Raw genomic sequence first — 143,745 nt, forward strand, 5'->3', positions numbered from 1 at the left:
GTAGAGGTCTCACGAATGGGACTGGTGCCCTTATAAAAAAAGGTTGCAGAAAGATCTCTAGCCCCTTCCACCAGGTAAGGACACAGCAAGAAGGCACCACTGTAAACCAGAAAGCAAGCTCTAACCAGAATGTGACCTTGCTTTACTTTGATCTCAAGACTTTCAGCCTCCAGAACTTAAAAAAGAAATTTCTGTTGTTTACAAGCTATCCAGTCTGTGGTGTTCTGTGACAACAGCCTGAATGGACCAAGACAACTGGTAATAAAAAAATTTTGTGGGCCAGCACCAGTTTGTGAATCATACTTTGAATAGCACTAATAAAGAAAAGATCAGCTTAGCACGTAATTAAGTAAAATATACAAAAATGTTAACGAATTAGATGGTTGGCTTATATTCTCTCCTTAGCCCTCCCTCTACAACACACACACACACACACACACACACACCCATTCCTGAAATATTTATTGAGAACCTACAATATGCCTCCTATATTCTAGGCTTTGAGAATACAGTAATGAAGAAAACAGATCAAGTCCGTGCCCTCTGGGAATTTATATTCTAATCTAATCAATGTTTTGACACCCAAAGGTCTGGGTTCCTGTTTGAGATCTTGCCAATTAATAGCTCTGTGCTTCTGTGCAATTCATTTAATCCCTTTAAGCAAGTTTTCCCTTCTGCAAAATGAGACTTATACCTACTTTAATGATATTGTTGGTAGGATTAAATTAGGTACTGTACAGTCGTTTTGGAAACTGTAAAATGGTATACCAATGCCAGGTCCTTTGTATTTTTTTTTTTTTTGCAACAAGCATAAAGTAGCAAGCACTCAGTTAAGATTTGTTGACTAAATGTTTGTAAGGTCCTATATGTGTGAGGTATATTTTTTGTGTAAAATATGCCTGCTCTTCAAATCCTTAAAACCACTGCACCAACAAGAAAAGTGTATTAGGTATTGCAGGGCATAGCATATGTAATTCTACTCTTGGGTTACAGGTTTCCAAGAATCCTGGTCTAAAAACACATTTTCTAAACATTGATTGGATGGAAGCCTCTTTTTATGGATTTGTATCACAATCTGAATGCTTTTTTTTTTTTTAAAGATTTTATTTATTTATTTGACAGACAGAGAGAGAGAACAAGTAGGTAGAGAGGCAGGCAGAGGGAGAGGGAGAAGCAGGCTCCCCGCTGAGCAGGGAGCCCGATGTGGGGCTCAATGTGGGGCTTGATCCCAGGACTCTGGGATAATGACCTGAGCCGACTTATCACCGACTGAGCCACCCAGGTTCCCCAATCTGAATGGTTCTTAAAGGGCCTTTCCATAAATTGACCGTCAGAGTAGCTAGCTGTGTTGGTCCTGCTAGTTCTAAGCATACCTGCACTCTCTAGGATTATGAGATAGAACGGAGTTGTAAAAGTGCCCTAAGTTGGGAAGTGTTTGGAAGAAATTCTCAGTGAACAGTAGCATGAAAAGAAGTATAGTTAGTCTGTTTCTCTTCAAAATTTGAATCTCATGTTAGAAAATGTCATGGTTATGTTTTTGTTTTAATTTTAAGGTCAGTTCATTGAGTCCAGTGATGAAAGCTACCAAAAGAATATGCTCCTGAAAACGATTTTTTCTTAGAAAAAAAAGAAAGGCAAATCACCACCCTCTCAGCACGCTGTGGCAGTCAAGCTCTGCAGAGAGGAAGATCCATTCGCCAGTCCAGTCACTCTCTGGGTCAGCGGGATTGTAGGTGAGATCATCCTCACGTGCAGCTCCTGGAACAAAGACTCATCCACTTCCACGTTGTTTCTAGCATCCTCCAAGAACTGGCTATTAGTTGTGTCCTGATTATGATCTATTTCAAAAAGCTGTTTCCCGCCTCATTTTTTTCCCCTGCTGGTTCTTCTTTCATTCATTGCTTCTTAATTTCCAAGAGCGCTGCCCCAAACCTGGCGCTCCAACTTAAGAAATTCTCAGTTGTAATAGGAGTGCTGTGAAATAATTGCTTTTTGGCTTCTTCTGCTTCTTGTCCTTTTTTTGTTTCTCCCCAGTATAAGAACATTCTCTCTGAGGGTCAGTGATTGTACTCAGAGTCAGAGAGAGGCATAAATGCTCTTCAGATTCCACAAAAGTGTACAACTCGATTCAGTGGCTGGCTGAGGAGTACCTCATACATATAAGCTGCACGACGTAATTAAAACACAGTGATCTACAAGAAGGGATATGTAGTAATGGGAATAAAATGACTGCATAAAGGCAGCACATCAGTGCCACAGGTGAGGTGAAAACCGAAACTGTGGGGCTTCAGAGGAGAGGAAAAATCAGAAAAGGCTCCGGGTAGCTACTGCAACATGAGACAGGCCTCCAAGGATTTCAACAGATTCGGGGTCTGCAAGAAGGGACGGGGGGCATTGCTCCAGGCAAAGCCAATGTAGGCAAAGGGGTTGGCTCCTTTTTGAGAAGTCGGTTGGAAGACAGTAGTTTCAGGCTTACTTGAGAACCAGCTCTTTCTAAATAAGGGTGTCTTGCAAGGTGAGGCCGGAAAAGTAGGATGGAGCCACGTTCCTGGGCAAATGCCAGTTTGAAATTGATGGAGAAATAGTGATAATTTTAAAAATAGGGTGGAGTCCTGATTTGGCCACTGCTTTAGAGAGGTGGTTCCGTCAAGAACACAGGATGGACGGAAGGGAAAGGAACTAAGCAGGAGACCAAAGAGGAGACTACAGGAAAAGTCTGGACTAGAGGTAATCAGTCATGGCAGTGGAAGGAGAGAGGAGCGGCTGGTAGAAGAGACGTTGTGTAGGAAGGACCTCTACCCGTCTGTCCGATATAGGAGCCCCCAGCCATATGGGCCCATTTAAGGCTAATTTAAATTCGTTGAAGTTAAATAAGATTGAAAATCCAGTTCCTCAGTCGTGTTAGCCACATTTCAAGGGCTTGATAGCCACGTGGGGCTATTGGACCAGACTATGTAGATAAAGAACATGGCAGAATGTTCCACTGGACGGTGCAGATTGTTACACTTTGGGGACTGACGGGGCACAGGGATGCGGAAGATTACAGGCAGCTGAGGCTTGGTGGCTGAGTGAGAAAGATAGTGTCACGAGTAGAAAAGGCAAAATCAGGAGAAGGATTTAGGAGGAAATATGTCATTTAGTTTCTGTCAAACACCAGGTAGGATAAAGTGTGTACACAAATGCATGGTGTCTTCAGTCAGTGGAGAAAAAAAAAGGGCAGGTAAAATAAAGGCCCCAGTGGGCTATCCCAAGACTTATAAAGAGGCCCTGGCAGAGTCCAGCTGGCTTATGCCCTGCTGTGCTCAGTTTCTCTCCAGCTTGCATAGCTCCCTCAACCTCCCCCCAGACCAACAGCTCAAGTATGCTGTGACAGGGCAAGAGCCCAAGGGCCCTGCTGGTTCCTCAGTTCCATGGCTCCTCCCTGAACCCATTTTTCTCACAAATGCCTTCGCTTCCTCTTTCCCAACCACCTCACTCAACCTTCCCCATGCTTGATCCTTGGAAAGTCCCCTTTCCCCACTTATTCGACTGCTTCCTCCTGAACAATTCTTTCTCACAGGGACCACCAAACCACTGACCCCACCGCTTTTTTACTTGCCTCTCTTCCTTCCCAGCTGAGATTCCAAGGTCTGTTACTATAATCATTCCCTGGTGTACACTCCCTCACCCCCTCATTTACTTTCATCAGCAAACCCAGCCCGGATCAAATCCAACCCTCCTGCAGTCCCCCAAGCAATGGCATGTGGCTGAAGAAAACCACACAACCTTGCTGAATGGTCTCACTTTCAATATAGGACTGCCAACTCAATAGGGCCCTCAGCGCTGTCCACACTATACTTCTCCAGTAACTCTTCCACCCTTCAGGGGAATTCTTCCTCACCTTCTTCTAGCTCCTTAAATAGCCAATAGCCCCTCCCCATTCACAGTTTTTCATTGCACAGAATAAAGGAAAGCACACAGCCCAGATCTATCTCCTCAGACCCAATGAGGTATCCGGCACATTCAGTACTCCGTGCAAATGGGGAAAACGTGCACGGTGTGTGTGTGTGTGTCTGTGTGTGTGTAGGAGGGTGGGGAGGATGGCTAAAAGGCACCACTCTTCCAGGTGGAGTAATTAGAAAAGGGCCCCCCCCCCCACTTCCTCCAGGCGGCCATGGCCTCACAGCTGGGTTGGCAGAACAGGGGCTGGATATTAGCTCTCACTTGTCCCCTTCTGCTCTGCAGTGGTCTGAGCATGCCACCACCAAATGGACTACCTGACCTACCTGCATTTGCATCCACAGACTTTGCCTTCTCCCCCCAAATAGTGTGTGAACATACTGTCCTTGCTCCTATCCAAGGCCACACCTTAACTTCCATGCTAGGTCTCATTGCTTCATATCTTCTTGAGGACAATCTTTCTGCACTTGTCTCCTCTTGTCTTCTGTTCCATCACATTTGCCTCTCTGAAGGATCGGTCCAGCATACCAACAAAGGAAAACATCTCCCATCTTAAAATACTCTCCCTTGATCCCAAATACTCCTGGGGCTACTACCCTTTTCTCGGTTACTCTTTATAGCAAAGCTCCTCAAGAGCTGTTCAGACTTGCTATAAACACTCTCTTTTCCTCACTTCCCATGCTCTGTTAACACACCCTAATCAGACTTTCTCCCCTACAACACCATTGAAACTGCTTTCATCAAGGACGTTGGTAACCTTCATCCGGCCAAATCCAGTGTTCAAACTCTGTCCTCAGCTTACTTGTTTCAGCAGTATTTGATAAGAGTGATGACTCCCACCTTCCAGAAACAATTCTCTTATCTTCCATCACTCACCCTTTCCTGGTATTCCTCTGATCTGACTGGTAGCTCCTCCTCCTCTTCTACTTAATCTCCAAGTGTTGGATTCCTCTTAGTCCTCTCCTCCAGCTACTCTCCCTAAGTGCTTTTATGTAGATTTCAGGCGTAAAAAGCATCTAGGTGCTGATGAATCCCAAATTTATATCCAACTGTTGTACTCAACGTTCCATGTGGATATATAACAAGCACCTTATGTAACATGTACAAAACAGAACTCCTGATTTCCCCCATCCCCAAATTTCTCCTGTTTGAGTCTTCCCCATCTTCTGAAATGGCACCACCATTAACCCATCCTTCAGGACCTGAACCTAAGAATCATCCATGATGTTTTTTCCTTCACACACTCTCTGCCAAATCCATGCCAATTCAAAATGTATCTGAATAGCCTTCTCACTCCTTTGTTGCCATCCTATTCCAAGTTACCACCACCAACATCCTTAGTGGTCTTCTTGTGGACATTTGTGCTTCCCTACTGTGTATTTTACACATTAATATGTGTAAAGAATATGTGCATGAATAACTTTTAAAAATGTGAATCAGATGTGGTCATTCCTCTGCTCACCCTCCCATGGCTTTCAGTTGCTCTTACAACAGCCCACAAGGCTCCACAGGATCTAATCCTTCCACACCTCTCTTCACACCTGCTCTCTGGCTAGCTGGTTCCATTCAGCCATACTGGCCTTTTGCTGTTCCTGCAACCTACCGGGTGTATTATTCTCACCTCTGAGTTTATGGCTGATTATCTTTCAGCTTGGAAAGGCTGTCCCTCCCAACCCCCCCCCCCCCCCAACACACACCCTAGGTATTTGCTAGGCTTATTCCTTCACATCATATGTATATGATAGGTACTCAAAGGTCTCCTCTGCGGGGCAGTATCTGGTCAGCTATAAAGTCACTCCATTCCTGGCTTTATTTTTCTTCACACTACTTATCATTACCTGACATTTTTGTTTACTTGTTTGTTGTCTGTCTCCTCTCTCCCACCCCACTAGAATTCAAGCTTCCCGAGGGGCCTTTGCTTGCCCTATGGTGTTATCCCCCTCCCCCCCAACCCTCCCCCACCCCCGCCCCGCGCCTAGAACAGTGCCTGGCACTTACTAGGTGCTCAATTAGTACTTGTTGAATGATTGCATTCCCTCCAAAATTCTATTCCTCCTGAATCTTCGGACCCTTCCTCATTTCGTTTCCCGCCTTACGCAGCCTCCCACCCAGCCCTCCGCAAGGCCCCAATACCCCGCTCCTCCCACACGGTTCTCAGTTCCCACCACCCTCTTCTGCGCGGCTCCTTTAAGCGGACTCCGGAAAGCCGCGGGGAAGGTGGGACCCAAGCCTTGCTGACGCCGACTCGGAGGGGCGGGGCGGAGCTGGGGGCGGGGCCTGCGTGCTGCGTGCGTGCGCGTTCTGGAGGCGCCGCCGCCGCCGCCGCTATCGAGGCCGCCGCCGCCGCCGCCGCCGCCGCCGTCGCCGCGCAGAGCCGGAGCAGGAGCCACGGCCGAGAAAAGGGAGGAGGTGGAGGAGGAGGTGGAGGAGGCGCCGGACCGGGGGGGTGAGTGAGGGGCGGGGAGCCCAAGTCGGCCCCAGAGGGAGCCAGGGACGCGGGTCGGCCGAGCCAGGGCTGAGGCGGCTCATGTCGCCGGTCAGTCCCCGGGCTCCCCCTTCCTCCTCCGCGTTCCCTCGGTGTCCGGGGCGGCGGCCCGGGGGCCTGGCCGGCGGGAGGGGCCGGGGCTCCGGGAGGCCCTGCCGCCGCCGCCAGGGCCAGAGCCAACCACGCCCGCGGACCGAGCCGGTCGACTGTGGCTGGGCCTGCGGGAGACGGACGGGAGGGGCCCGGGCCGGGTGTGGGAGAGAAAGAGGACATTGTGTCCCCCACCCTCCAACTGCTCGAGGTGTCATGGCACAAGCCCATTTCCCTCGCCATCTCCTCGGACACAGTGCCCTCGCCACTCAGTGCCCGAGAGATACAGAGGGTTAGACATCGCTGCCTTTTTTCTCTTCTTGCATGTCCCCAGACTAGGGTCAGACCTTCCCTCAAACCCAGCTCTCCCCTTGGGGGTCACGCGAAGAGGGGCTGGAGGGTTGGGTGAATTTTCTGCCCTCCTCCCTCGCTGGAGAAGGTGCAGGTAGACGGGAGCGTTGCCCTCTCTGCGTTCACTTCTGTCAGGGTCAGGGTCTCCCTTTCCTTCCTTTATCCCCCCAGTGCAGAGGGCTGACATCTCTGCATCCCACTCCACCTCCCAGCCCCTTTCCCGCCCTCTTTCACCCACGTCTTCCGTAGCTTGCCATGTGTACGCCTTTTCGGCGTTGCTCTTCTTGGGTCTGTGCTTCTTCCCTGAATTTTCTTAGGGAAGGGGTCACCGTGTGATTCTTGGCTTCCTTCAGACTGGGGCTGGTAGGAGTGTCGCTTGTCCCCTCAGGAAGTTAAGGACAGTGTCTTCAGCTGAATTGTGTAATTTACTGCTACAGGGAGAAGGTGAGGGGAAGACACTTGTGCCTGAAAAATGGAATCTTCTCTCAGGGCTAAGCACCAAGAGTTTGGGGGACCTTTTGACCTCTTGGGAAAAAGAACTAACGTTGAGTTATGTTATTCCTTTTTGGGAGGGAAGATGGTTTTGCCACTGCTTTGAAGGGAGGAGGGTATAAGAAAAAAGGGAATAACAGGGCAGGAGGTTAATGGGCCACAGCCTTACAGGTGGCCACAGTTTTCTGCTTCCTGGGTGTGGGATGATGATTCTTTCTGTTTTTATCACAGTAAGAGTAAAGTAGCAGCTCTTAGTTTTAACGTGGGGCGCCTACCTTCAAAAGCATGCTGCAGGGCAGTCTCAGAGGGATGCTGCTGGAAACAGGATTTGGAAACTTTCTTATGGTTTCCTGTCAGTGTGTGGAGGCGGGCATGCGCGCGCGCGCGCGTGTGTGTGTGTGTGTGTGTGTAGTTTTTCTTTCCTTTTGATGTAATTGATATCTGCAGTATTTTGACATAATAGACACTAAATCAGGCCCTGAGCTCTTTTCTGTCTTTATTATGATTTCTTACAACACTTTCTGTTTTGAAGTTATATTTGCATTGGTTGAAATTATTTTTGCATTAGTTGAAATTATTTTTGCATTGGTTGAAATTATTTTTTAGTCTGGTGTTTAACTGAACTTTGTTTCCTTGGTATTTTCAATTATGTACTGCAAAATATTAGGTGTAGGATATTGAGGATCACACGGTGCCTGGCACAAGGTAGGCACTCGGTATTTTGTGGATGAATTGAATGATTACAAAGAAGTGGCTAGGTATTATATATCTTCTGTCCTTTTGAGAGGTGGCTTATATTAGAATATTGCACTTCCAGTATAAAATAGTAATTCTTAACCTTTTCTAGGCCACTGACACCTTTGAGATTATGATGAAATATATAGTCTCTCTCCCCAGGAAAAAAAAAAAAGTAATAGACTTTTATGCACAAAGTTTTGCATTCAGTTTCAGGGTCGCTCTGAAGCCAAGCATAGATACCTGTCTCAAAAACAAACTGGAATCCCTATTATTCAGTTCCATATTAAAACTGTTTAAAAGCCTTTGTTCACTTTCTGTGTAGCCTCAAGAATGACCGTGCCGATACTTACAGGCTAAATTTTGGGTCTTTAGGAACAAGATTTAAGAATAATTGTTATTACAATTTTATGAGGAAAAGGTGTCACTAATTACTACCAGTTTTAAGCTAACACATTAATGGCTTCCAAGGAAGTAAGATTGTTGTAGTCACTTTTGGCAGCCTAAAATCATAATCACAACTGACTTATAATTTCTATTGTACTACTTAGTTATATGATCAGCACTTGAAAATGTTCACAAATCAAACTATTCATTTTTCCTGTTCTCTTCTGAGCTTGTTTATATGCATGATTTTTCATGTAGTTAATAATTATTGTATCAACATTTAATATTAATTCAACAAATGCTTTTTGAATGCATATTCTGTGAATAAAATCAAGTTCTTGTTGTCATAGAGCTTATATTGTAATCAGGAGAGATGGGCCATAACCAAATAAACGTAGAATATGTTAGATGATAAAGTAGGGTGAGGGGAAAAAGAGAAGCAGTGGCAGGGAAGTCATGAGACTGGAGCAGAGACCTGAAGGAAGTGAGTTAGGTGTGCTCTCTTGGGGAAGGTTATAGGCAGAGAGGACTGCAAGTGCAAAGATCCCCTCGGTGTACTTGGCCTTTTGAGAAGACAGTAAGCAAGAGTGAGTGAGAGAGCTTTAGGTTAGAGAAGTAACTGAGCCTTGTAGGTCATGGTAAGAACTTGGAATTTTACTTTGAATGAGATGAGCAATCAACTATTGGAAGGTTTTAAGTAGAAGAATTTGTGAAAATCCTTCTGGCTGCTATGTGGAAATCAACTTGGTGGGGAGTTGAGGTGGGCAAGAGTGTAAGCAGGAAGACCAATTAGGAGGCTAATCTTTATTTTAAGCCTTTTTCGGAGGTTGCAAAATAGTCCATCTACCTGTTGTTGGGCATATAGGTAGTTTCGGTTTCCCCTTATTAAAATTAAGATGAACACTTTTGTATATGCAACATTTTCTTTCTTTTGGAATATTTTCTTGGGATTGATTTCCAGAGTAAGGACTGCTGAATCAAAGTATATGAATTTACTTGTCTTCTTGATGTATCTGTGAATTCCTTCAAATAGTATGTTGTACTAGTTAAAGTGATAGCCACAGTTGTTGATCTAGTGTTATGGCAATGTCACTTGCCTTGAGTATTATTTAATACTTGAAGACATCATTTTGGTTATAAAAGAAAAATCTTCCAGATTGTTAGGTTGAATTTTCCAGTAGCTTGAATTTAGAATTCGTATGTTAGTTCACCTCTCCAGCACTTAACAACAGAGTGCTAATTGTTGGGTATACAGAGATGAATTAGACAGGGTCTTTGTCCTCAGGAAGCTTTACATTCTGTCAGAATCTAATAGTTAAATAACTTAAAAGTCTTGCCCAAGTTTACTACCATCCATGAACTTTGTTATTATATGGCTGATGATCTTTTATATAAAATAGACATTCTAATCAAGCATCTAATTTTTCATATTGATAATTTTCTTTTTTTACAAAGGGATTTTTAAATGATACCTGCAATTTATTTAATTTCTGTTTTATGTCTTTAGAATCTTAAAACTGACAGCCCCGTGTTTTGTTCTTTGCAATAAATTATGCAGCTAGTACTTAGTTGAATTTTTAGATTGTTGTAATTCTTTATAGTTATTCAAAACACAGGGACTATTGTTTTGTTAAATAAGGTTAGCTTTGCATCTTTGACATTTTATTTAGTTTATAAGGGAGAACGATACCAGTCTGTTTTGATAGGAATTATACCACTGTGAGGGCATTGCTCAGCATTTCTAGTTCTGAAATCTAGATGGCTTGATTTGGCATGAGCAGGGAACTCCACCATCTCTAAAGTGAGTGAGTTGAATAATTGAGTTACCTGCAAACACCTAGCACTGTGGCTGACACATGCTAGGGATCCAGCTGATGTTCATTGAACCTCAAATAACCTCTAAGTTTCCAGTTCTAAAATTCTCTTATTTTAGTTCAGTCAAAAAATTTGTATAAAGCATTTATATATTAATTTTGTGGTGAATTTAAAATTGTGAACATCATCTTACTTCCTCCTGATGTTCCTTTTCAGATTAAACTCATTAATTTTAAAAAGAGTTATGGCGTATTTCCAAGTATTTTCTGTTCATTCTGATGTCATATATTGCTGCATGACTTAATGCCAAATTCACATTTTTTGGAAGTGATTAGTGTTAAACATAAATATGTTTAAGCTTTCTTATGTTACTGAGATGAAGCATTCACTTCCCCCCACCCCCTTTTTCTGTTCATGAAATTTGGGGATTACAAGTGGTAGTTTTTATGTACTTTTCAGTCTTTCATGTACATGTACGTGTACTGTCCCATTCAGGTTATGAATTTTTGTAATAGTGATTATGGACACTGAATGATTCACACACTCTTTACAATCCCCTTCTCACAGTTTTGAGATGAATGGTTAAGAGTCCAGTTTGTTTCAAAGTTAAATGATCCAGAAGAGTATTGAACCTATAAGCTTAGTTTATGATGTACTGATCAGCAAAGCAGTTCAACAGAGAACTATGCCATGCTCTCGTTTGCACTTGAAAATAGGCCTTTTAGACGTAGAAGGTACATGCGTGCACCAATAAGAAAAGGAAATTGTGTGTGATGATTAAGGTGGAGTTGAAACAAAAAATAGTGTACTTTTATAAGTGGTCTAAAAATACTGGTTTTAATATGATTTTCAGAAATATATGATATGCATAGGAGGATTAAATGTGTTTTATGAAATTAACTTCAATCAGTAGACAAATTAATGGCTTTTTTTTTAAAGGTACTGATGTCTTATTTATTTAGGCTAATTCCAGATAAATCTGGAAAAAACATTTCTTTGCATACCCAGTTTTCTATTTCTAGCCTATGTATGTAGTTCACATTGCTACAGATTGGTTCAAAGTGTGGAATGATAAAGTTAACTAAATTTGTAATTAAATATGTAACCCTGTGTTTGGTTTTAGAATATATTTAAGTTAGTCCATATTTCATAAGAATAGGAATATACTAAACTATACATTGTAACTGGTAAAAGATACTGTTGGATTAATCAAAGCTTGAAGTAAGTTACTTTGAACTCATAAGTATATGTACCTGTAACATTCCATGGTTGTTTGCAGTGCTATGTTACACACATTTATTCTGGTTGTAAGAAATAACTTTGCTCAGGATAGAACTCTGGTTTCGTTATCAACCACAAAAGTGTAAAAGTAAGAGAGGCACAAAGAACTGGGTGCAGTTGTTTTTTGGACAAATCCCAAATGCAGCTTGTAAGATTCTAAGTTAGTAGTAGGAAATTATCTCCTATTGCAGACTGAACATTTCATATCAGTCCGATGTGTAATCTGAAGAGTAAATTCATTCACTGTATTTTCAGTGATATTTAAAAATTCATTTATAAACAGGATCATTCTGTTATAGACAAGTTGGCTGTATTATAAAACATTAAGCAAGCAGCCATAACTTAATTATTTTAGCAGTTGAAATTTAGACCGATCTTTGGAGTTTATGTAGTTTTCAGTATCTAGTCCAAATCTTTGATGTCTTTTGATCTACCTTTTCCATTCCATTGAATGCATGTAAAAATGTTGCATGATTTTATTAATAGATTTCAGATTCAGTCATTGAACAGATGTTTGCATGACCCAATATTAGGTTCTTTGATGGAAACGGAGATGTGAGACTGTAGCTTCTATTTTAAGGAATTTATAGTCTAGTAATTTATTTTGTTTGCCAGAACCTGACATATGTTTTATAAATAAATGTTGGATTTTCATGGTAGAGTGGAAATAGAATGATACTCATTTTCTAAGTAAGATCAGTGTAATACTTTAAATTTTCTCCTAGTTGCTCAACAACTATTTCTATGGTATTATTTTCTTTTTTTCCCTGTGGCTTTATTTTCTAACAGCTTTTTAGTATTACAAGCAAACCAGTTTTCCAGTTTAAAATACAGTAAAATAAGAATTTTTTGCTTAATGCCTGTTTTACTTCAAGACTTTTTGTTTTTGTTTTGGCAAATTGTTTTTCTGCACATATGCCAAATGGTAGGAATTTTTTTTCCTCCTGGTTCAGCTGGCAATTTTAATTCTGTGTTTAATGCAGGAAGGGTTTTTTTGTTGTGCTTTTGTTTTTTTGTAGACCAGCTTAATCTTTTTTTCTACACTGATAAAAATCATCTTTTGCCACTAAAGTTAACTATGCCCTAGAACAGAAATGTGCATGTAGAAAAAAATGGCATCAATGTGCATTTTTAATTAATGTTGGTAGCTTGCCAGCTTTATTTTCAAGTTCCTCCCCACTCCAGACTTAGCTATGATGGGCTTATAAGGCAACAGCAGTATACATAGTTAATTTGCAAAACGAGAATAGTTTTTCTGGTTTTTCCCTTTTGCATGTTTTGAGTTAGGATTAATTGGACATTTATTATTCTCTATAGACATACAATAAAACAGTTCATTTAACTGGTGCTTTCTGTTGAAACACTGGCTGACTTTTAGATAGTGAGCCTTGTGCAAGTTTATGAATACTACTGAATTTTGGGTGACATTCTTTACACAGTCTAAAAGTAAGTGTGAGCTAACAGAAGGTGGAAATGAAACAAGTTTGACACTTTCTTTGCACTAGGAAGTGTTTCTTTTCCAAGTAACATGCCTTTGTAGGTTCAGGATCATTTTCAGTGAGTATAGCTGCTTAAATATTTTTTTCTTGTTTAAAGTAATTCATGTTCCATTGTGGCAAATTTTGAAAAGAACATAAATGTAAAGAAGAAATTGAAAATCATCTATAAACCCATCACCCAGAAATAATTACTGCTGACATTTTAATGTACACTTTTCTAGTTCTTTCCTTGCATGTATAGATTTTTTAATTAAAAAAATGGAATTATATTTTTATATATACTGTTTTGTTCCTACGTTTTTCTCTGAACAGGATATTGGTCTCCTAGCTTGGGACTTTTAGGTTGATTCTTTATAATACTATTTTAAATAACACTGGAGCAAACATTTTTGTACATTTATCTTTGATTGCATCTCTGTTTTTTTTTTTTCTTCCTTTAGGATAGATTCCCAGAAGTGGGATAACTGGATCAGAGGGTGGTTACCCTGTGTATAAGAGTGTGTGTCTCACTGCACCTTCAATGGCATTGAGTAGGTCAGTTTTTACAATCTTTGCCAATTTGATAGATATCTGTTACAATACGTGGGTGGTGATCGCAGTATCCTCTTATTATTAATAATCTGTAAAACCATCATAGTGTATGATTGGTAATTTGCAATCATCTTTGAAAAAGTTGGTTGGAATGAATTTCTTTGGAAATATTTTAGGTGAAAGTAATCTTTGTGACAAAAAAGGACATTCCTTGAAATTGCAATTTGAGCATTGTTCTTTTATTGGAAAGAAATAGCATTTTAATGTTCTCCCTTTACTAAACTGGCAAACATGAGAAAGCTTATTGTATAGTATGTAGTAGGTGGAGATATCATGTAAAACTAAATTATTTCAGATAGATGAGGGGGGTAGTCACATAGTTCAGACCAAACAAAAAAAGCCAACTGACTTAGGGTTTGGAGCAATGTTTCTGGACTTAGGCAGCCCGGGTTCAAATCCTTGCTTTGCCACTTAACTAAGTATATGATTTGTGGCAACTTACTGAGTATATAATGTGAGATAACTTACTAAATGTATGATTTGATGTTTCTGAACTTTGGCTTTCTCATCTTTACAAGGAGAATAATAATACCTACTTCATAAGTTTGTTGAGAGGATTAGAAATAATATGTAAAACTAACTGCTTGGCACATAGTAGGCATTTAATAAGAGCCAGCTGTTGTTAAATTTGGGGGGTTTTTTTTGCCCGTTTGGGGGGGTGGGGCAGGAGATATCATTTGTGTGTCCTTGTTTACATGAATAAATGCAGAGATGCAAAAGGGCCATGAGCAGTGGCAGCTGGAGGGGAGTGGTAGACATTCTTTATGGTAGGAATGGCATGAGCCAAGATAGAAAGTTCAGGACAAGTTAGAGGACAGGAGATTGATTTGACAGAAGCCTGAGCTTGTATAATTAGAAAATACGGTGATAAGGCTGTAAAGATTTGTTGGGCTAGACTGTAGAAGTCATTGAATGCTAGGTTGAGAAGTACAGACTTTTATTTAGGAGCACAAGTTTTGATATGAGGAAAATGACCCAATCAGAGCATTCATCTTTTGGAAGATGAATCTGGGTACAGAATACAGAGTGAATCCAGGAAGAAAGGCACTGAGGGCAAGGAGGCTGGCTTGATAACAAAGGTAAGGCAAATCTGAGGGTTTAATGGAAAACAAGAGGGTAGGTTTTGGGGAGAGTTGCTGGGAGTTGCTGTTGTGGAAGTCTCTGGGTCTTTAAGTATACTCAGTTTGGAGATGAAATTCAAAAGAAATAGTCTGTGCCTAAGGGATAGGCTAAATGGAGTTAGGAACCACTGAAAGAAGGTAGGACTCACCATGCTTTGGTTGTTGCTACTTTTTTTTTTTTTTAATCAAAGGGTAAAAGAGTCCTATTCTTTCACCTGTGAAAAGCATATGCTTACGCTCTTTGACAAATGCATAGTCTGCAGAAATGTTATTTATTTAGCATTTTGAGTTCTTAGTTAACAAAGACTCCTCAGTTTTAGACATTATATTTCTGGAAGTATTATCTTAAAATATTTCACTGTAAGGTTAAATTCTGCTGTCCATGCAACTGGGCTTCAGAAGCATCAGTTATGTGAGCAGAAGTGATGAAAAGTGAAATACAGGCTTCTCGTTAAGCAGCTTAGAATATTGTCAGTGAAATATGGAGCAATGAAAAATAGGAAATTGAGTATGTGATCTTTAGAGGAAATCCTACTTTTAGTACTTCTCTCCTCCCCTCTTTAATTTCTTAATTAAAAAAAAGTTTACACATGCCATTCTTAGTCATTTTGGTACCTGGCTCTAGCTCTATGCTAAATTGTACTTTCCACTTGGCTGAATAAGTAAGCAGGTTAGCCTACAGACTGATATTAATGTTTCTTTGTGACTGGTAAGTAAACTCACATGGGTTGTGGATTATCTGCTTGCTGTCTTCCTTTAATACCACCAGTCGAGAAAAGAAGCAACACCCAATTTTTAAAAAATAAATATGGGCTTGTGATATTTTCAGGGTGTTTGCATTTTTTAAACCACTGAGTTGTTATATCTTTCTTAAATGTTTCTTTTAGTTTTCACATATTTTCTAAATTCAGAAATAAAGTTTTTTGTTGTTTTTTTTTTAAAGATTTTATTTATTTATTTGAGAGAGAGAGAATGAGAGAGCACATGAGAGGGGGGAGGGTCAGAGAGAGAAGCAGACTCCCTGCTGAGCAGGGAGCCCGATGCGGGACTCGGTCCAGGGACTCCAGGATCATGACCTGAGCCGAAGGCAGTCGCTTAACCAACTGAGCCACCCAGGCGTCCCAGAAATAAAGTTTTTATTGTTAGTTATTTTCATTTAAATCTCTTGCTTTTAAAAGTATTCTTGAAAATATTTTTAAATTAGTAAGCAAATGTAGCACATAGTATTGCGATGGTGTGTGTTACTTATTTCAAATACTGTGTTTTTCTTATGTGAAACTGCAAAAGCCCATTATCTTGTCAACTGAATGATATTTCATTTGCTAAAGAGACCTCAGGTATTCAAAACAATTATTTAATGTCTCAAACTATAAGATTCTAGTTGAGTCTCTCTTGATTTGGTTTGAAGATATTTCTGTTTGTTAACAGAAATCAGAACTACAATTATTCTCCTAGGTCTGATCACTCTATCCTTCCCTCCTTCCCAACCCATTATAGCTGAGAGCAAGATCTTTCCTGGTTTGGGCCATTCTGGCATGGTCACTGTTAGGGCAGCTATGGCCTTCCCAGTCTGTATGTTTTACATTCTTAGAAGCTGTCCTGCTTGCAGGAAAAATAAGTTATTAGATTGAGTGGCTGGTAGTTCATGGTATACGATTATAAGAAAATTCACAATTTTATACATTATACCTCAGTAAAACTGAAATAAAAAAATTCATTTTCTTTTTACATGAAGTGACATACGAAGTGTGTGAAACCTGAATAGACTTTCATATTCTATCCAAAAGGATGAAATAAAAAAGCTCACTTGTTGAATAGAACGTTGTATACATTTTTCTTATTCTTTATAGTCAAAAAACATTTTTTCTTATTTCTTTTGGATCAGCAATTTTGAATGCTAAATGTAAGTTGTTGACTAAGAAATCAGTCTTTCCCCAAAACATTCTTAAACATTTTGACTAGTGATATAACAAATAGTTATTGCATGATTATGGGGTGCCTCATACTATTCTAGGGACTAGAGATAGAGCAATGAATAAGACTTGCTGTCATGGAACTCTTTATACAAGTGGGGTTTGGTGGTGGTGGAGAGAAATAGTAAATAAATGAACAAGATAATTTCAGAGGTCACAAATGCCATGAAGAAGCTTTAGATTGAGTGTTGAGGGAAAACTCAGATGATAATATTTAATTTGAGACCTGAATGACAAAGCTAGATGGAACAATCCGCAAGAAGAGTGAACCAGGCAGAGGGCCCAGTTAGTACAAAAGCCCTTAAGTGAGAAGCAGCAAGTTATGTTTGAGAAAGCCATAATGATAAGCTGAGAGGAGACTGGTAGATGGGCTTGTCAGGAGACAAATCACATAGATCTTTGGTGAAGGGTTTGGATTTTGTCTTATAAATACAAAGGGAATAACATAACAATAAAAGAAATTTAAAAAATATATAAAGGGAAGACACAGGATATCAGTACATACTTATCTCTATGGATAAATATGTGTAACTTTTGAATTTGAAGTTGGTGTTACTAATGATACTGGCTTAAATCTGTAGGGTAACCAGTAGTTTCTCTAGACATAGAAAATCACGAACATGGTACATAAATTATGTTTTTCTCAGGGGTCTGCAGAGAAAGGAATGAATTATTCTCAGTATTGTAAAAAGCCTAATGAAAATTATATTTGTGCTCTCAGTAGATTTAAACAGGTGAAATATTGTGTATCTTTGCTTTGACCAATAATTATATTGACTCAAATCTTTGTGGCTAATTATCACAAATCATTATCACATATTGTGGTGATTTGCAAGCTGTTAATGAAATAAAACATCATGCTTGCACCTCAAGAACCTAACATTGGGTTTCATTAGTATTTTTGTCTTTGACAGTTTGAGACATCTGATTAGCCATTACTTCTCTAGTTAATTAAATGTCAGTGCAGTTGATAGACAAAAATCTGTAAAGATTTGGAATCTGTGGAGAAAAGAGATTTTTCATAGTAAGGTTGAGAACCACTGATCAATGTCCTGATCTGTAGAGGGACCTGCAGGGAGAAGGGAAGTAATGTTTTTTTTGAAGGTAAAGTTACTACATCTCATTTAATCTGTACAGCAAATCTGAAAAATAGATATTGTTCATTTTTTACAGATGATAAAACTCAAAGTAATTATATAATTTATAAAAATTAACAAACTCTAATTATAAAGGATAATGCTGACAGCAAACTTCCAGAAGGTACTACCACATTACAAAGCACACAATAGGTGGTCAATAAATATTTGTATTTTGCTTATACGCAGACGCAGACGTGAATGAATAAGTAGCTGAATCCCTGTATCCTTATAATCATTTCTTCAGTGTAACACATCATTTTTCTTCTAGATGAGTCTAGAAAATTACTCAGAAGTAATTGGCTTCACTTTTTTTTCCCTGCAGAATTCCCCTCCCCACCCCACCCCCACCCTCATGAGGTGTTAAGTTATTTAGATCAGTCACAGAGTACAAGTCCTGAGGAGGGAAATAAAGACCACAAACTTGGAAAGTATAATTTTCATTTAGATTTTAACTGACTAGTTGTAATGTTTTTAGCTTTTAAAACATTCAAGATACCATCTTTTGTATTCACATTCAAGATACCATTTTTGGTTCTGTGCTCTTAATTTTTTTTTTTAACTTAAAAATTTATTATAGTTTTCTGAACTGAGATAGTGGAAAAACAGTAGTCAAAATGTTTATGTAGCCAATATAAGTTGTCCACCTAATCTCTGACTGTTTCAGTGGTGTGGGAGGGCATACTTAGGCAGAATAGTAGTATGAGATCTCTGAACTACTTATTTACAAAGCTTCTTCTAATCCTTCAAATGAATTAATATCCTAATAAATTTAGGTTTAGAGTTCTTTCAAATGAATACCTAATAGGAATGGATGCCTAAGGGATGAAAGCAAATGCAGGTAATCTAGAGAGTAAAAGAAACTATTTTAGTGGAAGGTCTCAAAAGGGAAGGGATTATGATACAGGATTAACTGTGGGAGAATGGGTAATACGTGGAAGTTGCTATGATAGACTGGAAGAGAAATTTATTTTTACAGAAACAGAAACGAAATTGATGAAACGTGGGCTATGAGATAAATTAATGTTGAACAAGTAAAAAGAGCACTTAGGTTAGATATGGTGGCCTGCAGGGACCTTCAGAGGGGATATGATGAATCTTACCATGTGTGGCAGTATCATTATTTCATGGAGTATGGGATCTGTCTTGTTGGTTTGAGTTGGGAGTATAATACAGTAAATCTAGATAGAATGAATAGGGTTGTTTTTGTGAAGAAGGAACATATTTTAAAATATGTTTCCAGTTGTCTGAGACTAAGGTTATAAGATGACAGGTCTATAGAAGATAAATTTGTATGATATTTTGGTTCTTGGTATCCTTGAAGTGCTCTTTTTGCTATTTTGGATTTTTTTGCTAGATTTCTATATGACAGCTTTTAGACTGCTTCTGCTGCTCTTTATCCTAATCATATAATCGGTTTAGTAATGGCATACATGACTCCTGGAATGAGATTTTCATGCTTCAGAAAATTGTTTTGCATATAAAGTACAAGTAACAATTAGCTCTATAGATGTGTATATCTAAAAATTGTGGGTGAAACGTTTATTAATTTCGTTATTTGAGAATATCAGATTAAGAAAAATGATGGGCAAGTGAGCTTAGAAGGTGAATCTTATGTCTCAGACCCACCTTTGTTTAGATTTTCAGGTGGTAGCTTATTTTGGTGGTGTTTCTTTTACATTCAGATGGTAAGGCTAGAATTTGAGTAACTCAAAATTGGTCAAGTAGTATACTCTTTTAAAAAAGTTTTTGTTTCTTTTGAATGGAATTTCACACTTAGAACAAACTCCATTGTAAAACATCCCTTTGAATTTTGAATAAATATTCAGTAACTTCTCATAGTACTCCAAAGTCATAATTTTCACACTGGAATATGACAGCGTTATAATTCAAGAACCAACCAAAATCTGCAGTTGAAACCATGAGTAGAGGGGTTTTAGATGATGTAGTCATTCTGCTATTCCCATTATGCTTTAGACTTAGACTACTGTCATCAATAGAACAAGCTTGAGATTGTGTCACCACTCAGTACCATCTGCTTGCACGTGTATGTAAGCAATAGGCCTTCGACACTAGATAAAAAGAATCATCACTTTGTGGTGTTCTTAGCTGGTTCTGCTTGGGTTCCAGTGTACTGGGCTGAGCTTGTGTCTACAGTGAATTGTCACAGTTTTGATCTTTTGCAGCCATAACACTTCTATAACCATGTTTTCGATGTACTGCTGTGCTGAAGATGGACATGTAAAGTTTTTCAGTAATGAAAAGAAAATGCTTATTTAATCAGTGAAATTTAAAAATGATTTTTTTTTTTTTAAGATTTTATTTATTTATTTGACAGAGAGAGAGAGAGTACAAGCAGGCAGAGAGGCAGGCAGAGGGAAAGGGAGAAGCAGGCTCTCCCCTGAGCAGAGAGCCCGATGCGGGGCTCGATCCCAGGGCCCTGGGATCATGACCTGAGCCGAAGGCAGACGCTTAACGACTGAGCCACCCAGGCGCCCCTAAAAATGATTTTTAAAAAATATTCAAATACTTGCAAGAGAGAGAACTCTTTCTATGAAGGACCAGCCATCTCCTCTCCACCTTGTGGTTAATTTTCGCAGTATAACAAACTACTTTTTAAGTCTAGTAAACCAAAGTATTTTGTAGAAAATCAATCATAATTTTATTTGTCTGCACTATTTTTAAAAAGTGCTGTATTGGGCGCCTGGGTGGCTCAGTTGGTTAAGCGACTGCCTTCAGCTCAGGTCATGATCCTGGAGTCCCAGGATCGAGTCCCATGTCGGGCTTCCTGCTCAGCAGGGAGTCTGCTGCTCTCTCTGACCCTCCCCCCTCTCATGCTCTCTATCTCATTCTCTCTCTCAAATTAATAAATAAAATCTTTAAAAAAAAAAAAAGTGCTGTATTGTTAAGAGAGAAATAAACATTACCAATGTTTATATAATATCAGTTCTTAGTTTTACAAAATGCCTATTCATATATAGGCTAAAAGGAAATACCAAAAGACTAAAGTTGTTATCTTGAAGTTGGGATTATAGGTGGTCTTTATTTTTCTCTTTAAACCTTTTATTTTCTGAATTTTTATACATCACTCATATTTTATAATTTAAAATGAGTTCATTATAGAATGTGAAATGAAATTTAATGAAATTTTTTAAAGATGAAGATTCTTAGGGGATAAAATGAGTTTAAAGGCTTTTGAAATGAATTAATAAACAGGATGCATTCCTGAGATGGAATATATAAAGGTAAAATCTGTACTTTAAAACAAAACAAGCAAAATTAAGTTGTCATTTTTTGGGTGTAAGGAGTGAGAAAAAACTGGAAAAGTATTGTACTACTTGATATGATGACTTGGAAAATTTTTGTTCCATTTTTCTAACTCAGGTTTGCCTCAGTTACATTCATTTATATGCTCTTTTATGGATAATTATTTTAATACAAGATTTAAATTTATTCATACAGATGATGTGCCAAATCTCACCGAATATTTGGTCGTTTGTTAATAAAATATTTGTGGCCAGCAGGCAAAACACTCAGTGAAAGTTTGCCGATAACACTTACTAGCTGTTACTTCTTCTCAGTCTTTTCATCTGTAAAATGGAAAAAAAGAACAGTACCTATTTCTTAGACATATTTGAGGATTAAATAAGCATATGTGGCATACAAAAAGTACTTAAGTATTATTGCTGCCACTATAAGTATTATTACCACCACCAAAAGGTGGCATAGATGTCTGTAAGGAATTGGAAAAGATTGCTATGGACTGGAGCGGTATCTTACACTTTGTATCCACTACTTTGACTAATCTACTTGTATTCTTCTTTCCTTAAATAGAACTATTAGCTATGCACTTAGATAGTTTCATTATTTATGTATGCAATAAATCTTGGCATTGGTGGCTTAACGTTTTAAACCCAGAGTATTTAACATGGGAGATGTTTAATTTGGTGTAGGCAAAATGTTGAATTCTGCGTATTTCGAGGTTGACGTGCCACTGAAGTGTATTAACTAGAGAACTGAGTTTAGCGGACTGCATCCTAGTTGTTATTATCCAGCAGTGACTTTTGTTCCTTACTTGTTTAATTCGCATCATAAGATTAGAAACTGTTTCTGTGTGACTAATGGTGCCTTGAGAAAGCCAGTGGTTAATGCTGGTTTTTGCAGATTTAACTGAAGTGAGTTTATTTTAGTGGCAAAATTTACAAATACTGCTTTTTTCTTTTATATTCTTCACAATGCCTTGTACCCAGTAGAGATCGTGAGTAATAGGGTGTGCTTGATAGTTTGTGAAGAAATTTGAATCTTCAAGTTCCTTAAAGGAAAAAGAGGAGTTTAGCAGGGATTCCTAGATTTCTGGGCTCTTAGTTTATTTTAATTTTTATCATTTTAGTACATAATTTAAAAAGTGTCTTAGATCAAATTAAAATATATCTATGTTACGTATTTCTGTGGAGCGGTATGATGATGTAAGTGTGCCACATTGAATAAAAGCCACTAGCCCCATGCATAGAAATTTTTATTAGGTCTGCAGTAAGGTTGATTACCTTTCAGTAAAGGTAGTTTACTTTGTAGTTGATTTAGTTTACTGCAGAATCTGTAGTTCACTTCTCCAAGTGATTCCAGATGATTCTGATGCAGTATTTTCTCATTTTCTTTATATTTTCATTTTAGTATTATATTGAACAAATAGTCTGCATTGTATTTTTAAAGACTTAGAGGAGTATAGGAATAAATTTTATATTTAAAAATGAAAATTAATGCTATGTCTTAACTTCCATTGTATATCCCTTTGTAATTAGTTCAATGTATATATATTACTATCCAAACTCATGTAATATCGGGACACCGGGGTGGCTCAGTCGGTTAAGCATCTGCTTTCAGCTCAGGTCATGATCCCAGCTCCTGGGATCGAGTCCCATATCGCGTTCCTTGCTGGGCGGGGGTGGGGGGAGCCTGCTTCTCCCTCTGCCCGCCATCCCGCCCCTCCCCCCGCTTGTGCTCGCTCTCTCTCTGACAAATAAATAAAGTCTTAAAAAAAAAAAACAAACTCAAGTAATATCAAGTTCATTGTAGAAAAATTGAGAGTACCAATGAAGCAGTGTTCGTCAACCTTTTTAGCATTATTACTTGCTCACCCTGCCCCAGTCTTGATATTTTTTTTCCTAATTATACCCCCATGAAATTTTAATAGCACAGATATACTCTATGTTTATGTACTGTATGTTAATTTGTGTTTTATATGCTAAGAGTTTTCTTTTTTTTTTTTTTTTGCCCCTCAATAGCCAATTTTCACCCCCTTGGGGGTGATACTGCCCCTGATGAGAATGTATGCCATAAGCTTAAAAAAAAAAAAAAACCCTTGATTTTACCTCTTAGCCTATTAATATTTTGGTATACAATTTTCCCAGTGGTTTTCAATGCATATTTATTTTTTCTTTTAAAAAATGAGATCAGATGCATAGTATTTCATCTCCCTTTGAAAAAATATATTGTGAATTTTTTGTGAAAAATGAACATATTTTAGTATCTAAGGATAAATATCAGTGCATTGTATTCCATTATGTGAATTTGCCATCATTTCTTTAAGTGATTCCGTGTACTTCTCAGGTTTTTTTCTATTATAAAAAACCTGATCTGAATATCACTGCAGTTGAATTGTTCCATGCATTCTTAATTATTTCCTTAGGATAAATTCCAAGAAGTAGAATTATATTATTCTATACATTTAAATATTTTTGGTATGTATAGCTTAGAGTGTGAAGGCCCCTTTCCCAAGGACAACCACCATTAATGACGTGCAGTAATTTATCCATTCTTCTATTGAAAGACCTTTTGTTTCCTGGTTTTTTGTTTTTTGTTGTGGGCATGCATCTTTGTTTGCTTGTGTTTTTCTGTATAATAAATTCCCATTTGTGTGAGAGTTGTTGGGTCATTTAAGAATTGGAAGTACTTTACATGCTTGAATTTTTTTTCTTTAGGCTCTCCTTATTTGCCTGTTCTGATGTTGCTACTAGATTTTAGTTACTAATAACTTTGTAATGTTGTGCTTTTATATCTGGTAAATATAAAATGTTCCATTAAGTAAGCAAATGTGTCTGTATATTTTTCAGATTACAAGTTACAGTTAAGTTTGGCTAGGTTTTTTTATTGTTTTTTAAAGACAAGCATATGTATTTTAACTAGACTAGAATAATACAGATTTTTGAGGATTTACAGTTTTAGGCTTGAGAACTTTCAGTGCCTAGCAGTGATTGAGAACTCTAAAAGCACCTCTCAGTTGCAAAGTAAAGAAAAAAAACTATTGAGCTGTGAGCTTTATGGAATATTTGGAACTGCAACATTTTTTTTTTTAAGATTTTATTTATTTGACAGAGAGAGAGAGACAGTGAGAGAGGAGACACAAGCAGGGGGGGTGGGAGAGGGAGAAGCAGACTCCCCACTGAGCAGGGAGCCCAATGCGGGGCTCGATCCCAAGAGCCTGGGATCATGACCTGAGCCGAAGGCAGATGCTTAACGACTGAGCCACCCAGGCGCCCCTGGAACTGCAACATTTCTGTCAAATATGCCTTTTAATCTTTGGTTTATTGATTGAAGTATCTTGGACATATACTCTGTTTGCAATCCAACTTTTCTTCCTTTTAAAAGGAAATATATTCTCTTTCTCATTTTACGTTTCTGGTAAGTACTTATCTTAGGTACCCCTGCTGTGCTGTTTCTGCTTGTTTTTATAGAATTCCTTTATATATTGTCTTCAGAGTTATTCATACATTTTTCTGAGGTTTAGAGTCTCATAAAGTTCAAAATATATCAGAATAGTTATTATATTAGAATACTTGTGAATCAGCACCCAATGTTTACAGAATCTTAATCTAATTAGTGTTTTTTGCTAGATTGAAACAGGTTTCTTTATAGGAAACCATTAAACATTGCAAAAGAATTATACTTCGGTTTTCAAAGTAGAAATTTTTTTGTTTTTGAAAAATAGAGCTAATTTTGGGATGCCTGGGTGGCTCAGTCAGTTAAGCGTCTGCCTTCAGCTCAGGTCATGATCCCTGGGTCCTGGGATCGAGTCCAGCATCCGGCTCCTTGCTCAGCGGGAAGCCTGCTTCTCCCTCTGCCTGCTGTTCCCCCTGCTTGTGCTCTCTCTCTCTCTCTCTCTGACAAATAAATAAATCTTAAAAAAAAATAAGGCTAATTTTTCTCAGGTAGTTTCACCTTTAAATTTAAATTTAATTTTAAGTGCTCACACCATCACTAAAATCTTTAAATGTTGATTCTGACCCTACTGTAATTATATGAGCTAGTTTTCTTTTTTAAGACACGCTCTTGAGTGAGACTTTCAAATGCTCTAAGTGTTCTGGAAGAATTCGTTGACCTTTGTAATGAAAAATCCCTCCTGAGGGTACTACACTCACCACTAGGATGAAAGCTAATTCTAATAAATATAATAACCGATACTCTACCTAGGCAATTCAGACAGGTCTGTTTTCTAGGAGTAGCCTCTCTTGGAGTTGAGTTGTCACCACAGCTAGCTTAGGCTCATTGCAGAGGTTCCCCATGCTTTGGATCACAGTTCTTTATTTAGTGAATTGAAAAACCATCTGTTTTCCCTCATGGTAGTAGTCTTTTTTTTTTTTTTTTTGCATGGTATGTTTTAAAAAATTAGCATTTCAAGTGTGATTTTGTCTATTGAGGCTCACCACTTAACCAGGTGGGAGATTTTATTCTGTGGTGCAGAATTTAACTTAAACACTTTATGAATGTACACAAAGCTGGGTCCTTTGCTCAGAATCACAGCAGCAAACAAATGACAACATATGTTTGAGCATTAACTCTTTATGACTTTAGACCTTTGGCCAAGCCTTATAATTGCTTGGGTACTGCCTTACCACCCACATTGCCTACTACTTTGTTTTCTGAACCCTGAAGTCAAATGAAAAACTGAGAATACATTTAAATGTATAGTCCATATAAGGAGATTTTATTTTAACTAAATGTTATATGAGATTACTATAAATGATTGTAAAAATCATTTATGTGTGATAGACATTTGTGTTTGTAAAACTTCAAAATATTTCCATTTTATTCTTATTTAAAATATTTTCTCCTCACACTAAGTATTGTGATAAATTAGTACCAGTAAGACTTTAATTAGTAATAGCCATCTGGTGGAAAAGATTTGTTAATAGATTTTAGGATATAGATCTCCACTGTACAGAGAAGTAGGGAGATTCTGTGTTTTGTGCCCTGACAGAAAGTAAACTTTCACGACAGCATTAAGTAATTTTTACTAGTTTTTTATATAATTTTTCTATTCAAAATATAATTTAAGTAATCCTTGAATATCTTTTTAGTCACACTATTTTTAAAAAACTGATTGTTTTTAACTAAACAAGTAATACATTATAAAAAGAAATAACAGGTCACATAAAAAATATGGATCAAGTGAAAAATATAGATAAGGCAAAAGTAATAGTTACTAGTTTGCTGAAATTCCTGTGTAAACATACGTACATGTAAAAATATTGTTTTCATAGCTGTTTTTTTTTTTTTTTTTTAAGTTTTCAGATACAGAGGTGAGACATGAAGACTAGAAGTGTTCTTTACTATCATGCTGTGGTACTAAATAAAAATTCCATTCTTTAAAGACAGGTTTTGTCAAGTTCCCCATCTCTGTCCTTGCTCTTCCCCTCACCTGGATTCTTTTTCATTATCACTCTTCTCCTTGAAAGGAGAGAGGTATACTGATGTGGTACATCTCCATTCTGGCTTGGCTGTACATAAGAATTAACTGAGGAGCTTTGAGAAATAACCACATCCTGGCTCCACTATCCAGAGATTCTTATTTAATTGGTCATGATGAGGCAAGACATGGGGGAGGAAAATGTGCTTTATCTTAGCCTGCATATGGAAGCTTGCCGGAGCTTCTGAGTTCCAGTATGGGATCCAGGAAAGCAATGATTAGTCCAAGGATCTTCTTCCTCAGTTTCCTGTCTTTAAGAAGGGTGATAGGCATAGATCTTTATAATCCCTCAAGTTCTCAAAGGAATGCAGTGCCACAAACTTCTTCATTTAGTCCAGTATTGGTTCACTTACAGAATTTGTAATATTTGAATTCTAAGGAAAATCAGCTCATTAATGCAGCACAGATTAGATAGAGAAGAAGGTCAGTGGTGAAGCAGTATAGTGTTGTGGTTAACTGCACAGATTCTAGAGGCAGACTGCCTGGGTTGTAATCGCAGTTCTGTAATTTATATCTGCTGAGCTTGGGCAAGTTCGTTTGAGCCTCTCTGACTCATCAAAATGGGGATAATAGTCTCTACCTCAGGGATGTGAAGATTAGAAATACTAATGTATAAAGTGCGCAAAGCAGCATTTTGTGTATGATAACTACTCAATAAATAGTACAATTAATGTGTTCCTTTTCTTGTATCTTCTTTTCTAACAATGTTACTCTTTTCTTGCCCATTCCTCCTGGAGGTAAATTAATGCTTTCTTTGGTAAACTAGAGCAGGGGTCAGCAAACTTTTTTCTGTAAAGGGCCAGATAAATATTTTAGGTTTTTAGGGCCATATGGTCTCTGTTGCAATACTGTGGGGCAAAAGCAGCCAGAGACCATATGTAAACAAATGAGCATGGCTGTGTCTACTTTATTTATGGGCACTGAAGTTTGCATTTCATATAATTTTCACATGTCATGAAGTGCTGATTTTCTTTTGATTTAAAGAAAAGATATTTAAGACTGTAAAAACCGTTCTTAGTTTATAGGCCACACAGAAATAGGCGGTGGGCCCTGTTTGGCCTGCAGGTCATAGTTTGCTGATTCCTGAACTAGCGTAAAGGAACCCACACATTCTGACTATTTTAGACACCCTTTCTTTCTTAAAGCATGCCTTCATTCTTTAACTTCCCTGTACTTTGGAGGAATCTAGAAAATTATTTTTATTGCCATCAGGTTTAGAATTTAAAAATTCTACTTAGAGCTATGATCTTAACGATAAGCACATGTGTGAAACAGGGAGCTCTGTGAACTCTCCTCTCCTCAGTGACATATATAATAGTACTTAGGGTTCTTTGGTTGCAAGCAACAGAAACAGACTTTGTCTTGTTCTCAGCACCAGTATAGTAGGTGTTTGTATTAGGATTCTCCGAAGAAATAGATCAGTAGGATACATACACACACAAATATTATACATTTTGTATGTATGTTTGTATAGTGAGAGATTTATTTCAAGAAATTGGTTTACATTGTTTTGGGGCCTAGCAAGTCCAAAATCTATAGGGCAGGGCAGCTGGGAACTCTCTGGCAGCCTTGTGGTAGAATTTCTTCTTCATGGAACCTCAATTTTGCCGTTAAAGGCCTTCAGCTGATTGGATGGAGCTTCCCCCACATTATTGATAATTTCCTTCACTTAAAGTCTACTGGTTATAGGTATTAACCACATTTACATAATACCTTCACAGCAACACCTAGATTTTGTGTGTGTTTGAATAACTGGGTACTACTATATCCTAGCCAAGTGACACATACAACTAACCATCACATAGTTCAGTAAATATTTTTCCAATAAAAGGATGAACAAATGGCTAAAATGGTTAATTTAAGCAGAAAAAGACATGTATTTGAAGGATGTTGAATAATAGAATTTAAGAAATAAGCGTTCAGGGATGCCTGGGTGGCTCAGTCGGTTAAGCGTCTGCCTTCAGCTCAGGTCATGATCCCGGAGTCCTGGGATCGAGTCCCGCATCGGGCCCCCTGCTCCGCGGGGAGCCTGCTTCTCCCTCTCCCTCTGCCTCTGCCTCTGCCTCTCTCTCTATCTCTCATGAATAAATAAATTAAAAAAAAAAAAAGAAATAAGTGTTCAGACCTAAGGAAGCCCCAAGAAGCACTGGGACAGTTTGCAGGGTTTGAGACCTAGGTAGCAGGAATAAACAGTGTCTTTAGTGTAGCACAGTCAGAATGAATCTGCTCTCACTTTCTCCAGTCCTCACATCATTCTGCTCAAGATTCAGCTTCTTAAGAGATTCTGCCTGATTGGCCTACCTTGAGTTTGGGTAAGAGAGCTCCTTTGCCCAGTAGTGGGTGGGACACCTTGATTGACATTTCCACCAAAACTGCCGTGAGGGAGTGAGGTTATTTCCCAACAGAGTGTTAGGATGCTGTTACCAAAAGGAGGAGGTGGGATACTAGACTAATGCAAAAATAACAGATGTCTGCTTCACCAATTCTTGATATCTGCCCACATAGAAAGACAGCTGGTGAGTCTGACATGGACTGGGGCCAGATCATGGAGAGCTTTACAGGCCCTGGTAATCAGCTTGGGCCTTAATCCTCTAGAAGAAGGAACTTTTTTGGAGTCATAGCCTCCAGTGAGAATTTGAAATTTTTGAACCAAATTTTGGACCATCTTCCTTTCTTCAGAAAATTATACTTAGGCTTTAAAAAAGGTTTGTTTTTGGAGCGCCTGGGTGGCTCAGTCGGTTAAGGTCTGACTCTTGATTTCAGCTCATATCTTGAACTCACAGTTATGAGATGGAGCCCCACATTGGGCTCCGTGCTTGGTGTGGAACCTGCTTAAGACTTCCTCTCTCTCTGTCTCTCCCTCCTCCCCACTTGTTCATGTGTTCTCCCTCTCTAAGAAAAGGGCGGGGGTTTGTTTTTGTTTTTTGTTTTGCATAGCATTTCAAAAGATCCTCTTACCTTTTGAAGTACATCTATGTTGGTGGGAAGAAGGGCCAGTCTCTTAACCTGAATGGTTAAGAACTCATAGGGAGACAGTGGTATATACTACGTAAAGATTTTAGGCACAGGAACCACAATATAGAGTTGCATTTTAAATAAATCATTCTGGCTTGAATTGGAGGGTGGATTTGAGGGGTGTAAGGCTGGATGGAGGCTGACAAACAACCACAAAATTACATCTCTTCCCTCAGCTTCTGATAGTTGCAATTTTATGATTCTCTTTAATCTCTGATTGCTTGTGGAAAGATTTGGTTAAGGGATGATGAGGGCTTCAATTAACAAAGAAGAAATAGGGATGAAAAGGGAAACAACTTTAAGAAATATTTGGGAGATGAAGTTCACAGGACCTAGCTGTTGATCATATTTGGGGAACAGATTGTCTGTGGCCATGTATGTCTAGCTTGCATGACAGAAAATTGCTGAGGGAATTAGTAGAGAGCAGGTAGAGGGATTGACCTTGAAGGTGAGGAGGGACTCACTGATAAGAGGAATTCTTAATCTCAGGAAACAAACTGAGGGTTGCTGGAGTGGGGGGTGGGGTGGGAGGGATGGGGTAACTGGGTGATAGACACTGGGGAGGGTATGTGCTCTGGTAAGCACTGTGAATTGTGCAAGACTGTTGAATCTCAGATCTGTACCTCTGAAACAAATAATGCAATATATGTTAAGAAAAAAAAAAAAGATAGCAAGGGGGGAAATCGGAGGGGGAGACGAACCATGAGAGACGATGGACTCTGAAAAACAAACTGAGGGTTCTAGAGGGGAGGGGGGTGGGAGGATGGATCAGCCTGTTGATGGGTATTAAGGAGGGCACGTTCTGCATGGAGCACTGGGTGTTAATGCACAAACAGTGAATCATGGAACACTCCATCTAAAACTAATGATGTAATGTATGGTGATAAACATAATAATAAAAAAATAAAATAAATAAAAAAAGGTGAGGAGGGACTTTATCCCCCGAATGGGACTTGAGGAAAAAAGATCATAGTGACTGGACTTGATAAGTTTACCAGTGAGGGGAGGGAATGAGGGAGGAAGTAAAGCAATGATTGGTAAAAGGATGATGTGCAGTACTGAAGGTCCAAGTGAGATTTCAGACCAGGAATTTGTAGTAGTGACATGAGTTACATAATGGTGTTTTCTCCAGCAATAAAGAGAGATTTTTAAGATTCATTCATGGTTGGGGCACGTGGGTGACTCAGTCGGTTAAGCATCCGACTCTTGATTTCGTCTCAGGTAATGATCTCAGGGTCTGAGATTGAGCCCTGAGTCAGACTCCGCGCTTAGCGGGGAGTCTGCTTCTCTCCCTCTCCCTCTGCCACTCCCCCCTGCTCTTGTGTGCCTGTGTGTGCACTCTCTCTCCCTTTCTCTCTCTAAAATAAATAAATCTTAAAAAAAAAAAAAAGATTCATTCGTAGTTGTTACACTGGCTGATTTTGGGGGAAACACAGGAATATATAGAATAGAAGTGGCTGGGCAAACAATAACTCAGACAAAGAGTGTGATAATGATAAAGAGGAAACACAAATAGAGCCCTTACTCTGTGCTATGCACATATATAAGTATGCTTTGAAGATACTAACTCATTAACTCAAAATAACCCTGTGAAGTAGGCACTGTTATCCCAATGATGAAACAGAGACACAGAGAGGTTAAGACATTGCCTAGGATTACAGAGCAAGTTAGTAACAGCTGGACTTCAGACCCAAAATTTAGTTTCCAGAGTCTATGCTTAGCTACTGAGCTACACTGATGATCACTCTTGGAATCCAGGTTTGGGAGAGAAGGAGAGGAGATGATAGGCTAGGAGATGGTAAAGGGATCATAGTGTCTGAAATTTTAGTGTGGCGGAAAACCTGTGCTGTAGGATTTTCCTCAGATTACAGACATACACAAATACACACTGATTTATACCAGGCCAGGCATTGCAAAAAAAGGAAATTAATTTAGACATTCACTAGTAATTCTTAATGATCAAGAGCCTTTTTCATGAATTATATTTGGACTTCACAGTTCTTTTGCTTCATTTTTGCGTGCTGATAAGATATTCTTGTAAAAGTAAACCTCTGTTTCCTTTTGTATGCTTCATCACCCCAGTTTTGACAGAACCTTTAGTAAATGACCAGATTTTTTCTACTCTTTTTCTTTGCTCTCATAACATTAATATGGCAGGCTTTTTCATTTTAGTGTTTTTGTATCCACTGTACTGCTGTTTAGTAGCAGAGCCCTGCCAGTTAGAGCTAGAGATGTTTTGTTCTAATTTGGAGAGACAGCATGTGTCTCTCTAAGTTCTCCATCAGATTTCCTTTTCTTTCCCTTTTTTCCCCCCCTCTTAACTTGGTGCCAAATTTGTAAATACATTTCTGCAAATGCAGACTAAGGAATAAAAAAATGAATGCATCCCTCAGAATGGAGCACCTTTTCAACATAGAACTAGTTTGCTTTTTCAAAAAATGTTTGGCTTTTTCCAATGGTGTTGTTACCTAAAGGCCATACAATTGATAAATTAATCAAACTAACACTTTGAGAAAAGGCATCATAATATTTTTATCTTACTAAATTTCGACAACTGGTTTTATTTTCCGGTATCTCTCACTGTCTTATATTCTTAGATCAACATAATGGGTATTTGCGGTATTAGAGACCACTGGAATGCTGCTGCTGTTGTTTTTTTTTTTTTTTCCTGTATTAATCTAGATACCGAGTTAAGTTTGATGTTTGCTGTGCTTGGTGTGCTTTACAGATTGATTTGGGCTAATAATTTCAATTATTTGCTTCTAGCCAATGAAAGGCATTGTTAGAAACAGGACTTTAGATCTAGATGTTGAGATTTTAGCCTCTAGAAAATTTAATCATATATGTTTAATTGTAGTATCGGCTTTTGAACCCTGACCCTCAAGGCTTTAGTAATAAAGTTTTTTCTGTAGTCAGGTGGCTTTCGATTTGACTATAAATACTTTTTCCCAGTCAACAAGCTTAGTTCAGATCTAGACCTCAAAGTAAACTCTTTTTATGCTTAAGAGAATTTTAATAGTTATTATTGATTGGTATCTTTTAACTTATGTGAAGTTATTTAAATTGGCAAATCATTATCAACAAAGTATTGTAATAATTCATTTTTGTAGAACTTTGAGGATTCTGTGAGTCCAAAAGTATTAGACTTAAGCACAGTTTTAAGAGTTGGTAATTTTGTAATTTCTTTTTTTTTTAAAGATTTTATTTATTTATTTGAGAGAGAGAGAATGAGAGACAGAGAGCATGAGAGGGAGGAGGGTCAGAGGGAGAAGCAGACTCCCTGCCGAGCAGGGAGCCCGATGTGGGACTCGATCCCGGGACTCCAGGATCATGACCTGAGCCGAAGGCAGTCGCTCAACCAACTGAGCCACCCAGGCGCCCCTAAGAGTTGGTAATTTTGTAATTTCTTTGTATGTAACATTGTCCAAATTTCACAGTTTATATATGACTTTGTTTGATACTTTCATACATACCAAAGGATTAAGATAACATCTAGATACTGAGAAATTTCTTTTTTTTTTTTTTTAAAGATTTTATTTATTTGAGAGTGAGAGAATGAGAGAGAGCACATGAGAGGGGTTAGGGTCAGAGGGAGAAGCAGACTCCCTGCCGAGCAGGGAGCCCGATGTGGGACTCGATCCAGGGACTCCAGGATCATGACCTGAGCCGAAGGCAGTCGCTTAACCAACTGAGCCACCCAGGCGCCCTAGATACTGAGAAATTTCTAATAAATGTGAATGTGTATGAATGTTGTAGATAACCTATCAGTCTTTAAATTTGTACTATATTGAGAATTTTACTCTTCATTGAAAATAGCTGGTATACTTGTTGTCAAGAATTAATTCTACATAGAAATTCCTCTATAATCATATTTTCAGGTGTTTTATAACAAAGTCATTGCTCAACTGTGCTATATAATTTCTGTTTATTTGTTGTATTTTGTGTATGTGGTTACTTGGAAATTTTATCATATATCATGGGAATAATTCTTTTATGACAATTTAAAGATTGTTCTCATACCCCTACATTTTATTTTTGTAGTTTTAATTATTTTATTAAATGTTGGGGTTTTTTTTTGGCAGTTCTGATATCCTTAAATGTTTCCAGGCTTGTGACCCTTGGTCATTGTCTTTCAACATATTGATGTCAAATGCAAGATTTTGGGGTTATTTTCCCCTTATACAATGTTCTTTAGATAAAAGAAAGATACAATTCATTCAGACATAACTTTATTTATTTTATTTTTTTTTTTAAAGATTTTATTTATTAGAGAGAGAGACAGCGAGAGAGGGAACACAAGCAGGGGCAGAGGGAAAGGGAGAAGCAGGCTTCCCGTGGAGCTGGGAGCCCTATGTGGGACTCTGTCCTGAGCCAAAGGCAGACGCTTAACGACTGAGCCACCCAGGCGCCCCCAGACATAACTTTAAAAAACAGAATTAGAGGGGCACCTGGGTGGCTCAGTCGTTAAGCGTCTGCCTTCGGCTCAGGTCATGATCCCAGGATCCTGGGATCGAGCCCCGCATCGGGCTCCCTGCTCGGCGGGAAGCCTGCTTCTCCCTCTCCCATTCCCCCTGCTTGTGTTCCTGCTCTCGCTCTCTCTCTGTCAAATAAATAAATAAAATCTTTAAAAAAATAAAAAAATAATAAAATAAAAAATAGAATTAGATACTATTATTGAGCAGATATTTTGCAGGATTAATATTCTTTCTAGTTAGAATTTTCCTGGCAAAAATGTTATAATTTTCAGAGTTGAAAGTATTTTAAAGCTTTGATCAGAATTTTCAAGGAGGTTGTTGTAATTGGTTTCTTAAAACATGCAGACTCACTAGGTACCAGACCTTACACTGATGTATACATAAGTAAAAATGGGAGTACGGAAAGTGGAGGTGGGATTAGTTGGTTATGCTGATGGAATGTGGGTGGACCTGGATGATGACAAGTATTTCCTGGTGATCATTTCTGTCAACAAATAGTATTTCAAATATTATTCTCTGAGGCAAGTATTCTAGCACATATCACCCACAGTGACTTAGACTTACAGTCATTGGAATGGGTTTTCTTAAAAGAATGTAGCCACTGTGAGCAATGTAATCCCTTGAAACAAGGCTTAATCTTGAATTAAAAAAATTAAATAGAAGCTGATATTAAAATAAGTAGGATATGTTATCTCAACCCTTCATTCATCACCCTATTTTGTTGTGTAGGCTTCTGGTCATTAACTACTTTTTATCAGTTTTGTAGTAATTGGACAAGAAAAGAAAATGAGATGAAATGCACATCTGGAAATTTTGCCTTTTTTTGGATTTTGTTCTTGTTTTGCTTTTATTATAGAAAATAAAATCTGATAAACAATTTAGGAAGAGGGCATAGAGTTAGGTTAAGAATGTGGGCACTAGAGTCATATTACCTGAATTCTGATCCCAGCTATGCAAATTACTGTGTGCAGTCTTTAAGATACTTTTCTTAGTCTCACTTTCTTTAGCTATAATATCACGATTATAATTGTAACCCTGCTTTATGGTCATGAAAATCAAATGGTATGGTCCATATGAAGTACTTAGCATTGAATATTAAATATTATTGTTTTATTATCCCTTTTCTGTTGATCAAAACTTTACATGGATTCTGACTTCGTTTTTGAGGTTACTGTTTGGTTCCCATTGAATTTTTACCGGGCAGTTTAGTGTTTAAAGGAATATTTAATACATTTTTCCTTTTAACTGGAGTAAGTTAAAGATGCAAAAGATTGAATGTTGTCTTAGATTCCCAAGACCTGGGGAACCAGTCTGAATACTTTTATGCACTTGGTTTACCTTTATGCCATTCAGAATGTGAGACCAGTTTGTGCTGATTTCCATTCCTCTGTTAGTCTTAAAAAATGAATCACCATAGTCTTCAATGATGTCATTAGGACCATTAGGAAAAATACCTGTTATAACTATGAAGATCCAGAGAACTCTTGTTTATACTTATTTTAATAGTGAAAGCTTGGTTTTGGTTATTTCTTCTAACAATATATTAGTAATGTTATTAGTAGAGTGCTTTTTATAGACTTTTATAAACTTTGTATCATTTGATCTTCACAATTTTGTGAAAAAGGTAGGACAAATGGAATCACTCCTACTTTTAAAGATGAGAAATCTGGGCTTCAAAAAGTTCAGTGACTTTCCCAGAGATAGTGATGTCTGTCTCTTTCATTAGTTTTCATTCTACCATATCAAAGAGTTTCTATGTAGAACCAATTCCTTCTATATGATCAACCTATAATTTCCAGAATGTAATACTCAAATTGTTGAAATTACTGGATTTTCACATTTGCCAGAAGTATGTACCTTTTGTTTTGTTTTGTTTTGTTTGGCTATATATCAAGTTAGAAGAATAAATACCAAGTTCTGCCATAGTATATTAGTATAATTTTAATCTTATTTGTAGTTGTAGGATTTAGAGATACTTGATGTGGAAGTATATCCTTAAAATGCATTTGGTGCTAGAAAGTTATTTTAATAAGTTAATTAACTTTCAATATAATTTTGATACAGAGGGCACTATGAAAGATTTTTTTCCTCTGATTCTTTTGATATTCTTAGTCAAGTTGCCCAATTTCAAAAGAAAGATGACTTTTTACTTTCAGCAATCATTTTAAAAACTAGTATACTTTATATTGTGTAAATACCTATGGGGAGATGGATATTTCTTTTGATTGGGGACATTCTTTGTGTAAGAAGTTCAGTTAAAGTATTTTTAGATCCTCTGCTTTTGTATTCATGGGCTCTATGCACATCACTATGAAGGAGTATGAAATAATCCTTGCCTTGCTTTCAACAAAGTTGAAGCATTGATAGAGAAGGTAAAGCTAATTATGACACAGAGTAGAGGCTGCCAAACTACAATCTAAGGCCTGATTTTATATGGCAATCAAGCTAAGATGGTATTTGCTTTTGTTGTTTAAAAAAACAAACGAGAGTGTGTAACATAGACCATGTGTGGTCTGCAAAGCAAAAAATATTAACTGTCTGGCTCTTTACAGAAGAGGTTTGCTGACTATGAATTAGAGGCATATGTATCACATAAGGTAAAGTATAGCTAGAGACATTAAGGAATGCAAACCAAAACCACAATGAGATACCATTTCATACCCATTAGGATAGCTGTAATTAAAAAATGGACAGTAACAAGTGTTGACAAGGATGTGGAGAGATTGGAATTCTCATGCACTGCTGGTGGGAATGTAAAATGGTAAAGCCACTGTAGAAAACAGTCTGGCAGTTCCTCAAAAAAAGTTAAACCTGGTTACCATATGACCCAGCACTTCCATTGTAGGTATAAGCCCAAGACAATTAGAAACATATGTTCACATAAAAACTTGTTCATAATATTATTAGTCACAATAGCCAATAAGTCCATCAGCTGATAAATGAATAACCAATATGTGGTACAGCCATACAATGGAATATTAATCAGCCATAAAAAGAAATGAAGCACTGATACATGCTACAACATAGATGAGCCTTGCATTATATGTGAAAGAAGCCAGACACAAAAGATCACAAATTCTGTTTTTCCATTTATAAAAATGTCTGTCTAGAATAGGCAAGTCCCCTGGGGAGGAGAAATTGGGAGTGACTAGTACTGGATGTAGGGTTTCTTTTTAGGGCAATGAAAATATTCTGGAATTAGTGTTGGTGATTGTACAGCCTTGTGAGTATAATTTAAACCACTGGATTATATACTTTAAAATGGTGAACTTTATGGAATGTGAATTATATGGCAACAAAAGAAAATGTAAGTAGTTTTATAAAAGAAGTAATGGGAGATCAGGTAAAGAAGACTGCAGGCATGAATTGATTGATACAAACTTTGAAGTTGGGGCTTGAAATGCATCTCAAAGGGCATGGAGAATTTGGAGAGAAAAGAGGAAGTAGGTGGTATGGCACTACAGATCTTAGGAACAGGTATAAACTAAAATCTTCCTGTTTGACAGGAGAGGAAGAAGTGGCAAGACTAAGGAAGAAAGACAAGCTGAACTTGTTTCCATGAGATTTCTAAACTGTCATATTTAACTGAATTGCACTGCTAGGGATCATGTTTTGCACTATCATTTTTATGGAATAAATTGTGTATTCTTCTAGGCCAAAGCAGGAATTTTTTATTCCAGCCAGAAAGCAAGAGCCATGGTACTTTTAACAGGTTATTGTAAGGATTTTAATTCTCAGTATATGCTTTGAAGAATTTGCTACCATCTTTTTTTTTCTTCAAGTTTTTATTTGAATTCCAGTTAGTTAACATACAGTGTAATATTAGTTTCAGATGTAGAATTCAGTGATTCATCACTTAAATATAACACCCAGTGCTCATCACAAGTGCCCTCCTTAATACCCATCACCCATTTAGCCCACCCCTCACTCATCTCCCCTCCAGCAACCCTCAGTTTGTTCTCTGTTATGAAAACTCTGTTTTCTGGTTTGCCCTCTTTGTTCTTTTTTCCCTTATGTTTATCCTTTTTGTTTCTTAAATTCCACATATGAGTGAAATCATATGGTATTTGTCTTTTTCTGGCTGTTTCCCTTTACATAATACTCTGGCTCTATCCACGTCATTGCAAATGGCAAGATTTCATTCTTTTTGATGGCTGAGTAGTAGTCGTGTGTGTGTGTGTTCCACATCTTTACCCCTTCATCAGTGATGGACATTTGGGCTCTTTCCAAAATTTTGGCTATTGTTGATAATGCTGCTATAAATATAAACATCAGGTGCGAGTATCCCTTTGAATCAGTATTTTTGTATCCTTTGGGTAAATACCTAGTGGTGCAATTGCTGGGTCGCAGGGTAGTTCTATTTTTAACTTTTTGAGGAAACACCATACTGTTTTCCAGAGTGGCTACACCAGTTTGCATTCCCACCAACAGTGTAAGAGGGTTCTCCTTTTTTGCTTTGTTTCGTTTTTAACCAATTTTAAGTCATACAAAGTATCTATCTGATTTTTTGTTGTTGTTATTCGGAACAAAAATCCGTAATAATATGGTTCATTATACTTCCCACTTTACACTTATAAAGTTCTTTCTTGTGTATTGCCTCATTTAATCCTCTCACCACACCTGTGAGATAGATGGTATCATTCCCATTTTTTTTTTAAGATGAAAGAGGCCATATGATAGAGTGATTTGGAGCTACGATGGGGCCACTGGAGTCAAAATGCCTAGGTTGGAATCCTGGTTTTGCCATTTACTAATTGTGTATGAGTTTTGAGTTATTCTAACCTCTCTAGGTTATATGTTTTCTCTTATGCAACATGGTGATTATAATATCATAGAGTTGTATTTATATAAGTTATAGAAGTAAAATTCTTAAGAATCATGCTTGATGCAAAGTAAGCCCTCAATGTGATGCTGTTATTTATAAGAATTGAGTGAGATTAAGAAGGCCAAAGTCTTCCAGCTGATAAGTGGTAGAGCCAGCACTTAATTACAGGTGTTCTGAATACAAGTCTTGTTTTTTAGTTGCTTTTACCAGATTTTTATTATATACTTATTTATTGGCCATACATTTATAAACTTTCTAAACTTTCCATTTACATGGAAACCAGACAGTAAACCAGATATTGATAACGCAGGAGATTTTCTACTCTCTTTACAACAGAACTTTCATTCCAAAATCCAGTCTTTTGCTTTAATCCACCGATACCCAGTTCTTAGCTGTTACAAACCAAATTATGAACTATGGAGGGAAATTGACAAAGGAAAACATAGATTTAACATAGTTAACAAAAATCAACTTGAATATGATAAAATGAACAATTAACAGCAAATAACACCTGGGGGGAAACCTGGAATAATCAAAAGGGTGGCTGTCCTTAATAAATAAGCAGAAAAGACTGATTGACAGGAAAAACAACTTTTTTCAAAGACGAATGAGAAAAGAATAGGCAGTTTGCAAAAGAGAAAAGATGTGACTGATAAATATCTGAAAAACAGTTTAACTTCACAAGGTAATCAAAGAAATTTAAGTTTAGGATAATACATTTTTGATGATACAGTTAAACCAAGAACATTTAGGTTAAAATTTAAAAACTTAAGTTGAAACTCTGTGCTGTTAGGGATATAGTGAAATAGGATCCACATATTCCTGATGAGAATGTAAATTGATAAACCTAGTAGTCTCCATGAAAAACCTTAAGAATGTTCCTAATCTTAGACCTAGTAATGGTCCATCTGAGAATGTAACCCAGAGAAAAATGATTACTTTGGATAAAAATTTACACACAAAGATTCATTGTAGCATTATCTATAATAAAGAACATTTGGACATATCTGGTCAAAAGAGCAAATTATTGTACATTTACTGCAGTATTATTTGTCGAATGGTTTTCATTAAAAATTTTAATGCCCTTGAGAAAAGATGATGAGATAATGTTTGGAGGGGGCGGAAAGCAAGATTCAAAATTACAGCACTAACCTCTGTGTCAAGTGGTAAACTGAAGTCTTGAGAATAAATAGTTCATCCTGGACAAACATTTACTGAGTAGCTCTTAAATGTTTGATGTACTGAATGTCTACCCACTATAAAAATAGAATAAATAACACAAAATACCTCTTGAACCCAAAACCTCTTTTCCTTGTAGTAGTGAACACTCATTTCTCTATTCTTTAAGCAAACTCCTCAAAAAATTTTCTACAATTCTGTTTCCAGTTTCTCACTCTTTCCTGAATTCAGTCAGGCTTTTGTCCCTAGGTTAGTCCACTGAAATGAGCTCCTCAAGTCTCCAGTGACCCCCAGTGGTCAGTTCCCAGTCCTTCTCTTACTGGACTCCTGAAAATAGCAGTTGATCACTTCTTTCAGATGTTTTCTTCTCTGTCTTGCAAGAAGCCACACACATGGTTTTCTCCCTACCTCACTGGCTGCTGCTTCTTGTGCTCCTTTGCTGACTGCCCTACCTATGATTTTTTTTAAGTTAATATGATGAATTACGTATTTTTAAAAATTGTGGTAAAATACACATAAAATTTACCATTGTACTCATTTTTAAGTATACAGTTGAGTGGAATTAAGTCTTTTACATTTTTGTAAACTGTTCCCACCATACATGTCTAGAATTTGTTTCATCTTCCCAAACTGAAACTGTGTACCCATTAGACATTTAACTTCCCATTCCCCTCTCTTCCCAGGCCCTAACAACCACCCTTCTACTTCCTGTCTATGAATTTGACTATTGACTGCTCTGGGTGTTTCATGTACCTTGGAATCATACAGTATTTGCCTTTTTATGACTGGCTTATTTCAGTTAACATAATATTTTCAGGACTCATCCATGTTGTAGCATGTGTCAGAATTTCCTTCTTTTTAAGGCTGAATATTCCGTTGTATGTATATGCCACATTTTGTTTTATCTATTCATCTGTTGATGGACACTTGGGTTGCTTCCACTTTTGACTACTGTGAATACTGCTATAAACACAGATGTACTACAAATACCTATTTGAGTCTCTGCTTTCAGTTCTCTTGAGTAATATACCCAGAAGTAGAACTGCTGGATCATATGGTAATTCTGTATGTCATCTTTTGAGGAACTGCCATAGTGTTTTCCACATTCCCATTAGCAGTGCACAAGGGTTCTAATTCTCCACAGTCTTAACAATACTTGTTATTTTCTGGTTTCGTCATTTGTTTGTTTGTTTCGTTTGATTTGTTTTGGTGGTAGCCATCCTAATGGATGTGAAGTGGTATTTAATTGGGGTTTTGATTTGCATTTCCCTGATAATTAGTGATGTTAAGCATCTTTTCCATGTGCTTATTGGCCATTTGTGATTTTCATATCTTTGGGAAAATGTCTATTCCTTTGCCCATTTTTTAATTGTGGTTTTTTTTGTTGTTGAGTTGTAGGAGTTCTTTATATATTCTGGATATTAACCCCTTGTCAGATGTATGACTTGCAAATGTTTTCTCCCATTCCATCAGTTACCATTTTACACTATTAGTCATATCCTTTGATTCTCAGAAGTTTTAAATTTTGATGTAGTCTGATTTATCTATTTTTTTCCTTTGATACTTGTGCTTTTAATGTCATATCCAGGAGATCATTGCCAAGTCTAATGTCATGAAGCTTTCCTTTATGTTTTCTTTTAAGAGTTTTATACTTCTGTTCTTACATTTAGGTCTTTGATTCATTTTGAATTAATTTTGTATAAACTGTAAGGTAAGGATCCAGCTTAATTCTTTTGCATATGAATACCCAGTTCCCAACACCATTTGTTGAAAAGACTGTCCTTTCCTCATTGAGTGGTATTAGTACCCTTGTCAAGTCATTTGACCATTTATGTAAGGGTTTATTTCTGGGCTCTCTATTCTACAAATTTTGATATGTTGTATTTTCATTTTCATTCTATTCAAAATACTAATTTCCATTTTGATTTCTTTCAATCATGGATTATTTAGAAACATGTTATTTTGTTTCCAGATATTTGGGGATTTTCTTAATGTCCTTTTCTGATTTCTAGATTAATTCCACTGTGGTCAGAAAACATACTGTGTATGGCTTAAATTCCTTTAGATTTATTGAGACGTATAGTCTAGATTATAGTCTATCTTGGAAATGTTCCATGTGCACTTGAAAATAATGTGTATTTTGTTGTTGGATGAAGTATTTTATAAATATCAGTTTGATCCAATTGATTGACGGTATTGTTCAGTTCAAATATGTCCTTACTGATTTTTGCCTGCTGGATCTGTCAATTACTGATAAAGGGGCGTTGAAGTCTCCATGAGTCTATAATAGTGGATTCATCTATTTCTCCTTGCTGTTGTATATTTTGTCTCGTGTATTTTGATGCTCTGTTGTCAGGCACATACACATTAAGGATTGTTAGATCTTCTTGGAGAATTGATTCCTATATCATTATATAATGTCACTCTTTATCCCTGATAATTTTCCTTGCTCTGAAATCTGCTTTGTCTGAAATTATATAGCCACTCCAACTTTTTTTTTTTTTTTTTTTAGTGTTAGCATGGTGTATTTTGCTCCATTTATTTGCTCCTTTACTTTTAATCTATCTGTGTTTTTATATTCAAAGTGGGTTTCTTATGGACAGCATATAGTTGGATTTTGGGTTTTGGTCCACTGGGCAGTCTTTTATGGTATATTTAAACCATTGATGTTTAAAGTGATTTTTTGATTTGCTGAATAAATAGCTACCATATAGTTGTTACTGTTTTCTATTCATTGTCCTTGTTATTTTTTTTTTGTCATCTCTTTTTCTGCTGCCTTCTTGTTTTAATTGAACATTTTATATACTTTCATTTTTCTCCTCTCTTACCATATCAGTTATACCTTTTTTAGTAGTTGCCTTTGAATTTAAAATACACACTACAGCTGATCCAAGTCCACTTTCATGTAACACCATACCACTTCACAAGGTTGTACATGTACTTTATAACAATATTCCCAGTTCCTCCCACCAGTCTCTTACAACATTGATGTCATTCATTTCACTTATCAATAAGCTATAGTCACCTCATATATTGTTATTATTATTCCAGATGAGATAAGGCACGTTCAGGGTGGTATGGCCGTAGACTGTTGTTAGTATTCCAAACAAACTGTTATCTGTTAAATCTACTGATGATAAGAAAAATAAAAGTTTTTATTTTACCTTCATACATTCATATTTAGTTCCAAGTACCAGCCCTAAATCGTTTTCCTTCCTTCTAAAGAACTTCTAACATTCCTTGCAGGGTAGGTCTTCTGACAACAAATTCCATGAATTTTTGTTTGAGAAAGTCTGTATTTATCTTTCATTTGAAGGATAATTTTGCTGAATATAGAAGTGTAGCTTGGTGGGTTTTTTCTTTCAGTACCTTAAATATTTCACTTCCCTCTCGTTATGTTTGTGTTACTTCTGAAGAGAAATTGGACGTAATTCTCATCCTTATTCCTCTGTAAGTAGGGTGTTTTTTCCCCTCTGGCTTTTTTCAACATTTTCTTTTTGTTTTTGATTTTCTGCAGCTTGAATCTATGCCTACGTGTAGATTTTTTGGTATTTATTCTGCTTGATGTTCTCTGAACATCATGGTTTTGTGCTTTGGTGCCTTCTCTTTATTATTATTGTCTTGATTATTATTTATTAGTTATTATTTTTTCCTCCCAACTCCTCATTCCTTTTGGCCCTGAATTCAAAGTATGTCTGGAAGATAACTAATTCTTACCACTCCACCACTACTACTTTGGTCCATGTTACCATTTTTTGAGTTGTTTCCTTTGCTTTCACATAGTTCTCCTTACCTCTGCCCTTCACCTCCTCCTTCCTTTCACCACATATCAGGATAGCTGTTTAAAATTTCAGTGGGAACCTGGCATCCTTTGCTCACAACCATCTGGTGACTTCCCATCTCATACCAAGTAAAAGCCAAAACTTTACCATGGCCTGTATTTAGCTGTCTCTTACCTTATCTCCAACTAATCACACTGTACTCCAGTTAGGATGCCCTCCTTCCTCTTTGGAAGTCAGCATACATCTCAGAGGTCTGCACAACTCTCTTGTCTAACTTCCCATTGCCTTTAGGTGCTCTTGAAATTCAAATACCAGTTTCTCAAATTACAAATCTCCATGCCCCATGAACTCCCTGTCTTCCTTTCCTGCCTAATTTTTTTCCAAAACACTTTCACCAGCTGACCTGTGTCTTTGGCAGGAGAGAACATAGCACATTAGAGAAAATTAAAGAAAGCCAGTTGGCTGGAGCATTGAGAATGAGAGGGAGCATATTGTGGGGTGAAGCTAGAGTAGGAGTTAGGGACCAAACTGTGCGGAACCTTGTAGACCATCTTAACATTTTTGATCTTCGTTTAAAAGTAGTGGGAAAGCACTGTAGTATCTTAACTGGAGGGATTTGGGAGGATGACATGGGTCAGTAACATGATTTGATAATGATCGTTCTGGCTTTATTGTGGAAAAAAAGATTGGAGGGGGAAAATTGGGTGTGGGGAAACCAGATGAGAGGCTATCGCAGTAATCCAGGTATAAGCTGATGGTAGCTTATCTGACCAGGGTTGATGGCCATATGGAAAAAATGTTTGGAACTGTTTGATTCTTACGAAGAAATCCACTTATAAACATATGTGGTCAGCAATTTATAACTCCTGATTGCCAGATTAAGATCTCCCATTTACGTGATCTCCATCGGATTCCATTATGAGAAAATAAAATTGTGCACCCACTGTAGCTCTTTAAAATAGATCCTAGAAAATCAGTAGTTTTATATCTTTTTATATATTTCTTTGTGGTAGACACAAAAACCAAAGATCCCTAATTAAGTTACTCTCATTTTAATGGCCAATTTCTAGACCTGATCAAATTGATTTCTCTGTCATGAAAACAAGGCTTTAAGTAATTTTATTATATTTTTTCTGACCTCCTCTTATCTCAAAATTAAGAAGTTGATTAGGACTAAGATTGTTCTCAACGGGATTTTTAAAAGACAAAGATGTCTGCCTGTGGTATTTCTTGTCACAAAGCCAGTAACCTCTGTCAATAGGAACCTGGGTAGAACTTCAGAGTTTATGAGAATCAGAAACTCAAGACAACTCTGGCCATGCTAAGATAAATTTAAAGATCTTAAAGCAAACAAACTAGTAAACTAGGATCCTAACAGTAGTTTTCTAATGTGGCAATATTTTCATCAAACCAAAATGTTGGTCCTATATTTGTTTCAGTTTTAAGAGGGAAAAAGCATTTAACTTCTCCCATGCGAGGCATTTTATTTTATATGTGCCTAAAATATGTTATATTGTTTAATTATCAGAACCAAGTCAAGTTATCTGAATCCAGCTTTGTTTTGTTAATAAGAAAATTGCATATTAATGAGGGCAAATAACTTGTCCAGGCTCATGCAATTTATAGAGTTTGGTTTTGGATCCAGATATGCCAGCAGAAAGATCTTTCATTTCAATCAGGGGTGTTAATTTGGGTTCCCTGGGCTCTACTTCCCCCTATGTGTTTATGGTTTTCAAAGAGCTGTGGGCCCTTCAATTCAGTAAGGTTCAGAATCAATAAATTTTATTAATCTGCCTCCTGATTTGGGATTCCTAATCTGACAGTGCAGTCCACTCTTGGCTTATATTACTTTTCCACAATTCTTGTCAAAATATCAGCAACACTCTAGTTACAGTAGTAAAGCAGTGATAGTAGTTATTTTTTAGTGGATAATATTTGCCAGGCATTATACTAAGGGCTATATACACATTATCTTGTTCATAGCAACGTTGCTGACCTATGTCTTTACTTTAAGATTAACCCTCTTTCTATCTCAAATCCCAGCCCCATTCCTTGCTTTCCTAACTGATTTCCCTGCTCCAGCTTTTCATTCCTTTGTTCCAACCTACACAATTCTCATAGAGCTTTTTTTTTTTTTTTTTTTTCCTCAAATTCTCTGCTCAAAAGCCTTAGGTGGCTTTCCCCCACTGTTAGGAAAGGTTCAAGTTCTTAGAATATCAAACAGGGCCTTTGGTAGCTTGCTAGCTTACTGTTTAACGTCTGTACTCATTCCTTTCCCACTGCCTTTCACTGAAAATACTCAAACCACCTAGCCTTCTTTCTAAATAGTTTTTTTCTATTAGACTCATTTTCTTGAGTCTGCTTTTTTAAATGGAATTCCATGTCTACAATACTGCTTCTTTCTCTACCCCCTTCCTCTGCCTCACCTTCAAGAAATATATGCAAGGCATACAGTGAAAAATCTCCCTTCTTTCCATGTCCCCTCATTCTTCAATTTCCTTTCAAAGGTAGTCTGCATTTACAAGTTTCCATGTACATACGTGAGTATAGAAGGAAGTTAGCATGTTGGTTAAAGAATGTGAACTCTGGAACCAGGCTGCCTAAGGTTGAATCATGGCAGCTCTTCCTAGATGTGTAGTTTGGGCAAAGTATTAGTTCCTACTTCATAAGCTTTTTGTGAGGATTTCTTAAAACAGTACATGGCATGTGATAAGCTCTCAGTAAATGTATGCTATTATTTTATTGTTGTGTTGTTGTTTTATAACAGAGCATGATACATTTGGGCGCCTGGGTGGCTCAGTTGGTTAAGCGACTGCCTTCGGCTCAGGTCATGATCCTGGAGTCCTGGGATTGAGTCCCACATCGGGCTCCCTGCTCAGCAGGGAGTCTGCTTCTCCCTCTGACCCTCCCCACTCTCATGCTCTCTCTATCTCATTCTCTCTCTCAAATAAATAAATAAAATCTTTAAAAAATAATAATAATAAATAACAGAGCATGATACATTGAAAAGAGAATGGCATTTAAAAACAGCCTCTTAGTTATTTTGTGCCTGAGTCATTTAACCCAAGTTAAACCTTGTGTGGTTTCCTCATTTTCATAATTAGGATAATGATGTACAGTTTTGATTTTGATGAACTGAACAATAAAAGGAAAGAGCTTTGTAAATAATAAAATGCTATATGAAGTTTAGTTGCTGTTGGTCACATCATTTTGTTTTCTCTTCCAGGAAAGGTCACAACATTTCAGCTGATGATAAGAAGTGAAATAGTCTTTAAAGGATAAAGGATAAAGATATCACAAATTTAGTGATATTTGCTGTTTTGCTTTACTAATTATTCTAAATTCATACTTTTTCATTAGCTGTGGCTTGCTTTCATATTAGTCTTGCATTTTTAAATTATGATTATATAATTTATGTGTCAGTGCCATTAAGGGAATAATGTTAAATACCTCTATTTGTGCAAATGTATCAATATTTCAGAATTGATATATTTAGCAGTACTTAGTATAAATTAGTAAACCTAATTTGGTAAGCCTTATCTTTTAAGGAAAAAAATTTTTGTCAACCTAGAAAATACTAGTCACTGCCTGTAACATTCTTCCATGGTTTACAAATGTGTTATTTGCCTGTGATGATAACAGTTGCTGAAGAATATTCATTTTACTAAATATGTGGTGATACATGTAAAAAGAGGTTCCCTTTGATGCATCTTTGGATGATTTATGCTGTTGTTAAAAAAAGAGAGGCATTTCCCTTTTTTTTTTTTTTTTTTTTGATAACTCCTGGATTCCACAGTGCATATCAGTACCCAAAGACACACAGAATGGCATATTTTTTGAGTACTCTGATATTCTCCCTTTCTTAATGAGAGGCATTTCCAGTATCCAATGTTTAGGAGGAAAAATGTAGTCAGGTCAGTAGGTGGTAGAGCAGAATTCTAGCCAGGCACTATGGATGCTAAGTTCAGGCTTTAAACATTTCCCTGTATTGCTTATGAGAATGAGATCACAAAAAATTACCAGTAGACAAAGGGAGGGGGGATTTCTAGAAATAATATAAATTAAAAAGAATATAAGCTTAAGCTTCATGGAACACTTTAAAAACAGATTAGTCTAGAGAATTGGTGAAGTGGAAGACGATCTGAAAAGTAAATTAACCAAAATAAAGAGACAGGGATAGGACATATGTAAGAGAAGAAAAGAGAAGTAGAAATTTCTAGTTTTCTTTAATTCCTGTCTCTCTCTAAGTAATGGATGTATTAGTTGAATGCTTTTCTGTCCCGCTACAGCTTCCCATTCACTGCCTTTCTGATAGTGAAGTTTGACTACATGACAGGGTTTGGGCAGTTGAGATGGAAGTGGAAGTTATGTGTGCGTAGGTTTTAACCTTATAGGTTATGCCTATCAAAGGAAAGAGATATACCTTTTCCTTCCTCTGGACTGGAATGTATACATGGTAGTGAACTATTTTTAGCTTGTGGAAGAGGGCAGTACTCCAAGGACAACAGAGCAACAAGATGTAAGAACTTAGCTCTGACTGCTAAGCTGCCCCCTGGACTATATCCCTTCTGACTGTCATATGAGAGAGGGAAGAAACTTGAATTTTGTTTAAGCCCTCCTAGGGTCTCTCATTACAGTAGCCTAGTCTATGTCCTAACTAATAGAAGAAGAGCATGAGAAAATCTAACAAATCTAAGCAGAATCCAGATACGAAGAAAAATGAAGTAGAAAGAATATTTGAGGAGATTATGATTGAGAATTTCTAAAACTACAAAAAGACCCAAATTCAAGAAGTCAAATAAAGGGTAAATAAAAATATAATTTGCATACAATGAGCAATCTTAAAAATAGCCAGAGGGAGAAGATAGATTATTTTTAAAAGATGTGCAGTTTATTGAACAGAAAATTGAAACCAAAAGACATGAGGATAATAACTACAGTGGGCTGCAAGTAAATAACTCTTAAGGCAAAAATTTCTTTAAGAGTATAGGTAATACAAAGTTTTCAGATAAATAAAAACTGAGAGATTTTACTACCAATAGAACATCTCTAAGACAACTTCAAAAAGACATACTCTAAGACGTGATCCCTGATGGAGGGTTTGAGATATTAATTAGAAAAGAAGAAAGGCTGAAAATTAAAGAGCCAAGCATCCAAGCTAAATTAGAAAAAGAACAGAATAAAGAAGGGGATGAAGAAATAGACATAAAATCAGATATTAAAGAAATAGAAAACAAGCTTATAGTAAAGGATGAACAAAGCCAAAGTTGATTCCTAGAAAATGACAAACCTGGTAAGAGCAATCAAAAAAACCCAGAGGATTAAGAATGAAAGAGGAGCTACAACCACAGATGCTATAGGATTATTATAAAAAAGGATACCTAAGTAACTTTTTGTTTAAGGAATAATTTCAGTGGTAGATTATTGCATGTGTTGTCATAATAGTATATTAAGCTTTTCAAGACCACTTGTCAAATTTGCTTTCCTGAATAAGAGGGTTGGATTAAATATTTTAATCCTTCACTTGAATTTTTGGAGAATTTCAAGGGTGCAGTGAATGGGATGATTGTCTCACTCAAACTTAAGTCATACAGTATTAAGATTTTGGTAAAGATTTACTTGGGCATAATTGATGGATGAGTTTCTTTTAAAACAGTAGAATTTGTGTTCCTTTTTAATATATAAAAAAGTGAGGAAGTGTCATTCAGTAAGGAAATGCAGGAATGTAAGAAACTGTAGAAACCTTGTATTCTTAAAATTGTTTTTTAAAAACCATGTTACTGGGGTGCCTGGGTGGCTCAGTTGGTTAAGCCTCTGACTCATGATTTTGGCTCAGGTCATGATCTCATGGGTCCTGAGGTTGAGCCCCCATGGTGGGCTCCTCGCTCAGTGAGGAGTCTGCTTGAGATTCTCTCCCTCTGCTGCACACTCCCCCCCCCCCCAATCATGCGCTCTCTCTTTCTCAAAAGAAATATGGAGGAGAACATTCAAAGAAGCTAGAAGTTTGAAGTAGCTGTTGTAAGTTAAAGGGGATACAGTGACTGCTTTTTTTTATTTTAAGCTTTTTAGTAATGCCTGCTAATAGTACTAATTAGCACATAATACTTTTAAGAGAGAGTAAGAACTAAAGCTTTTGCAGAGGAGACCAGAATGATTATAGAATTTGAAACTTTACCATTTGAAAAAGGAAATAGGACTGCTATTTGAAAAAGAGGATATTAGAGAGGGGGGAGAAAACTGTCTTCAAATATTTGAGGGATATGGACTTACGAAGAGGAATTCTCTTTATTCTGTTTAGCATCAGAGGACAGACCCAGTAAGTGGCCACTACAAAGAAATAGAACAGTGAACGGTGTAAAGAACATTATAACAATTAGGTTACCCAGAAATGGAATGGACTATTTTATGAAGGTAGAGTTCAAAGGGCTTAGATGACCATATCTAGAGATATTTTTAGACTGAATTTCCAGAAAAGAAACACCTACTCTCATTCAGGCATGCTGTTGTTGAATACTGACTTCTGTATGTAAAACAAGAGAAGACAAAACCAGCTATTCATACAACATGTCATAAGATTTGCTACATGGAAGTTAAATGTATTGTTTAACAGGTCTTATATTTGTCATCCTAGACTTCATAAAATAAGCTTTTATCATTTGTGGTTTGTAAACTTAGGATTTAGGAGGATTTCTTTTTATTGTATCAGGACTACTGATCTTTTTTGTCTTATTCCTGTTATCTTTTGTTTACCTTTCTTTCCTGTTGTTTTTCATTTTCTAACTTTTGGTGGAATTGGTCAAGTTTTCTTTACCCTAGTGATTTTTAAATTATATATAATCTAGTTGTATTTTTCATCTGTCTACATTTATATTTTTTCAATGTATAGAGAGACTCAGTATCTTATTTTTTTCCCCCAAGCAAGAGAAAAACTTCAACATGCCTTAACTTCCCTTCCTAACTCCTCTCTAACCAGTGTGGAGATAATCATGGAGTTTTATTTCCAAGTTTTTGTACATATTTTACAGCAATAATTAGATTTCTAGCCATAATTTTGACTGCTTTATCTGCTTGTCATGATTTCTTATTCTTAATGCCTTTTTGTTTCTTGAATCGTTTTCCTTTTTTTGTTGGCATACCCATACCTGTAAGTTTTAATATGTATTTTTATTGTCATTTAGTTCTAATTGCTTACTTTCCATTTTGATTTCTTATTTGACCAATATATTATTTAGAACTGTGTTGTTTAACTTACAAACATTCTGTGATTATGTAGTTATATTTTTGTTGTATTGGTTTGTAGTTTGATTGCATTATGGATAGAATACTCTGTGATTTCAGTTCTTTGAAATTAGTTGAGCCCAGCATGGCCTTACTAGTAAATGATCCAGGCACACCTGGCTGGCTCAGACTGTAGAATGTGCGACTCTTGATCTCAGGGTTATAAGTTCAAGCCCCACATTGGGTGTGGAGATTACTTAAAAATAAAATCTTAGGAAAATTAAAAATAAAAAGTATGGGGAGCCTGGGTGGCTCAGTCAGTTAAGCATCTGACTCTTGGTTTCAGCTCAGGTCATGATCTCAGGGTCTTGGGATTGAGCCCTGCTTCTAGCTCAGCAGGGAGTCTGCTTGAGGATTCTCTCCCTCTCCTTCTGCCCCTCCTGCTGCTCACATGTGTGCACTCTATCTCTCTCTAAAAAAAAAAGTCTTCCTAAAAAACTAAAAAATAAAAATAAATGATCCATGTACACCTGAAAAAATGTGTCATTTGCAATTGTTAGGTATGGTGTTCCATATATATATATATATATATATATATATATATATGACTGTTGGATTAAGTTGATTCATTATTTGGTCAAATCTTTGTTACCGATTTTATGTTCCTCTTCTGTCAGTTCCTGAGAGTCATGTTAAAATCTAATCATGGCTGTGTATTTCTCTAGTTTTCCCTTTAGTTGTGTCAACTTTTACATTACGTATTTTGCCTTGTGTTTTAATTTTCTTTCCTATTGAATATTTATTAATGTAATTACTGATATATTTGCATTGTTTGACATCTTTCCATTTCAATTTGTCCGTCTGTTCTTTGTTCCTTTATATTTTCTTTTCTTCCTGCTATATTTAGTTATTAAACCATTCCAAACTGTAGTGGCTTAAAGCAGTAACCATGTACTGTTAGTTTTCTAGAGTATGGAAATAGGGAGTGCCTAGCTGGGTGGATCTGGCCTAAGGTTTTTCAAGGTGTTGCAGTCAAGATGGTGGCTGTCTGGGATCATCTTAAAATCTTCTTTATTCACAGATCTGTGGATACTGAAACTTTGAGGGCTCCTCACGCAACTCTCTCTGTCCCGACAGTCTCTGAAGTGGTGGCTTCAGGGCATCCTGACAGCTCTGGGCCCCATGGCATGGCTCCCAAAAGACAGGTCCAGGAGGAGGCTCTGGCCACCCTTTCTAGCATCAAAAGTCAGACAATATCACTTCTGCTATATTTTATTTAATAAACCTGCCGCTGATGTCATGAGCACTGGGTGTTATATGCAATTGATGAATCACTGAACTATACCTCTGAAACTAATAATACAATATATGTTAGTTAATTGAACTTAAAATTTAAAAAATAAATAAACCTGCCCATATTCAAAGGGAGGGGAATATATTTTTCCTCTCTAGAAGTTTTTTGGGATTTTGTCTTCACTTTCAGTGGTTTGAAATTTCAACTCCTGTATGTTCAGTTGTGAATATCTTGTTGTTGTTATTTATTATGTTTGGCGTTCATTGAGCACTTTAAATCTGAAGATGCCTAATTTTCTTAGTTTACCTCGGGAAATGTCTTTCTATTATTTCTTCAATTCTTCTGTTTCTAGACGTCCTGTCAGATAGCTGGTAGAACTTTGAGATTTAGCCTTCTTACCTCTTTCTTTCGTATATTCCATCTCTCTATCCTTTTGTTCAGCACTCTTTGGGTAGGTTCAGTATATTGCTTCACTGACTTGCTTTTCAGCTATATCCATTTTTCACTTCAGCCCATCTACTGATTTCTTTTCTGATGGTCATATATTTTATTTCCTAAATCTCTAGTGTATCTTTTGCATAGACTTGATAACTTTCTAAGTTTCTTTAGGGCTATTAATTTATTTTACAGTGCTTTTTAGGTCCTCTTAACTTTTTTCTTTGGTTTTTGTTCTTCTGTTTGTTGAATTCATTGCCTCTGTCAAATTGTTTTCCTCAAATCTGTGATTGTCTGCTCTTCTTGAGAATCCCTGTTGGCCTCTTCTATTTATAAGAGTTTATCTCCTTTCATTATGGGAAGGGGTAGGAATGTTGTTGGGCTGAATGTGCCTGGTTTTAGACTGTGAAGACTAATTTATATACTTCATTTACAAATATGTGATGTCTGATCACTTTATATATATCCTACCCCCAAAGTGCTAATCTTGAGAACAAGAAGAGAAAGTATCAAGGAAGAGATTCTTGCAATGAGATAATAATGTGATTTCATGTTACCAAAAGAAGTTGAATTTCCATTATGAAGTAATGTGAAGAACATTGTTCTTTATTTTAGGAGATTAAATCTTACCATGATTTCCATATTTACTTAACCATCACCCTCAGCATGTGTGGTCAGTTGTCAGTTTTAAAATATTCATGGCTTCTGGGGCGCCTGGGTGGCTTAGTTGGTCGAGCTTCTGACTTTTGGTTTCAGCTCAGGTCGTGATCTTGGGGTCATGAGATAGAGCTCCGTTGGGCTCCAGGCTCAGCGGAGAGTCTTCTTCCCCTTTCCCTCTGCCTCTCTCCCCCTCTCTAAAATGTGTAAATAAATCTTTAAAATAAAATAAAATATTCATGGCTTCTGTAAATATAATCAACAATATAACTGCTTGTTAAAAAACTACCTTCAGTGTTCCTTAATGTAAAAAATTTTTTCTCTGAAATTTCTCATCACAACCAAATTTCCTTAAATAAACTTTGTTTTCTAGGTTCATTTGTGTAGGAGAAACTATTTCATCTTGTAATTAATTAGCTTACATATTTAAAAACTGAAACAAAATTGGGATTGATTTGTGTCATAAAGACAGTCATGTTATTTTGTGAAATTTAGAAGTTTTGCTGAAGGAAGAATGAAAAAATTGTATTATAGCTTAGACTATAATGTTAGGAACTCAAGATTGACTTAAAATTTAAACATAGTGTAATGTTTATTCTTGTCCTCCTTATTTGTCAGAGAATCTTAACCAGAGTGAGAAATTTTCTGGTGCTGTGTTGGGAGTGCACAAGAGATTTCCATAAAAAGGCATGGGATTTGCTTGGAAGAACATAGTGGTTTTCTAACTTGGCAGTAATGAGTTAGAACTAACCCCTTTCAAAAGAAAATATTAATCCACATTATTCCTTATTGGGTATTTGTGTGTGTTTTCTTATCTGAGCTATATTATTTTTGTATTTGCATGTGTGTGTATGTGTATACATTCATGACCCATGGTATTTGTTAGGTGTAAAGTTCTGTACATATCGTATATATGAAAGGTAACTTTGGGATTTGAATATCTTACTACTTGATTTGAGGAACAGGGACCAAATATTTTGTTGTTGCAGAATACCCAAAATAATTTGGCCATGTCTGAGTGCTTTTCCCAAATTCTGTTGCCCTAGGAGGCAATTTGGGAAATATAAATGAGCCTTGCTATATTAGGATTCCCTCTTGAAAGATACACATTTTTGGATTAGAGAGATGATGTATTTACATCTTGTTAAAATGACAGTGGTCCCCAGCTAAGAATCACCAGGGACCTGAGGAGGGGGTTATAGATATTGTAGATCTGTCTGGATATATATATGCTCTTGTGTTTAATAATCAAGGTGTTTTAATTTTGTTTTCATAGAAATCAGAGAACCACCTGATACAGATAGAGGTATAGGATGATTAGTGTCCAGCACAAACCTCTTCCAGCTCATGTTTTCCTCCAGTTTCCTGTACATCTACATTGTAAAATGTGGTCTTTTTCAGGGCTTAATTCTTAGCTTTCTTCTATTTTCACCTAATAAATTCTCCTCATCTGCTGTGGTTTTAACTACTAACATTGCTTACAACAACTCCTAAGTCTGTACCCTCTAGCCCTTTGGTTTCTACTGAGCTTCCAGACTTAAGAGTTTTAAATACCACATATTACCTACTTTTCCCCATAGGAATTTCAAACTTAATTTTGGGCAGGAATATTAACTTTCTTTTTAAACCTCCTTTTAGCCACCTAATTTACCCAAAGTAGATATTTAGGAGTTACCCTTGATTCCTCTACATCCCCCTAAATAATAACCTGTAACTAGCTACGGAGGCCTGTCGGTTTTACCTTCAGAAAACCACTGTCCCCTCATCAGCCCTGGTGCTGCTATGCAGGCCTGTGTCATTTTCCACCTGAGCTATTTCAATAGCTTCCTGACTATTCTCCCTGCGTCTGGTGTCTCCTTCAGTCCATTTTATATACTGTTAGCAGTTTTCTTTCCAGAATATATATCTGACTATATTACTTAAAAAAAAAAAAAAAAAAAAAACTGTTTTCTCCCCATTGCTTACTAAATTGTAGACTCTTTTACATGATAAGTGCCTTTGCAAGCATAACCCAGTCTCTGTACCCTGCTCCATTTTCCATACCTTGCTTTTTTTTTTTTTTTTTTAAAGATTGTTTTTTTTTTTTTGACCGAGAAAGACACAGAGAGAGAGGGAACGCAAGAGGGGGAGTGGGAGAGGGAGAAGCAGGCTTCCCGCTGAGCAGGGAGCCCGATGTGGGGCTCGATCCCAGGACCCTGGGATCGTGACCTGAGCCGAAGGCAGACGCCCAATGACTGAGCCACCCAGGCGCCCCTCCATACCTTGCTTTTAAACAAGTTCTGTTCTGGCCACACCCAGCTGTGGGGTATTCCCTGGATCTTGTGTATTTAGTGATTTAGAGTATTTGCTCAAGCTGTTTCCTCTCCTTAGAATGCCCTTCCCTACTTACCTAGAACATTCCTATTCAGTTTTTCATTTAGTTCTTTTGTAACCTCCATTGAAAAACTAACTGCTCTCTCCTCTGTTTCTCCATCCTTCCCCAACCTTTTAATCTCTGTTCTGTAAAAACAGAAACACACACACAAAAAAACATGTTCACATCATATTGTAATTACTTACTTTTTCTTCCTCCATGAGCTCTTCAAGGATGGGAAACATACTTTTCATTTTTGTGTCCCTTGCACCTAATACAGAATTGGTACCTGGGAGATACTTTGTAAATGTTTTTTGATTCAGAACAGCAATCATAACCTGCTGCCATGTCTGTTGCATAGTCTACTATAATTTATCCTTACTATGTTTCTTAGTAAGGGCTGCTGGAACAAATTGGCATAGACTAGGTGGCTTAAACAACAAATTTATTTCTCATAGTTCTAGAGGCTGGGAAGTCCAAGATTAAGCACTGGAAAATCAGGTGTTTGAGGAGGACCTGCTTCCTGACTTATAGGTGGCTGTCTGTTTCTTCACTTGGTGGAGAGTGAGAGAAGCAAGCTCTTGGGACTCTTATTAAGGGAACTAATCCAGTCATCTAATCTTCCTCTAATCCTAATTACCTCCCAAAGGCCCCACCTCTTAATATCATCATATTGGGGGGCGACACATTCAGTTTATAAAACTATATATGTAACTGGTATTCTGAGAAATTTACCTTTTTCCCCATTGGATTTTCTTAAATTAATTCTGTTGAGCTGCAATTTACATGTAATAAAATGTCCCTGTTTTTTTTCTTTTTAAATTTTTAAAATATTATTTATTTTTAAATTTTAATTCCAGTATAACATACAGTGCTATATTAGTTTCAGGTGTATAATATAGTGATTCAACAATTCTGTACATTACAGTGCTTATTGTGATAACTGTACTCTTATTCTCCTTTCCCTATTTCCCCCGTCCTCCCACCCACCTCCCCTCTGGAAACATCAGTTGTCTATATTTAAGAGTCTGGTTTGTTTGTCTTTTTTCCTTTGTTCATTTATTTTTTTTCTTAAATTCCACATATGAGTGAAATCATATGGTATTTCTCTTTCTCTGACTTATTTCACTTAGCATTATACTCTCTAGATCCATTCATGTTGTTGGAAATGGCAAGATTTCATTCTTTTTTATGACTAATATTCCATTGTCTATATATATACCACATCTTCTTTATCCATTCATCTATTGATGGACACTTTGATTGCTTCCATAATTTGGCTATTGTAAATAATGCTGCAATAAACATAAGGGTACACATATCTTTTCGAATTAGTGTTTTCATATTCTTTGGGTAAATACCCAGTAATGGAATTACTGAATCATATGCTAATTCTGTTTTTAATCTTTTGAAGAACCTCCATACTGTTTTCTAAAGTGGCTGCACCAGTCTGCATTCCCATAGAAAGTGCCTAAGGGGGGTACCTGGGTGGCTCAGTTGGTTAAGCAACTGCCTTCGGCTCAGGTCATGATCCTGGAGTCCCGGGATCGAGTCCCACATCGGGCTCCCTGCTCAGCTGGGGGTCTGCTTCTCCCTCTGACCCTCTTCCCTCTCGTGCTCTCTGTCTCTCATTCTCTCTCTCTCAAATAAATAAATAAAATCTTAAAAAAAAAAAGTGCATGAGGGTTCCTAAAATGTACTTATTTTAAATGTGCAATTCAAAAAGGGGGTACCTAGGAGACTTGGTCAGTTAAGCGTCTGCCTTCAGCTCAGGTCATGATCTCAGGGTCCTGTGAGGGAGTGCCGCGTCTGGCTCCTTGATCATTAGGGATTCTGCTTCTCCCTCTTCCTCTGCCCCTGCTTCCCCCCCCCCCCCCCCCCCCCCCCACTTTTCCCCCCTCTCTCTCAAATAATCTTTTAAAAAAAATAAATGTACAATTCAATAAGATTTGATAAATGGAAATACCTATGTAACCACCACCATTGTCAAAGTACAGATCATTTCCGTCACCCAGAAAAATTCCTTTATGCTCCTTTATAGTCATCACCCCTGCCCCACCACTGGCCTCAAGTAACTTTCTGGCACTATAACTTGGTTTTGTCTTTTCTAGAATTATATAAGTGGAATCATAAAGTAGTCACTCTTTTGTGTATTTTGCTGAGTGCTTTTTGAGATTCATCCATCTTGTTGAATCTGTCAGTAGTTTGTTCTTTTTTATTACTGAGTAGTATTCCATTGATTGGACATACCACAATTTATCCATTCACTTCTTGATGGATACTTGGGTTGTTTCTAGATTTTGGCTATTATGAACAAAGGTAAGAGTTGAAATTTATTTTTTTCCAGCTTGACTTGTTCAAAAGACTTTTACATACTGAATTACTTTTGCCCCTATCTTAAACAGTCTATTCCTATGTAACAGATTAACACAAATCTTACTGGGCTTAAAGCAACATTAATCATTTATTGTCAGTTTCTGTGGATCAGGGGTTGGGAGTGGCTTGACTGTAAGGTTCTGGCTCATGGTCTCATAAGATTGCAATCCTCTAAATTAAGGCTTGACTAAAACTGCAAGCTACACTTCTGAAGGGGGCTCACTCACATGTTTGGTAAAGTGTGCTGTTGGTAGGAGTCCTCAGTTCCTCTCCAGTTGGGCCTCTCTGAAGGGCTGATAGTTAAATGTCCTCATGACATGGTGAGTGGCTTCTCTTAGAGAGAATGACCCCAGAGACCATGGTATAAGCTGCAGTGCCTTTTAAATGAGGTCACATATGGTCACTTCTGCCATATTCTATTGGTCACACAACCAATCTTAGGAAGAAACTACACAAGGATATGAAAACTGAGAGTGAACAGTACAAGTTATGAATATCAGGAGGCCAGGATCCTTGGGGGGTTATCTTGAAGGATGGGTATGACAGTCCCTCCATCAAAAATGAACTGAAGATATATATGTGGTTTTATTTCTGGATTTAATTTGGTGCCACTGATCCGTTTGTCTTTATGACAGTAACAATATCTTTATTACTGTAGTTTTATATTATGTCTTAAAATCAGTGTAACACTTTTTTTTCTTTTTCAGAACTGTTAACTATACTAAGTTATTTGCATTTTCAAAAAAATGTTAAAGTCATCTTGTCAGTTTTTACAAAAAAGAAATCTGCTGATTGGGATTGCATTCAATCGGTAGACCCAGCTTGGAGAGAATTGACATCTTAACAATAATATGGACATATCTTAATATAATATGGCACGTCTCTCTAATTACTATGTCCTTAATTTCTCTGAGCCATGTTTTATAGTTTCAGTATATAAGCATTGCACATATTCTGTTAAATTCATCTTTTAAGTATTTTATTTCTTATTAGATACTATCGTAAATGGTGTTTTTTTGGTAAATGGTATTTTTTAAATTACATTTTTCAGTTCTTTGAGAGTACATACAAATATAATAGTTATTTTTTTTGTATCAAACTTTTATCCTGAAATCTTGCTAAATTCACCTGTAAGTCTGGTAGCTCTTTTTGTGTATTGTACATATGGGATCATGTTATCTGTGAATAAAGACAATTTTACTTCTTCCTTTTGCATAGGCTAGACCCTACTATATCTAGCTTAGAACAATGTTGAATAGAAGTGGAAAGAGCAGACATATTAGTGGGAAGAAAAAGAAAAACTGTATAATACCAATAGATGCAGAAAAAGTATTTGGAAAAAATCCAGTATCCATTCCTGAGAATCCATGTAAATGTAAACTCTTAAGAATATAAAAGTGTATAAAGAAGATGTGAAACCAAAAAGTTTGAGTTTGATTAGAGTAACCAAAATGCTAACTGCTTGGAGGAGGTAGGGATTCATAATCTAGGGTCCCCAACACTTGTATAGAAAAAAAAAAAAATCTTTATTTTTCCTTAACCTCTAGTATTTGTTTCTATTTTGAGTGCAGGCAACAAACCACAGTAGTGATATTAGCAGCAACTGTTACTTTGTCACCAACAAATACTACTTTTAACTTTCCTTGTATCTTTAAAGTTTGTTTCTTGAAGACAACATGGTTAGGTCTTGCTTTCTTATCTTGACTTCGAATTGGAATTTTGGAATACTGGAATAGATGATTTACATTTAATGTAATGGTGTGGTTGCCTTTTAATTCTGCTCTCCTGCTGTTTGTTTTATATTTTTCACATCTTTTCTTTGTTCTTTTCTGCCTTTTTGTATTTTTTCTGCTGTTTTTTGGATGAATCAGTTTGTTTTCATTGGCTGCTCTGGGTTTTACAGTATGTATCTTTAACATACAACAATTTATCTTCAAATAATATTATACTACTACAAATACACTGTAAGAACCTTGAACAATATACTTCCAGTCCCCTTCCTTTTTTGGTGCTATTATTGTGGTATTATTGTGCTATTACTTCTGTGTGTGTTGTAAAACCTTGTAGTACATTGTTATTTAGTTTTGCTTTAAGTGGTCAAAAAGGTCTTGTAGATTTACTCTCATTCACCATTTTTGGTACTTTTTATTCCTTTTGTAATCTTCATTCCTTTATGTAGATCCAGATTTCCGTCTATTACCGTTTTCTTCTACCTGACGAACTTCCTTTGCTTTTTTTAAATGGTACTGGTAAAATTTTTTCCCCAGCTTTTCCTTCTTCCTTCCCTCTTTCCTTCTTTTGTTTCCTTTCATTTCCTTTTCCTTCCTTCCTTCCTTCCTGAAAAAAAAACTTTATTTCACTTTCATTTTGGAAGGATATATTCATTGTATTTAACATTCTAGATTCACCATTTTTTTCTTTAAGCATTTTATTTTATTTTTTTTAAGATTTTATTTATTTGAGAGAGAGAGAGCGCAGGGGGCGGGGGTGAGCAGAGGGAGAGGGAGAAGCAGACTACACACTGAGCGTGGAGCCCTATGCAGGGCTCAGTCCCACGACCCTGAGATCATGACCTGAGCAGAAACCAGGAGTCTGATGCTTAACCGACTGAGCTACCCAGGCGCCCCTTCTTGAAGCATTTTTTTTTTTTAGAAGGGTTTTTTTTTTTTTTATGTTTTATTTATTTATTCATGAGAGTCAGAGAGAGAGAGAGAGAGAGGCAGAGGCAGAGGGAGAAGCAGGCTCCCCGCCTAGCAGGGAGTCCCATGCGGGACTCGATCCCAGGACCCTGGGATCATGACCTGAGCCGAAGGCAGACGCTTAACCATCTGAGCCACCCAGGCGCCCCTTCTTGAAGCATTTTAAAGATACTCCATTTTCTTCTGTCTTGCATATCTTCTCAAGAAGTCAGTCAGTCTTCTGGGATTTCAAGTGAATTGCCTGTTTTTCAACAAGGGGAACTTTCCTGACCAAAACTCCCAATATTTCTCAGCACCTGGAATTGTTCAGCTTATAGATCCCTATATATTCTTTGCCTTTACCTCATGGAGTTTCATCCTGCATGCTCTGCTTAATGTTTGGTCAGAGACTCGAGTGAACACCTGTGCAGATTTCTGGAATTTTCTGTGCTTAACTCCCTCTTCTCTGATACACATTCTGGTCTCTGCTTGAGTTCTTCCCCCCTGTACCTCAGTCTGAAAAGTGCCTCCAAGCAGAAAGCCAAGGCAGGTGTAGGCCTCACTTCATTTTGTCGCATCACTCGGCGATCATAGTCCTATACTGCTTATTGTCAAATGTCTGAAAACAGTTGTTTCACGTATTTTATCTGGCTTTGGTTTTTACTGTGGATAGAAAGTCCATTCATACTTATTCCATCATGGCCATTAGAAATTCTTTCCTGCCTTTTTACCTTTTAAGATAACTGTGGAGATAAAAAAGATAAAGTTTATATTTCTTTTTTTTTATCCTTTTTAGCAATTTGGGCCTTATGGAGTATATTGCTAATACCTACTTATAGAGTTTTAACAATTTCATTAATTAACATCCCTTTCGTATCCTAATAATTTTCAAGGTAACATTTTACATGGTTCAGCTATAATAGAATAATGATCAAAATAGTATATAATTACCATGATATTTTAAGCAAATAAAATAACATATACTTTAATGCTAATGAGTGAATTTTTCAAAAAAGTGTGTTAGTTGTTTAAACAATAGCTTTATAAAGAATTGGGTTCATGATTGTAGTTATAAGACAACTACTAGTTTTAATCACCTTATTTTCTAGTCAGTCACTTACAAATAACAGTTACTTACAAGTAACATGAACAGGCTCTAATGGTGATTGATGCCTAGTCAGAGATGATCTTTAATGAATTAAAATGCCTGGCAGTAGTCCTATAAACTTAGCTTAGAATCTGCATGGTTTTACTGTGTGCCTGTCTTCCTCTTAATAGTCTTAAAGGAAAAAGCAAACAAAAAACAAAATACCATATATTTCATGTAACAGTTGCACATTCTTGGCTATTCTCAGCATGTTTATTAATCTTTAGGTTTTTGTTTTTTTCCCCAGATTGTCAGTATTTAAACAGACCACATCATGCGTGAGTACAAGCTAGTGGTCCTTGGTTCAGGAGGCGTGGGGAAGTCCGCTCTGGTAAGTTAGCCACCTAACTCTAACTTAATTAGTATAGTACAAGAAGAACATTGATATTTGCTTGCCTTAGATGTTTAGTCATTAGTGAGAAAAGGTGGCAGTATTTTTTATATGCCTAGTATCTGGCCTGCAGGAGGGGACAGAGATTCATTCAGTAACCACACATGTGTACAGTGTGTACAATGGTGGCTCATGCATTCTTTCACTTACCAAATATTTACTGGCTGCCTACCATGTTCTAAGCACTCTGTGATTGTGATTCAAAGAGGAATAAGATTGTTCTCATTTTTTAAGGAACTTACATTCTAGGTGGGGAGGACTGATTATTTCAGATACTAGTGGAGTAAGTCCTACCTGCTCCCACCCCAGACTTAAGTGAAATGAAGTTAATTTTTGTTTATTTAGTAAATATTTATTGAGATTTTACACTGTCAACTCTAGGGTTACAGCAGTGGAACAAAAACAGTCGTAGTCCCTCAGAGCTTACCATATAGTGAAGGAGATACAATAATTAACAAAGTTAAATGAAGAACTGCCTCATTATAATTGTGAGAGAGATACTTTGAAAGAAAAGTACAGACTGTTAAGAGAGACCCTTATGACAAATGAACCTCAATTAGCATTTGAACAACTGAGAACAGGTCACAATTGCCAAGGCAGGAGTGAACTGGAAGGAAAGTAGAAGAAATGAAGTGAGAGGCAGGGACCACGTCATGACTTGAAGACCATATAACAACTTGAAACTTACTCCTAATGACAGTGAGAAGCCATTGAAAGTGTTTTTTTTCGGGGGTGGGAGGGGTGTTGACAGAATTGGATATATGTTTTAAACAGAACCTGTGTGAAGTAATTTAGAAGAGAAGCCGAGTGGACATGGGAGACCAGTTGGGAGTTAACTCTGAACCCGATTGTTTGTGGAACCTTATATTGGGGCTGTGCCAGCGAAGAAGAGAAAAGTAGATGTTTTGAGAATTAAATAACTTGGTGCTGGATTGATGTGAGGACTAGGAGAGAAGGAGCTGTTGAGGATGATTCCCAAATTTCTAGTTGTTGAGCTACTAATTTTATGGATGGATCATTTAAGTAAAAAGGAAACACTGGAGAGTGAGCAGATCTGAGAGTAAAAATCAAGAGTCATGTCAAATTTGGTTATGTGAGATGTGAAAGTAAATACATCAAATAAGTAATTGGATCCTCAAGATAATAAGCTTAAGAGAGACTTGTGATATGATTTGGGGCGCCATGAATATATCAACGGTATTTAAGTTCATGAGAATTATGTTACTTTTAAATTAGTACCTGTAAATTAGTACCTCTGTGGTGAATGAGAGTATCTGTCATTTTAGATGCACATATTCAGGGTACCTGGCTGGCTCAGTCGGAAGAGCATGCGACTCTTGATCTTGGGATCGTGAGTTTGAGTCCCACATTGGGTATAAAGATTACTTAAAAAAAATAATAATAATAACTTAAAAAAATAAAAATAAAGGCATGTAACTTTCAGCAAGTCTCTTGAAATTTCACGTATAAGTTCATATATACAAAATAACATGGTCAAGGATATCGATCACAACATTCCTTACAGTGGTAAGAGTTTGGAAACAACCTAAATGTCTACCAGTAGGGGCTGGTTAAAAGTAAGTTTTTAATATACATTTTGAGTAGAATAATATATAACTATTAAAAAGAATGCAGCAGCTCTGTATATACTGATATATAGTGATATCTAAGATGTATTATTTAGGGGGGAAACAGGTACCAAACAGTGTAGACTATCATTTGATAAGGAAAAAAAGGAGGCTAAGGGGGAAGATAGTATAAAATGTAGAGACTATCTCTGCAAGGTTAAATAAACTACAGATAACATACTGGTTACTTGGGGGTGGAATTGGATAATTGGGAACAAAGGTGATAGGTAGGATTGGTTACCACTGCATACTCTTTTGTGTCTTTTGTATTTTGTCCTCTGTCCATGGGATTACCTTTTCAAAAATAAATAAAATAATTGAAAATAAAAATCCATAGGATAAGTGAGGTTGTCTAGGAAGAGACTAGAGAAAGAAGAACTCAGGACTGAGCTCTGAGTACCTCTCAACCTTTAAAGAGTAGGTAGGATTGAAGAATCCAACATAGAAGAGTATATCTTATACTTGCATGTAAGGAAAGCAGCTTTACTTGAAGTCAAGTAAAGGAGAGGAAAGAGATGATACAGAAACATGGAGGTAGCTGGACTTGTTAAAGGCAAGCTTCAGTAAGGTCATAGTGCCATAACCATGCTGGGGTGAGTTAAAGAGTAAATGAGTGCTGAAGAAACAGAACCACGATTGTAGACAGGTGAAGTTTGATTATGAGAGGGAACAGAGAGGGGAGGTGAAGCCGGAGGAGTTGTGGAGTTAAGGGAAATTTTTTATTTCTGGGTGGGAGATGGTAGAGCAAACGGTTTGTGTGCTGGAGGCAGTAATCCCGTGGAAAGGACAATGAAGACATAGGAGAGGAAGGGAATAATTGTTACAGGGGTCAAAAGTTCAAGAAATAACAGAAGTAAAATTAATGAATCATTTAGTGGTAATTAGTAAGTTTATTGTGCACACGCCAAAAAGACAGTTTGCAAACCGGGAACCTTCAAAACCAGAACATGGAATGAGGCTCAGGGGTATATTGTTATAAAGCAGCTTATAGAGTAAGAAAACAGTGGCTTTATTCTTCAGTGACTGGTTATAGTGTTAGAATTTTCTTTAAATGATAGAGAATTGGTTAGTGGTTACCTCAAATCAACCTTGGGAAACTGTGTAAGTTTTGCTTTTGACTTCCAGAAGCATAAGCAAGAAATGACCCCCAGGTCAATTTAGCTTTGCTAAATAAACTAAATTAAGCTTTGTTTACAGACTAAACTGGTTTTATCTGCTCAGGGAATTTTCAGGCTGGTCTCTGTTTTTGATTTTAACACAGAAAGGACAGTAGGTAAGGAAGGAAGAGGAGGATCCAGTAGGAAAACTGAAGGTATAAAAGTCGGTATGAATGAATAAGATGTCCCTGAGAACTGAGGAGATGAGATTCAGAGAAACAATGAAAGCTTGCTTTAGGAAGAAGGAAGTGAAAAGTGGGAGATTGTTTTTCATTTTTGCTAGTCTCTAACAACCGTTTAGAGAAAGCACTTGGGTTCTCATACCTGCTTCTGCATCTATTATCTAGCTATAACATGTTATATACCCTTTGGAAAACACTGTAAATTTATGAGAGTAAGCAAGTACGTCATGGTATTATGAGGACAATAGGTTTTGTTCTAAACATCTGCTCTGGACCACATTTTGAGAACCTCTGTTCTAGTATAAAGCATATTAGGAAGTTTTCCATGTTTGAATTCTATGTAGTGCTAAGAAGATGAGGTGATTAAATCCTTGATAAAAATAACGATTAAAGTTTTTGGTGTAATTATATCCTGAGTCTCCTTTGAAGAACAGGAGCTTAGAGGAAGAAGTGTGAAGTTTACTATATTCCAGCTAATGTGTTTAGCTCAAGCTAAAATCGTGCATGATTTAAGTGTAGGTGACCTCGGGCCACATTCTTACCCTTCCTTGCTTTTAGGTGACAATGTACCAGACCTTGTTTCAAAGCTGTCCAGGCAATATTTCACAACCATCTTCCGTACTTCTTTTTATTTACCAAATGATAAAATACCTAGTTTCAAGTCTGTATTTATAGAAATCTTAGAGAAAGAAGTAGGTAACCTGAAAAAGATGAGTAGGCAGTATTTCAGATGAAAAAAGTAAGGCTTTGGAATCAGAAAGGTTGTATATTTGAATCTCAGCGGCAAATGGGAAAAATACCTACTTCTAGGGAGAACATGAAACTTGAATGTGACTGTAAATTTAGTAAATTCAGTACTTTCTAATTTCCTTTTCTCTTTTCCCCCACAATTAGACTGTTTTAAGATTTTCAAAGATTTAGAACCTTTTGTTTATTCCTTTAAGAGCATGAAATAAAAGTTACTATAGATGCGTAAAGAGGTATTTGGAGTTTAAATACTGATAAATTTTCATTTTTCATTAATTTGGATCTGTGTCCTTATTTGTACCTTCATTGTATTTTGAAACTTAATATAGTAATTATTTCACAGTGGGAGTTGGCTGCAGTATTGTTGACAGCTTTTTAACACAACCGCTTCCTTTCTCAATGTGCCCTCTTAGTTGTGGGTGTATCCCTGTATTGAAAAATAATGAGACTGTACATCTGCATGTTTACTCAAAATTTTCACATAATTTCATTTAGTCTTTATCACTTATAAGGGTGTAAGTAGCATTCTAGAAGAGTTGATTTTTCTTTTAAGTTCTTAATTTTTCTCTGCTTCTTTTTTTTCTAGACAGTTCAGTTTGTTCAGGGAATTTTTGTTGAAAAATATGACCCAACGATAGAAGATTCCTACAGAAAGGTAAAATGTGAAACTTGTGTACACATGCTTACCAATAGTTCCTTAGGACTTTAAAACTTGACCCATAGAATTGCTTTTTAAAAATATTTTTTGAGAAGTGATACAAATGTTTCATACCTGTTTTTAAAAATTTCACAAGGACAGAATATTTCTCATTAAATACTACTTAGCTACAGAGAACTCTATGCTCTGTTACTGATTAGTAATCTGTTCTTTAGTGTACACATTTTCCTGGTGGAGGGTTTTTTTTAATTTAGAAAAATTGCATATAAATAGGTATATTTTTGACAACTCTTTTTGTGAAGTAAAGATCGCTTTTATTCTTGAAGTTATCCTGTGACCAAAAGTTTTTATTTTTGTTTAGTTTTAGAATAACTTTAAGGGATTTCATCTTTAGACTATAAGAAATTAGATACTGGATTCTATATGATACCATAATGGTAGCTACATGTCATTACACATTTTCCCAACCCATAGAATGTACAACACCAAGAGTAAACCCGTAATGTAGACTGTGGACTTTGCATGATAATGATGTCTCTACGTAGGTTCATTGAGTCTAACAAATGTGCCACTCTGGTGTGGGCTGATGGTAGGAGAGGCTAGTGGGAAGCAGGAGAAGGGTATATGGAAACACTGTACTTTCTGCTCAATTTTATTGCGACCCTAATGCCAAAGTTCTAAAACATAAAGATTATTCAAAAGAAAAAAATTCAGCAGTCTTGACAGAATACTATTTTATTTCATTATAAGACTAACATTATGAGGAATGTTCATGATTTTATTTCCCAAGTATGTTAAGGGGGGAGGAAGAGAATTAAACCTACCTCTCAACAAATAGGAAAGGATTACTTTGTTAAATGTTGTAGAATTTATCTTTAATAGTGTTACAAGTTTTGTTAAATGATGTAAGCTCATCCAGCCATACTGGGAGAGCAGTTTCGTTATCTGCAAATTGGAAATAAAGTTGTGTTCCAGGTACATTGAGAAACTACAGACCTAATTCATTGTTCACTGAGCATGCCCACTTACTGATTGTGCAGATGACCACAGGAGTCCTGTAAGTGGTGTGACACTGAGTTTGTAGGTCCACCAGTGGTGCTTCTCAGCAATCCCTGATCTGACGCAGAAGATTTTAAAATAGGCCTTATGTTAATACACTTATTTTTAGAAGACAGTGTTGCCGTACTAAAATTGCTCCCAAACAAGTTGCTGGCTAAAGCTGTAACTACAAACAGATCTGTACCTAGAATGTTGAAGATTGGACTTTTCTTACTCACTTCTTTATTAAAAATTTTCCACACAGTTGATAAGTTGATACTTCTTTTAGGCCAACCTTCTCTTACTTTATAAAACACTGGGGAAATACAATTCAGTATATAAAATTTCACCTTATGCACATAGCTTTTCCAAAGACATACCTTTTCCTTAAAGTCTTGAGGACTGTATGAGTTCAGTGTTGCTCATTTTAGCACCTCTGCATTCCCCTTATCTCTTAAAATTTTCCTATATTAAATTTGGGGCGTATTTTAGTAAAATTTTCTTTAAAATCTTATCTGCATTTTGAGCTATTTAATACTTTTGTGCTTTGTTTTCTTTGAAGAGAATACAAATATACATATTTTTATACATTTTTATTTCTGTTAGAACTATACCTGTTTGTTGCAGTTTTTCTTAAATTGGAGTCTATGACCGTTACCTTCTAATAATAGCAAAAATCATTACTCAGTTTATAGTGGTCAGAAAATATCTAAACTCAGCATTAACAGTCCTGGCTTCCGTAGTATTAATAGAACATGCTTGAGACCTCCTGTTGTTTATTATAGTGCCAAGTTAAGTCTCAGCCAATAGAGCAAACTCCTAGAGAAAAGGCTTTGTAGTTGTTAATAGGTACTTGGAGTGAAGAGGTGGCAGGAAAACAGACTGACATTTTGATTTTGATATTACTCTTTCATTTTTCCTCCCTTCCCCAACAGCAAGTTGAAGTAGATTGCCAACAGTGTATGCTCGAAATCCTGGACACAGCGGGAACAGTAAGGATGTTTTCTCTTTTTCTGATAGATTTTAGTTAACTAGTGAACAGGTTTTGTCATCTGAATAATTCCTCTGAGTAAAAGTAATTACTCTGATTAAGAACAAATTATCTAAATGTAGGGCTTCTTAAATTTTCTTATGTGCTTCCAACCATCTGTGATGTACTTCATGCCCACATACCACTCTTACATTGTATGTCAAGTTCACCTACAGAATGTGTATGTTGGGTATCTTCTCCCAAATTGAGATGAGGATTACCCTATTACTGCTTTTTTAAAAAAAGGTATTTTAAATCCAGAATTTTAGTTAAAATGGGTATTTCTCTGTGTTTATGTTAGACTTTGTCTCTTGGCACCATAGTCTTTAATTTTTATCAAAATTGTTTTTGCCTTTTATTAGTATTTTAACATATCTAGGGGCTGTTGACAGATACATGCTTTCTGACAAAAATCTTCAGGATTATTTTGAGCCTTATTTTTCTCATCTTTAAATGACTACTGTATGATGACATAAGTATATCATAGGGTGCTTGTAATGATCAAATGAGATAATGATTATAAATCACTTGGCATAATGCCTGTTTCATAGTATGAGCTCCAAGTATTTGCTTTTATTTTCATTGCCTTCATTTGTCATCTCCTTTATAATTTTGTTATTAATTACTGATGATTTCCTGTTATACTGCCATAAATGCACATGTTAAGTGATTTTTCTTTTTTTCTCCATACATATAGACTTTACCTATTAGGCAGTTCTCAGCTTTAGAATGGATGGTATTCTTAAATGTTATAAGTTGTTTAAAATTTAGCACAAATTTTCCACATAATTTTATGAATGATGAGAAAGTGTCATGTCATTGAGAAAAGCATATAAGTAGACTGGCGCAATTGTAGTGCTAATGATACTATATTTTTCCATTCTTTTGTGGGAAAGGAAGCTTGGGATCATTAGAACTACATCTTTCTTATATCTGCTGACTCAAAATATCTCCCCCTTTTGCCATTCCAACCTCCCCTAATTTCCTTAGCCTCTGAATCAGCAGTCATTCCCCTCTGTTCCCAGATACCCCCGTAGTTAAATAGCACTTTTCTACTTTTTCCTTTCATCACCTCCACAAGGGTGAAGGAGTTTTTTGTTCTTCCTCTTGTCCAAATTAAGGAAGTTCTTCCCTACTGTAGAGATCTTTCCTTTGTGCTCTTAAATATCTTGTCATTCTCCCATCCTAGTGCTCAATGTATGGTGTCATAATTGCCTGTTTAGTTGTCTTTGTCCCCAGTGCCTTGCATAAAGCTTGGAAAGTAGTTGATGCTCATTAATCGTGTCCCAGATCACTCCTTATTCCTTGAAGAGTTTTGCTCACTCTCTTCATCACTGCTTCAGTCAGAATTCTTGGTGATTTTAGTATTCAAATAGAACCTATATGGATATTATAGATGATCCATTTCCTCGGCCTACCAGTTTATTGACCTCCATACTGCTTCAGCCATTCCCGCCCATGGTCTTACCTAGACTATCTGATTACCAATAACTGTGATACCACCTTCATCTCATTTTCAAGCATGCTACTCTCTACCTCTTGTTTTTCCATCTCACTTCCTTTTATACCTTCAACTTCACTGGAACCTGCAGTCCATTTATCCCACCATCTTTTGATTGTCCTCATATCCTAACCCTCTCTTCACATGGCTTCAAGTCCATGGCCTGTCATTCATGATCAGTCCTCTGCATGTATCCTCAACTCCCTTGGACTTTTCAGCAACCTCCAACTCAGTTGATCACTGTCCTCTGTAAAAATTTTATTCGTTTGGCTTCCAGGAATCAACACTTGCTTGGTTTTCTCCCTCTCTCATTGGTTACTCCTAAGTCTCCTTTCCTGATTTGTCTTCATCTCCCCAATCCCTTAATGTTGGAGGGCCTCAGGATTCAGTACTCGGGCTTCTCTTTTCTAACAGCACTTTCTTGGAGGTCATCTTTAGTAGCATCAAAATAATTTAATTAGGATCTATATGTACAAAGGAATTATATACAGTTTCTAAACCACACAGAAAGCATGGTATTGCATGACAAGGTGGTTAAGATCTCCCTTCTAATCTTCTAATTCCTTAGTTCATTGTCATTGCTTCTAGTTGTATAAGTAGGGAACAAGAACATCTATCTCAGAGTTTCTAGAAACTGTGTAATAGGTCTTATATTTCCTGTCATGATAGAGTGTAAGAAAAAATTGAGTAGCTTACTTGTGATTATTCAGATGTAAATTGTTCCAGTGTACATTCAAGAAATCATACTTATAATTGTACATTTTTTATTATAGGAGCAATTTACAGCGATGAGGGATTTGTATATGAAGAATGGCCAAGGGTTTGCACTAGTATATTCTATTACAGCTCAGTCCACGTTTAATGACTTACAGGACCTGAGGGAACAGATTTTACGGGTTAAGGACACAGAAGATGTAAGTATTTTTCTACTTGTTTTAAAGATTTTATTTATTTGAGAGAGAGAAAGAGACAGGGCACGAGCAGAGGGGGAGAGGCAGAGGGAGAGGGAAAAGTAGACTTCCTGCTGAGCAGGGAGTGGAGCTCTATCCCAGGACCCCGAGATCATGACCTGAGCTGAAGGCAGACGCTCAACTGACCGAGCCACCCAGGCACCCCTGTTTTTCTCACTCTAAGACATACTGCTATCTCTCTGTGGCCAAAAAGTGTTTTTGTTTTTCTGTTAAGAGGATTTGGAGGGTATCTACCACAAACCTAAAGGTGTCTCTGTGATCAAAAAATTTTTACAACTTTCTGAATTTACCTACAGATTATATGCTAAGATAGAGGGCATGTTTGATAAAGTGCTCATTGTGCTGTGTGTTAATAAGTGCAGTAGGGAAGAAAGAGGAGTCAGTACTTGGGAGAAGTGGGACTCAAATTGAGCTTTGAAAGGTGGTAGTTATGTCAGAAACAGTGTTCAAAGAACATTAGTAAGAACCATAATGGTATGTTTCCATTTCTAAAATTCTCTTGGTATAGTTTGTACTTAACAGTTTTTTCCTTTGAGTTATGTTGACGATTTTAATTAACTGGGCTTTTGTATTTTTTTCATTTTATTTTTGTTGCAGAATTCTTATTTGATGAATAACATCATTGCTGTTGTGCCTTTTTGCAAAGATGAAATGTATATTTTACGTTTTTACCTCAGTTTTGAACTACAGAGAGTTCCTTTTCGGTTGTATAAATTGGGATATAAAATTTCATTTGTACCTTTCTTTCTGTTTTTGCGTGTTCTCTCTCATTATTAATGGGAACATATGCATCTGCTCAGGACCTTAACTTTGGGTAATACTGTAGGCGGAAGGGATTTCTACCATATGACTCATGATCAACGTAACCTAATGAATGGTTCTCTTGCTTCCCATGAGTAATTTATCTAAGAGACTTCTGTTTTCATAGGCAATTATATACAAATCACTGAATTCTGGTGATGTTAATCTCTTTATCTCATGTCATAACTAAAAAAGATGGACTTGTAGATGTCTAGAATGTTTCATCTAACTTGTGGTAATTGCTTATTTTAGGTACAAGATCCACCATGTCCCTTAAATCCTTTCTTGTGTGTAGTGTGCATCACCTCACAAATGACTGTGTTCTGTGGACACCTTTTATCTAAGGGTGTTATATAGTTTGTTAGCAACTTGTTTTATTGCAAGTAGGGGCAGTCTTTCTGGTATGGGGAAAAAGGGAAGGCATGGTTGCTTTGTGGCTCTATTTTGTGGGTTATTGTTAAGCTGTTATTCCTTCTTAACATCTCACCTAAACTGGTCTTCAGATCTAATGTCAAACATAGAAGTAGAACCTGTTACTGTGTTGGTCTTGCCAACTACTTTTGGAATTTGTTGGACCTTTGAGATGAAGCACTTAAACCACAGTTAGGCCCAGTGAGTACATTCTTCTCTGCATTGCAGAAGATTCCTTTTCCTTCAGATTTTTGTACTTGGAATTCAGCTATTATTAGTAGTCCACATGAGAATTATGCGATTATATCCTTAAAATAATTTAGCAAATGAACATAGTAGGATCTCTTCCATATTTTTTCTGTCTCTTCCCCCTCCGTCTACCTTCTTTCCCCCAATGTGCATACATAGAATTTTTTTAAGCACTTGGTGAAGCTTATAGTCCTAACTAATACATTTCAATTGGTGACAGGTAGTTGCTTACTTAAAAGAGGCTAAGGAACAAGTATGCTGGTGCTCATATTACGTTTTTTTCCTTCCCACAGGTTCCAATGATTTTGGTTGGCAATAAATGTGACCTGGAAGATGAGCGAGTAGTTGGCAAAGAACAGGGTCAGAATTTAGCAAGACAGTGGTGTAACTGTGCCTTTTTAGAATCTTCTGCAAAGTCAAAGATCAACGTTAATGAGGTAACCTACAGCTGCTAGGCAGCACAAACAAGTGCCTTTTTAGTTACCTTTAAGTTAATAGCCAAAACCAAATTTTTTGAAGAAAAAATTTTCTTCTAAGTGGTCTTGATTCTAGCAGTGTACAGAGAACACTAAGTAATTCCTAGAAACCATATTCCCTCACTTGAGTAAAATCACTTTGATGGCTGTGATGAAGACACTGATATTTACCTTATTGGCAAAGAGAAAGTTTAAGTTAAACAATGTGTTTCAAGTCCTGCTAAGCTTCTGAATGATATGCCAGAAGGTGGTGTGTGCACATGGTCTGGTCACCCTTGCATTGTAACAGTTACCTATGCGCATGTGTGTAAAGAGGTTGTAAAGTCAAGTAGGAAAATACAAAAATCAAAGTAGTTACTGAGCTTGTGAACTTATGTTATACAGAAAGCTAATACCTCATGGATACCACAGAATTTGGTGTTTTGAGTCGTGCCTGCCTTTGGTTTCTGACTCAAAGGGAGGAATCTGTGAGCATGGGCATGGAACTGGAATTCACCCGCTCTTTGAGGCCTGGTGCAGCAGGTGCCCAAGGCTTTTTTTGTCTGTGACTTAAGCCTTCCACTATCCTGAGAACGTAGCTGTGACAGGAAATGCTTAATAAGCATGCCCGCTGCCTGGGTGTCAATCCAGTACCCTCCTGGATCCCTGAAAGATCCGTGCACTTCCACCTGCCGCCACTAACCAACCAAAACCTCAAGAGGTTCTCTTTGCTTTTGTTTGTTTTAACATACTTAACATAAGCTTTTTTAAAAAAACCAACCAGCCAACCAGAGTAGGCTTCTTTCCTTTCCCCGTGATGCAGAAGTCTTCACTTGCCAGTTTGCTTGTCATTTGTGGTATCACAGGTCATCGGTCAATTTAGCTCACTTATAACATAGGTGAGACTTATGAGTGCCTTAGGTTATCAGCATCCTGTGTTTTTGTTTGCTGTTTCTCTCTGGCCTTTGGGTCTGTAGGTCACTTTTCCTTGATTTAATATTATGGTTATAGGCTCTTGTTTGACTTTTATTTATTTTTTTTAATTTTTTTTAAGATTTTTTATTTATTTATTTGACAGAGAGAGACACAGAGAGAGAGAGAACACAAGCAAGGGGAGTGTGAGAGGGAGAAGCAGGCTTCCTGCGGAGCAGGGAGCCCGATGCGGGGCTCGATCCCAGGACCCTGGGATCATGACCTGAGCCGAAGGCAGACGCTTAACGACTGAGCCACCCAGGCGCCCCTCTTGTTTGACTTTTAAAATGACTAAGTTACTTTAAACATCTGACAGGCAAAAAAATTAAGCTTGCTACAGATCCTCTGTTTTCAAATAACCAAGAATGTTAAAGTGTACTTTTTTAGGTAAACCGATTTTTATAAGTACATAAAAAATTCATAAATTTCATTATTCAGCAAATATTTATTGCATGCTTATGTGTCTAGCAGTGTCTGGCACTTTGTTCAGCAAATATTTATTTTGTGCCTATGTGTCTGGCAGTGTGTCAGGCACTGGGGTAATCCCAGTGATCCAGACAGACACTATTCCTGCCCTAGAGAAGTTTGCATCCTAGTGGGGAACAAGTCCTACTGAGATCTTCAACAGTCATTTCTTTTTCACTGCCAAGTAAATGAAAGGAAGTATGATATGCTTTTAGCTTCAACTTTCTCTGTTGTGTAATTACAGTTTTATAGATGTTACTTTAAAAATTTTACTAATCATAAAATTTTAAGTTTGTTTGCTTTTAAAGATTTTATTTATTTGAGGGGCACCTGGGTGGCTCAGTCGTTCAGCGTCTGCCTTCTGTTCAGGTCGTGATCCCAGGGTCCTGGGATCGAGCCCCACATCGGGCTCCCTGCTCGGCGGGAAGCCTGCTTCTCCCTCTCCCACCCCCGCCGCTTGTGTTCCCTCTCTCGCTGTCTCTCTCTCTGTCAAGTAAATAAATAAAGTCTTTAAAAAAAAAAGATTTATTTGAGAGAGAGAGAGTGTGTACAAGGTCGGGGGACAGCGGGAAAAGGAGAAGCAGACTTCCCTCTGAGCAGGGAGCCTGATATGGGGCTCCATCCCAGGACCCCAGGATCATGACCTGAGCTGAAGGCAGACGCTCAACCAACTGAGCCACCCAGGCACCCCTAAAATCTTAAGTTTTAGTACAGTCTTTTCTCAAAAAAAAAAAAAAAAAAAAAAACAGAGCTAAAAAGCATGGTGGGGGCTGGTGCTCGTGCATCCTCACACGCTCGCTGTCTCGAAAATAAATAAATCTTGGGGGGGAAAAGCATTAGGATTGATGCATGAGCTTGGTTAGGGAAACAGTAGTACAGGGTCACCATCTGCAGGATGATTGGCCTTAGGGATCTGGTTCCTTGCTGTCCCTGTTCTCACCCTCACTGGTACCCGCCTGCCAGGTTCATAGGACTCGGCTCTGCTGGGGCTGGGTTGGGCCAGGGTCCAGTGAGCACTGTGGACTGGAGGTGTTCCTTACTTTTAAAAAGCATTACATGTTTGTGACAACTCACCTGCTACTTGCTAAGCCTCCTGGGTTATAGTTTCCAGTGCCCCAGAGCTCCATTTTCACAGCAGTCTTGTTAAACCTTGATGTGAGGGTTTATTAAAAACGGAGAACAGTAAAACAAAATGGAATACGTTAGCTATTTAAGGATCTTTACTCTTTTGAGGGACATACAAACTTTATGCTAGAGTATAATATTTGAGTTTCTTTTAATGTTTCTCTATTTATAGCTTGATAATCCAGCTACAGAGTTCCTTGGATAGTTCATAGTTCCTCAGACAGCTAATGCTTTGTAAATATACATGTGATTTTTGTTGGACTCAAATTTCAGATCACACAGGGATGTACTACTTGGCTAAATAGCCCTCTAATTCCCTGATACCTGTAGCAGAATATATATATTAAACTCTTACCCATACCATTTTTGCTCTGTTCTGAAAGTAGGACTGACAATACCAGAATCACATCAGTCTTAATCAAGAATTAATTGTTCTTTGCTGAGGCTGGAATAATAATTGGAATCAAGACATCCCAGTTGAGTAATGGCAGAGGGATTGAGAAACTATTCTGTCTTCCCTTTAGATTTTTCTATAGTTCAGAGAGATGAGGAAGAACCTAGGCTGAGGCCTCTAAGCGTATCTAACCAAATACTTACTATAGTTTGAACTTGCCTCCATCACTGAACCAGCTGCTGCGGTGAGGTGGGCAGCATTTGCCAAAGAAGTCATTGAGGATATCACTACAAAACCAGTTAGTGTAGTACCAGAAACCCAAAACTGGCTGGCGTGAAGAAATATGTGGTTTTGATTCTTGGACTATTTTAGTTTATCCTTTTAATTTTTCATCTTCTAGCTTACGCATTAAGGCTAGGGAACAAAAGAGAACTTGTTCGTGGCTTATGCATATTAAGTTCTTGAGAGAGTTTCAGAGCTGTGAAACTGCTGTTTTGTTCATAAATCCAGTGTTTTCAACTTTCTTAGAAATAAGATAATAGAGAAGTTAAATGGACGAAGACGGCAGTGGGGAGGATGGAGCAGAAAGAAAAGAATATAAATGAATCACTTAAAGCTTTGGGATAAAGCTTTTCTTTTTAATAATTTAGCCTTGTAATCTTAGGACCATTTTAAAAAATAAATAGAAGTTGTTTTATCTGGGCACCATCTTAAAGAAATGATTTTAAAAATATTTTACTTTTTAACACTTACTGAAAATATGTAAGAACAGTAAGAATTTTTTCACTCTTCATCCAGATTCACTAGTTAATATTTTGTCAGTGTTTAAGTATCACACTCCTTTACTCCTAAATATGTTAGTGTATGTACCCTTAGATCAAAGACATTTTCTTACAAACCACAATTATTAAAATCAAGAAAATTGTTATTTACACAGTCCCTGTTTAGTGCATATTCACATTTTGTTGTTTGTCCCTATAATGCCCCTAAAAGCTAGGACCTTTTGATACACTTCTACAAAGCACTATTTATTACAGATGAGTAATAGTAAAGAGATTCTGCGATATTTGCTTCTCAGGTCATTAGTAAGTAAGTATTTGCGTTTCATAGCAAAGAACCAAATTCAGCTGATCTGTTGTTTAATTGTTCTAATACTTGGACATACTTAGCACTATGAAACATATAAACATATTTGTATTAAAATAATCTTCTTCTGTGAAATAAGTACTATTGTATTTTTGTCTCTGATGCCTTGCATTTTTCATCCAAAACGAATCCAGATGTAGTAACAGAGATTATTACTTAAAATTGGGGTCACACACTTTTTCTCTTTTTCAGTTTAGCCAAAATTACTATCACCAAAAGCAGCAAACAAAAATCATTTGCTTTTACATGTGGTATCTTGAGGGGAACACGGTTGTCCTATTCCAGCCAAAAATATATAACATGAATCTACTCATGAAGAAACATCAGACAAACCCAAACTGAGGGAAATTCTATAAAGTTACTAGCCATCCATTTTCAGAAATCACAATGTCATGAAAGACAAAGACTGAAGAACCGTTCCAGATTTTAAAAGATTAAAGTGACAGAAAATTAAATGCAGTATGTGATCCTAGATGGATCCTTTGGTCGGGGGGAGCAGGAATTCTATATAGGACATTATTGGGATAACTGATAAAATTGGGATCTGCGCTGTAGATGATACAAAGTAACGTATTGGTGCTTAAATGTACTCAATGTGTAACTGTAACATGGGTATGGAAGAATATCCTTGTTCTTAGGAGATACACACTCAACCATTAAGGGACCTGTTGTATGCAGACTACTCTCAGATGGTTTAGAAAATAAGAGTGTATTTAGGGAGAAATGATAAAGTACACGTGGCAAAACGTTACCAATTGGTGAGTCTGGGTAAAGAATGTACACAAACAAGTCCTTGGTATTCTTGTAACTTTTCTGTAAGTTTGAAGTTTTTATTTTTATTTATTTTCATTTAAAGATTTATTTAAGGGGGAGAAAGCAAGTTCGCACGAGAGCAGGGGAGGGGCGGAGGGAGAGGGAGACAGGCAGACTCCCCATTGAGCGGGGAGCCAGTCACGGGGCTTGATCCCAGGACCCTGAGATCATGACCTGAGCCGAAATCAAGAGTCGGACACTTAACCAACTGAGCCACCCAGGCACCCAAGTTTGAAGTTTTTAAAAATAAAATAAATGTGAAGATTCAAGTTGAGCATTAACTATTCCCTTAATAATTATGTTTTGAAGCATAGACGAGTCCATGACGAATATAACTTCACTACCTTGTTTTTCACTATGAACTTTTTTTCTTAAGTTTATATTGAATATCTAAGAGCAGGTTATTTCCCTCACAGTAAATTGGTAAGTCCTGCTTTACCCGGACTGAAAGCCACCTGGGGCTTCTGAGAAACCTGCTGTTATAATAAAGCAGCAAAATACAGATCCAAGAGCAGAATAACATTTAACAGAACCAAGATGGTTTTGTGGAGCAAGATCTCAAGTGTTTGTTGAATAAGACTTTTTTTCTTGTTTTTATTTAGATATTTTATGACCTGGTCAGACAGATAAATAGAAAAACACCAGTGGAAAAGAAGAAGCCTAAAAAGAAATCATGCCTTCTGCTTTAGACCCACAGTGAGCAGCAGCTCTGAGCCAGGTAAGGTCCGGAAAGCAGAACAAACGCCTTGCTCACGCTCTTATTTTGGGCTTTCCCCACCCCTAGCCACTTCCCATTCCACCTGTTAGGGTTATTTCCAGGTTTCTGTGTCTTGTAAATGTGATACATGGCTTGTAGATGTGCTCATCTGTTGATAATTTGTCTCTCTCCCCATGAGATGAGATTCTAAGCTGTCCGAGGGCAAGGACCATAGATGTTTTGTTCACCACCGTGTCCCCGGTGCCAGCTACAGAACAGGTATTCTAGAAATAGTGGTTGAATAGGTAGAATTCCTTCCAGGGTCACTCCTGAGTTCCTGCCAAATTAAAGCCGAACATGGGTCATCTGAAACAAAATGCTTAAGTGCACATTTGATGTGTTATTTCAAAGTGAACACACCTCTGTGTATCAATAATAGTCATTCCTCCCTCAGGGTAATCCCTGCCCTGATTCCTAACACCGTAATTGGTTTTGCCTCTCTTTGAACTTAACATTAACAAAAACAGGTATTCTGTCTGGTGACTCTTACTCAAAAATATGTTTTCGAGAATGGCCCTAGAAGGGTACTACTGCGGTAGCATATGGGCCGCGGTAGTTCATTTGCATTGCCTGACTGTACTAGCAGTAGACTTACATATTTTGCTGCTGATGGACATTTGGGTTCTTTTCAAGAACTAAGATGGATAATTCTCTGCATTCTTGCATGAGTCTTTATGCACATGTGCATCATTTCTACTTGGTATGTACCTAGGAACGAGATGGCCAGACTATACACTATATATATGGATAGCATTAGTAGATACTGCTAAAAAGTTTTTCAAGGTAATTGTACCAGTTTACACACCTGCTAGCAGTTGATGAGTTCCATGTCCTCGCCAAAGATGGTATCGTCAGTCTTTTTAACTCAAGCCATTCTGCTGGGTATCTGGTGCTATGTTTTGGTAGTCATTTCCTCTCGGTTCTAGGTTGACTTCTTTGAAATGTTTTGTCTATAGGCTTCTAAGTAGTAGTTGACGTTAAGTACCGCTTAAGTTTTCGTTAAAGTGAACCTATTGGAGAGAAATTAGTGGCAGCATTGAAGCTGCCTATCAAGTGAGAAACCAGGCCCTGTGGGACCATTTGTTTCTTTTTATCTAATTGTGTATATGAAATCCCTTGCACAATTTCTCCTTATCTTCACAAACGCTATAAACTATGCCATAAAAGAATATTTTCATGAAGTTATTTTATGAGGTAATTTGGTGCTAGTTATGTGCATATTACTAATCTTGGTTCGGTCAGAGGAAAGGCTACTGTTCTCAATTGAGAGTTGCTTACACTAAGTCTTGTCAGTCTCTTGGGTCCATCGAGCAGATTACCTCTTCCAGAGCACCAAATTAACTAATATGTGCTTCCTGAGAGACTTGGATGAATCTCTCTCTTCAGGGAAACAACTCAATAATTGTACTCCCTTTAATTTAATTTTCTTGGTACCCCCCTTTTAAATGAAGGTCAAGGAAAATGGGTAGAAAGGAGGAAACAGCATGGGGTTGCCTCTGGTTGGATTTAAGAAAGACAGCTTCTGGTCAGATGTTTGCTTTAGGCTTTAAGTGAAATCTTGATTCAGTAACTATAAATCATTAGCTCCGTGAAGGTGATTATTTTAAAATTTGCTGGTGTGTTTGTTTAGGTAAGGGTGCAAAGGTAAGGAAAATAGGACTTCAGTTCCTGTTCTGAACTATATCATTTAACTCTCCTAGTTAAATCAGCTGTAGTTGACTGTCTCGTTGATGCCATTACCTTAGCTGAACCTAGTTTAATTTCCAATTCTCTAGAAAATGTTTAGCTTATGTTTAAAGGAAGAGGTGCCATCTTCTGGCCTGTTATGAGCATCCATTCATATACACCCTGCAGTGTATTGTGTTTTACCTGAGAGGAGAGAAATCTTGGCCTACATCTAGAAATAAGACTTTCATCCTGGTTGTATAAATTCTTAGGCTCTGATATGTAAGTCAGCCTAACAATATGTTTAATAAGTCACCTGAGATCTCTGTGAATGTTTGGAAATACCAAATAACGGGTCAATTAGCAGTCAGAATACTTGGCAAAGCAAAGAAATCACAGAGTGATTATAGACTGGAAGTGCCATGTTGATCTCACTTGAAAAGTACCAAGATAAGGGGTAAATTTAAGTAGCTATATATGTTTTTAGTAAGAGTACATGAACCTTGAGGGCAGTGTATCTGACCCTACCCTTTAAGTAAGATTGTATTGAAACATGTTAATCTCTTTCTTGTGTGTCCCACTTCTAAAGACTAGAAGAGAAATTCATCTTCAGGAAATTGTTCCTTTAACCTAATTCTTTTCTGCTGAGCAATACAACTAACGTGGATTCTTCTGCCCTTGCATATGGGGGTCAGCTCTTCTGTGTCATCTCTTCTGGTCCTAACCTATATTAGAAGTGGTAATCCTAGGGGCCCCTGCATGGCTCAGTTGGTTAAGTGTCTGACTCTTGGTTTCGGCTCAGGTCATGATCTCAGGGTCATGAGATCGAGCCCCCCCGACGAGCCCTGTATCAGGCACTGTGCTCAGCTCGGAGTCTGCTTAAGAGATTCTCTCTCTCTCCCCTCCCCCTCCCCCCACTTGTGCACTCTATCCCTCTCTCTCAAATAAATAAATAAAATCTTTTAAAAAGTGGTAATCCTAATATCCTATAGTCCTGAAATGGTTGGATAAAGAAATTTTATGCACAGGTATCATTTCCTTTTTGGAAAAATAAGATGATAATGGGATAGAAATAATTACTGTTTTCCTTTTTACAGACAGGACTGTCAGATTGTGAAACTAATAAAACTGTTTTTTAAACATTTTCAAAAGGAGTTTAAAATAGCCCTGTTACTGTAGCTGTTTAGTATAATTTAGTTGTCTAGTAACACTCAGCCAATACCTGTTTCTTTCTATATGATTGAATATCTCCTTGTTCACTACCATCTTCTGACATCAAGAGATTAACCATATATGTGTGTGTGTATATATATTTTATATATATATATATAAATATATATTCAATGTTCTAGATTACAGGAATGAAGAACTGTTGCCTAATTGGGAAGTGCCAGCATTCCAGACTTCAAAAATTAAATCTGAAGAGGCTTCTCCTGTTTTATATATTATGTGAAGAATTTAAATCTTATATTGGTTTGCACAGATTCCCTGGAGAAAAAAAATTGCTCTGTGTATATCTCTTGGAAAATAAGACAATAGTATTTCTCCTTTGCAATAGCAGTTATAACAGATGTGAAAATAAATATACTTGACTCTAATATGATTATACAAAAGAGCATGGATGCATTTCAAATGTTAGATATTGCTACTATAATCAGATGATTTCATATTGACCTTTTTATCATGATTCCTCCCTGTCAAGAACTAAAAGTTGAACCATTATACTTTATATCTGTAATGATATAGATTATGAAATTTCCCCTCAAACTCATTGCAGCAGATAACTTTTTGAGTCATTGACTTCATTTTATATTTAAAAATTATGAAATATCATTCTGTCATTATATTCTAATTAAAATTGTGCATAATGCTTTGGAAAAATGGGTCTTTTATAGGGAAAAAACTGGGATAACTGATTTCTATGGCTTTCAAAGCTAAAATATATAATATACTAAACCAACTCTAATATTGCTTCTTGTGTTTTCCTGTCAGATTAAATTACAGCTTTTTTGGATGATTAAATTTTAGTACATTTTCATTTGGTTTGTGTGTTTTTGTTATTGTTTATAGATTTAAGACTTTTATTTTATAATGGCCACATTGTTTTAAAATGCAACAGTAGCTCCTTTCTGCCTGTACCTACAGAACACTTGGCTTTAAACCCCTAAGTCATTGGTAATTTCTCTAAGAACAGACCTCACACTTTCTGTTCTAGATGTATTTATTCCTACTATACAGCAGACTACATCGGACTACATAGATTAGTTTTGTATATTCTCTCTTGATCTTAAAGATTGTATCTTATTGAATAAAATATCCCACTGTGTATTATTTTTATATGTAAAAATAAGTTTAATACTGTATCAGGGGTTAACTTTACTATTTCAAATCTTCCACAGCTTGTAATTTCATCAAGGGAATCCTTTTGTCATTGTTAATATGTTGGGTATAAGCCCACCAATGAAATGTTATGTAAAAATGTTCAAATTTGCTTTATAATAGATTGAAGAATTTGAGAGAAGTGGGGAAAAGTGAAAACGCATACGGAGAATGTGTCAGTTGCTTTTGCTTCGACTGTATATGAAGTAGTGTAGTAGTCATAGTATGGAAAAGATCGCTAAGTTAAAATTTTAGCTGGCTATATAGTGGTGCTTTTCTTTTCCTTCCCAGTTGTTTCTGTTTTTACAAAGATGACACTTAATGAGGACATGGATCTAGGGTATCGATATGGCTTACGTGTTCTCCATAGAGGTAGAGCAAAACAGCTTGTCGGCCAGTTAAGTGCTGGCGAAGGCAAGAAACAAGCTGAGAAAACCCTGTGCCTTGTCCCCGAATACTGAGGAGGAGACTAGTCCTAGAAAGTCTACATAGCTGCTCAGGGATCTAGATACTGTCTCGTTGCAACTAGGTATGAAGTGTAGTGTTCATGCCTTGCTGAGACTTCCCAGGAATGTGGTCAGGCCATCGGTTACTAAATTGAGATTTAGGAATAAGATTTCAAATGTAAGCTCTGACCAACCTAAGAAAATGTTAAAATATTGTAAAAAAAAAAATGGAAATTGTATTCTTTTGAGTTTCTAATAAATTTAGTTAACTAATACTTTCCTTCTACTGATCCAGTTACACAGATGTCTGGGATTGAGGGGCCAAAAGTCTAATAAATGCAATAAATTAAAAATAAATAAGTGAAGCATTAGGGCCAGTCTGTCCAGGTCAAGGTGGCATATTTTAAGGTCCTCTACAGCCATTCTGCTTGAAAACTCACCTCTCAGACATGCCTTTGGACTTAAAATTACAGACAAAACATCTCACACGTAAGTAAAAATTGCTAAATATTACCTGTTACATAGGTTGTGTGGTTATTTGCCAGATAGATAAGAAATCATTAAGTAAGAGTAACTCCCAAGAGTAACTCCCCTGTGCTGGACTAATAGCATCAGTTTGCCCTCCGTTTCAGAACATGGGAGAGAAAGATGACAGTGCTGGATTCCTTGGTCACATCTTACACAGTCCACTTGGGATCCAATAGGACTGTGAAGAGACGTGCCCCGGGGCACACAGCAGCATGCAGAGCAGGACCCACTGAAGTCAGGGAGATGCATTACTCTCCGCAAGGAAATCTGCCATGCTGAGTAAGGCGGAAGGGTAGCCTGTCAGAAAGGAAGATAGGTGTGCTTTCATCTTGTCCCTGTGGACTCTGTAGTCTTGGTTTCAGAGGGGAGGGTGCCCAAAAATAAGATGTATTTGATGTACTTTTTATAGCTGAAAAGTAAAAAAGCCCTCAAATATATATGAATTTCATATGATAAACATCCAAGAACTGACACCACGTTCGTATTTGTGACTCTTTAAAGTAGAACGCCTTTGGCCAGATGAGTAACATATCATTTAAAGGGGGCTTGATATCATAGTTGATAATTTTTTTCCCATTAAAACACAAATGACTTTAATAGCTTACTAGTGCCCCCAAACAATCTAGTTTTAAAAATTAACAGTAAATACATAATCTATCATTTTACCCTCCACCAGGGGGAGCTTCAGTATCAGTTAAATACTTCTGCAACCCTTGAATGAACAGTATGAATTCAATCCATCTGTTCTTATAAATAAACACTGCTTGCTTCACGAAGAGGCATAAAGGCCTTTCCTCAAGAATTTCCAATCTACCAGGCAGGAAAGATATGTAAGAAATTCATCAAAGATATGAAAACGCTGTAATTTATTAAACTGGTCACAGAGTTCTCTCAGGAATGTTTGGAGAAATATGGGTGTTGGTATGTTATTCTCTTTACCCTACAGCTTTGAAGTAATCTCTCTTTGGCATCTTGATCTGCCATCATAACTGACCGCCTTTTACCCCTCAGTGAAACAGCTTGTTTCTTTGAAGTTAGAATGTACTTGGGAAAAATTAATCTTTGGGAAGGTACTGATCTCTCTTTTATTACCAGCATTATTAAGACAGGCTACTTGGTCTGGAGCTATTTTTCTCTATATAGGAACGTTCTCCGTTATCTGGACCTGCCCAAGTTCAAATATTTTGTCTCATTTTCCTCATTAGGTACACATATATTTGTCAGTTCATATATCTGATTTTTGTTTTTAGGACTGAGGGACAGGAAGAAAGATTACCTCAGTTTTTTCCTTGTTATGCAATCACAGTAGAATGCTAGAAGACCTAAAATATGCTCTTAAAAATTATATGTGTGTGGTGAAACCAGCGTGTGAAGAAATTGGTATTTGGAGGAAGAAAATAGCTTGTAATAATAACCTTTTGTTTTATTTGGGTCTTGTACTTATTTAAAAAGGTGCTACTTAAATGTGTATTGAAATAGCCCCTCTTGACTCAGCTCCAAACTTAAAAGGGTAGAGTGGTTTGGGTGCTTGTCCAGGATCTGGAAGAAGCCCATCTTGTGCAGGGAAGGAAATGAATGTGAGCTTTGAGGTAGTCCAGCCACCAAGCTTTTAGTATTTCTATTCCCCAAAAATGTAAAAAATGCAAGTTATTCTTGAAAATGTAGTACAGACATTACATTGAATATGAAATTTTTTTTACTGCAGTTTCATCTTGGATTTGCTGAATGCACAGTCCATTTATTTAATGTCATGTCTTACTAAAATTTGCTTGTTGAGAACAGCTGGAGACTTTGAACTGGATGCCTAGTTCTGTTTTCTGGGAAGGCGACATCGATTGTTTTGAGACATTAAGAAGAGCTTTAAAAGGGAATTGGGGGATATAGCTCTGGCTTTTTAAGAAGAAGCCTCCTGTGATTCTGGGCTCAAGGTGTGACATACATTTCCTGCTAATTGCTTCTCTTAAGAAGCATGGGCTTGGCTGTTCCTCTTGAGGAAAAACCTTAATAAACCTTCCCGTTTTAAGCCGTGATGTGACTCTTATTTTGAGCTGTTGTTTTCAGTGTATTTTTTTGGTAAAGTTTAACCATGTGCAAATTCTTGTGCTTGCTTTTAACCGTGTACAAATTCTTGTAGGGCATATAAAGCAGATGATCCTTAGGGGCCTATCAGCAAATAGTTGCTTCTACTCTATGCCAGGTACTGATCTGCATGTTGGGAATACAGCAGTGAATAATACAAAACAAAATCTTTTCCCTTGAGGAATCTTTGGCAGGAGGCAGAAAAATGTGCGTGCCTGCGTGTGTGTGTGTGTGTACGTACGCAATGAGGAGTGCTGTGGAGAAGAGTTCAAAGGCTAGGAGTGCTGGGCGGAGAGAATGTTGTGGTGGGCTGAAGGTTTATATCTTTGCTGAAGTTGCTGTTTGTGTAAATGTTTGAAATGTGCAGCCCACCCAACTGCATGGGGGAAAGAAGGGCCTTCGGTGCATTGGGAAGGGTCTGCAGATGCCATGAGATGGACGAGTGCCTACATGTTCAAGTACATTTCAAGCATTGGCTGCGTGGGGTCCACAGAAGGGACTTCAGCAAAGGGTATAGAGAGCATGATCTGACAGCCTCTCATCAGGACACTCTGGCTGCTGAGTTGAGAATAGCTTGTGGAGACCAGTTAGGAGAAAGTGGAGCCGGCAGGACCTCCTGACTCAAGTGCAGTGTGAGAGAAAGAGGAATCAAGGATGACCCCCAAGATTGCTTGCCAATAATCAAGATAGTGAAGATTGTGGCAGAAGCAGGTTTGGGAGTTCCATTTGGAACAAAGTGTTGGGAATGGGTCAGATCCTCGAGTTGCACTGTAGGCAGTTGGATAGGTGTCTGGAATTCAGATGAAGAGACCTGGCCAGGAGGTTCACACCATTTGAATGTTTAAGAACGTGGAGCTGAGGGGCGCCTGGGTGGCTCAGTTGGTTAAGCGACTGCCTTCGGCTCAGGTCATGATCCTGGAGTCCTGGGATCGAGTCCCGCATCGGGCTCCCTGCTCGGCAGGGAGTCTGCTTCTCCCTCTGACCCTCCTCCCTCTCATGCTCTCTGTCTCTCATTCTCTCTCTCTCAAATAAATAAAATCTTTAAAAAAAAAAAGAACGTGGAGCTGAATAGGACTGCTAGTGTTGACTGTAGGTAGAGAAGTCCAGGGACTCCATCATGAGGTTGGGAGATGAAGAGGGATTGGCAAAGGAGAACATGAAGGTCATGGTGACCTCGATGGGCCATCAGTGGGGCGGTAGGGGGCATTGGAAACGTCAGGTGTGGACTCCTCTGTTAAGACGGTTGCAGCAGCACATGTTGGTGCACTAATAGGAGTGGCCCACTGAGGAGGAAAACAGGCTACATGGATGGAATCTAGCATACAAGTAAAGGGGCTGAGCCAGATAGGAGCATGGGCAAGCATGGCAGTGGGAAGAAAGGATGGGATTGTAGAAGCTGGGAGGGCGCAAAGAACCAATAAAAAGTACCATAAAGAAGTGTTCGGCAAAGTAGTAGGAGAGAGAAGGGACCGATGCTTTCTGTTCTGGGGGAGCCAAAATGCTTCAGGGAGGGGAGTTTGAACTGACCTTAAAGGGTAGAATTTCAATAGGTGAGCATGGGGTAGAGTGTCACAGATTTGCAGGAAACGGGAGCAAGAAGTTGGCATTAATGTGGAAGCCATGGGCTAGGGAGTAGGGTGGAGCCATATTGTGGCCAGCTTTGAAACAAGAAGGTGACCTTCTGGTAGGGTGAGCTAGGAAAATAGGGCCTGGCGCTCATCTGGGGGCCACGGAAAAGGGACGGAGAAATTTCAGAAGGGATCTGGACAAAATGCCAGGGTTGCAAGGGTGACTCCCCACGGACGAATGGTCTTTCCAGTCTGCATTTCTCACTTCATTTACCCTCTTTCTCGAATGAAGCTGGTCTCAGTCACGTGGTCGTGATCATTCGCAAACAAAAGCTCAGTTTAGAAGGGAACCAGCATTAATACTCTGGCAGGCAAAGATACTCGGATTGAAGAGAAAAATCTCCCTTATTAACTCTGCTGCTCCACTCTATCTGACACGATTCTGCTCCCCTTGGGCCTTTTGGCACCTTGGGGGCATGCAGCAACTCTGGGTTCCACCCTCACACCCTCCCAAGTTTTCCTCCCCCTGCTGTTAGCTCACAGTGGGAGACCGCAGCCTCTGGCCCTCCCAGCCCTTGCCTCGGCCCCCACCAGTGATTGGGAAGTCTAGGAAGGGGGCTCTTTTCCTGAATTCACTCTGTTGCGTAGCTGCGAGCTTCCCCACCAAGGTCCCGTCATCCAGGCCTTCCCTTGTGGGTGAGAGGGAAGGCACGGGCCACACTGTAGCTCCTGTCGCATCACCAGTGTCCCCAGTTGGGTGGGTTGAGCAATTTGAAGGGGCCGCCGGGATTAAGGGGATGCTAAGCCTTCCCAGTTGGGAAAACTAGGGCATGGAATTGTGGGACAGGTTCTGAGCTCTGCCTTTCTTGGGAAAGGATACCTTTAAGGGAGAAGTTTAAAGATACTTGATCCCCGAACTCCTGGCAGGGTCCTGAAGCCAAGGCCAGAGGATTTGGAATTCTTTGGGCCCTTGAAATCTCAGGTGCAGAGCCTACCCCCTTATTTTCTGCTATATAAATGGACTTCTCTCAAAAGATGCTTGGAACCTCAGACCAGGGATTCTAAGACCTGCCTAAGTCAGTCTGGCCCAGTGCTCCCTGTGGTAATGAGCAGGCTCCCTGGGCCGCCCCTGCGCCGTGGCAGTGTGCGTGGCAGGCTTCGAGCGAGTGCTCGCAGGCCTGCCGGCCCTTCTAGGCCCACGTTCCCAGCCTGAGTCCATGTAGGGATTTCAGGTGCTGCACTTGGCCAATTGGGAAGAATCTCTGTTGGGTTTTTTTGGGTTTTGGTTTTGTTTTTTTTTTTTTGCTTTAAAAAATAAATTTATGCCTGATACCCTCCCCTTTCCCACCACTTTACACAAATGACTACAAATTTGGCCTTGTGGGCAGCTCGGTCCCCCCCTCCGCCGGAGACAATGCCTGGAGTGTGGCCAGTAGCCGGGCTGGAGGTAGGGAAGCCCGAACACCCAACTCTCAACTTCCTTCCCCGTTGCCCCGCCCTGCCTAACCCTCCATAATCACAATGGGGGAAGGAGAATCTAGCAGACTCAATGTCCCCAGGAGGGGTGGGGATCCCTGGCAAGGCAGGTTAGGAAAAACTCCTCGGGGAGAGTAAGTCTGGAGCCAGAGGTCGTTGCCAGAATGGACAAGGAGATGAGCCAGGTCAGCAAGACCGGTGTAGAGGGCGCAGGCAGAAAGGGGGACAATTTGGAGGCTGGGGTAAAAGCGATGTCCTCTGGGCTGGAAATGGGGACCCATTTGGGACGGAGCCAGCCTGGGAGAGAAGCGGCTGTGGTGGCCATCTGAAGGGCCTGAGCTCTGGGCGGCCCAAGGACACTGGGGCCCCCAGGCAGCCTGCAGGAGAACAGAACTGACCTGGGAAGCGAGGGTGGAGTAAGCCAAAGTACCAGGTGGCGCAGAGGGGACCGCACCACAGCTTGGAGACGGGGCCAGGAAGGAGCTTGTCAGCTGTCCTGAAAGTGGGCCTTGGGAGCAGCTGAGGAGGCCTTGACTGCTGGCCTTCCTGACGCAGGAGCTGGGCTGGGCAGAGGGCTCACCCTGACAATGAGGAGAGGTCACAGTCACACCAAGATACAGAAATGCGTAATGAGTACTTGCCACCCCAGAGGGGCTCACGATCTAGATGAACATGCACAGGAGCGATTTGAAAGTGGGTCCTGTGGTTCGGTATACGGGCACAAGTGAGGCCCCTGGGGAGGGCTTCTCAGAGGAGGTGCCCTTTAAACTGCAGCGAAAGCTGAGTAAAAAGCCAGTCTGGGGCCTTGAGGAACCTGGAGTCTCCGAGAACAGCCCATGGAAAGACCTAGAGGCAAAGAGCCCACGCTTGCAGTGCTCAGTAACACACCTCCCTGGAGGATAAAGAAGCAAGTCCCCCAGGGTCTGAGTGGGCAGGGCGGGGCTTCCAGACACCTAGAACAGTGAGGCCAGGTGAGGATGACGTCACAGAACCTGAAGACCTTTCCTTCCCCTCCCCTGTGCTCCCCGCCGAGGGGCAGCATTTCCTTGCAGATGCAGCCTCCAGTCAGGAGGAGAAGAGGAAGGGGGCTAAGGGAGAGGCACGGGAGGAATGGCAAAGCGGCCAGACGGGGTGACAGCAGAGCCAGAAACCAGAAAACAAAACCGGACTCTTCCCTTGGCGGGAGACACCTCCCCCCCACCCCCCAACAAGCAGTGCCCCTGAGAGCCACCAGGTAGCCTCAGTTGGTGGCATCTGCTGTGTCTGAAGCCCCCCTCCCTGACCAGTTGGAGGCTGCCAGGGGGCTTCTTTCTGGGACTGGAGAGGGCAGGAAGAGGGGCAGGGAGGACAGCCCAGAGCTGGGTCATGGGCAGGAGAGGGTGGAGGTGCCGAGCATGCGAGAGGTGATTTTTGGCAGGGATTCCTAGATCCCTGGAATGGGGCGGTCATCTTGGGCGCCATGCCCAGAGGGGCAGATCCAGAGAGAATGGATTCTGTGGAGTGGAAGCCAGGGAGTGCAGCAGCTGCGGCCTGAGGCCTTAGTATATGGAGCTGGAGATCCTGCTCCCTCTGGCACCCGGGGCCCCGCCAAGAGGCAGCACAAACAAGTATGGCAGTCCCTTGTCAGATTATGATTGCCCCAAGCACTGTGTTGAGGGGTAGGCACCCCCAGGAGGGCTCCCTGCCTCAGTGTTCCTCAGGGGCCTCTCTCTGACCAGAAACTCAAAGATGACTTTGGAGAGACCAGGACGGGGCGGGGGGACCCTAGAAGAAAGGAAGGAAGGGGGAGGAAGAAAGAGGAGGGCTCAGGAGGGGATAGAATGTGGACCCAGGGATGTTTCAGGCAAGGCTGACTTCACCGTGACCCCTGTGTGCGCATGTGGCAGAATTGGGGGTGGGGTACACCTGAAGCTTGGAGGTGGTGGGCAGCGGGCGTGTCCAGACTGATTGAAGAGCATGGGCAGAGAAGCAGGTTCTCAGTCCTTTGTCAAATTCAGAGTGAATCTGGGAGAGTTCTCTTCATCCTCTTTGTTCTAAGGATTGGGTAGAGGAAGTAAGAGGGAGGCAGGAACATCCTAATAATAGTACCAGGGGGGTGACTGCTGTCTGGGACGCCCGACTGGCTCAGTCAGTACAGCATGCAACTCTGGATCTCAGGGTCCTGAGTTCAAACCCCACGTTGGGTGTAAAGCATAGTTTGAAAATAAAAGTAAAAAAAGAAAAATAGTACCAAGGGGGTAACTACAGTCTGAGGTGCTTATCTTGCCTTGTGCCCTGGATCTATTAGGCCCTTCCTCCATCTGCACCATCCTGGGCCCCTAGACCTCCTGTGAGAGAGGGTTTCAGGGCACCTCCAGCCCCATCGGGGGGAGTGGATCCTAGCAGGACAGCCACTAGCATCTTTAGGCCATTAGTCCCCAGGGTGACTGGGGGGATGGTAGGGGGTGAGGTGTGGAGCTTAGCAGGGACTCTAGGGACCAAGGCCTTAAAGAGCAGAGAGTAGATCAGGGGCTGGACTCTTCTCAAAGCCTTCAGAACTTGGCTCATTCAACTCTCCAGTCCTTGCCAGGAATGTGAGGGCCCGGGGGTTGACTGTGAGGGCCAGCTGGGGACAGAGGGACTGTGAGGGACAGACGGGTGGCAGTGTTCCCTAGAGCACATCCTCAGGCACTGGGGTCCTCAAGCACCATTTCTGCGCTCAGCCCCCCTGCTGCTCTCTCCATACCCACCCTCGCCCCCCCCCAACACACGTCATCCTCTATGAGAAAGTGTAAATTGTTTGCCATTTCGCAAGTAACAGCCCACCTGGGTTATATTTTTACCATGTACAAAAACACTGCAGAGAAGACAATAGAAGACAATAGAGAAACCTATTGTCTTCTCTGATCCTTGCTACAGTCTGGTGAGGTAATAGGGCCAGTATACATTTTTTTTTAACAGAAGAGGAAGCCAAGCCCCAGTGAAAGTTTTTGTTATTTTCTAGCAGTTTCGCTCTGGTTCACATGGTTAGTGCCCGAATCGAAGGTCAGGTGACCCAGTAGAGAGCTTCTGCTGTGTCTACATGGTGTGCATTACGTCCTTCAAAGCTCCAGCAGCCCTGCATTATCCCCATGTCAGACAAGAAAAATGAGGCTCAGAGAGGTCAAGCGACATACTCAAGCTGACAGGGACAGAAATGGGTCTCAGATCCTGGAGGACTCCTAATCCAGTGCGCATTCCATTGTACTGGCAGAAGTGCCTTAACTGCTCTGGGTGGAGAAGGTGGGGGGTGACCTGAGGTGCGTTGAAAGCTGGAGACAGGCCCCTGCTACCCAAAGTCACAAGCTGTGCTTTTGCTTTTATGGAGGCCCTGTAGGAAATGGTGTGACTTGGGAAAGATGGGGTGCCCCCTCCCTGACGGGGAGCAAGGGGGATGTCGTGGGGACAGAGCCGAACCAGGTCTCTATTCCTCTGGGCAAGTTTGGGTTCAGATCTCAACCTGAGGAGTGGGTGCAGGGAAGGTGCTTGGGGATGCCCCTCTGGGAAAGAGGGGTCCCAGTCCTGAAGGGTTGGAAAGAGATAGAAAGGAGGGAAACCAGGCAGGCCCAGCAAGGACTCTTCTAGCTCCTGCTTATGGTGGGGGAACATCTAGAGACACACTCTGGCCACATAGCCACAGAGAAGCAGGTGGGGGCCTGGGCAGATGCCTGGGCCAATCAGGGGGTCCCTGTACCTGCCAGGGAAGTGGGCTAGGTGTGAGGCAGGGCTCCATGCCAGGGAGAGTATTAAATGAGCTTCCAGCTTATTTGCATGTCCTAATTAACCATAAAATGAGCCCCAGGGGCAGAATTAAGCTGTCAATTTCCCTCTACTAACTTCCACTACCTCCCCCTCATCCCGCTGCTCCCCACCCCTACACTTTTCCTGCATCACTTAGGCCCCAGGCATTCCCATTCACCTCTCCCCTCAGCTTCAGTGAAATACACTCTCCATCCTGTCACAACAAAAGCCCGGAAAAAGAAGGAAAAGGAAAAACTAGTGGTGGTGGTGGTGTGTGTGTGTGTAAATGAACTGGCCATAGTCTTTCATTAGCAAAGCATGACCTAGTGATGAGGGCATTACACCAGCCCAGTCAAGACCAGGGCAAAATTCCCCCACTGGACAGTGAGCATTCCATTTACTATCCATGCATGGATAATATGGGGAGGACAGGTTTTGTTGTTGTTCCTCTTGACTTGGCTTTTGGAGCAGAAATGGACACTTTGTGGGGTAGCGTGCAAAGCACCAGGCTGGGAGTCTATCGCAACCGGTTCACTCCCAGCTCCGCCGCTGTGACCTTGGGCAAGTTGCTTGCCTTCTCTGAGCGGCTCCACGTAAAGTAAGGGGATCAGCAGCCCCTTTCAGAGTGTGGTGAGAAGGAAATGAGAACACAAAGATGGCGGCGCCCGATGCCTGTGAGTTCTGTTGGTGGCCAATGTCGCTCCTAATTGTTTTGTTCTGGCCTGAGTTAAAAGGAGTTTTCATTCCCTTGGATCCCTTCTGGCCAACCGATGGGTTAGGAGTTGCTGCTTCTCACTGAACCCCTTGAGCCAGGAGCCGGGTCCTTTTCCTTGCTGTTTTGAGTTCCTGTCGCAGTGCCTGGCACTGGGAGGTGTGCAATAAAGTTTGGTTCACTTGGTCCGGATTGCCATGGCCGGTCCACAGAACAGATGGGTCACAGATGAATGGCCAAGAGGGGACTTGGTTTCCTGTGGAATCATTCCGGATTGAAAGCTTGGTGACTTCACCGCGGCCTAGTGGGAGGACCCTTTTCTCTCTCTCTCTCACACACACACACACACACACACACACGCACACACACGCACGCCCCCCCCCCCCGCCCCCCAGCAAGGCAGACACAGCCAATGGGCCTTCACCCCGCACTGAACTACCTCAGTTCCCCGGAGAGACAGAAAGGATGAGCGCACTGAACTACCTCAGTTCCCCGGGGAGACAGAAAGGATGAGCGGGGACTTGCTCCTCCAGAAAAGGGCTGGCTCTACCAGCAAACTCCGGGGACAGGAGAAAAGGCCGTTTTGCAGCCAGACAATCCTGTTCCAAATCCTGGCTCCTCCATTAGCTAGAAGCCTGATCTGGGCAGCCTCTCTGACCCCTAAAGAGCCCCCACTGATTTACCGGGAAGATGGTACTTTCTAGGGTCATTCTGAAGTTTGGAAGGCATGGTTCTGCACACTGCCTGGCAAAGAGCGAGCACTGGAGAAAATACCTAGAAGTAGCACCTTTCGTCTGGTAGCTTCCGCCACCAAGAACTAAACCTCTCCCACGTGATTGAGCGGGGGTCTGAGAGTGACCCTAACTGGCCCCACCTCCGGCTGTGGAGGGGCCGCGCGAAGCCTCCTCCCTCCGCCATCTTGGTCTCCAGGGGTCCAGGATGCAGGAAGAGCCTCGCTTGTTATTCTTCTCCTCCAGTTAGTTGTTAATGCTCCGAGGGCGGGAAGGCGGCTTGCGTCTAATTGCAGCTGTCACCCCCCATCAGGCGGGAGGGGAGCTCAGTCGGGAGGGGCGAGGGGAGGAGAGGGGGAAGGCCTGCAGGGCGGGGCCGGGCCCAAACAGGGACCCGCATTGTCTCTTCCCAGCCAGCGGGCGTTCCCTGCGGGGCGGGAGGGCCACGTGCGCCGCTCCAGGAAAGCTCTAGGCGCCGCGCGATCGGAGCGGAGCTGCCCGCCCGCCCCTTCCCCTTCCCCGCCGCCGGTCTGGTCCGGCCAGACGGGCCTCCGCGCCCAGCGGGGAGGGAGGCCGCGGGGTGAGGCTGGGAATCTAAACATGAGTGCGCGCGTCGAATGGGCGCACCTTCGCCGCGCCGGCGGATGCCCGTGTGCTTGTGTCCGGGGTGCGGGTTCGGTGCTGGAGGCGGGGTGCGGGGGGGAAGGAGCGCGTGTGACTCCAGGGCTGCACTGCTCTGGTCTGCCTCCTGCCCGCAGGGGGCGTATCTAGGCCGGCTTCCTCACCTGGGAGATGGGGGTGGTCACTGCCCTACTTGCTTACTCAGAAGATGACATGAAAAGGCTTTCCAACGTTTAAAGTGCTATACAGATAGATATCTTTCCTGTGCTTTTGAAAAGACATAGGGCTATCTCAAGTACTCCCCTGGGTACACTCCTTATTCGGCCCATGTCTCAGGACCCGGGTACGGGCTGAAATCTTAAAGGCGACAGGGAGTGGGGGTGGGAATCTGCTGATCCCGATCCCAGGAGGGCTGGGGTTTCCATGCCTGTGTCTGGAGCAGTGCCTTGCCAGGGAAGCCAATGGTTATAACGTTGGGGCCAGATCGGGGGCCTCTCTGGGGGAACCTGAGACCCCAGGGCCCTAATCCATACAGAATGTTCAACTGAAGTCTTTGGGGGCCCTGAAGGAATGTCAGGATTGCCTGGTCTCCTCCCCCGGCCCCTCATTGTCACCTGCAGTCCCAAAGTGAGCACCACTGTCTCTCTCAATGTCTCTCTTTCAGCCCAGGAGCCCTCACCTCCCCACCAGCCAGCCCCCACCACAGCCTCTCTCAACCACACACTGGTCAGCCCTGCTCCAGACACTCTTGCTGCTTCTCCCTCCTTTCTGGAGGAAAGGAATTCGGAGTTAGGCTTTTGAAAGCCATAGTGCCCACACCCCATCCTTCCCAGGGCCCAGCACTGGGACCCGGTCATGTTGGGTTCAGTCAATGTTCTGTCTCTAGGACTCAGACCCAAACAGCTGTGTTAATATCAAAGCCAGAAGGTGAGGGTTCCAGGGCCTTGGGGCAGCTTGTGGAAGGACGTTCCCCCCTTCTGGGCTCTGCAGTGCCCAGGAAGGGGAAATGCCCAGAGCCCTTGGAATGGCTCCGCTTCTTGACCTTGTGTGAGCGGGCGGCTCTGGGCTCGGAGACCGTGGGCGTCACCCAGCCTGGCTTCTCCTTCAGCAGCCGGTCTCGGTCAGGCCGCACACTGCGCAAGAACTTCCTAAAGATGTTCGCTGTGAGGGCAAACCTGCGGCCCAGCTCCCTGGGCTGGCCCTTCTCCCCTTTGGGCTCCCCCGCCTCCCCCTTCTCCCCACCCTTCTCCACTTCTGGCAAGTCCAGCCAGTTGCCCACCAGGTCTGCAAAAACGTTGTCGCCTAGCACCAGAGGTTGTCGGTTCCGGCCCCGGGACATCAAGGTGGAGGTCCAGTCTTCGGGTTCCACCAGCTCTGGCCCCTGCCAGGCACCACTTCGGTGCTCCGGTCGCTGTGCCCTGGGCAGGGGGGCCAGGTCCCGCCCACAGGCACTGCTATGGGACGGAAACTTGGCGCCAAGAGAAGGTTGGTTGGAGATGGGGCAGGCTGCAGGCGTGGCAGGACCTCTGCCACCCTCCCATGGAGGGGGCTCGGGCTGCGTCCGGGGGCTTTCCGGGCAGCCCGGGGCAGGACTCCCTCCGGAGATCTCCAGCTGTTCCAAAGCTGTCTGCACCTGGAGGAGCTTCAGTTCTTGCAGCGCGCCCATCATGCAGTTCATCTGGTCCTGCAAGCCATCACCCACTTCCTTCATGGACATCTGCGGGCGAGAGGGAGAGCGCAGGCCAGTGAGCCGTGCGGGGCTGGGGGAAGCGCTGCCCCTCATTGGCCCTGAACCTAGACTCCCCACTGCCCACATATACACCACCAGGTCATTCCAGCCGGCCACTGACCCCACCTCCGTGGGGCCCAGTACAGTGTAGCTCAGAGCTGGGAGAGGAGGAATCTCAACGCTGATATGGCTGCATAACATGTGAATGGCCGCTAACATGCTAAGGCAGGTGCTGTCCTCGGCCACATGTATGTGACCATGCATACACATATATCAAGTAATCTTTTTTTTAAAAAAGATTATTTATTCATGTATTTATTTGAAAGAGAGGGAGAGCACAGAAGGAGAGGGAGAGGGAGAAGCAGACTCCCCACTGAGCAGGGAGCCCGATGCGGGGCTCGATCCCAGGACTCCGGGATCCTGACCTGAGCTTAATGACTGAGCCACCCAGGTGCCCCCAGTTGATCTATCTTTAATCTCACCAACTAGTCAATGAGTTAGTGACTAGTCTTGTTGCCATTTTACAGATGAGGGGGAGGAGGCACGTGAGTAAGTTGCTCAAGGTCAACAGAAGAGGTGGAGCTGAGACCGGTTCGAGGGTGCACGCAGCTGTGGTGGCCATCCTTGTCCTTTTATGTGCTGTGCCCTCCTCTTCCCGAGCCTCCCCGAGATGATGATGATGATGATGATGACGGCCACGACAGTTTGCAGGTGTTTACTATTTAATAGGGATTGAGCTAAGTGCTTCTATGCCCCTCACCTCTTAGGATCTTTGTATAAACCCTATGAGGTTGCTATTATTGTTCTCATTTTAACAGGTTAACCCTGGTGGGGCGGAAGTAACCTGCCCACGGTCACACACGCAGCTCATATGGCTGGGACTCAAACACGGGACACTCACTCCAAACGCTATGGCCCTAACTACCGAGCACTGCCTGCTTCAGGATGGCAGGGCAGTGGCTGGGCTTTGAGGGCGACGCTGCCCTCCCCGGGGCAGTGGAGAAGGCTGGAAAGGAACAGGAGGGTAAGACAAGGAGCTCAGATTCCCGAAGCAAAGGGGTAGGCCGGGGGTTTCCTTTCACTGCTGTGCACATCTGGCCAGTCTGGAGAGAGAGATGGAGGCCAGGAAGCTCCTGTTTGCAGAAGCTCTTCCCACCCCTTCTCTGCCTTCCAAACACCTGTCCTCCCTCAGCTGCTCTTAGACTTGGCTCCCGTGCTCTTCCTGCCTTCTCAGCCCAATTGGCTTCACGGCTCGGGCCAAGAGTGGGGACACTGGAGGCCAGCCCCCCAGTCCCTTTGTGGGCGTCTAAGGCCCGGGTCCCAGGTGCCAGCTGGAAGGGGCTGAGAGGCTGACTTGGGCGAGGGCCGAGTTTGGAGGCTGGGCAGGGGATGCAGTCTGATAACATTCACAGTCCAAGCTGCCTTGGTCCCGCCAGCTCCCTCCCCAGATCTGCTCATGTTACCAACAGCAAACCTCGCGTGAGGGGACCATCTGTTTCTTAAGCCCCCCAGAGACCCGCTGGGATCATCTTACCTCCCAGCCTTGTCCTAATGCACAGAACTAAGCCCACAGGGTGGAAAGCTGGAGGGATTGGGAGGGGAGGCACAGAAGTGCTCAGGGGAGCACGGACAGCTGACCCTCTTAGGCTTTGGGTCAAATCCTCCCCTGCCCACCCCAACCCTGGCGGGGGCGGGGGAACCACACCAGGCTCTCCTGAGCCAGCAGCACTAACACCCGGAGGACTAACTGGGAGGCCTTTGCTGAGTGCGGTGGTCAGGGGCGGGGGGGGGGGGGGGGGGGGGTGGGGCCCTGGCAACCCTGGGATTTGCCAGATTGCCCGGGCAAGCAGGCTCCATTTGAGTGGCAGCTACAGCAGCAAGAGACGCAGCCTGGGAGGTGGCTGTGCTTGCTGATGGCCCCTTCTCTGACCTCTTTGGCTTCCAGCCTCCTGACAGATTCTCCTTTCTGAGACAGCCCGGCCGCAGCTGAGAAGACCCAGGGCAGAGTCGGAGGAGACCCTAAGCCTCCAACCAAACTCCTCCAGGTCTCTAACTGCTCACCGCTTCTCTGACTTCCCTTTACCTGCCCTTTCCCTCATACCCCTTTCCTCCTCACCCCAACCTAGACCTCAGAGTCCCTTTTGGCTTTTCTACCCAGGGCCCCTGCTCTTGTCCCCAGATGTCTCACATCTGCTTTTCTGTCTCCTGGAATGCAGAAGCCTCCTGGAAGGCCTTCCCACCACCAGATCAGTCTTCCCAGCACGCTCCTGTGATCATGTCACTCAGAAGCGTGTCTTGGTCCCCATATGTGTGCCCCCGGCTGCTGTCAGAACCTCTTAAGTGACACACCTCAAATGCCCTTCCCTGGAGTGCTACTCACCTCCCCGCCCCGGCACCCCCACACATTTAAAGGCTCAGTTGTTCGTGAGACATCCATTGAGCATCTACCATCGAGGGCAGGGTCGGAGATCTACGCATTATTAGGTCTCCCCAGAACCCAGCTAGCACCTTGCCCCAGCCACACACCCAGAAAACATATTGAGTACCCCTGAATGCCCCAAGTCATCTCTCCAGACCTGCTGCCCTCGGGCAGTAACACACTCCACAGGGAGAAAGAGTCAGGGATGTGGCTCGCAGCTGCATTTCACCAACGGGCAAGGAGTCTGAGCTTGCAGGCTTCCTTCCAGAAGGCTGAACACAGTCCAGGTCAGAGGCAGTGGGAGGAATGAAATGACCCCATTCAATCTCTTCCAGTATGGAAAAATCCTGAAGAAATAATGCTGACATTTTGTACGGTTTTCCAGTGAGAAATGTATGTGGGTATGTATGAATTCAGGGCTGCCCATAAAACAGAGGCCCCATTTAAGTAAACAGGGGGTGAAGTTACAGCCCTATGGAAAATGATATTCTGCACTGGTTAAGGTCTTCAGTTCTAGAGACAGATGGCACAGGGTTCAAATCCCAGCTCGGCCACATAGTAGTAGCTGTATGACCGGGACCAGTTATGTAAATTGTTCCTTCAGTTTCTCGGTTCTCCCACATGGGAATAAGAGTTTCTGCCTCGTACAGCTCTGGCCAGATGAGGTGAGGTCGTAAGTGTTTATGCGTGACCTGGAGGTGAGTTCTGGCGGTTATCATAAGACTTCCTAAGAACTTCCAGAACACTTCTTCTTCAGTAGACCTTAGCACATAGTAATGACAGGACTCCATTCATCTACCCAGTGCAATCAAGGAGAAACACGACTCTTGTCCTGTCCTTTCTGTCCCACCCCTGGCCCCCACAGAGGAAGAGCCGGGGAAGGAAAGGGAAGCCCCGCATCCTCTTGCCCATTCTCAGGCCGGCTTGGTTGGCCAGCCGCGGTGCTGACACTGAGGGTAGAAGACAGCTGTGAGAGGGGAGACCAGAGGAGAAGGAAGTGTGGGAGGCGGGGAGGCCGGGGCATCAGCTGGGTCTTGACTGAGAGCGAGTTGCCTTTCCCAGTCCCGAGGGGAATGATGTCACCCCGGGAGAAAGAGCCAGAGGGCAAGCTGCTGTCTTCGTCTGGAGCGTGGGACCTTCGCAGATCCCAGGGTTTCTCTTGCCTCAGGAACCCAAGAGGGAACAGTGTGGGGTGGGAGCAAAGGAGAGGGGCCAAATCAGAGAAGATGCCGAACTAGAAATGATCGCCACTAAATCCCGGTCCCCAGACTGTGGGGGTCTGAGTTCCTCTCTGGCCTCCCAGTGCCAGAGCCTCAGGTCCTTCCTCAGAACAGGGACCGAATCATACCCAGCTTGCCCTCGGGGGCCAGTTGGAAAAGCCCTAAGAGGGTCTAGTTTGTTCTGATTAGTCTGAGTGAGAGTGGATCTAACAGCCACCTCTCCTCTGTCCACCCCTAGTCACGCTCACTGACCCGCACGCATGCCAGGCAGACCTGCTCCACCATCGGACATACTTCCCCAGCAGCACATCCCAGAGATGGGTGTGGGACTCCTTGCTGAGAAAGACCATGAAGGTCTCACCACCCTCCTTGCAAGCACCCCCTGCCCCCACCAGCCATCTCCTATCTCCTGGGGCCTCCTGGGCCTCGAAATGTTTCAACCTAAAAGTTTTCTTTCTTTCTTTCTTTTAATTTCATTTACTCATTTGTCAGTGACAGAGAGAGAGCACACAAGCAGGGGGAGCAGCAAAGGCAGAGGGAGAAGTGGCTCCCTGCTGAGCAAGGAGCCCGACATGGGACTCGATCCCAGGACCCCAGAATCATGACCCAAGCCAAAGGCAGACCCTTTAACCAACTGAGCCACCCAGGCGTCCCCTAAAATTTTCTTCACGTCATGCTTCAGTCTCTCCCGCTGCAGTTCAAACTTCCTCCGTGTGTGAGAGCTGGATGGCCCCCAGGCACCCTCCACAGGAGTCCTAGCTGCCTAACTCAGAGGATTCCGGCCCTAAAGTGATGCTCTTCGCTCTCACCTTGTCGGACCCCCACAGTTACTGTGGTAAGCTGGTGACCCCACTGTACGGAGTAAGAAATGGGATCTGAGATGTTCATTTTCTTCCTCGACATCCTTCCCTAGACTGACTTCACAGTTTTCACCATATCCATGGAGGAGCTCATCTCCTACTTAATGTTGCATGTAAATCTGTTTGTGTAAATAAACGTATTCATGTAGGAACTTACATGAAATGCATACACTTGCCATAAACAGATGGTAACTATGTAAAACTACAAGTTCTTCATCTGAGTATCACGTAATGTCATCCCGAGCGCCTCCAGTGCAAAGGCAGATCTATTGGCTGGGGTCCGAGGCGTATTCATGGGAAGACTGGGCCCCCAAGCCTGGCCCTCTTACTCCAGGCCAGTGGGCTTCCCGTGTCATCATGATGTGGCTTCTCAGCCCCGTGGGGTTGTTGTGAGAAGAACCCAGGAGAGTCAATGCAACACGCAAAGCACAGTTATCATCCTATGGGGAGGAAGAGCACGAAGTCTTGCAGGGACTCCAAGACCCAGTTCAGTTGCTTTCCACTGACAGAGCTTCTTCACTGAATCATCTAAAGAAGGAAGAAGGCCTGTCTGTCTGGAGCTGAAGGCGAAGATGCCCTAGGAAGCAGACCCCACCGTCCTGGACCTGCAGCACTGTGCCCTCCAGGGGTAGTGTGGCGTCAGCTGCGCACGGACAGCACTGTCCCCGTTGGCACTCGCTGGGCCTTTGTGGTATGGGAGGCGTGGCGATGGGAAAGTGACACCAGCATCCTCGGCAACCGTCCCAAGCCCTCTCCTCGGCCCCCGATTGATCCCACAGCTGTGCCCTCCATCCACCCATCTCACGCCCTCTCTTAGCTCAGCCAGAATCCTTTGACACAGGTTCCGGCTTCGCCTGTGGACCTGGCAGTGTGCCCTGCCCCACTCCCCCCACCCCCATGACTCATAAGACCCCCACACAGTTCCTTTCAGCCCCTCGGGAAGCTACAAGGAGGTTCGGGGCCGGAAACGGGAAAAGCCCTGCTTTTGCCAAGCGGCCCATTCTCCAGTCCAGTGAATAGGGACCTTCACAGTCCCCTGCTCTTGGCTGGGACACGCAACAGGAAGGTAAAGAGGAAACTGTGCCAAGAGCTGGAGGAGGGCGGAGAGTAAAGAAAGAAGTGCGAAATGGATGAGCCCTCTCTTGACTGAACCATCTACCAGGGGCCGTGTGCTCCGGCAAGAGGTAGACGCTCGGAGAGAGGGGCCCAACCCTGCCCCGCAGGGAGCCTGCCTCCCCTGACCGGCTTTAGCTCCTCTCTGCTACAGGCAGTCCAATCAAGACCTCCAGAAGTTACCTTCCTTTTCTCCTTTCTGGTTCAGGCCTTCCTACTCTCCTGCATGGGCTCTGCGATCACCACCTAACTCATCCTCCTGCCTCAGTTTCCTCCCTCCTCCCCTCCACCCCATACCACGCACCTCCTAGATCCCAGGGCACGTCTCCCATCCTGCTTCTCGCAGTGCACATAGAGAAGGGCAGGCCCTTTAGCATGGCATTCAAGGTCCCCATGGGCTGCTCTCAATGATTCTTTCAGCCCTGTTTGCTCACTATTCCTCTGCACATACCCTATATCCTAGCCAAGCTCCTGTAGTCTTCAAACATCCCCTCTGCTTCCATCTCGGTGCCTTCCGCTCCTGTTGCTTCATTATCTGCCTGGAATGCTGCTTTTCTCCTGGTCACCTCCCTGCTGATCCCTCAAGGTCAAGCGCAAATGCTACCTCTCCACGGAGTTTTCCCTGATCCCCCGGCTGGAGCTAATTCCCCCTCTATGTAGCATGCACCCTCTATTTCTATACCAGTCATATGACTACATGTACTGGTTAAGAGTGTAAGTTCTGCAGTCAGACTGGCTGGGTTTGAAGCCCCACTCTTCCACTTACCAGTTCTATGACCTTGGCCAACTCACTTAACCTCCCCATGTCTCATTTATAGAATGGGAATAAGGGAAGTACAACTTCGAATTGCTTTGGCAATTAAATGACATAATCCATTATATGCCTGACATATCGGTGTTAACATCAATAAATTTTTTTTTAAAGATTTTATTTATTTATTTGACAGAGAAAGACACAGCGAGAGAGGGAACACAAGCAGGGGGAGTGGGAGAGGGAGAAGCAGGCTTCCTGCCGAGCAGGGAGCCCAATGCGGGGCTCCATCCCAGGACCCTGGGATCATGACCTGAGCCGAAGGCAGTCGCTTAACGACTGAGCCCCCCAGGTGCCCAATAACTGTTATTATTATTACCTCCCCTATTGAACGGCGGGTTCCCCCAAGGCAGGCTCTGTGTCTGTTTGTATTTGTAACCACAGTGCTCGTGTCTGGTCAGGTGCTTTACACATCGGATGAACTCCGTTAATGTGTCCTGTGAATGAATGACTCATGCATACCAGCCTGATCCATCCGTCAGGAGGTCGCCGGGCACAGTTATACAGGCTAAGGACAGACAGCTGCCATTTAATCTTCACAGTGGCTGTATAAAGTAGGTATTTTAAAAACCCTGTTTTAGGGGCGTCTGGGTGGCTCAGTGGGTTAAGTGTCTGCCTTTGGCTCAGGTCATGATCCCAGGGTCCTGGGATCCAGCCCCGTGTTGGGTTCCCTGCTCAGCATGGAGCCTACTTCTCCCTCTGCCAGCTGGTGCTTTCTCTCTCTCTCTCAAATAAATAAATAAAAATCTTTAAAAAATTGTTTTAAAATTTAAAAAACCCGCTTTGCAGATGAGAAAACCAAGGCACAGGGGGGTTAAGTAATCTGCCTGGGTCACACAGAGCCAGGATTTGAGTTCAAGCTGGCCTGCCCCCAAGTCCCACGGTTCACACTCCTCCCTCACTGACCCTACCCCGTTCTTCACCCTAGCTCTAAAAGTCAAAGGAGGCCACATTAGGAGATCCTTGGTAAAAGCTTTTTTCTACCTCAGGAAATTTGCTCTTTGGTCCCTAGAGTTGCAGGCTGTTCCTACTCTATCTCTTCCATCACCTTCTTTTGTCCTTATCTTGCCTTTAGGCTCTGGTCCTCCTCCACATGTCAGAAGCTCTTGAACTTGTGGCCACTAGTGGCTAGATAACTTCCTTCTAGGAATACGGAGTTGTCCTAGAAGGCCCTTCTCCAGCCCCAGCGAAGTCCCTCTGCTGCTTCATCATGCCTCAGCTAGGACAGGCATTCCAGGAGCTGGCCTCCATCAACCTCCTCTTCCTCCAGGAAGCCTTCCTAGCCTGGCTGGACTTCCTGAGCCCCTATCGCTCAGCCTCTGTACACTCTATTTGCTCTACACTGGTACTGACTCATGAGGAACACGCTGTGAGCATCTTACATCTGCTTTCTCTGTGTTCCTGTGTCTACCCCATTTGTTGGAAGCCCTCAAGGGAGCAGTGTGTAAGAACAGCTGGTCCCAAGGCCTTGTGTTCGTGCAGGGCCCCTCTCCAGTGGCTGGAGGGGAGAGAGAGATGTTCCCTGCTGAGCTGTGGCAGCCCTGACCCCCTCATCCTAATGAAGAAGTGTGTCAGCTGCGGCTACTTTCCTGCCCCATTTCATCCCTGAAACGGATCCTGGTCTCCTTCCAGGCAGGGGGAAAGGGCCAGTCTTCTAGGCATCAATCTAACTGAGCCAGGATCCCCAAACCCTTGGCCTCCCCGCAGGGCTCACTTGTTAGAGAGCAAGTTTTCTGCTCCGAGAAATTGAGAAATTCTGCCACTTTGGTTTTCAGGAGCATGCTCTTCTTGTCTAGATCTTCTGGGCCAAGGACAGGGCCAGGATGCAGGAGGGGACACAGAACACCCCTGACAAAAATAATGTCATGACCTGTTAACGTTTCCTTTTCCAGCAGGTTAACCCAGTGTCTGTAGGACACAGGCTTCTTGAAGGGATTTGGTGGCATAAATGAATGTAGAACGTGACTAGTATTACATGTGTGCCATTCCTGAGCACATGCTAACTTAAGGCAAAGCCAGGCAACACACAGTCCCCCTCGGTGGCAGGGAAGATTCTGCCTGGGATAAACACACAAGCCCCACCGCCTGCCCCCACCCTCACAAGCTCATGTATGCCTTTTGTACCCCATTGCCGACCTGGGGTATAAACAAACAAACTCTCCCCATCCTAGTCACAACCACGTTGCACTGAAGTCAATCCGCACAGTCCTTAGAGGAGCCAAAGGACTGAGCCTGGGCTAACTCAGCTCTACTTTCTTCTTCATTCCCATTGGGAAAACTGAGGCCCTGAGGTTTGGTTCAGCTACCTAAGCACCGGGCTGAGGTGTTGGAGTCTAATGCTTCTGCCTGTTACTCTGCTCTGTCTCATTTCTGGGCAGCCTGGCACAGGGGAGGAGGGGGAGGAGGCGGGGCACCCTGGGGGTGGGGGTGGAGGAGGGGGAGGCTGCAGAGCTCTCCCATCTGAGTGTCATTCTGGGCCCCAGGCCAGGCATTTGGCTTCCTCTCAGAGAGAGTCAAAGGCTGAAGCTGCTCAGACAAAGGGCCAAATGAAAGCTAATGGGGAGCTCGGTGACTTCAGCCTCTCCCCTTCCTCCTCTCAGGGACTGGGGGCTCAAGTCCTTGGCAGGAGAGGGTGCAAATCAAGACCTGGAGCTCAGTTCAGTGCAGATTCTTATTTGCCTTTTTTATTCTCCTGGCATCCACAGACTGTCTTCCTCCCCTCACCCCCTCCCACCTAGGGTGCTATAAAAAATGCAAATCAGTAGGATTTTAAAATTCAAGCCTATGCCAGGAACACCCACAAACCCTCTATTAAGGCAGATCCTGAGGTGGGTGGTGTGGTCCCAGATTCCAAGCATAAAAAGAGGACTCTATTAGATTCTTTTCTCAGCATGGGCCTTGGACTTCAGACATGATCTGTGATGACCTTGACCTTTCTGATATTGGACAAATGAATGGGAAGAGTCAGAATTGTATATGTGTGGGCTGGGGCTGACCATCCCAAACTGACATGGGAAGCAGGGGAAAACTAGCATGGGAAGGGACACGGTGGCGACTTCTCTGTCCCTCACCTAGGCAGCATTTCTCTGGGTAACTTTCCCATCTGAGTGTCACCACAAAAGGGGTTTGAAGAGGAAGTCCCAGAGAAGTGACCATTGACCTGAGAAACAGACGCTGGAGTGGAATAGACAGGAAGAGTGCTTGGGAGCCTTGACCAGGAAGCATCAGTGAGAACACCTGCTCTGCAAGCTGCCCTCCCCCAAAACTGGCCCCAGATGCAGCTGCCAAGTTTGGAGGGGTGGGGGTGGGGGTGGGGGTGGGGGGGAGTGTAGAGTTTGCAGGAGCGGGACAGGCTGTCATGGAATCTGGAGAGCCATGGATCCAGGTCTGCTGTTGAGAGCCTGGGTGCCCCTGGCTCTTGAAAGTAGGAAGAAAGAAGAGGGGAGAAAAGTGAGACCAAGGAGAGGTCCACTCCGAGAGAAACTAAAAGGAACTAAAAGAGGCAGAGGCAAGGGCACAGGAGGGAGTCGGATTGAGAGAAAGGCGGGCCTGGGGGCCAAGGTGGGGCGGGGCGTGCTTATCTGTGTGAATTCGGGTGGTTGCGGGAACCAGAAAGGTGGCAGGTGTGTGTGCGGGAGGGGGTGGTATATGAAGTCGGTGAGAATCAACCTAACGGAGCTTTGGGGGCACCCTTCCCTCCCCCACTTGGGTGATGCCCGGATCCCAGACGGAGCTCCTTCTCCCGACCCCTGCACCCCTGGCCTCCGCAAGCTCCCTCCGCACTCCCCACGCCCGGCCCTGACATCTGGCCGGGCCCCCGCAGCTCCGCTCGAGATCTCCCAGGCGGCGCCCCGCCTCGGGCGCGGGGCCCTCCCCCGCCCTTCCAGCTGCCAGTCCCCCCCTCCCCCGCCCCCCCCCCTGGGCGGACAAGCCCGGCCAGACAGCCGGCCCGGCCTGCCCCCGCAGCCGCGCCAGCTCTGCCAAGCCCGGCGGGGCTGGGGGCCTCAGGCGGTGCCAGCTCCCCGCGAGCCAGCGGTCCCCGGCTGCCCTCCGGCCCGCGCGCCCGGCCCTGCTCCCGGCGCCCCGTCTGGGAGTGTGCCCCCGTGTGTCCGGCGCCTTCTCTGGGCGCATTTCAGTCCGGGTTTGGGTTGCTCGGTCTCCGTCACTCGCTCGTGTCTGCCTCACTCTCACAAATCTTTGCTCCAAGTTTCCTCGCGGCCCTTTCCCTCGGGCCAGGCCCTGCCCTCTGCCTGCCCGTCCCCTCGTCTCTGGCCTTCCTCCGGCCGCGCACTCCCCGCTCCCCGGCCCGCGGCGGGGGCCAGGTGCCGTCCGGGCGGAGCAGTCCTCCGGGCCCCTGGCGCCCGCTCCGCTCTTACCAGCTCTTGTTTGAGGCGGCGCAAATAGCAGTCCATTTCCCTGCTCTCTTCCTCGTGCGCCCATTTGCCGGGCTCGGCTCCGCAAGAGCGTCCCCGGGTGGGAACAGCGGCCCCCGGCCCCGCGCTCCGCTCCTCTCGCAGCGGTGAGCCGAGCCACGGCTCCCAGGCCGGGACTTAGAGCAGCTTCCCTGGCTCTCGCGGCGCGCTGTCCGTGCGGGGGGCGGAGGAAAAGTGGGACAGCCTATGAGAATTCAGGGGGGTTGCCTTCAGCCAATGAGACGGGCGCACCGAGGGGCGCGGGCCGGGCTGCGGCGAGTGGACCCTGCCGCGGGTGGTGGCACAGGGCTGGGGCAGCGGCGACTCGGGGCTGGCCGGGCGACACCTGGTCCTCGCAGGGGGGCCGGGGGTATGGTGACGCCAGACTGTACCGACGTCCCCCAACAGAGCACGTGATCCCCGTTTGGTCATAAAGAAAGAGCAGCGTCTTACGGGCGGGCACTGGGTAGTGGTCTCAGGAAGAGGCCGAGTGCCTTAGTTTCTTTCAACCCTGTTTCCCAAACTCGGATCAGAAAAGGAACATCCTCCACCAAGCAGCCAATCAACAGCTCTTTTGAACTCTGGAAGTGTGCTGGAAGTCTGGAAGTGTGGGTCTACTTCACCTCCAAGGTGTAGGGTCCCCCCCCAGCCCACTCCTCACCGGTGGAGGTGAGGAGCCACTTCACTTATTTAGCACAGAACCGTAGCAGAGGCTCTGCTGTACTCCCCGCAAGGGTGTAAATCTGGGGGGACAGAATTAAGACAGGCAAGGTCTCTGCTCTCAAGAACGTGCATGGGGGCGGGGAAGGGGAGGGATGAGACAGGTTAAAATAAACAAACACGGTGATTTCAGGTAGTGATTCTTCGTGAAAACAGCAAACAGGGTCATGGGATGGGGCTGCTTTCAACAGGGTGGGCAGGGAGTGGAGGAATAGCCCCTCTCTTCCCCAGTACTCCCCCAGTGTCAGTTATCCTAACTCTTGCTCAAGGGAGGGGGCCTCAAAGTTGCTCGGATTCTAGTCAATGCACACGGCCCGAGCCCGGGCCGGAGCTGGGACAGGTGGACCTAAGAGGGGCCGCAAGCCGGCCGGGCGCCCCTCCCCGCGGAGCTCCGGACCCGCCACGCCAGCCTCCGCGCGCGGCTAGATTGTGGGTCACTCCCGGGGCCCAGGCTCCGCGCCACCCGCCCCGGCCTGCGGGGGGGGGGGGGTGCGGTGTTGCAGGACCCCAGAGTAAATAGGGTAATTAGCGACATGTTATTTCAAGATAATTAACGGGAGAAAGTTTGCCCCAGGCAGAATCTGGGGTCTCTGTGACAGAACCGTGCAGACGTGGGAGAAGGGTCAGAGAATGCAGGCACTGCAGTCATTCCCATCCTTGTCAGCAAAGACTGCCACTCCTGCGGGGGGGGGGGGGGGGGGGGCGGGTAGAGGCAGGGAGGATAAAAATGAACATCTTCAGAAATGAAGACTTTGCAGAGTCCATTTGGATGCCTTCACTTAACCCTGGGTCCTCAGTTACAGGGGACCTTGCCCCTATCTTTCGGCCTAGAACTGAGCCCCCCCCCCCCCCCGCCCCCTTTGGACGAAGCTGCAGCAGCGGTAGCAGATGGTTCCAGAAAAGAAAGAAGAGGCGTATGTGGGTGGGAACTCGGTCCGAAGTCTCTGTCTCCGTGGCCCCTTGCCAAGCCCAGGGACCAGCGCTCCCTTCACGGTCCCTGCTCAGGATCCCCTGTCAGTCAGTCGGAAAACCTGAGGGCCCCAGGATGGAGCTGAGAATCTGCTTTGGCGTTCCCAAGCTGCTTAGCCTGACATCACATTTCCTTCTGCTCTCCAGGTTGGTAGGTTACCGGGGCCAATGCAGCCCCGCCGGTCCACGTGAGGCGCTGTGCTTGGCCGGCAGGCTTCCTTGCAGTTGGGAGCCCGAGATCCCCAAGGGGGGCCTTTCTGTGTACCCCAGGCCTGTTCACAGTGGGAGCCACCCCCAAGGACGCAGCTGCTGTCCCCAGACTGACTGAACCCTTTCTGGAGTTGAATCTTCTGGGATTGGGATAGAAAGGGGCACCTGGCCACTATCATAATCCACACATAATCTTACACTGGGAGAAACACCACCAAAGGGTTTCCACCCCTGCAGGCCTTGCTCACTCTTAGAGCTCCAGCACCCAGCAGTGGCGGCTATAGAAGGCAGTGAGTAAACAGTGGGTCTATGGTTGAAATAGTTTTTGGAGTCAAGTTTAAGCCCCAGTTTTGCCATCCCTGAGAGCTCCTGGACTGGAATCCTCTTGGAAGTTAAGAGGATGGCCGTACTTCACACTCCAAGAGATGCAGGCTGATCTCCTGGTAAGAACCTTAGACTAAATGGTTAGCACCCCTAGCTTGCTGACAGCACAGTCTGACTTGCACAAATGCTTTCCTTTTACTGGCCTCAGCTTCCCTTGTATAGTTAAACCTATGTGAGCCTAACACTTTTCTACTCCTTACGAAACTCTTAAGAAACTCTATTTTGACAATGATCTGTGATGCAGTCAGGACAAGAGGAATCCATCTCGGAGATGAAGACTATATTGTTAGCAAAGCCAGACTGCATTCTATCCACTTTAATATATATATATATATTTTTTTTCTAATTGAAGTATAGTTGACATATAATATGCTAGTTTCAGGTGTATGACAATTATATACATTACGAAATCCATCTACTTTTAAAGTCAAGGAGATGGCAAGAAAAAAAAGTTGATGACCATAATCTCAGTGCAGTACTCCAAAGAGAGGTCCCAGACAAGTCAGAGGTGCTATTACTGTGTGGTTCCCACAGGATTTTGGAAGAAAATGGCTGTCAGACTCTTAAGTCCTTTCACGATGTTGGACCATTGCCGACTTGCCCTTGAGAAGGCCGACACTGCACCAGGGTGTGTGGGGCTCTCTTACCTTGCTTCTGAAGAGACAGCTCAGGCCGAGGCAGGAAAAAGGACTGCTGCTTCCATTTTTCCTTTTTCTTCTTCTTCTTCTTCTTCTTTTTTTTTTTATAAGGGTTTAAGTGGTAGAGGATAAAGCCTGTTGCCATAGTTATATAAACATGGGTAAATATTCCTAGGCTGAGGATGGGGGGCAGGGGACATGATTCATTTTTGTTAAAGAAGACTCAAATAGTTCAAACTCCTCTCTCCTGCACCCCAAAACTCAGCCTGGAGGGAGGATGAGATTATCTCATTTGAAAATGAAAGAATATCTCAAAGGTCTGAGATAGGCTGTGAACATACTTTCTCAAAACCGTCCAGTGCTGGGGTGGAACCCTCCAGAAAGGCAGCTCGGCATTTGCCCCCTGCTAGTGGGGATCGGTGTGTGGTGGGTACTTCTCCTGAGAGAGAGGGTGCCGCTCCTGGAAACCGGTGTCTTAAGGGTGTCAGACTCATGGGGTTTGCCCAGCCGAGTCAGGGAGGGTGGCCTCCTCTGTCCCATTGCCAAAGCCTGGAGGTCCTGGCAGCAATGACTGAGCTCGCAGGGAGAGGCAGAACCAGTTGTGTCCCAACAGAGCTCACATCCTAAGCGAAACAATGGAAACACTGCTGTTCTCCTGGCTCCATATCCTGTGGCCCCCACCTGGAGGTCCCCACCCACTGCGTCCTAGCCAGCTCTGGAAGATGCATCCCTGGGTGAGGCAGTGCTCCTCTCCCCTAGCAGTAGAAGAGCCAAGGAGCTCATACCAATGTGAGGAAAGACATACGTGGCCACACACAGTCTGGGAACCTCATCATAACACCCCCCTCCCCAGAGTGGGGTCCGTATCACCACTGCCCTCCTGCCTCCATGCCCTGTGCCTGCCAACAGCCATTATCCCGATCCCCCTCTCCGCCACCCCCCCACACACCTCCAGAGCATCAACAGGAAAGGCTGACCCTGGAGATAAACACGTGCTGCTGGAATGTGCTCAGATAGCACTGGGGAACTGTTGCTCTCCAGGCAGAGGACCTTGCCTAGCAGGCAGGCCCCGAGGTGTTGAGCAGAGACTGCGCGTCTGAGTGTGAACGTGTCAGGGTAGTGGGGAGGGGATCGGAGTGAGGCCTAGCTATTCTTGAAAGAATCTAACTCCTAGCTTTAGTCCTCTGTCTCACCTTAGACAGGGCACTGGGTCTCTGCCTCATGCAATCCCAATTCCAGGCGGGACAACAGAGGGACCGAGTGGCCTATATGTTGGGAGGTCTCTCGGTTCTAAAGGAAAGATTCACTTTGGATTTCAATTGAAAAATCTTTTGACTGGCTGAAGGAATCAAAGGGTCTAGTCATGAAAAAAAAAAAAAGAGCTCCTTACCTTTCATGTCTTCAAACATGGAGTTTCGTTCTCCCCACTTAAAGACAGAGCAACTGTCTTGGTGGAACAAAGTCTCCCCGTTCCTTCTTTCTACTACCTATTCTGCGGAAAGCAGGAGGGATGTGCCCTAGCGTGGGATACCAGAGATGACTAGAGCCACTGAGGGGGCGAGCTCCTGTAGCTCCCCATCCATAAACCCCACCATCGATTTACACTTAGTGCCAACCTAGCACCACCCTCAGCCTTAACTTCTCTACCAAGTCACCTGCCTGCAAGACCAGGCCATCAGTCGTGCAGGTGCTAAAATTTCTTCGAGGGGCACAGAAGGAAAGTGTTGGAGGAAGAAATAGCAGTAGAGTACATTGGGAAAACTCCAGGTATGAATGGGCTATCTCTCTTGAACAACTCAGAGGGAATCGACTAGTGCAAATTAGACTAGTCCAAATAATGAACCGTAATTTAGACCAGTCCAAATATGGGCGGCTACTGAGCCCTGTTTTGGAATTATTTGCAGCTATGGATCTTGCGCTTATGATGCCTAAGCAATGGTCTCGTTGCTACTCGGGAAGCAAATATTTCCATTTTGCAAACATTTACTGGAAAAGCAAGTATTTTTCAACTGCAAAGAACTCCTGAAGAATGTCGGGGCACAGCTAAGGGAAATGTTTATGCAATTTGCGCAAACTACTGCTTGCAGACGCAAACTGCACGGAAAAGGAGAGGGACTCGTTCTCAGCACTCTCCTGGGGAGAGGTCTGCCACCGCCAACTCAGAGGCCCAGCGCTGGCTTCCCTGTAACCTTCCCTCCTATGGCCTGCCACTCAGAGCGAGCGCTCATTTCATTACATGCTACTTACCATCCCTGCGGAGCGGGAGCTTCGAGGAGCTGTGAGCAAAAACCAGGAGGTGGCGGTCTGCCAGGGAGGGACTTGTTAGCAAGACAGAAAGAAGGCTACCTGCTTCTCCTCCTGAGGCCATGGGGCCGGGAGATAAAGAGGTCACATCTCAAGGTTGGCTTACTGTGTATTTGCTTCCAGCAGGCTTCTGGTCTTCTGCAGGGGCCAGAGAACTGTGCTAGCCCTGATCAGATGTCAGCCCTGGAGTATGGCTGGGGACCCGGAGGGCAGCCAGGGCCGGGGTGACAGTTGGTGCTGGGAAGGCTTCTGCCTGGCCAGAGAGGTGGGACCCTCTCCCTGGGGCTCTGTGGGGGTGGGGCCGGGGCAGGAGTCTACACCTAAAGAAAGCTTCAAGTTCCAGAGTGGAATGGCAGTGAGACCAAGAGACACTTGTCATCACTTCACAAATGAAGATGCATTTTTAAGAAGAGGCGCTGAACGTCCAAAGGGGTTTGGGTTTTACTGCTCCCCCCACCCCCTGCCCGCCTTTGGACAGGTTTTCTTTGCTGTGATTATTTCCCATGAATCATCACCCATAGGAAGTGACTGAAGCACTGGAGAGTGAATAATGAAGCCCCAAAATGGTCTTTTGTGTCTCTGCCTGGAGGGTTTTGGAACTAACTTGCATTTTCATCTTTCTGAGTTGGAATCATAGAATTTTGGAGCTGAGGAGGACCTTCTAGAGAGTCAGGGGATTGTGACCTCATGGAGAGACCAAATGTGTGGGTCTGAACCTCCGGTCTGTCACTAAAAATAGTGCTCGCTAACATTTACGGAAGGCTTTCCCTGCATCAGGCGCTCATCCATTCTTCCCAAACCCTCAGAGGCAGGGGCTCCTGTTGCCTCATTCTGCAGATGAGGAAGGGAGATGAGCCAGAACTCCCCTCCGGTCACACAAAGGCTCTGGTTCTCGCTCCAGAACCCACACCCATTTGGTCACCCCACTGCCTCGCCACGGGGCCTCAGACAAGTAATTCAACCTCTCTGTGTCTCACTTTTCGCCTCTGTGATCTTTAAAGTTTTAAAACTCTAACCAAAGTCTGTGTTTCCTGCCCAAGCCTATGACTTACAGGTCGGGAAAGTGCAGCCCAGAAATGCTAAGTGATTTGCCTTAGATCCCCCAGGTCGCGAATGGCAGAACCAACACAAGAGCCCGGACCCGGTGGTCTTTCCTCCCCGCCTCCCAGGCAAGATGACCTTCCCCTCCACTCACTTGGGCAGGTGTTTCTAGAGGAATCCCACTCGGTGCCTAAGAGGAGTTCAGATGGATTGGAGATGTTGGGTTTGGGTGTGGAGAGTGACAACACCAGAGATGAGTTTAGGAGGCTGGTGGTATTTGTCTAAGTGCCTTCGACCTACCAGTCCATCTGCCCTTTCCTATCTTTCTCGGGTCAAGAGTGGCGATCCGAATCATGGGGTAACCACAGAGAAAGAGCATGGTGATACATCATCTGGTGTGGCACATATGCGCCCTCCCATGGTGGGTGATGTTCACGGTGAAACCAAACGTCCTCATCAAGCAAATGCTACCACCTTGTGCCCACTCTCACCCAGCGTCCTTCATGGTGGTTGAAAGTCTGCTCCTCTCTCCCCCTTCCTCCTGTCCCTGTTCCCCCATTGCGGGATTTGATCATGAACTGGTTGGTGTGTGATGAGTGTGCCCCTGGAGGAGGCAGGTCTGACCGTACACTCTGGCAATCGGTGTGCACCGCCTTTGGAGTATCCTCATCCCGATGTCTTCCCTACAGAAACAGAGATCGGGGAGGGCTGGAGGTGTCCATGAACAAATCGATGGCGTGCACCCGAAGTGGGAACAAGGGCATCGTGGGTGAGGCAGCGCTCTGTTCACAATGACAGTGTGTATCCGTGTGTTTGTGTGTGTGTGTGTGTGTGTGTGTGTGTGTGTGGCTCAGACACTCTGAAATGAGCTCTCACCCACCGGTGAGTGGAAAATTAGCTTTGGCAGGTGAGGAACTGGGTGACAGGTGAGGAAGCCAGCAGGGTATCGGTGTTTGCCTCCTACGATTGCTGTTGCTGGTGGGCTGACAATCTCTCGGGCTTACCCCCTCTCCTCTGAATTGTGATTAGGTGAAGTGGAAATGGCTCGGAAGAGCTTGGGAGTGTGGGAGGGTGACATGAGTATGACAGAATGGCCTCGTGACTTTTTGGAAGCTAGCTGTGTGCTTTGCAGGTGGGCTGCACCAAGCCAATTGGGAATTGGCATTTTGCTGATGGCCCACAAAGCAAACTGTGTGGCTTACATTTCTCTGGTGGGTGGGAGAAGAAATAGCAGTCCGGGGACTAAAACCTGGGAAATTCTGCCATATGGCGTAATGTTGGAGGCGATGTGGGCCAGAAGCCACACAGGCAGAAGACCAGGGGTCTTGGATAGTCTCTGTTGCCTGTCTCTGCCCGACTCTGGTTGGCCCTGTAATCTCTCCGTGCCTCAGTTTCTCTAACTGTAAGGTGGGGCAGATAATCCCTCTGCTCCCTGCCTGTTGTAAAGGTTAGATGTGTAGAAGCCCTTTGAAATGTCACCAGCACAGTTCCAAATGTGAGGACCGGCTGCCAAGGGAGTTTGCAGAGCCTACAGGGAGGTAGGCGTCTGCCTCTGCGTCAGCCTCACCAGCCTGCGCTCAGACAGGTACTTAAGCATCGTATGTCCATAAATCTCATCTCCTATCTGTAGTCAGCAAATAAACAAAAGGGCAGGCCGCTGCTCCGCTACCATCTGATCTTCTTACCAACCTGGGCCCCGGGCCTCCTCCACCCCCGCCCGAGGCGATGATCCCTCTGCCCTCCCGCGTCTGCTCTGGGCCTGTCAGTTTAATTTAACAAGGTTGCGGGAGAGGTTGGATTTAATCAAACCAGTTGCTGTATCCCTTCTGCTCTGAGGTCCCTCAGTGTCACCACCGAGGCTCAGATTAGACAGTGACAATTACTTCTTCCCTGGCGCTTTCCTTCCCCTCCCTTTCTCTCCCTGAAGGGAACAAGGAGGCAGACCAGTCTCCTGGGGCCTAAGAATAGATGCAGGAGGATCAAAGGAGGGAAGCAGCCTGACCTGAGAAAGCCCCTCTCGGGCCTTCCATGCCTTGTTTAAGGCTGAGCGACAGCCCCAGGGATGGGGGCTAAGAGAATTCGAGCAGAGCTGCCTCAGGGAAGCCCAAGACTGCCTGAGGACAGAGCTGTGCCATCATCTGTGCTTATTGTCAGGAAACGGGGTGGAGGGTGCGCCAAGGCGGGGGGTGGGGTGGGGTAGGTAGCTGCCCGTTCTGCACAGACCACAGGCATTTACTCCCAGGGTCTCAGCCTGGATCCTGGGGGCTCCAGAGCTGGGAGACAACAACAACAAAAGGTGAGTCTCCGCCCGAGTTTCTGAGGCTCTGTTCTTGGCATGAAAGCAGTGACAGGGGGCGCTGCCACCCGAACCAGGGGTTGGAGGGACGTGCATGGAAACTGGTGTGGGGACAGCAGGGTAACTGTGGGGCGTGGCAGCGCGCGTTGTGTATCTGAGGGTCAGTGGCTGGGAAGAAAGGGACGGGTCTCTGGCGCAGAAACCTCAGGGTGCAGGGAGTTTAGAGTTCCAGAACAAATCGCTCTTCTTGCCACTTGACTCTTTCCTTTCCCCTCTTTTCCAGGAAGTGGGTGCTCAGCACCTCTTGCTCTCCTGAGCAGCTCGCAGGAGAGAGACTAAGGCCTCTGGAAGGGGAGTCCTCACTGAGGGTGATGGGAATCTTGTTTCCGTTTGCTCATTTGTGTCACATTCTTCCATCGGGCTGGGCAACTGACAGGTGCCTCCCTCCCCGGGCCCCTTTCAGAGTCCCCCTCCCTGCCATTTGTCTCTCACGCACATATCCAGCAGACACCACCATCGGCAGGAGCTGAATATGATTAGCTGAAGCCCTTCCTGACAGCTCCAAAGAGAATCCCTCAAATGCATATTCTACTGAGTGCATCTCATTGCTGCTGACAGCCGCTTTATCAATTAAATTCCACATTCCCAGTCTTTGGAGACGCCATGAACCTCCCTACCTAATAAATCACAGGCCCCCAGTTATTGTTAAATGTCCCATCAGTCTCTAATAAACTCCCTGCCAACAGGGGCAGGTTATTTATTATGCTGCCTGGACAAGAATGAATGGGGCCCCGTTCTCACAAGGAGAAGAGCAAACGTGACACCCTCCTCCCTAAAGACTGAGGCTGTGGTAGTAAAAGGGGCAATTAATCAACGTGGGCCTTGGGCAGAGGGGAGCCGGGTCTGGAGAGAGGGAGAAAGACCTGGGGTTCTTTCCCGAAAGCCTGCCAGGCAAATGCCCAGGGTGGTAGGTGGCTACACAGGGCTCAGGGGTTGGGCTTTGGCTGCTTCCCCACCTCCTAATTCCCGTCTGAAAAGGTACTGAACATAGGGTCACCCCCTAGGCCAGGGGCACGTGTAAAAATAGTTATTCTCAGTGTTGGGAGGTAACCACATAGGATTGAGCAGATCACGAAACAATAAATTCCGTCCAGATGGCCAGATATCGTGACTTGATAAACTTCATATAACTGAAGTTTATTGATGGCAGTAGTTCACTGAGCAGACAAATGGAAGAACGCAGGAGGAAAGGCCCCCTTGTCTGGGAGAGAGAGCGAGGAAACGCATGCTGAGTCAGTTTGCTGGATAAGCCGCTCGCAGGTAAGCCCTGATACTCGGAAAGCACTGTGCCAACACCTAAAACACCCAAGAGCCATCGGGTGTGAGAAACAGTGTGTGATGTGGGCCTGCAGTTACCTGCCTCCAATTAGATCCCAAATTTAGACGATGCTCCACGGTCTGCAAGTTAAAACCCAAACCCCTCAGCTTTGTCATGAATCAAGCCCCATCCACATTTCCAACTGTATTTCTCTTGTTACATAACAGACACACCCCCCCCCCCCCCCCGCTCTGCTGCCGCATTGGGAGAGCACAGCACACTCATTTGATCGCCCTTATGGTAGCAGACAAGGTCCTCCATAATGTGGGACCGATATATCTCTGCAGGCTCATTTCCTGGTACCTGCTGCCATACTTGCCTCCGTTCACACTAAAGCTCATGGCTTCCCTAAACTATTATGGTTTCGCAGGCTTCCACGCCTTTGCACAAACTGTTCCCTTTGCCCAGAATATCTCTCTGACTTGTCTGCTTGGTGAGCTCTCCTTCCACCCCCACTGCCTGATGAACTCCTTATCTATCCTTCAGGATCGGCTCAGAAAATGAGCCCCCAGTGCTTCATGGGACTTGAGCTTTGCCTCCTGGTGCTGCCGTTTTGGCAGAAGTACTAGACTCAGGGATTAGGTAAGGAATGATCCGTGCATGGAGTCTTCCCGATAGTTCGATGCACGCTTTGAGGCACTTTGATTTGGGGTGGAGATGAGGAGGGTATAAGGAAGAAAGCTATTGCTCTCTGAATACCAAAAGCTGTTTTCCTTATTTTCTCAGAAGTTCTCACTCTCTCCCACATGACAGCCACACTTGAACTAAGGCCCTGGAAAAATGTCAGGATTGCATATGATTTTACACCACCTCGTGCCACTTGCGTATTTCCTCCTTGATTGGGGCCACCTGTTTGCGTGTATGTTTCTCCTTGAGGGCAAAGTTCTGTTTATTTTGTCCCATTTCTGTATCTCCCTCACGGGGCTGATTCATATTAGGTGTTCAGAAGATGACTGTCAAAAGAAAGAATAAAGAAATGTTTGCGGGTTGAATGCAACTAGTATTGCCTACCCTTTGTTGCTTTGAGGGTTAAATGAGAAGAAGTTGCTGTAAAAATGGTAGTGCTTTTCTTTTCCACATTTTCCCCATGGATCCTCACACTCAGGGTGGGCCACCTTATGTCCATGTTTTTATTTCCACTGCTTTTCTCTCCTCCGGTACAGAAACCTCCACTTGGAAATGATCGTATGGGACCATTAATCCTCAGCATCCATCCTGAGTCTACGTTTTACTTGCTTTTCAGTGCATAGGAATCCTTCCCTTCTCTAGCTCCCAGGTACAGAAGGTGAGGAAAGGCTTTCCAAGGTAGACAGAACGCCATAAGAAAAGGTTGGGGTCCCAGTGTGATTTTACCCTGGGGGAGGCCGGGAGGCACACAAGAGTCCAACTCCTTACTGTGTATGTTACCCTCACAACTTACCCAGTTATTAAATGGTCTCTTACCTTTGGGTTTTATCTTTATGGCACTAAAAGTTACAGCCAACAACATTATTAACATTTTTCGCTACTGAGGAAAACATTTTATTGATTTGTGTTTTTAGCTGGAGCAATACAATTTATTCCTAGTAACATTACTGCAATATTTGTGTCCGTGAGACATCATAAACAACAGACACAATCACAGAATGCCTATAAAACTGGAAATGTTCTTTTCTGGAAGAGTAGTCTTTTTGTTTCTTTTGGGATGAGAGCTGGCTGCTTCATCAGTGACTGGTGTGAATTCTACAGAACTACTGCTATGTGCATGGAGACCCAGCAAAGACTTTTGAGCAAGATTCAATGTTTGTTAAGTCCACCAAGGGCCTGTGCTGGGCTGGAGAGCACAGAATGATAAAATCCCATCCTTGAGATGCTCACAGTGAGGGACAGACACGCAAACAAGTAAATAGAACACGGTGAGAGTGAGACTGGAGTTATTATAGTGTGAAGTGGGGGTCTGGTGTGGGAAATAAAAAAGGCTGTTAAAAGGAACAGGACCTGAAGCTGGACCCAAACAACCTAAGATACACACTTAAGAAGGATTACTCCGGCACCTGTGGGTTGAGTGGCTGGGAGAGAGAAGAAACTCGGCAGGGGGACCATTCTGGACGTTGTTTCAACAGCTAGGATGATAAAGGGGCTTAAAATAGGATACATGCCAGGGGGACTGGATAGAGGAATGAATAAAATATGTAGAGGTCAAATTACCTGCCCTTAGGTAATTGTTAGAAAAGGAGAGGGATGGTAGATGGTGGGGTCTAGAATAATTCTCAGGTGTGGGATGTGGGGGTTAGGTGGGTGCGAGGCGGGGGTACTATGGGGAAGCCTGGAAAATTCAGTGCCCAATCCCAACAGGCGCCCCTCTTTCACATGGGCAGTTGACATTTTCTCAATGTTTTCTAAATTTCTAAGCAAAATACATCTTTGGGACCTCTTTCCAATGGGATTACCTTGCCAAAGCGCCCCCCCCCATCATTTGGAATCTGGGTACGTGCAAATGTGTGAAAATAGGGGGAGAGATAATGATCAGAATGATGATATAAGGACAAAAGAAAAAGTTGGGAGTTGGACGTAGAATATCTTTAGGTTTTAAATTGTGAATAAGATTAGGTCCAGAAATATTTAAATTTGGAATTATGACTAAGACTTGGTCATAGGAGCTTGTTTATTCAATATTAAGCACTTACTATGTTTCAGATCTGCTTTTTTCCCATTAGGAATACAGGAGAGAACTAGACAGGTCCCTGTCCTCACAGAGCGGGGGAGACAGACAATAAACACAATCTCAGGTAGTGGTAAGTACCATGAAGAAAAATAAAGCAGAACAAGGGAACAGAGTGGTGGGAAAGGTAGGGGAGCTCAGGGGATGGGGGAACTAGGTTAGATGATAATAATAGGTCGGGGTGAAATAGGTGATGGGGGTTAAAGAGTAAGTTTCTCATGATGAGCACTGAGTAATGTATAGAATGATTGAATCGCTATATCTTACACCTGAAGCTAATATAACACAGTTAACGCTACTGGAATTAAAATACATCGACATGGGGGCACCTGGGTGGCTCAGTTGGTTAAGCGACTGCCTTCGGCTCAGGTCATGATCCTGGAGTCCCAGGATCGAGTCCCACGTCGGGCTCCCTGCTCAGCAGGGAGTCTGCCTCTCTCATTCTCTCTCTCTCAAATAAATAAATAAAATCTTTAAAAAAATAAAATACATCGACATGGTTGGAACTGGAGGGTATTATGCTGAGCGAGATAAGTCAATCAGAGAAATTATATGGTTTCACTCATGTGTGGAATATAAGAAATAGTGCTGAGGATCGTATGGGAAGGGATGGAAAACTAAATGGGAAGCCATCAGAGAGGGAGACAAACCATGAGAGATTCTTAACTATAGGAAACAAACTGAGGGCCGCTGCTGGGGCGCCTGGGTGGCTCAGTCGTTAGGCGTCTGCCTTCGGCTGGGGTCGTCGTCCCCAGGTCCTGGGATCGAGCCCCACATCGGACTCCCTGCTTGGCGGGAGTCCTGCTTCTCCCTCTCCCCCTGCTTGTGTTCTCTCTCTCGCTGCGTCTCTCTCTGTCAAATAGATGAAATCTTTAAAAAACAAAACAAAACTGAGGGTTGCTGGAGGGAAGGTTGGTGGGGATTGAGGTAACTGGGTGATGGGCATTAAGGAGGGCAGGTGATGTGATGAGCAACTGATGAATTACTTAACTCTGTATCTGAAACTAATGATGTACCATATATTGGCTAATTCAATTTAAATAAAAAACTTATTAAAAAATAATAGGTCAGGAACGACCTCTTTGGAAAGGCGATATTTGAGCAGAGACCTTAAAGGAAGGGAAAGTGGCAAAGACTGTCAGTTGTCACCCGTGAGATGGTGGTGCATAGCGCCAGGGACAGGAGCAGATTTGGGATGTCTATCAGACTTCTGAGTGGCGTTGCTGAGAAGGCAGATGGATGTACAAATCTAAGTTCAGGAGGTGTGAGGCCGAACTAGGGCTTTGGGAGGTGTCAGTCGGGGCCTGGCTGCAATTCAGTGGACCGCATGGGCGTTCAGTGCGCCAACTACAGCGCTGGGGCTGGGGACAGAGTGAAGCGGTACCGAGACGGACACGGACCGCACTACGGGGAAGTCCTGTCCGGCCGTGCTCGGAGCTCCGGGCGGGCGGGGACAGGCCCGGCCAGAGGCGCCCGCCGCCCGCGGCCCGGAGGCGGGGAGCGTGACGCCCCGCGCGCATCACAAAGCCCGCGTTGTGAGCGTGGCGGGGCGGGGCGCGGGGCTGGCCGGACCGCCCACGGAGGCCCGGGAGGCGGGGCGGCGCCCCCACCCTGAGCGCGCGGCGCCCTCTGCAGGCCGCCCGCGGCCGCATGCCGGTAGCCTCCGCCTTCCTCTCCTCCCTCTTCCCGCCTTCCTCGGGCCACATTTTTTGTCGTTATCGCTATTTCCGAGACTTCCTAAGCCTCCGACTTCCGTCCCTTCGCCCCTCTCCCAAGCCAAGGCTGTCAGTGTCTTTTCGGGAGGACTGCCAATAAAGTTTTTCCTCTTCTCGCTCCTAGGCTCCCTCCCTCGCCTCAAGTACCGCGAGATCGGGCGGCGCGGCGACGATGGCGGCGGCGTTTGAAGCCCCCGCGGCCTTAGCGACGGTGGAGGCCGCTATGCCGGCGGAGCGTGTGGCCGCACAGCTCGCGGCCTCGGAGCCAGTCCCCGGGCCGGTGCGGAGCCTGCGGACGGCTCACGACGTCAGCGGGCCGCGGACCCGCACGGGGGACGTGCTGCTGGCGGAGCCGGCCGACTTCGAGTCACTGCTGCTGTCGCGGCCCGTGCTGGAGGGGCTGCGGGCGGCCGGCTTCGAGCGGCCCTCGCCGGTGCAGCTCAAGGCCATCCCGCTGGGGCGCTGCGGGCTCGGTGAGGGCGGGGGCCGCGCTCGGGCCGGGAGGGTCCGGGAGGAGCCCCAGGGCGGCCGCCGGTGCCGGCCTCGGCCTGCGGCCGGGCGCTGTGCGCCTTCGAGCCTCAGTTTCCTTTCTTGTAAAACAGAGACGCGGTGTTCAGTTGGAAGATGGTTACGGCCCTTTGTACAGTGACAGGGGGCTCTCAATTCGAGAAGATGAAGTAGAGGTTCAGGGAAGAGGCGTGTTTCCGGATGTGGCCTCATGCTTTTTTGAGTTAACTACAAACGAATGTGCCAATTCGGTGATCTCTGGAGAACCTTCTGGTTCTGTGATTTCATGTTGGTATTTAAGCTTCTTTAGTCAGTACTGGCTAGTGATGCATGTATCTTTTTCTCCTCAGATTTAATTGTTCAAGCCAAATCTGGCACTGGGAAAACCTGTGTGTTCTCTACCATTGCTTTGGACTCTCTTGTTCTTGAAAACCTAAGTACCCAGGTGAGTGTAGCTCAGAGGACCCAAAGGAGGGTATGTGGATTTTATCACAGGTTGGATGCAACACCAGTAGCTTCTGAGAGACAGAAGAGATGAATTTGATGATGATTGAGTTAAGCCATATGAAAAGTATAGAAACAAAGTAGACATTAAAGCTGTTGCGTGGCTGTGGTGTGGGTGGTAACCAAGGATCCCTCATTAGTGTTAGAGGTTTGGAAATTTCTGTTACTGCATCTTAAATAGATTAAGTCTGCCATGTGTGTCAATTTTTTCATTACCTGAAAATACAGATAGGTTTTCTTTACTCTTTTACTTGCTGACCCGAATGTGGTAGGATTTAGTATTTGGCCTGATTGATGATAACGTGGTGCTCTGGCTATTGCTCGCTCTGTGAGTGTGTTCTATTGATCTCCCATCTTCTAGGTTCTCTTGGAGTAGGTCTAAAGATGGCCTTACCCAAATTAATAAGCGATTTAGGTTTGGGGATCGTTTCTTCAACAAAGTTTGGCTGAGCCCATGTTATGTATAAACAGTATGCCAGTATATCCATATTCAAAGCTTTTTGAGTCTTATAACCACCAAATTCTGGGTTATGCACATAGGAAATCCTTCTGCTTCCCAAAGACTTAAGCTAGTCTACTTGTGAATTTGAGATGTAGTCGAGATTTTGGCTTCTGACAATTTGGCAGTAGGTGAAATGCCAAAACGCTGAATAAGTTCCATAAACCAAATTTGAATTTTTAAACTTCAGATCTTTGTGTTCTCAAAGTAATACATATTCATTTTTGAAAAATTGGAAAATTCAGAAAAGTAAACAAGTACCAGGAAACAGCACATAATTTTACCTACCCAGAAAGAAACTGCTGTTAACTGTTTTGGCATATTTTCCTCTAGCTTTTTTTTTTAAAGGAGTTTTTTCTTCTCATAGCTGAGAACATGTAGTTTCACCTTGTCCTCCAGTTGTTATATTGCAGAGTTCTCACCGTGAGTCTCAAGGCTCCTTTTTCATGGGCCTAGATATCTGACCCTGATTTGGTCCAGTGGGCTTCCCTGCTATTCCTCAAGCACACTAAGAACATTATTGTTGTAAGGCCTCTACATTTGCTGTGTTCTCTTCTCGAAAACAGTTCCCCAGGTGTCACCCAGCTAGCTCTACTCTGTGGTATACATTTAGGTCTCTGCTCAGATGTTACGCCCTTACGCCCTACAGCCTTCCTAGATTGCCCCATTTAAAATAACTCCTTCCCTTCCTTGTCACTTCTCTCTTTTCCCTGTTTGATTTTTCTTTATAGCACTTTTCATTGTATGTCATGATTTATGTATGTTTGTTTATTGTGTATGTTCTTATACAGAATGAAAGTGCCATGAGAGCAAGGACTGTGTATTGTTTTTTTTTTTTTTTAAGATTTTATTCATTTATTTGAGAGAGAGAGAGAGACAGAGACAGGGCATGAGCCGTGGGGAGGAGGCAGAGGGAGAGGGAGAAGCAGATTCCCCGCTGAGCTGGGAGCCCCATGTGGGGCTCGATCCCAGGATCCTGAGATCATGACCTGAGCCCATGGCAGACACTTAACCAACTGAGCTACCAAAGCGCCCCTGGACTGTGTATTGTTGACTCTACAGCAACTTACATGTTGCCTAGTACATATAGTAGGTTCTTGTTTAATAACATTTGTTGAATGAATACATAAGTGAATGAATGGAGTAGCTTCCCTTGTCTATAAAAACTCATCATTTAAAATGGTTGTTTAAATGAAAAATAGCTCACTGTAGTATGAGCATGCCAATCACATGTATCATTTCCACTGACTTGTTAAAGGTATATATATTTTATGCTTTTTTAGATTTTGATCTTGGCTCCTACAAGAGAAATTGCTGTACAAATACATTCTGTTATTACAGCTATTGGAATAAAAATGGAAGGCTTAGAGTGTCATGTCTTTATTGGAGGGACTCCATTATCACAAGACAAAACCAGACTTAAAAAGTGTCATATTGCTGTTGGCTCTCCTGGTAAGATATCACCCTGTTTATAACTGGGGCTTTTAAGGAACTGAACGCTTTTCATATAAGTAATATAATTAAGTTAAGAATATGGGAATCTTTAATAACTATGATAATTATTTTGAGGATTATAAATGAAGAGGCTTAGACTAGTGAGGTATAGACACGTGACTGGATTACCAAGAGGACTTATGAAATCTCCATAAGGATGTTTAAGCACATGTATGGAATTGGCTTCTGAGAAGAGGAGGAATGAGATGATTTTCAGGAAGCCTTTCTAAGCCATGGATTGGGATTATTCTTTGCTTCTCTATTAATCATTCAGTCGTGAATCACTCAAATCAGAATTTAGTATTCAGGGCCTTAGCATTCAGTCTTTTTTGATGAGAACAGTGTTATGATCCATACTTATTGGTGGTGAAATGTGAGGGAAAAATAATGGATTTAGGCAAGATCAGAACTCAGTTTCTGATTTGTGGTTCAGTGTATAAATGCATAATAATGAGGGTCAGGTCAAGAAGGTCAGCAGTATGAACGGTGAGTAAGTAGGCTAACAACATTGACTGAGATGTGCACACATTCAGTGCATCTTAAATATTTTCAATATGCTTTTTTCTGGAATTTAGGCAGAATTAAACAACTGATAGAACTTGACTACTTGAACCCAGGCAGTATACGTCTCTTTATTCTTGATGAAGCAGATAAGCTTTTAGAAGAAGGCAGCTTCCAGGAGCAAATAAAGTAAGAGAAATAACTTGCTTGACTATTAAAATGGTGTCCTAAAGTGTCTATTTTTAGCTTTTCCAGGTGCTAATTACTGGGATTGGTTTCCGTGGTATATATTTCTCTTCTGTTTTGCAGCTGGATTTATTCTTCCTTGCCTGCCAGTAAACAGATGTTGGCAGTGTCAGCTACCTACCCTGAATTTTTGGCTAATGCTTTGGCAAAGTACATGAGAGATCCCACTTTTGTAAGACTAAATTCCAGTGATCCGAGTCTCATAGGTGAGTATAGATATTGGATATTTACATTCCTGGTTTGTGATATTCTGGAGCTTTCCCTTGCCTAGGTGGCTGTTGTTTTCATTTTTGCTGTAGCAAATATGTTTGTTTTAACAGAAGACTTTTGACTTCTTTCTAGGTTTGAAGCAATATTACAAAATTGTCAATTCATACCCTTTGGCCCATAAGATTTTTGAGGAAAAGGCTCAGCATTTACAGGAACTATTCAGCAGAATCCCGTTTAATCAAGCCTTAGTCTTTTCTAATTTGCACAGCAGGTAATGTACCTTAAGAGGTCACCTGGAGAACTTGTGAAATAAAAGGTGTAGGGCCATATTTATAAAATTATAACCCTCTATGTTATTTTTCATAGAGCACAACATTTGGCAGATATCCTTTCTTCTAAAGGCTTTCCTGCTGAGTGCATTTCAGGTAAGTTCATCTCTTACTTTAATCTTTGTTTAGTGTTCTGACTTGAAGCCTGTCCAAAGTCAGGAGGAAGAAATACTACTTCGTGAGTTGTCTTGAGTGTGAGGTTACACTGAGTCTCCAGAGTAAAGGAGATTTCAGGTGAATATTTCATTGGGATTTGATATATCGATATCCTTGTTGTTTAAGAAGTAACTTGGTATATAATATGAAATTAGGAAATTGGAATGGATTGTCCATAAAGAACTTAATAATTTTATAAAGTTTGTCTTTGTCATCTTCAGAGAAAAATATTTTGCTTCTTTCCATAATCATTGTAAAAATGCTAAGAATTGCTACTGAATTAACTGCTTTAAGGTCTTGTGGAAGGCAAAGATGATTCTTCTTTTTAAGATTTTATTTTTAAGTAATCTCTATATCCAATATAGGGCTCGAACTCACAACCCTGAGATCAAGAGTTGCATGCTGTACCCACAGAGCCAGCGGGGTGCCCCAAGATGATTCATTTTTGACACATAGCTAAATTATTGCTGCTGATCTAATAGGAATGAAAGATTTAAAGGAATTTTTGATCACTGAGCTCCTTTTTAGAATTTTCATTGATAGCTTAGTTTTTAACCTGTTAGCCTAAGCTTGTCTAGTCTTTATATATCATGAGATACTGGGGAGACTTTATTAATGGACAATATTTTGACCATAGATCACACTTCAAAACAAAATTTATAAACGGCTAATTATAGCAATTTTATTTTCCTAAGAATTACTTCATGTGTAACTTTGCAGATACAGTGTTATATCTGCAGGCATAACCTAGTCACCATTTAAAATTAAGTTTTGAATTTCAAGTTGACTGCCTAACCAGATGTTTTTTTTTTTTAAGATTTTTTAAATTTATTTTTTGACAGCGAGAGAGGGAACACAAGCAGGGGGAGCGGGGGAGGGAGAAGCAGTCCTCCCGCGGAGCACGGAGCCTGACGCACGGCTCCATCCCAGGACCCTGGGATCATGACCTGAGCTGAAGGCAGATGCTGAAGGACTGAGCCACCCAGGCGCCCCCAACCAGATTTTAAAAGATTCTGACTTTAGGTCTTAACCTAGATTTGCACGTAAGGAGAGAATTAACTTTGTTTGGTGTATTTTTAAAGCGTTAAGACTGGTAGTTATGATTTCTGCTTTTTGTGGACTTGATAAATATGTATTAGCTTGTTTTTATATGACTTTCTTTTTGGGTGTTTTTAGGCAACATGAATCAGAATCAGCGTCTTGATGCTATGGCCAAACTGAAGCAGTTTCATTGCAGAGTCCTCATTTCCACAGATTTGGTAAATTGCCTGTTCAGTTTGGGTGACTAATCCATCCTGACTTGGGCTCTATTATCAGATGCACAGGTTTCATTTATTATTTTATATGGGTGTATCTGATAAGAATACCAGAAGGGAATTGTCTTTCCAGTGCTGGGGAATTTGCTTTCTTCAAAGTCTTTTATATTTTCATGTTTATTCTTGAAACTAGTCATTAGAAATGAATTTCCTTTTCCTTTGCTCCTAAATATCCTCCTGGTCTTAACTTGGCTCTTGGTTATATTAGAGTAAGCGGGTGTACGTTGGTGCCCATGTAGCAGTTAACGCAAACACTTCTTCTCTTCTTTAATTTAAGACTTCCCGTGGGATTGATGCTGAGAAGGTGAACCTGGTTGTAAATTTGGATGTACCATTGGATTGGGAGACATATATGCATCGGATTGGCAGAGCTGGCCGTTTTGGTAAAAAAAAAAAAAGAAAAAGAAAAAAGTTTGGCTGCTTTCTTTAGGAGGAAGAATTACAAATATGACAGGTGGAGTGACATGTATGTGAAATTGATCTACATAACATTCCCTCTGTGCTTTAGGTACTTTGGGGTTGACAGTGACCTACTGTTGTCGGGGAGAAGAAGAAAACGTGATGATGAAAATTGCCCAGAAATGTAACATCAACCTTCTTCCTTTACCAGGTACATTTTGTCTATTTCATTTTGCCATCAGAAGAATAATCGTATTGGTGATAGGCCTCATAAAAATAATAGCTGACACGGAGTACTTAGGATGTGTTGGGTCCCGTTCAGTATGTTAACTCCTTTAATTCTTGCCACAATCCTGTGAAGTGCGTGCTATTATTATCGACTTTTTGTGAATGAGGATATTGAGGCATTGAGAAGTTAAGTAATTTGCCTAAGTTCTTATAGCTCATAAGCAGCAGGGAGAAGATTGTAAGGTAATTCCTGGCACATGAAAAATGTTTTACTACTGTATTAGCTCTATATTTTAGTTTGTAGCTTTGCAATTTCATTTTATTCTTTTATATAACGGGGCATATATTTTATTACTTTTGTCGCTTTAAAGGTAATTCTTGCCATATTCTCCTTCGTCACCATGAGGAAGGAGTAGTATCTTTAATTTGAATGCTATTTTGAAATTTTGAAGTGTTTTCTTTCTTTTCTTTTCTTTTTTTTTGAGTTTATTTATCTACTTACTAAGTAATCTCCACACCAACATAGGGCTCAAACTCATGACCCCGAGATCGAGTTGAATGCTCTTCCAACTGAGTCATCCAGGAACCCCTGCTACCATGTTCTCTTTTGATTTTAGTGACTCATTTGTCAGGCTGATTTTTTTAAGTGCCACCTGGGAAATTGCATGTCCAAGACTATTGATGATCTCTTGAAAATTTAAAAAAAACTGTCATGTAGAAATGTGGTTTATTTGCTACATTTGTTAATGTATGCAGTGTAAGTGTGTGTGTGTATGTATACACGTGTATATGTAGATACGTGTGTGTATATATATACACAGATATATACTTGTATAACATATACGTGATCTTCTAGAATATGGGATATGTAGTTATTGAATAAATACAGCGTGGAATATTTTATTTATTTATATATCACTTCTTTAGTGATTTTTATAAAGCTAGACTAAGCACATGTCTGGGAATTAGTTCTGGCTTTATAATAACTCATTTTTTAATCTTTTCACAAATTTCTTTAATTGCTCTAAGCTTGTGTTCTGATTTAGAAAATATTTGTTTTTAGAAATGGTCTGTAGGTTCTTTGTCAGTTTTAAGACACTACAGTATGTTAATTCTATGTGTAAGTCTATTGGTAACCTGTCAGATGATTATAATGTGGAAAAAATAAATTGAAAATTGGTATAAGAGGGTTAAGACTTTGGGTAGGATTCAGTATCATAGCATTTAGTGATAAAAAGAAAATTTGCCTTTGGATATTGGAAAATGACTTATTTGGATCTTTATGTAATGTTAACAGAGCCCTGAAATCATGAGAAAGTGTATTTGTGGTGTTAGACTTATATCGGACTAGGAATTTGTAGGCTGCTCAGATTAAGTACCTGGGGCAGGAGTGGGAGAGAAATTGGCCTCTTTTATAGGTGTTGGCAAGCAAAGGATATCACCTTAGTAGGAATCAAAGTTCTAGTCAGAGGGTTTATTCAGCCAGAGATCAAGAGCCCCAGCTGAAGAGTCCTGATCCGAGGGATTAGGTAGTGGGTACATATACATGAGCACCAATAGCAACAATAAACAGGCAAGACCTGTGTAAATCATGGGCTCTGTATGTTTTGTGTGCCTAAGATGAAAACTGATCACACTTTGGGAAGGTCAGAGTGTGCAGGTGGGAGCGAATTGTCCCACCTGGATGGAATAGGAAATTTAGAGAGCTGGAGCCAGCAAATTTTTTAAAACTTACAAGTGCTGTTGAGACCATAGATCTTTTTTATAGTCATCTAACTTTTTCCCCTGTAGAGGTTTTTCTCCACTGTTGGAGGCAGTGATTTCTCCCTGTTGGGAGTATAGAGGGACAGGTTTACTTGGGTGCAGAGTTGCAATTGTAATATTTCCCAGCTGATAAGCTTTGGGGGGGAGCACAATCCGTTTTCTAATATCTTGTTTTGCTGTTGGCATTAGTGAGATCAAGGGGAGGAGTTGGGGAGAGTGAGGAGGGAAGAGATGGGAGAATTGCTGAAGCCTTAGACCTCACTCCTAGTGTAAGCTCTTTTTGAGTGGGAGGTATGGGGGGGAGATATAGCTTGTGGATATGGGATGGGTCTTGCATATTTGGGGGCATATTTCTTTACTGCAAGGATTGTTTAGATCTTTTTTTTTTTTTAAGATTTTATTTATTTGACACAGAGAGAGGGAACATAAGCAGGAGGAGTGGAAGAGGGAGAAGCAGGCCTCCCGCGTAACAGGGAGCCCGATGCGGGGCTCGATCCCAAGACCCTGGGATCATGACCTGAGCAGAAGGCAGACGCTTAATGACTGAGCCACCCAGGCGCCCCTTGTTTAGATCTTTTAAGATACTAATATAATGTAATCCTTAAGCTTCTTAGTATATTATTAGTATATTTTATTTCTTAACCTTATTTGACCGTGGAAAGCTTTATGAAGTCATTCAAAAATTGCTGATCTAGAGCAGCTCACACTTTTAATATTCTTCTGTTCCTTTTATGTAGATCCCATTCCTCCTGGTCTAATGGAAGAATGTTTGGATTGGGACGTGGAGGTTAAAGCTGCTATGCATACATATGGCTTAGCAAGTATACCTACCCAGCCCTTAAAAAAGCAGATCCAAAAAATGGAGAGAACCTTTCAAACTCAGAAAGGTCATGGTAACCACGTGGCTTCATCTAAAAATACTTCTGTATCTTCACTATTAGTCAAATCAAAAAATAATCCTAAACAGAAGCTTCCTGTGAAAAGCCACTCAGAGTGTGGAGTCATAGAAAAAGCAATGTCACCAAAAGAAGTGGGCTGTGGCATACAATTGGAAGAGCAAATGAAGAATCCTGTTGAGATCTCTGTTGAAAACTCTACCAGTCAGCACCAGGTCAAAGAAGCTTTACCTGTGTCACTGCCCAAAATTCCTTGTCTGTCTGCCTTTAAAATCCACCTGCCATACTCTTTGACTTTTACAGAATTGGTGGAGGATTATGAACACTATATTAAAGAGGGGTTAGAGAAGCCTGTGGAAATCATCAGGCATTACACAGGTCCTGGGGATCAGACTGTGAATCCTCAAAATGGTTTTGTAAGAAACAGAATTCCCAAGGAGAGAGTGCCGATATTGGCAAGTAGTAGTCAGTCTGGAGACTCAGAGAGTGACAGTGATTCTTACAGCTCGAGGACTTCTTCCCAGAGCAAAGGAAGTAAGTCCTACTTGGAAGGCTCTTCAGATAATCAGCTGAAAGACTTGGAATCCACTCCTGTGGATGGCCCTATCTCTTTGGAACAACCTCTGAATGGAGACGACACCCCTCATCCAGCAGAGTATCAAGAATCACCTGGAATCCAGACAAAGGCCAGGCATAAAGAGGGGGCTAACCAGAGAGCTAAGCAGAGCCGGAGAAACCCTCCCAGGCGGTCTTCCTATCGAGCGCAGGCAGAACCTCAGGAAGATGGTTGGTATGACTGCCACAGGGAAACACATCCAAGTTTTTCTGATGCCTATCAGGATTATGAGGAATACTGGAGGGCTTACTACAGGGCATGGCAGGAGTACTACGCTGTTGCCTCTCAGTCGTATTATTGGAATGCTCAGAGGCATCCAAGCTGGATGGCGGCTTATTACATGAATACCATTTATCTCCAAGAAATGATGCGAGGCAACCAGTGATTGTAGGCGGTACCTCACCCCATCCAGAAACACCAATGAGCGATACCTTTGGATAGCCAACCTCCTTGGCCTATATAGTAGAGTGGCATTTTTGAGGAATTTGAAACGTCTTGAGGCTTCCCGCTGGGACACATCTATTTTTCAGATTGTTTTGATGTACCTGATCAGGTACATTATCTTTTTTTTTTTTTTAAGAAACTTCACGGATCAGATTCTTGAAGGAAAATTTTGGGGACACAGAGCTAAAAGTCCTAGGATGCCATTTTCTGTAAGCCATTTGGAAAAGAAACATTTAAAAAGACTTATACCACTGCTTACTTTAAAAAAATAAAAACAGTTGAGATTTAAAAAATAATGTTAGTTTATGCTTTGGAGTTCTTGACAAAAGGCTTGGACTGTATTTCCATAGAGGTGTGTTCTTGTAGAAATCTGTAGCATGGTAGATCAGAAAATCCCCTCGCCTTTTATATTTAGGCAGGAAGGAATAAAATATTGCTTCAGACTTTTCCAAAGGTACTTGCTTTCATGCTCTTTGCTTCCAGTAAAAATATTTGTTACCAGTAAAAATGCAAACTTAGTCAAATGTTTATTGACATGTTTATTGTTCATCTTTTGAATGTCTTTTGTTTTTAAGATTGAAAAGCTGTCTGTGTTTTTACTGTGCATTAAATAGCTGAGGATCATCAGTGGCTGTCTTATTTTTGTTTCTCAAGAGAAGGAGTAACTCTTACTCTTTGTTGGTTCTTGGATCCTTTTAGGGGTCTGATGAAAGCTATAGATTTGTAGAGTTTCCATTCTGTAAACAGGAACTGTGTATGTAATTCCAAGAGGTTCACAGACCTTCTGAAGCCCATGTATGGAACCCAGATTAAGAACTGCACTACTCTGCTGGGAGGCTAAGGGAAAGGTCTAGGTCTTTAAGTATTTTTTGGAAGCTGGAACTCAGTTCTCTTCAGACTCTTCCCACAGTGTGTCCTGATCTTATGTCTTCTAGAAATTTCCCCCCAGTTTTTACTTTTAATGTTTTTAATGTAAATTTTCTCCCAGTTTCTGCTTTTAATGACACCTAGTAGGGAGCATCTCATTTTTCTGAGATGGTGCATCTATAAATTACAATTTAGAAAAAATGTAATTGGAAGTTACAGCAATGCCCCCTTATCCGAGATTTTGCTTTCTGTGGTTTCAATTACCTCCAGTCAACTGTGGTCCAGAAGCAGACAATCCTTCTGACATACTGTCAGGCTGGTAATAGCCTAATGCTATGTCACAGTGCCTACATCATTCACCATCACGTGGGCATTCTATCAGCTCACATCATCACAAGAAGAAAGGTGAGTACGGTACAATAAGATTTTCAGAGACCATATTCACATAACCTATAGTTTGTTGTGATTGTTCTATTAATCTCTTACTGTGCCTCGTTTATCAACTAAACTTAATTATAGGTATAGGAAAGAACAGGTATATATAGGATTCGGTACTGTCTAGTTTCAGGCATCCACTGGGGACCTGGAACATATTCTTTTTGGATAAGGGGGGGACAACTGTACACATTCTTTCTTTTCTGTGGCAATCCTTTTATGATTATGCATTTGGGTCCCAAACCTTTTTGTGAACTGGATTTATGGTGAGAGAACCTGTTACAAATAGAAATGTATTTACATTTTAGAGGGAAAGCTCTTCTTTCCTGTGTACATACTTATCTAGGCAGTATAAACATTTACCCCCAGGGCTGTCCGCAAACATCCACAGCCATTGTCATTTACTGTCCAACACTCACATACCACCACCCTAAACTCCTGTTTAACTTGGATTTCTGTCATCTGGTTTGGGCAATGGTACACTTTACTTACACGTATCTGTACTGTATATGTATTGCCAAAGTCGAATGAATTAAATTAACACTGTAAATAGCAAATCCATAATTAGGTCCACCATGTCATTAAGAGGTAGAGACTTTAATTACACACGTTTCAATAAGCTCCTGTCATTGCTATATAATTGAACTTACTTCTTTTCTTCTACCCTCTCCCCCACAATACAGCCAAGTTCACAGTCTGTCATTGCTAGGGGATTTTAATTAGGATACTGCTGCATCTTAATTAGAGATGAGGTTACCTATTAGTCTTGAAATTAATTGGATTCTTTCTTTAGGTTTGTTGTATTTTGTGTGTGTTTGTTTTTTAATACAAAAATAAGCTGGAGGTGAGAATACATATAACATAGGAAAATAATGATTGCTTCATTTTCCATAAGCATTTGCTTGGAAAATTTCAGCCGTTACCATCCCAAAGAAGGGCTGCAGTAGTAATGGCGGCTGTGGAAGGAACTGCTGCTATTTGTCCGCGATTATATGGAAGACTTTTTTGTTTAGAATTGGCAGTCAAGGTGCATGTCTCCGTCATCTGTTAGGAACCACAGATAGGTTTTAGGTAAATTTGCTTGTGAATGCTTTGTGGTTTAGTCGAAAGAGCATTCGTCCTGATGGAGACTCTGCTGCTGCCTCCTTTATCTTGTACCTGTCATACCACCTCTTAGGGTCTAGTTTTCTCATCAATTAAATGAGACTAGATTTTTAGGCTCCCAGTTTCTAAGACTTAATATATGACTAATAAGAGAAAATAGTTTCTAGTTAGGGAAAAGAATAATCATTTCATGAACATACAGAGCCTTTATAAATTCAGGTAATTTGGATGAAGGCCAGTGAATTGGTTTAAGGTCTGAATTTAGAGTGCTAAACAATACTGACCACAACTATTCAAGTTAAACTTTAACTTAAATTAGGCTAGCAGTATTAACGTGTAGAGAAATCTTTAGGAAACCTGCAGCTGTGGATAATTCTGACTTGGAAGACATTATTATTTTGGGTAATAAAGTAACATTTTCTAAATTAGCTTAAGTATTACAGTAATACTTAACCTTTTAAAACCGTCTAAATACTAAGCCCCTGAATACTAAAAATTGAACAGGAATTACACTACATGAAGATCAAATTGTATGAGACAAGAGAGTAGTATGAAGTTTTAGTTTTTTTTCCCCTTCTAAAATTAAGTCTGTTAACCGTTAAAAATAAGGATAGGGGCGCCTGGGTGGCTCAGTCGTTAGGCGTCTGCCTTCAGCTCATACCATGATCCCAGGGTCCTGGGATCGAGCCCTGCATCGGGCTCCCTGCTGGGCGGGAAGCCTGCTTCTCCCTCTCCCACTCCCCCTGCTTGTGTTCCCTTTCTCGCTGTGTCTGTCAAATAAATAAAATCTTTTTTTTTTAAGATTTTATTTATTTGCGAGAGAGAGAACGAGAGACAGAGCATGAGAGGGAGGAGGGTCAGAGGGAGAAGCAGACTCCCTGCTGAGCAGGGAGCCTGATGTGGGACTCGATCCCGGGACTCCAGGATCATGACCTGAGCCGCAGGCAGTCGCTTAACCAGCTGAGCCACCTAGGCACCCAAATAAATAAAATCTTAAAAAAAATTTATGAGGATATTTTTGATAGTCGTAGCTGACCATTGGAACTGGATCAGTCACCAGGTGTTACTCTCTTGTTTTGGCAGAATATGGATTTGTGCCTCTGTGAGCAAGCATGTATGTCCCAGTTAACACTGAGTGCTTTTCAGTGAAAACAAACCTGCATTGCTCAGTGCACATCTGATTTTCAGTTCCTGGGCTCCAGATTATGTGAGGTATGGATCCGTAGTGACACCTAGTGGGTGATAAGGATATGAGCACCTGAATTTCATAGCCAGCTTCTAAGGCCTTTGAGCACCGTGGATTGGCCTTGATGTTCCACTTCTGTTACGGTTTTCATTGATTGGGATGTGGTTGTGGGGAAATTAAAAGGATTCCCATTATTGTTGGGAATATGTGTTGTTCACATTATGGTGGAATATGAAAATTCCTGTTCTCATTACCTAAATCAGATCAGATATCTTCAAGATATCTAATCCAGTACCCCCATTCTTAAGATGAAACACACTGAAACCAAGAGAAAAGTGCCTGATGGGAAGTCATGCAAGGAAGCGACAGGACCTAAATGTGAGCCTCCGTCACCTAATTCCAGAGCTTCCTGCTGTACCCTACACAGCATTTCATTTTGGGGTTTCTTTTTAGTTTCAGACCCTGGTTTAGATGGACTAAAGATTCTGTATTCTCAGCAGAACCAGCACTGATATGTAAAGGCATATCAGTATTCTGTATTCTTTCAGTAATTCAGGGCTGGGGCTCAAAACAGAGCTGTTGACAAAGGCAACCCAGTGCTTGTGGACATCCCTGACTAAAGCATACAAGCGGGCAAGAACCATGGTCTGTGTTGTAGAGGGGTTGCTTGCACTGAGGGTGGAGGGGGGGGGAGGAAAGATGAGACCACTCCATCAGCACCCTCCGGAGATGCTGTGGCTTTTCTCTGGCAAGAGAGAAAGCCCCTCTGTGTTCAAACTATCCTTATTTTCTAGTGGATAGCCAGGAGAATTGGTATGAAAATAAACATTCGTAATCACTTTAGGGTTTGTGGCACATAGTCTGTTTAATCCAGATCGGATACATCAGGTACAGCAGTGGCACATGACTCAGTACTGTAAATGATAATACGTTTTAACATATGCACTACAGTTTCAAAAGAAGACGACAGGAAACTCAAGAGGTTTTGTTTTTTTTTTCCATAGAAAGTTTTCACGTTTATCTTCCTGCAGTTTTGTACAGTATTTCTTCTTTGCCGTTGAGATGTTGGTAAGCAAAGCCCATTTATTATACGAAAATAGAAAAGAACACACTTGATGTTTTTCACGATAACATTAACGGAAGGGGGTGACCTCTAAGGAAAACATTACACTGGAATGTCTGATTATCAAAAATATACCATCCCTCCCACCTCCCAGGTTTGTAAAATAGTCTATTGGTCCAAGGAGCCCCCCAGGACTTGGGTCAGTGCCCTACACTGGTTTGGAGTGACATCATCCAGTGTAGTTAAGTAACCTGCTAAGATAAATGTCATTCCCACACTTGATGAGAAAAACATAGAACATTCTGAATAGAAAACAAGACTCAGAAGGAACCCTTTAAAGCTGTTTCTTTTTCTGATAGCCACTTTCTCTTCATGATGCTGTTTGGGCTCCAAGGGTCATGGGTCATAAAAATGCTTTTCCTTCGTCCAGTCATTTTAAAGCTTTGCAAATGATGCGATTTCATAAGGAAATCAGAAAGGGAAAATAAAAGTCTTCCAGGTTCCCGTTTGTCATGGTTACCATGCCAACTAGTTTAGAAGGGAAACTAATATTGCCTTAGATTAACAGCATTGGGATCTTTCTGCCTTGTAGTGACCTGATGATGGAAGGGAGGGAGCCTGGACCACTGGAATTCATTAATAACCTCAGAATCTAGGTTTAGCTCCATTTCAACCACTACCTCTGCAAAGTTAAGAAGACAAGGAAAAAAAATCTAGGTACATGTTTCAATGTACACTTTTCCTGCCTATATTCTGAAGAATAAGTGATATGATCCTGAACTGCAGGAATCATAGTTTGAAAACTAGGTAAAGTCCTCAGCCCATCTACAGGGTGGCTCTCATTAATCATGGATCAGCATTAACTGTCCACTTTAATTTCTGTTCAAATTCTTTGTTTCTCTTAGTTTCACTTTTCTACTTGCTGACCTTAAACTCCTGTGTGATTGTAGATTAATGTGTTCAACTGTCACTGAGAATATCTGGTCTTTCAAGCAGGATTCTGCATAGTTAGTCCTGAACTTGACACGTTAAGGGCATAGGGGATGAAAGCGAAATAGTACAGTTTGCTTCTGGAGGTCCTGGTTCAGGGTGGTTCTGATGGAATGCTTCCTCCCCCTAATCACCACCCTGGAAATCCAAGTATTAAAAATAGAAGCAAACCCCAGAGTAATGCAATATGATGTGGGAGAAAAATCTTAGGACAAGATGTCTAAGCCCTGGATTGCAATCAGTTCTGCCACTAACTTGCCTTATGAACTTGGATAAGTCACTCAGCTTCTTCCCGCTTGTTTTCCTTCTCTGTGGATCCAGGACTTAGTCACTTGACCTACTACCATCAGAGGTTGTAGTAAGGATCAAAAGACTCTAGAAGATATGCTTTGAAATGTATCAGCCCTCTCTTCAATGAGAAGAGGTAGCATTTGGCTGAATGAAAACTGTTCGCTTGTTCACCTTTTTTTTTTTTTCTTTTTTTTGACAGAATTGATAGTCCATAGCTGGTTCTACCCAGGGATGGTGGTTTCAAAAGGATGGTTTGTATTAGTACAGTCAAATTTTTCCCAAGGCCTGTGTCCAAGTCGTATTGACATTTACATAAGACTATGTCTCTAGTTACAGCATGTATTCTTTGATGGATCTTCTCCGAAGCGTCATTCCTTCAAGAGGTAACAAGTGTAGTGGAGAAAGCATTAGACTAACAGCCAAGTGACTTGTGTTCTGGTCCTGGTTAGGACATTAATGACTGCATGATCTTGAGCAAGTCACTTCATTTCTCTGGGCCTCAGCCTTCTATACTGTAAGGTATTCCTTAATCCCTTCTAGTTCTGATATATTCTTAATACTATGTTTTCTAAGTTTCCATTCATTTGAACGTAGCCTATAATAATAATTATTTTTTAACACTCTCTAATGCTGAGTGGCATCGAATGGGGTAAGTGGTTTTGGGAATCTTCTATTATACTGAAGTGGTTCAGGAACTATGAAAGCTCAAGAGTCATTTCCCCTGAAGCCATTGCTTCCAGAAAGCCCTGATATCCTGGTTCTTCAGTCACTGGTCAATGAGTTAGATTTATTACACTGATTCAGCACACTTAGGCCTTTTAGTTGACTTACAGAAGTCTTCCAGCAATGTAGTCTTGCTGTATTCTGTTGTGTAGATGTGCCATTTTCCTGGGTTGACATCTCTTGGACCAGAGGTGAGCTGGGTCTCTTATCACTGGCTAAGTCTACACTGGGGGATGGAGATGGAAGGGGATAGTCTAAAGTCTTTTAGGAACCGGCATAATGTGGGATTTAGACATGAAATTGAAGGAACACAAAACAGTTCATTAGGGTCAAAAAATGAGAAATTATTTGAGACATGATTTTTAAAAATGTGTTCATTAATTTTTGTGGGAAGCGCTAAAATGCTCCCTTGGTGCACTATCAAACAGATCCTGGGTTGGATATTGTCATTATTCTAATCCTGTGATGACCTGTTCTTAAACACGGGCACTTTCTATATGTATGTAACCATGTTCTTATTTTCCTCTTTATCCCTTACCCCACTCAGTTTTTATGATGTAAACTTAGATACTACAATATTCCTAACTTTGTTCCATTACCATTCTTTCAAAGGAAAAATTCCATTTCTAGTCCTGTGCCTGACCTCTACATGGAGTCCAGCCCAGGCTTTTGCCTTCCCTAATGGGATATGTGTATGAAGTGAGTGGATTCAAGTACTTATTCTCAGGTGTGTTTAGGTTGGTGGTGTTGTGTTTGTGTGTGTCGGGGGGTGTACACATATATTCCTTCGTAGTTGTAAAGCTTTTCTGTCTACTTAGATTGCAGGCTCAGAAGGCCAAAACCACCCCATTCTCATGGGGTGATGTCCCCCTAATGAAGCCAGACCCAGAGAAAGGACTCAATCGGTGGTCAGCAAGGAGAGCAGCCTCCCTGTCCTCTGCCCACCTGGCCACCTTCTGGTTAGAGGCCACCTCAGAATCCACTGACCTTCCCCTCACACAGGGTCACTAGAGCTGGGGCTTCATTAGGAGCTGGGGCCATAGGGAAGCCCATAGAAGGTGTTTTGTAGGTTCCCGACTGGTGAAACTTGTCTAGATGGTTGTGGTGGGCAGAGAGGTCCTTGGCCTACAGTGAAACTGCTGATCACTAACCTGTAGAATGGATGAGGGGCTTCTATATCTCAGAGCCCAGACTAGAGAGACCGCAACTGGGGAGGGTGGGCAGGGGCTTGTCACTAACCCTGAGGCCCACCTGCCTGCCTACAAGCAGTGAAAAATGGTAGGAGGCTTCCAGAAATGCTTTCCCAGTCCCCCCAGGGTGCAAACCACTTGAACAGGTTCTCCAAAAGTAACATCACTTCCCTTGCATGGAGGTGATCAGGCTTCACCCACACTTCAGTTACCTTTGGGGACATCAGGCCTGAAGACCCTTCAGACCTCAAACATTTTTCAGGCCAGGTAAAATCGTCTAGAATTGCTTACTTGCTTTCACACTTTGGAGCATCCTTCATGAAGCACACAGGCTTAATCATCTGCAGCTTCTGGATGGGAGTTACCTCAGTCATAAGGTAAGTCGGAAGCTTGCCTTTTCTGCAAGAAACTGCTTATAGGGCCTCTTGGCAGAATTCTGGATGGGCTTTATGGTGGGTCTTGAAAGAAGGGTACATAACAAGGTGCTCCAGCGGCCGACTACAGCTGTGAGCCCTGGGTTCTTCTGTTCTCTCTTCGCTAGCACATACCTGATTCCACTGTGCCTCCTAGGTCTTGGCTATTTTCTGTGTCAAGATCCCAGTGTGAAAAATCTGGTCATTCCCTTTTTTTCCCCCAGAAATGGAAACTGCAAAGACCACCACTGCAAGGGAAGCACTTTGTTCTATAAAGTGGACTTCCCTCATCCCTAAACTCTTCCGTTTTAGCTTTATTCTCTTCTCTTACACGGCCGCACTCACACAACTATAACTCCCAGGCATGAGTCTGCAGGTGCTTGGAAGTGGAGAAGGCTTTACTAACATGTCTCAGGATCACCGGGGTCCATGTAGAGACAGATGGCTGGACACAGAGAAGAACAGCCAGGGGGGTGAAGCAGAGAGGTACAGAGACAAAGGACAGACGGAGGGAAAGTGTTGCTGTGTGGTCAGTTGGCAGCTCTGTGCAGGTCAGCTGGGCAGTGGGGGCCCAGGCTCAGTTGACCTCACCCACCTGGGGGAATGGAGAGAGAACTCAGCAATAACTGACTTCTTAGCCTAAAAGCTTCTGCTATAAAAGGAGAAAGAAAAACAAAAACAAAAACAAAACAAAACCCTCACAAAATGCATTGTTTTGGTTCAAAGGTATTGGGTCCATGGAGAAAAATATTTCACAAAAATCCGTTGGTGTTTTGTTTTCCACCTTTTCCCATGAATAAATATTATCCATTAAGAGCCTTGAAAAAGGTGCTTAAATACACAGTGTTATATTTTCTTCCTGTTTTGCATGTGACAACTCGGCCTCTGTGCTGTTCTTGGTCTTGTATTTTCCTCACCCGGGTCTCCAGAAACAACTGCTATTGGGTCTGAGGCTACCCCCTCCAGGCCCTGTCCTGGCACGCAGCCTCTACACCACCCACCCCCCCACCGCCATCCCATCTCCCACCCCCCTCCCTTCCTCTGGCCCCAGAGAGATGCCACGGCCACGGCCACGCCAGCAGCAGTGAACCTCAGGTGCCCTTTGCTGCTTCCTTTTCCTTCCAGGCACAAGTCTCAGTGCTAGGGGTGCAACGGGGCCGGCAGAAAGTGGGGAAGGGAGGGGAGAGAGTGGTGCCAGTGGCCACCCACACGCCAGCCCCCTTCACTCCCACTCCCTGCACGGGCCCTCTGTCCAGTGGTTTTACAAGGCGGAGACCTTGACGACATTGCTGGCTACGGAAGGAATGTTCGTGTTGGGGCCGGGGCTGGCAGGGGGTGGCCGACTTTCCCCCTCTGGGGTTCGCGCTGGGGGGGTGGGGATGCTGATGATGGCTGTGGTGATCTGGGATGTTTTGCAGTTTGGTCTCAGTCCGTCGTCTGCTTTCAAATTAAGGCTGGAGCGACTGAGATAAAAAAAAGAGTGAGTTGGTGATGGTGCTTCTTGCTAGTGTCCCCTAGCGTCCCTGACCCCCCCCACATGTCTAGCTCACGGTAACTAGGAGGAAGCTCCCGCGTCCCTCTGTCTCTGCTTTTGGTAATCAGCCTGTCACTCTCCATTCTAATTATTATTTCTGACAATTGCGAAGTCCTGTATACTGGGCTTTGGAATTCAGAGTATGCGGTTTTTTTTCTCCCTGCCATAGACTGTTTACCTATCCTTTGTGGCATTTGAATTTTGTTTTCCCTGAGTCCCTTGCAACTCACTGGAGGTAGTGGAAAGTGGCCTAAGTATAAGCAGAGAAGGAAGGGAAAAGGTCAGTCTGTGGTTCAAAGTCAGCCTGGGATAAGCCATGTCTAACACAATTGTGAAAATTGTTTCCCTGGGAAAACAATCCGTTCTTTGCACTAGGGGAGGTGTTTTTCTTTGTTTTGTTTTTTTGTTTCCCAGTTACTGTTTCTGGTATCTAACCCCACATTGGGCCTACACCTGCTATGGTACCCTCCCAAGCAAATGAAGGGCCTTTGGGTTAACTTGCAAAGATAAGGAAGGTGGAGGGGGCTCATGCATTACATAAGGGGAAGGAGGGCTCACTTGGGGCTCTCCTAAGGCCGAGGCTGTTCCCTTCTGGGACCGGCAGGACTCAAGCCTTGGGGAGTGATGGGGCTGGAAGCCACCCACCTGGTAGTGAGGGAGGGCTGCTCACTGCCCTGGATGTGGATCGTGCTGAGCTCTTGCATGCTGCGCAGGCGAGTGGCTGGCAGGTTGGAGTTGGGCAGGTGCGTGGTCTTCTTACTACGACGGGAGCAGCAGGTGGTAGTGAGGCCCGGGTGACTAGACAGTGAGGGACTTCTTGTGGACGGGTAGTTCTGCATCGAGCTCTCCATGCAGTTCTGCTCAAACATCTGCTCATCTATGAACTCGTGGTTCTGTGGGAAGCAGAAGGAGAAGAGGTAGGAAAAGGAGATGGGGAAGGAGGGGGATGAGCCCCCGTGCGCCGTGTAGCTGCCTGTCTCTGTCTGGGCGTCGAGAGGAGGGATCCCAGCGGCCTGGAGCATGGAGAAGCATTCGGGAGGGGCGATGTCCCACAGGCATCAAATGCAGAAAGAAAAAGATTCCTATTGGCAGCCCTGGCCATCAGGTGGAAGGGTGGGGACTGCAGCCATTAAATCGTGATGGGACATACACTCCATCTACAGCTTTGAGCTGACGGGACACAGAGGACCTGGAGGGATTTAGTGGCATCCTCAGAGCTAGAAGCAGACTTGACTTACTTTGCAGAGTTTGCACAGGATCTCCTGGAGGTGGCAGGTAAGGAGTCACTGACCCTGGGGAGTGGGTACTCTAGGCAGTCTTGAATGCTGGGTTGGATTTAATGGGTAAGATCCTTATGAATCTTGGGTACGTGTGAGATATAAGCTTTTGAAGGCACTGGATTATTCATGGAATTGGGAGAGCTTTGCTCTTGAAGGCCAGTGGGGTCTGTCAGGGTTATGATTTCTTTAATTTTTTTGTTCCCCCCCCTCCACCTGATTATGGGATGCAGATCCTTAATATATCTGGAGGCACAGGATTCCCTAAGTCAAATGTAAGCAGGGGAAGGAATGTTAACAGCCTCCTGGTGCTGAACCCGGGATAACCGAAAAAAAAGAAAAAAAAAAAAGGCTGTTTGGTCAAGGTGACTAAAAACCTATGGTATTAATGGTCTGGCTGAGGCCGCCATTCTGGAGAGAATAAGCATGAGAAGAGCGTGCAGAGAGAGACCAGCCCTGGCAGCCAGTACCAGGAGCCCCTGCGGAGCTGGGGAAGGGGCCCAGGGACACTCACAGGGGACCAGTATGGCTGCCATGTTCTGCCACCCTCTCTAAGCCCTTGGGGAGGTCAAAGGAGGGAAGCAGAAAAGCAGTCAGGTAGTTCAGCACAAACACCCCAAAGCCTGAGCTGCTGCTGGGAGTGGCAGTAGAGGTAGGAAAAGCCCCAGAAGAATTGATAGCACATGCAGAGAACCAGACCAGGGGGTAAAAAGAGG

General features: G+C 42.1%; 4 protein-coding genes across 7 annotated transcripts in view; 2 read left to right on the top strand and 2 right to left on the bottom strand.

Moving 5' to 3' along the window:
- The first annotated feature begins 6,437 nt into the window (after positions 1 to 6,437).
- RAP1A (RAP1A, member of RAS oncogene family) lies at positions 6,438 to 82,666 on the top strand. Of its 2 annotated transcripts, none has more exons than XM_021690263.1 (8): positions 6,438 to 6,475; positions 62,320 to 62,403; positions 66,764 to 66,832; positions 68,809 to 68,865; positions 71,178 to 71,318; positions 73,130 to 73,273; positions 78,809 to 78,924; positions 81,981 to 82,666. In XM_021690263.1, exons 2-7 carry the CDS (start codon positions 62,347 to 62,349, stop codon positions 78,893 to 78,895), a joined length of 555 nt encoding a protein of 184 aa, XP_021545938.1. In that variant the 5' UTR covers positions 6,438 to 6,475; positions 62,320 to 62,346; the 3' UTR covers positions 78,896 to 78,924; positions 81,981 to 82,666. The 2 variants fall into 2 exon arrangements, with proteins under 2 accessions (XP_021545938.1, XP_044770518.1); XM_044914583.1 differs by lacking the exon at positions 6,438 to 6,475 and adding an exon at positions 13,514 to 13,608.
- Positions 82,667 to 91,880: 9,214 nt separating this feature from the next.
- Positions 91,881 to 110,573, bottom strand: INKA2 (inka box actin regulator 2). Of its 2 annotated transcripts, none has more exons than XM_021690262.2 (2): positions 110,422 to 110,573; positions 91,881 to 96,644 (listed from the first exon to the last, which is right to left on the bottom strand). In XM_021690262.2, the coding sequence occupies exon 2, from the start codon at positions 96,642 to 96,644 to the stop codon at positions 95,817 to 95,819; it is 828 nt and encodes a 275-aa protein (XP_021545937.1). In that variant the 5' UTR covers positions 110,422 to 110,573; the 3' UTR covers positions 91,881 to 95,816. The 2 variants fall into 2 exon arrangements, with proteins under 2 accessions (XP_021545937.1, XP_021545936.1); XM_021690261.2 differs by lacking the exon at positions 110,422 to 110,573 and adding an exon at positions 107,456 to 107,639.
- Positions 110,574 to 122,013: 11,440 nt separating this feature from the next.
- On the top strand, positions 122,014 to 132,577 carry DDX20 (DEAD-box helicase 20). The gene is made up of 11 exons (XM_021690046.2): positions 122,014 to 122,320; positions 122,705 to 122,799; positions 124,641 to 124,809; positions 125,427 to 125,541; positions 125,662 to 125,804; positions 125,941 to 126,079; positions 126,175 to 126,233; positions 127,470 to 127,552; positions 127,887 to 127,992; positions 128,118 to 128,219; positions 130,738 to 132,577. The coding sequence occupies exons 1-11, from the start codon at positions 122,020 to 122,022 to the stop codon at positions 131,895 to 131,897; spliced, it is 2,472 nt and encodes an 823-aa protein (XP_021545721.1). The 5' UTR covers positions 122,014 to 122,019; the 3' UTR covers positions 131,898 to 132,577.
- Positions 132,578 to 141,419: 8,842 nt separating this feature from the next.
- Positions 141,420 to 143,745, bottom strand: part of KCND3 (potassium voltage-gated channel subfamily D member 3) — a 199,114-nt gene continuing 196,788 nt past the window's right edge. Inside the window, exons 6-7 of one of the 2 annotated variants that reach the window (XM_021690096.1) lie at positions 142,398 to 142,645; positions 141,420 to 141,681 (exon numbers count right to left, since the gene is read on the bottom strand). In XM_021690096.1, coding sequence (XP_021545771.1) covers positions 141,480 to 141,681; positions 142,398 to 142,645 — 450 coding nt within the window. In that variant the 3' untranslated portion in view covers positions 141,420 to 141,479. The remainder of the gene's footprint in view (positions 141,682 to 142,397; positions 142,646 to 143,745) is intronic. The other variant, XM_021690097.1, reaches the window with a different exon arrangement.

Source organism: Neomonachus schauinslandi, chromosome 4 (genome assembly GCF_002201575.2).
Source record: "Neomonachus schauinslandi chromosome 4, ASM220157v2, whole genome shotgun sequence".
NCBI classification, from domain to species: Eukaryota; Metazoa; Chordata; class Mammalia; order Carnivora; family Phocidae; genus Neomonachus; species Neomonachus schauinslandi.

Bases quoted from the DNA above. Each gene is read 5' to 3' on its own strand.
- DDX20 (XM_021690046.2), top strand. From the start codon at position 122,020: ATGGCGGCGGCGTTTGAAGCCCCCGCGGCCTTAGCGACGGTGGAGGCC. The intron at 122,321-122,704 runs GTGAGGGCGGGG...TTTTCTCCTCAG, and splicing joins GCTGGGGCGCTGCGGGCTCG to ATTTAATTGTTCAAGCCAAA. The intron at 126,080-126,174 runs GTAATGTACCTT...TATTTTTCATAG, and splicing joins TTTTCTAATTTGCACAGCAG to AGCACAACATTTGGCAGATA.
- RAP1A (XM_021690263.1), top strand. From the start codon at position 62,347: ATGCGTGAGTACAAGCTAGTGGTCCTTGGTTCAGGAGGCGTGGGGAAG. The intron at 62,404-66,763 runs GTAAGTTAGCCA...TTTTTTTTCTAG, and splicing joins GCGTGGGGAAGTCCGCTCTG to ACAGTTCAGTTTGTTCAGGG. The intron at 73,274-78,808 runs GTAACCTACAGC...GTTTTTATTTAG, and splicing joins CAAAGATCAACGTTAATGAG to ATATTTTATGACCTGGTCAG.
- INKA2 (XM_021690261.2), bottom strand. From the start codon at position 107,491: ATGGACTGCTATTTGCGCCGCCTCAAACAAGAGCTG. The intron at 96,645-107,455 runs GTAAGAGCGGAG...TCTCGCCCGCAG, and splicing joins GCCGCCTCAAACAAGAGCTG to ATGTCCATGAAGGAAGTGGG.